Source organism: Myxocyprinus asiaticus, chromosome 16, assembly GCF_019703515.2.
Source record: "Myxocyprinus asiaticus isolate MX2 ecotype Aquarium Trade chromosome 16, UBuf_Myxa_2, whole genome shotgun sequence".
Lineage (NCBI taxonomy): Eukaryota > Metazoa > Chordata > Actinopteri > Cypriniformes > Catostomidae > Myxocyprinus > Myxocyprinus asiaticus.
Window position 1 is genome coordinate 1,796,965 of NC_059359.1, and position 125,023 is coordinate 1,921,987.

Below are 125,023 nucleotides of genomic sequence, written 5' to 3' on the forward strand. Positions count from 1 at the left end.
CAAAGATGAATTATCATTATTCCATATGTGTACACACATACATATTATACATGTTATTTCTTACTCAAGGTGGCACTGATATTTCAGTCATTTTACATTTTACATTGCTAGCTGATGTAGAAACAACGTGGAAGTAAACTATAGCAAGTGTAACACATGAACAGTATGATATGATTATTGTCATTTGGGTGTACTATTGAAATAATGTAAGTTTATCATCTGTTTTTAGACTCAATAAGTGCCTGAGAAAATATATATGTGTAACATAGGTGTAGCTAATGTATATCTGTGGCAGACAAGCCTCTTGTTCATCGGGAAAGGAGGAAGCAGGAACCAGATTAACAAACAACAAGACTTTAATTACAACATAAAACGCTGAACTGAAACATAACACACACGGACACTGCTGCGTGTGTCTCTCTCTGGCATCCCCGACGACTCCTTTATCTCTCTCCCACTGACTGGGCAACTCAGCGCCGAGTGTGCATCCTCACAGCCCGGCCACGCCCTACTCCTTGTCACATACCCCCACTACCCGATTCAAGACAAGACTTACTCCCCCCCCCCCCTCCCCCTTCCGTTCTGCCGCCGGCTGGTCTTCCCTGTCTCCTAGGAACCTGGGTAGGATGAGGGGAGGGAGGGGGAGAGAAAGAGAGAAAAGAAAAAAAAAAAAAACGACACCATTCAGTCCTCAGACAGCTGTCCAGCGATCCTCCGCGACGCCGGGCGATGGCACTGAATTTTGCCTCCTGGCAGGTGGCAGCAGGCTCCTCTGCATCCTGGCGGCTGGCAGCGGGCTCCTCCACAACCTGGCATCCGGCAGCGGGCTCCTCCTTCATCCTGGCATCCGGCAGCGGGCTCCTCCGCATCCTGGCGGACAGCAGCGAGCTCCTCCGCATCCTGGCGGACAGCAGCGAGCTTCTCTGTCTCCTGCCGGCCAGCAGCGGGCTCCACCACATCCTGGTGGCCGGCAGCGGGCTCCTCCTTCCTTTGGTGGACGGCAGTGTTTCTTCTGCTTCCTGGCGGACAGCAGCGGGCTCCTCCGCCTCCTTGCAAAATGCTCCAGTACCATCGAACCAATCCTCTCCTCGGTGTCGCAATTCTTCGTCAGCGGCGAGGGCTCTCTGACGGCGAGCTCACTGGCATCCACCAAGAGGCAGAGGAGCCGTTGCCATCCGTCATGAGGCGTAATCCAGTGCCATCGCCCGGTGTCATGGAGGATCACTGGACAGCTGGCTGAAGACAGAATAGTGGTGTGGTCGGGAACCGGAGTGTGTGTTTTTTTTTGTTTTTTTTTTATACAACCAAAAGACTTTTAATTAAACAAAACACAACATAAAACTGCTTTCCAGCATAACACAAAAGCGTGCACACACGAACACTGCTGCGTGCGTCTCTCTCTCTCTCTCTCTCTCTCTCTCTCGAACTGGCATCCCCGGCTCCTCTTTATCCCTCTTCCGGCTGATTGGGCTGATTCAGCGCCGGGCGTCCATTGTTACAGCCCGGCCATTGACAGCCAATTGCATCTCATGAAAGTTCACTATGGAAGTAATGAATCCTGTTCTAGATTTGTCCTGGTTTGTTGCATTATCACTTTGATTTATGAAAAATAAAACATCAAAATATATTTTATTATTTTCTAATTGTCTTGAAAATATTTGGAAAACTTGACACTTTCTGGGCATTTTGTACATCCATTTTTGATAGATATATAAGTGCCGGGTCTCTAAAGACCTGAATATGTAAGAGTATTTGGGGAAATTACCATGCATTTAAGGGTTCATTTAATTACTTTTAAGTACATTATAGGGTAATGTTTATTTTTTATATATTATTTATGTAGAATACATGAATTATGGCCCCGTTTAGATACTTTACTTTTAAGTTACTAATTAGTAATGTTATTACTTTTTCAAGTAATTAATTAATAAAGTAATATGATTGCAATCTTAGAGAAATAATTTTTGTCTACACCTTTATTGCTCAGGTCACATCTGACCCGTGGGTAAATAATGCTGGTTTTCAATGTGTTTTCATAAGTGAAAGTTTTACAGTCTCTCTCTCTCTCTCACACACACACACAAACACAAGCACCATATTTCAAATGCTCATTTCAACATAATTTTTGAATAAAATAACCCAGCACAAACTGCATCAATTCAGCAAATACTTCTTTACTTTTACTTTAGAAAAAAAGCACTCTTTCCAGTTAAAATGTTATGAAAGCCTGTGTTCTGTGTGAAAATATGTAGATAAGCCGATGACAATTTTCATGTTCATAATTAATAGATGAGTGTCATGTAAATTTACTGCAAATCTCTTGAATTCTATATGGGGCATTTTTGTCCTGAACATCACAGTTGTCATAGTTTTTAAACGACAGAAAGGCTTAGTTAGCTGCCGTTGCCAGACACGGTGTTTTGTTTATTCATGTCTTAGCGGCTGCAGTTAAACAATGCGGATGCTTTCTCTGGACTTTTATGTACAGGTCAACCTGCGGCCGCAAGGTGCATGAAAAAACTATAGAGAGAGACTGGAAATATAAATGAGTGAAGACACACCTCTGTTTGCGTGATTACACCAAGAGAAGATGGACATAATTACCCAGACTTAATGGGGTACCTAAGGGTTCAGTGCTTGGGCCTCTCTACTTCTTATTTACATGTCATTACTTGGATCTCTCATTCAGACACATGGCTTTTCCTATCATTCCTGTGCTTATGGCACATAACTCTAACTTTCCTTCCGGCCTGACGATCCTACGGTAGCTGCATGGATCTCAGCCTGCCTGGTAGACATCTCATGCTTGATGGAAAAACACCACCTCCGACTTAACCTAGCAAAGACGAAACTTCTCATTGTTTCAGCGATGCCCAGCTACACAACATAGCTACACCATTTCACGGACCACATCGCAAAGATTTGCACTGTACAACATTAGGAAGATTAGACATTTCCTATATTAGCATGCTACACAACTCCTTGTCCAAGCTTTTGATATATCTAGTCTGGACTACTGCAATGCTCTTCTGGCAGGACTTTCTGCAAGTAGAGTCAAACCTCAGCGTGTTTGGTTTTCAACAAGCCCAAGAGAGTGTACTGTATGTCACGCCTCTTTTCATCGAACTGCACAGGCTGCCAATGGTTGCTCGTGGCAAGTTCAATGCATAAATGCTTGCTTACAGAAAAGCCACTGGTTCTGTGCCCCCTATCTACACTCATTACTTCAAGTCTATTTACCCTCCAGAAGCTTGCGATCGGTGGGTGAACGGCGCCTTGTGATGCCATCTCATAGAGCTATAAAATCCCTTTCTTGGACTTTCACTTCCACCATTCCTCGCTGGTGGAACGACCTTCTAAACTCCATCCGAGCAGTTGATTCTCCAACTATTTCAAGAAACATCTAAAAATTTTACATCTTACGTCATCTTTCTTCATAAGAAAATGCTCAATCCATTATTTCATCACCGACTCTCACCTTCCTCCTTACTTGCACTTCTCTGAGAGCAATTTAAACTTCATATTGAAGCACTTCTCATATTATTGCCTCTATGACGAATTGCTATTGCTGTATTCCTCATTTGTACTGTAAGTTGCAACAGACTGTTGAAATATCTCTTTTTGTGTTCTGCAGAATACGTTGTCGTTTTGAACGACATTAGGGTGAGTAACAGAATTAGAGTGAACAGTTCCTTTAAGATTAGCCGTGTATACTGACTAAATGAATGGTTTTGCAACAAACGTATAAATGGCAAATATTTATAATAAATGTCAACTGTTTTCTTATGGTGCCATCAGCCAATCAGCATTGTCATGACACCATTTTCCTGTGGTTTCATATTGATCAGTCACATGGCAATTACAGCTCAGGTGATTGGCTCAAAAAGTTGTTTCCAGAATGCTCATGAGCAAAGATGGCAGCATGCAGGTACTAATGAAAGCTCTCTCCAATCACAAGTGTGACAAATGACACATAAGCAAAGCAAAAATGAATGCTTAAAAAGAAAATACTTTATGCAATTTTTTTGCTACCATACATTACAAATACTGCACATTTCTGATCAGCTATCCGCGTAAACAACACAACTAGCCTTTGAGAAATTTACTGATTCTTTACTCTGTAGAATACAGATGGTGATGTGGATACACATAGACTCTATGCGAGCATGTCTATCCAATGCTAATCATCAGATAGAATCTCCTCTGTCCTTTTTTTGGATTTTTTCAAAGCTTTCTTCAGTTCCTTCATCACCGACAGAGAGCCCTCGTACTTGTTGGTTTCAATTGATCTGAGTTTCTCCTGGTACTCCTCTGGAAGCCCGTTCTGTTCTGCACCCATCACAATAACCTGCAACACAGGTAAAGAGACAAGTTTTATTTCCCGTCAATTTTATAACTATTCTCCATTGTGTTCTTTATGATATTCCTCTGATTTGATTTGTAGTATTTCAGGAGAGGACATGATCAGCATAAAGTCTGGTCCACATTTCATCTTATTCTTTAACTGCACACTTAGACGGGAAGAAGCCATCTGACCAACACGTAAAGCAACCAATCACAGTTAGTTTAGTTTTTTTACATGCCGTTTAAGTTCGGGTTTATCTGAATTGAATTATACCACAATAATAGATTGGTGTGGAAAAAAACGACTTCAAACAATGCTGCATAAGACTCCGTAAACGGTTGTACAGAAAAAAAGATGAAAAATCTGACCTTAAATCAGGTCAAAATTTTGTTCATGTTTTATTGGCTTAAACTTTAGGCATCCTAGATAAACTTCTGATGGTAAAATTTTAACTGAGGTAAATGTTTTTAAAAGGCATGCAAATCTTGAGTCTCGTTTGTATGCATTTAAATCGCATAATATAGCGAGGGTCACGGTACCAGACCAATACAAACCTTTTATTGATCTCTTCAACTATGCGGACCCACCGGGGGGTCCAAAAGGGGGCAATATGTCGCAAAAAAAATGTCCGCTTTAAATGTTCAAGTTTCCGTATACGTAAGTCAGGCATATGGGGTACCCTTTGAGAGCTTAGAATCTGAACTTTCCATAGATAACCATCACTTCTGCATTTATGTTACATAAAATAACAAAATAAGGCCTGAAAACATTCACATCGCATATCAGCGCCACCTAGAGGTTATGTGGATGAAATATGAAAATGAATATAAAATAGCACTTATATAGACAAATCATATATCAAATGAAAGCTCTCGTTCTCAGGAATTTTGTTGCCCTAATACCACAGTTCGAAAGATTTTCTAAAGAATCACAAAGTGAAATATGATCAAATACAGCCATCTCTTTTGTTTACATGATAAATGCTGCTGTAAGTACCAAATAGCTAAAAACTTTATATTTGCTTTTACCATTTTTACTTGTCTGTGAGCTTGCTTGTCTGAATAATCTAATGTTATATCATGGATGTCCAGAACAAAATATGTTAAATCATCAGAAATATGTTACCGACTATTGATGATAAAATCAATGGAAAACATCTTCGCAAAGGGGAGGATCTCAGCTTTCTAATGACACCTAGATTGAGCTTGTAGTCCACTCAGAGGCCGAGATATTCAATGAAACAATGAGGGTGGTGCTTGAACTGAACATTAGACTGAATGTCTATGGACGAGCACATCTGTGAGGGATAAAATGCGTTAGAGCGCCACCTACATTTCAGATCTGGTATATTGTGATGGAAGGTGATAGAGGAAAAATTATTTTTTCTGGTACTTGCTGCCATCTAGTGAAATAAAATAAGACTTTCTGAGGGGAGATGGAGTGAACAGAACCAGAATTACATGCTTACAAAGTTACATTTATTTACTCACTATTGCCAATTTTTATTGGCTTGATGAGTGTTATTTATGGACCCTGTATATCGATTTTTTTTTAGGACTTTTTGTCATAAAAGTAAGTACAAATTATTTCACAGACATGACTCAGAAAATGCAAAGCACAACAAATAAATAAAGGGAAACACACGAGGAAAAATCCAGAAGTACTGGTTGCCTGAATTGTATAATTTTGTGCCAAATGATAGAGATTCTTGCATTGTAAATATTACAAAAATGATTGTGTAAAACATGTTCCAGATGTTTCAGTTTAATGTGGTTCTTGTTTTGAAGGGCAGTATCACTGACCCAATGCTTATATGGCTAAAACAAAGCGAGCTGGGCAAACGCTAGAAACGCTACCACAACATGGTCCTTTTTCTTGCAGCTCAAATAACAAACTCATTTTGTTTTGATGAATGATATCAGATAACTCGGTTCAGAGAAGCATATTTTTCTGGTTTCGTTGTAGTATTATTTATTGTTTTAAGCCACAATAGATGCAAAGCTGACAAAACCAGATATTTAATTATTTCAAGTTGTGTGCCACTAAAACAAACCAAAAACACTTAAGAGCCAATAGTAGGCTTTCTGTGGCTAAACTCAAGTATTTAAGTCAAGATGATGACTTTTACATTTAAAATAAGTGTATGAACTCCCTAACTTAAAGCATGCAAGTATGTGAACTGTACCTGTAGATACTGTGGTGAAGGTGGTCCGTACACGCAGCTGTTCATCATATACGTCCGACAGTTGAGATCCTGGCCACTGGCAGAGACGGACACCTCCATTGGGCTATACGTGCCCATCTTAACATTTTCCTGACTGCCAACATAGAGAAACATACACCAGATATGTATACTTCCTTCAAGAACTGCCAGTCAAGTATAAGTAAAATTTTTGCATGATTATCACTCATAATGACTGTGTGGGGGGGTCTGAAAGCTCTTACCTGTCCAAAGACTCGAGGTCAGATATATTCATCCTCCACACGACCCCCCACACTTCATCACCTGGACTGTACTCAATGGTTGCAACACCTCCATGCCAGCGCAGACTCTTAAGCCCTTTGTGGTTCCCAAATGCCAGTTTATAGTCCTAGAGAGGTGAAGGAGATGATTGATAGATAGACAGGCAGACAGATAGATAGATAGATAGACAGACAGATAGATAGACAGACAGATATTTCTGTCTGTCCCTTCATCTGTCCGTTTATCTAACAATCTGTCTGTTAGATAAACAAACAGACAGGTAGACATATAGACATACGGACAGATAGGTAGATAGACAGACAGACAGACAGATCGATAGATAGACAGACAGACAGACAGACAGATTGATAGATAAACAGACAGACAGGTAGATAGGTAGATACACAGACAGGCAGACAGACAGATAAATAGATAGGCAGGCAGACAGACAGATAGATAGACAGACAGATAAATAGATAGATAGACAGGTAGGTAGATAGACAGATGGACATTTCTGCCTGTCCCTCCCCCTGTTTATGTAACATTCTGTCTGTCTGTCTGTCTGTCTTTCCTATCTATCTGTCTATTTGCCTGTCTGCCTGTCTGTGTATCTACCTATATACCTGTCTGTCTATCTACCTACCTACCTGTCTGTCTGTTTATCTATCGATCTGTCTGTTTATCTATCGATCTGTCTGTCTATCTGTCTGTCTGTCTGTTTGTTTATCTACCAGTCTGTCTGTATTAGATAAACAGACAGACAGATGGGTAGAGAGATAGATAGATAAACAGATAAACAGACAGATAGACAGACAGATAGATAGATAGACAAACAGGTAGGTAGATAGAGAGAGAGACATTTCTATCTGTCCCTCCGTCTGTCCATTTATCTATCTGTCTGTCTGTCTGTGTATCTACCTGTCTGTCTGTTTATCTATCGATCTGTCTGTCTGTCTGTCTGTTTATCTATCGATCTGTCTGTCTGTCTGTTTATCTATCGATCTGTCTATCTGTCTGTCTGTATTAGACAGACAGATGGGTAGAGAGATAGATAGATAAACAGACAGATAAATAGATAGACAGACAGGTAGGTAGATAGACAGATAGACATTTCTGCCTGTCCCTCCCCCTGTTTATGTAACATTCTGTCTGTCTGTCTGTTTATCTATCGATCTGTCTATCTGTCTGTCTGTTTGTTTATCTACCTGTCTGTCTGTATTAGATAAACAGACAGACAGATGGGTAGAGAGATAGATAGATAGACAAACAGGTATGTAGATAGAGAGATAGACATTTCTACCTGTCCCTCCGTCTGTCCATTTATCTATCTGTCTGTCTGTCTGTTTATCTATTGATCTGTCTGTCTGTTTGTTTGTTTATCTACCAGTCTGTCTGTAGTAGATAGATAGATAGATAAACAGATAGATAGAAAGAAAGAAAATATCATACCTTGAGTCTGGCCACACAGTAAACAATTGCTGATGGATTCTTTAGCTGCAGTCGCTCTTTCAGCAGGTTACTGCCGTAAGCAAAGTACAGGAAGGTGGATCCGTTCTTGTGATCTGTGCTGTTGTTCATCTCTAAGGCTTCAGTGGACAGAGGGACTAGGAGGAAGAGAAAGAGGAAGAGGAGGGACAGGGTGAGGAAATGGAAGAGGGACAGATCGCTGTGGAATGACAGTCAACAGAGCTGCAGAGTGAATGGTGTGACAGAGATGGAAAACATCTCTTTTACAGAGCATTCACAAACACTCCATTCTCATGCAAATCCATTGTGCCCCGTACTGCTGGAAATGCATTCAACTGACACTAAACACACTAGAACATTTGTGAGCAGGAACTTTCCATTGTCACCTGTCCTTCTTGTGTAGTAACAGGGACAGCCATTGGCGAGCCGTTAATATTATGGTTAAATTTGTTCATATAGAGTGATTAAACTCCACATAGCACTTTCAAAACATCCACTGCTATTGGACCACAATACATGTGCCTATTTTCAGATTCTTCCTGAATCACTTCCTCACACTCTCTCTTTAAGGAAGCAAGAAAATGCTGACAAAAGCAAGAAGATATTGTGTTAGATTATTGAGCAGCTTATGAGGATTTCACAAATAATTTGATCATTTTAAAGACTAGTTTTGTGCGTGTGTGTGCTTGTCTGGCTGTTATCAGTTGGGATTTTCCTATGAGTTTTTATAATGGGGTTTTTCAATTTATGAGTAAAATAAGGTCCGTGGTAAACATTACTTGACGATATGTGGACGTTTTGTTCAACAACATAAATACACACTTTCACACCTCAAACGTGAATTCTGAAGCTGCTGTGTTTTGTTTTTGTTTTTAATTTAAGGTATGTAATTCAATACAGCTTCGAAATTCGCATTTGAATGCACGAAAGTGTAATTTACGTTGTTTACCACCACAGAACTTGTTTTACTCTTAAGTTTAAAAACCCCATTATAAAAACTCCAGAGGGAACCCATGGCGAATTAGACGAGTTGGCGAGTTCACCGTGACATCTGACAGCTCTATAGCAACAGAACGGAAATAAAGTGCAATAGTTGTTCATTGCTCAGTGAGGAAATTGACAATCCCAAAATCTGTCATTTTATCAAACAGAATAGAATGTTTTAGAGTGACTAAAAGCACAAAACATCACAGAATTAATCAAATCCATTGCTAATATTTACTGATGTTTGTTCTGTTGTTTCCCACCAAAACTTATGTCACATCCTGGAGGATGATGTCATTAAGGAACCGGCTTTGCAGGGGGTCTGGGTAGCTCAGCGAGTATTGATGCTGACTATCACCCCAGGGGTCACGGGTTCAAATCCAGGGTGTGCTGAGTGACCCCAGCCATGTCTCCTAAGTAACCAAATTGGCCCGGTTGCTAGGGTGCGTAGAGTCACATGGGGTAACCTCCTCGTGGTCGTGATTAGTGGTTCTCGCTCTCAATGGGGCGTGTGGTAAGTTGTGCGTGGATTGCGGAGAGTAGCATGAGTCTCCACATGCTGTGAGTCTCCGTGGTGTCATGCACAATGAGCCACGTGATAAGATGCGCGGATTGACGGTCTCAGAAGCGGAGGCAACTGAGACTTGTCCTCCGCCACCCGGATTGAGGTGAGTAACCGCACCACCACGAGGACCTACTGAGCAGTGGGAATTGGGCATTCCAAATTGGGGAGCAAAGAGGATAAAAAAATTTAAAAAAGTGAATTCTAGAATGGCTAAAATCGCTTGCAGCACCATTAAAGGTGAAAAATATTTTGTGGTTTTTAAGTCAAGAATATTTTAAGTCAAGTTTTCTAATAGTTGCACCAAATGACCGGAACAAAATGTGTCTTTTCATACAAATGCCAAAATATTGATATTTAATAATATGACAAAATAATGATTTGTTTTTAAAACTTCACACACAGTTTTGCGGATCTAAAGAGGTCTTTTCTTTTTTTTTTTATGATTTTTGTCTTTGACTTTGGTGGACAAAAGTTTTTCAAGTATTTATGATATTTTAAAATATTTAAACATTTTTCTTAAGAAATAATAATAATAAAATATTATTCAGCACAACTCATGCCAACATTTTATTTTTTCAAGAATTTCAGCTGTTAATTAGACTTATTATTATTATTATTATTATTTTTTTTTTTTTTTTTTACTGTCTCCGGACGGTCACACCACATCTTTCAGCCCCAGAAAAAATATGAAAATGACTTTGAACTAATTAATTGAAAACATGTTCATCACAGAAGAGGTGTGTTCAAGTCATTGTTTTGTGTGAATTGCATTTGTAATGTATTTTTAATTAATCAATTATTGTCCGTGTCTAATCTATATATTTATACATACACACACACACACACACACACACACTACTATGTAATACAGATGTTTTATTTATATATATGAAATAAGTGAACTTATTTAAAATTCACCCTTATGTTCACATCATTCTGATATTGTGATTTAAAATAAAACCAAAACCAAAAATACAATTTCCATCTGTAAAAATCGATAGTTAATTATTATATCTAATATATATATACTGTGGGGACATGCTGAAAACTGACCCATTTCCAATGTATGTGACATAAAGCACAGCAGTTTCAAAACAAAGATAGAGTATACACATGCTTCCCTCTATTTTACACATGCACAAGTAGTTGAATACTGTAGTTTAATAAGATATGAAGTGAATTATCACCCACCTGCTGAACAGAGAAAGAAAACCCCAGCTGTGAGCAGCATGATGCTGATGATGCAGGTTTGACTGAAGGACATTGTGTGAGTTGTTCTGTGTTAATGGAGAGAAGGTGAAAGAGAGAACATCTGGACCCAGATGGTATCATTAGCACCACCCCCTTCCTCCCATTGACCAATCACTGCTTTTCTAGGGGCGTGAATGTAAATACAAAGAGTTTGATGCCAAGTGTGTTCAAGCAAAGGAAAAATACATTCATGTTATTTCGAATTATTTTACACATTTTTATAAGCAACACCTAAACTTTCATATGACTGTTTTTTTTTTAGGTACCAAGACTTATAATTTGGGCAGGACATATTAATATAAATTTGGTTGTAATATAGCAAATGTATTAAACTAAACTGTGTGTTGTATATTTTTGAAGGTAACGTCTCCTGTGGATACAATAGATAACTTTACAATAAAAAGCGATTTTAGCCGATCAGCAGACGCTTTTATCCAGAGTGACTTACGAATGAGGAACATTGCGAGCAATGTGTCATACAAAGTACAACAACATCTACAGTGTTGTACTACCAAGCTCTCAAGGTGGCTGGAGTAGTATAGGCGCTAGCGCAGAAGAAAGAGACAGAATGAGACGTTTTTGTGTGTGTGTGTGTGTGTGTGTGTGTGTGTGTGTGTACAGTAAGTGCAATTTGTGTGGATTGGTTGGAAGCTCATTCCACCACAGTGGAACAGAGAAAGTGATGGGACCACCAGGCGCTGCTCATTCATAGACCGCAGAGAGCGAGTTGGAGCATTGACCTGGAGAAGTGAATTGAAGTAAGAGGGTGCGGTTCCATTGGCTGTCCTGAAGGCAAGAGTCAAAGCCTTGAATTTGATGCGGGCAGCTACAGGTAGCCAGTCAAATGAAATCAAGAGTGGGGCGACATGAGCCCTTTATGGCTGAATGAAGAACAAATGCGCTGCTGCATTCTGGACCATCTGCAGTGGCTTAATTGTGTTAGCTGTGAGGCCAGCCAACAAAGCATTGCAGTAGTCCAGTCTTGAAATGACCAGAGCTTGGACCAGGAGCTGTGCGGCATATTCAGACAGGTCTGATTTTCCTGATGATGCAGATCACAAATCTGCATGACCGGGCGGTTGTCACGGCCCCTCTTTCCAAAACCCCGCACGCCAAAGATACCAAATGAGCTTTATTGAGACATATCGGCCCGAAATGGTTGTCTAAAACAACAACAGTGAAATAGCGCCCTCAACTGACAACTTTTATGAACAACATGGCATAAAAATGGCATTAAGCCTCAATAATTCGCTGAAACTACATTACAATGAGAACACGCGAACCGATTGACAGGCAGAAAGCGTCATTGTCCGCGGACACATTTTTGTTTGCTGTTAACAGAGTTTAGAGCTGTAACAGAGACCGGTGAGAGATCTCACAACACTTATTTCATTAATATCTTTCAGGGAGTAGGGACATTTTTGCATACCTTTCCACACTTTAAGTGTTTTGTGTAAAGTCATCATTAGGGTGATTAGTGTTCCCTTTGGTGAAGTTGGATGTATTGAAGTAAATAAAGTTGAATGAACTGATACATTTGTGTATATCTAACAAAGGTTTTCTAGTTATTCTAACATAAAATGACAGTAAGATGAAATTACTTGCATCACGCTTTTTTCTCCCATTTTTCTCTCCAATTTGGAATGCCCAATTCCCAGTCCTCATGGTGGCGTAGTGACTCGCCTCAATCCGAGTGCCGGAGGACGAATCTCAGTTGCCACCGCGTCTGAGAGCGTCAATCCGCGCATCTTATCACGTGGCTTGTTGAGCGCGTTACCGCGGAGACGTAGCTCGTGTGGAGGCTTCACGCCATTCTCCACGGCATCCATGCACAACTCGCCACGCGCCCCACCGAGAGCAAGAACCACATTATAGCGACCATGAGGAGGTTACCCCATGTGACTCTACCCTCCCTAGCAACCGGGCCAATTTGGTTGCTTAGGAGACCTGGCTGGAGTCACTCAGCACGACGTGGATTTGAACTCGCGACTCCAGGTGTGATAGTCGTTATCAATTCTCGCTAAGCTACACAGGCCCCCTGCATCACGCTTTTTAAGTAAATCCAACACTTTTTTTTCAGTGAAGGTACTATTTTCACAATTAAGACATCTTGTATGTATTTTTGCTGCATAAGTTGACAAACATATATCTAATGGACCAATTCCACTGTTTACGGAAATGTCAGCACATGCACAGTACATGGTGGCAGAAAGCCGGCAAATTAAGCTGGTTAGATTTGACAGATTAGATGATTAAACCAAAGTGTGACACAAAACCATCATAAATACACAAACATTCTCAGCTATACAGTTATTATAAGGATGTGAGTTAATAATGTTCATTATAAATGTCTGCTGCAAAGCCGTGAGTTGAAATGATCTCCTCAGTCACTCAGTTCTGTTGATAGCTTAAAGCCACAGCCGTTTGTAATACATTATCTTACATTAATGCCATGAGATAATCAATCACTGCTAATGATAATCTGGACATGCATTTTGAATCGTGAATGTCAATAGAGGGCAGTGTTAGCACTTTGAAGGCTATAATAAAGACTTGATCAGTCTTATATTATAAATAAATTGATGTTAAATGGAACTCATAAGCATCTTTGCTAATGCACATTTTGTAAAATCAATTATTTTACCACTTTTCATACTGCCCATCTCTTTTGGATGAAAAGATATTCTAATTACACACAATCTGGACTAGACCTTATGCCTGTAGTTTAAAGTCAGTCTAATATGCAAGCCTAATTTCTAGCAAACATTTCCCTTACTTTCACAAACAACTACACTTTCATGGAGTAACTAGGGTGAATCCGTCACAGCAGTTTTTCCCCATAGCACAGGTCAATTTAAAGCAATTAATTAACTTAATTACCTTTACAGATTGTCCCTGTTTTCCTAAATGTGTTGCATGGTTCAAATGTGATGTACAAATTGATATATAGGCTATTAGATTCCCACTGTTGCGTAGATTTGGCTCTTTATGTCTCTAAAACTGATAGTGTATTAAAATAAAGCTAGACCTCATGTTGTTTCAATGCGGTAATTAAAGTCTACAGTTCACTGTTGCGTAACTAGTGGTGCCAACTGTCTTGGTACAGTACAGGTTATGGGGTCATGGCTCCTCACAGCAGTGGTGGCGGCAGCATGTCAGAGCGTGTTAAATCAAAATACTGTGAAAGAGATTTAACAGTTCTTTCCAGTCACTTCCACTCTGTGTTTCTACAGAACAGAGGAACAGTTCACATTAAGTTCATTTTTTATATATGATCAAGGCCAAAAACATTGCAACACACACTGCAAGCACATGGTCTCATTGTACATATTTAAAGGTGATGTGTGTTATATATTTCTTATGTTTAGGTATAGATACTTTCATTGGCCCCATTCACTTCCACTGTAAGTGCCTCACGGTAACCTCGCTTTTTAGTCGAAATTAGTTTTTATGGTAAGCAACATTATGCCACAAATGCTGTTGATTGAGCTTAAAGGGACAGTTCACCCAAAAATGCAAATTCTCTCATCATTTGCTCATGCCATCCTCAGTCAGGTCCATACAATCCAAGTGAATGGGTACCAAAATGTTTAAGCTCCAAAAGGACATATGGTAAAAACGGACCTAAATATTGATCTGTTTCTCACACACACCTATCATATCACTTCTGAAGACATGGATTTAACCACTGGAGTCATATGTGTTACTTTTATGCTCCCTTTATGTGCATATTGGCGCTTCCAAATTTTGGTCACCATTCACTTGCATTGTATGAACTTACAGAGCTGAGATATTCTTCTAAAAAATCTTAATTTGTGTTCAGCAGAGGAAAGAAAGTCATACACATCTGGGATGGCATGAGGGTGAGTAAATGATGAGAGAATTTTCATTTTTGGGTGAACTGTCCCTTTAACTTGCATTGAACACATTTGTGAAATAATTTTCTAAGAATGATGCTTGGAGTCAGATTTTCTCTTTTCTAAAAGGTTTATTTACAACACGGCCAGTAGAGTTCACAGCAGAAGTCTCAAATTAATCAAAAGAATCGTCACATTATACATCAGTAAAATGCTGGTGGCAGAGTACAATTGGTCAGAACAAACTCATTCTCTCATTGGATGTTAGTTGTTAAGCAACGCTTTGGAAAGAAGTGTTATACATATTGTTACATTTTTTGTTAAGATTCAAGGCTAAAATATAAATCCCCCTCCTTTCTTTCTCGCTGTGCTTTGCTGACCCCTCTTATCTAGGTTTTCTCAGCTTTTTGGCATCTTTCTCAACCAAAAGTAGTTAGGCACATTTTGTCTCATTCGCACATACAAGTTCATACAAATTCTTCCATATGTTCGAATTCCTTTCACAATAAGTTTACCATGGTTTTACTACAGTAACCATATTTTAACCATGATATTCGTAGTGAAACCATAGTGATAATACAGAAAAACTAAAAATATGGTAATACAATTCGTAATTTTTAAAATAAGGTTAGATTTGTTAACATTATTAAACAACATTAGTTAACATGAACTAACAATGAATAATACTTTTACAGCATTTATTAATCTTGGTTAATGTTAATGTCAACATGTGATTTTTAAAATCAAAGTTTTATGTTAACATTTAGTTTTTGTACTAAGAACTATAACAATGAAAAAGTTTTTTTTTTTTTTAACTAACATTAATAAAGATGTAATAAAAACCGTAAAAAAAAATATTTTGTTCATTATTAGTTAATGATACCCAATGCTTTAGTTAATGTTAATAAATGTAATCTTGTAATAAAGTGCTACCAGTATTGTAGACTGTAGGAACCATAGTTTTTGGCGGACACCATGGTTTTACTAAAGTAATATTGTAGTAACTATGAAAAGTAAGTTAAGTAACCATGTTTTTTTTGTTTTTTTTTGGCAGAAACCATGGTTTTAATACAGTATACTGTATCCATATATTAACCATGATTTTACTATACTGTAGATTTTAACCATGGTTAATCTTGTGGTAACTATAGTTTTACTACAAATAACATGGTATTTCTAGAAAACTTATTGGGAGGGAACGCAAAACGTATTGCGAGGGAACGCAAAACGTATTGCGAGGGAATAAAAACGTATTGCGAGGGAATAAAAACGTATTGCGTGGGAACGCAAAACATATTGGGAGGGAACGCAAAACTTATTGCTAGGGCACGCAAAACGTATTGCGAGGGAACGCAAAACAATTGGGAGGGAACGCAAAACTTATTGCGAGGGAACGCAAAACTATTGGGAGGGAACGCAAAACTATTGGGAGGGCACGCAAAACTATTGGGAGGGCACACAAAACAATTGGGAGGGAACGCAAAACTATTGCGAGGGCACGCAAAACTATTGCGAGGGCACGCAAAACTTATTGCTAGGGCACGCAAAACGTATTACGAGGGAACGCAAAACAATTGGGAGGGAACGCAAAACTTATTGCTAGGGCACGCAAAACGTATTGCTAGGGCACGCAAATTTATTACGAGGGAACGCAAAACAATTGGGAGGGAACGCAAAACTTATTGCTAGGGCACGCAAAATGTATTACGAGGGAACGCAAAACAATTGGGAGGGCACGCAAAACAATTGGGAGGGCACGCAAAACAATTGGGAGGGAACGCAAAACTTATTGCGAGGGACCGCAAAACTATTGGGAGGGACCGCAAAACAATTGGGAGGGCACGCAAAACTATTGAGAGGGAACGCAAAACTATTGGGAGGGAACGCAAAACGTATTGCGAGGGCACGCAAAAAATATTGGGAGGGAACGCAAAACGTATTACGAGGGAACGCAAAACGTATTGCGTGGGAACGCAAAACGTATTGCGAGGGAACGCAAAACGTATTGTTTTCTCTAACAAGCTCTGTACCGTAACAGTTTTTGGTCTGAAAGCAAAAAATGACCATGAAGAAGAAATTTTACGCTAATGTCTGCTGTAGTGCCGCTTCTGGCAACGCTGAAAATGCAGCTTGTACTTGTGTTGCCTTACATGTTGCATTCTGACGTATTTTGACATACTTGAGTACTGAATGTTTAGCACAAGATGTTTGTGCTTCTCCCGTCGAGTGGCGTCATGCTGAATTCCACATCTGTTTATAATAAAACTCTCAGACTGTTCTAGAATTATCAGTGCATTTAAAAGTTTTGTTCATCTGCTCCCAGCAGTTCTGACCAGTAAAGCTGCTGAGATATCAAATAAACGTGCAAATCAGACGGTCACTCCTGGAACAAATACACACTTTTGGGTGTTCTGCCAGTGGGATACATGAAAAACAAGTTTGTGCGCAATTATACAGCTGTGTTACTTGCTGTGACACCCCATATCTGCTCAGCGTGAACTTCAATGAAGAAACCATCAGTCCCATTGTCTGATGAGCCATTGCTAAAGATGTCCTGATCGAATTTAGACACTCACTATCCAGTGCGAACAGCCGGTGAAACCTCACCGAATGGGAACCGCACATGTCGCCAAGCATTTCCATGTACATTTACATTTAGTCATTTAGTTATTTATCCAAAGCGACTTACAAATATGGAAAATAGCAAACAATTTGTTGTACAAAAGTCAACAATATCTGCAGTATCACACAGCCAAGTTCTCAAAGTGGCTGGAGTAGTATAGAATTATAAAAGTAGGATAGGATAGAGTATACTAGTATAGAATTATAGAATAGTATAGAATTTCCAATGTATTTAGGAAATGTTGACCTTTGCTCTCTGTCTCCGATTTGACCTCGTTTACTGCATGAGATGAGGGGTCTGCTTTAGTTGACTGAAAAGAAAATAATTTTAAGCAAAATTTTGTTTTGTTTGTTGATATGACAGTAATGATAAGAAATTAACTTCGCAATAAAAGTTTATTTACTTTCAAATGCTGCGCTGGATCTTCACTTTTTTTATTTATTTTTATTTTTTTACACACTTTTAATAAAAAGACGTGATTTCCACCCACTTAAGTGGCAGTGACTACTGTAATGAAATATTTGCAGGTATTTATAGGTCGCTTGCAAAAAAATATTGTATCAGAAGACATAGTTACGTTTATAAACAGCCAAACCTTTACACCTTGGTCTTATCAGCCAGCAAAACATAAAAAATAACTTGGAGGATCTTTTAACCCTTTAAGCTCTGAAGGTGTTTTAAAGATTTCATGTCAACTGTATCTGAGAAAAAAATTGCATTGATACGACAAAGCAATCAAAAGTTATAACATTACAAAAATAATTTATCAAAATGTCCAAAAGCCTCTTCAAACAAATAAAACATAATAATTGTACATAAGAACTAATTACAAATGCAAACACAACAATGACTAATGCATAGCATGCAGACATGATTTTAGTAATGAGATTTCACAGAATGAGTTTCATTCTGTGTCATTTGAGTCATCATTGAGTCTGTGTCATGTATTTGGCGCCATCTCCTGGTGGCCATATGTAACATTGTGCTTCATGTGGATTATCTAATGATCTATGCATCTGATTATCTTGTGTGTGGACTCGTTTGAAAGATAATCACCTCCTCTAAGTAATGGTATGTGATATTTTATGTTCCTTTTATTTTTCTTGAAGTTATAAGTGAAAATGCGGCATATAGCAACACCAACATAACTGTCAAATAAATATATTTAGCTATTACTCGCTATATTTTTGTCTGTGAGTAAAACAAATAGGCTGGTTGTATTCTACTCCTTGAGAGCTTTCCAACAACATATGACACATGGATATTTGATCAGTTTAATGTTTTGACTGATTACAACATGTACCATGTGAAATTATTGATAAGTTATCAAAACAGAACACTTCTGATTTGTCTGCAAATTTCAAAGCACTTGTTCAGTCTTGGTCATAATGCATACATGCATTATAAAGTAGAGCTTCTAATCTTTCAAACGATACCTATTTTGTGTTGGTCAAGACTGTAGTTGTTAATATTTTGACAAAAAAACAAATTTCTCACGGGCCCAAGGGTTAAAGGGTTATAGAGGGATTTAAAAACTAAAGTCTTCTCTTATTCAAAGTAATCAGTGTCCAAGTGTTGTTTGTTGTTGTGAAGAACAGTAGGGAGGACACAGCTGTTCAGGATGTCAAAGTGAATGCTTTCTTCATCAGTGAAAAAAAAAAATTCATTCTATTGTCAGATGTTGAGCAAAAAATACATAAATCACCTGATGGCCGTAGTTTTTATCATTTACTAAAATAATAATAAAACCGTTTTCACATCAACCTAGCAGTCTTTAAAGAAAGGGAAGAATTTGCAGAGAAGCTTCCCAGCAAGTGACAGGTTTGAGGTTCACGGAGGTTAGGAGAGCTTGAGGTGTATGTGACCTTCTTGACCTTTTTCACCCTGATATGGTCATGACACATGAGTGTTTACTTACAGAGGGGAAGCCACTGGTTTCTAAGGTCAGTGAAAGTAAAAGAGCAGAGGATGCTGGGAAACTTGTGAAAGAAGGAACATCAAGAGGAAGTTCTAGCTTGAAATATTGAATGGTGAACTTCACCAAAGTTAAACTGCAAAACATGCCAGCGCTTTCTTGACACTAATATTTTTATTTACCGTCATTCATGTTACATGCAATATGCTTGTTGGTCATATTATGTAGATTTGTTGTACATCTGTGAATTAGATTTTTACTTATAAACACTTCACTTACATTTAACCTCTTTCCCAAACTCTCTTACACACTTTTCTGTCTCTCATTGGGACTGCACACACACACACACACACACACACACACACACACACACACACACACACACATTCCTGTACAAAACAGACATTGAAGATGTAACAAACATAACAAATAATCTAAATCAAAGGTATTACTGTCTAAATTGGGTGTGTTGAGGTCAAAAGTTCATGCACACATTAATCTAAATAGGGCTTGAAAGAGGAAGTTGTTCATATTTTTACTCTGCAGTCATCTGATGCAGAACCAGCTTACAGCAAACTCACACATCAACATTCAACACTTCATGAGAGTAAATAGAGTATATTTAGCATAAAAACACAGTAAAGAAGTGTTAATGTTGTATAATTGGAGTCTGCAGATTTTCAATACAACAGGAGGGTTAAAAAATGGAGAGGGAAAAACAGTTTTCTCAAATTAAATAAATAAAAATTAACTGTATTCTTGCATCTCTGTGGATTTGTAGACATACAATTTTCAGGACAGTAAATCTTGTCTAAGTCCTGAACGATTCAGTGTTTTTGAACTAATCTGTTCAGTGAACGATTCAATGATTCACTTATAATAGACACTGAAAATGATATCGATGCAAGCCGAGCTCCAAAAAGGGACAAAAGCTCCAAACCGCCAGCAAAGACCATGTACAAAGCCCCTGATCCAACCCTAACCTTGGGTGGAAGTGCCACCCCCTTTTGGAGTGGGCCCAACCCCCTTCTAGAGAAACCCCGCCCCCTTCTAGAGTTTCCCCGCCCTCTTTTGGAGTGTCTGTGGGGTTTGGAGATCTCCAGGCTGCAGCAAACACTTTGCCTACGCTATTCCAGTGGGGTCACCACTCGCCACCTAGTGGTTTAATGATGTAACCTATAGATAGAGTCACTGAATGAGTCTTTTTTGGTCAATTGAATCAAACGATTTGATTCGCTCATGGCGCTAGACTTGAAAATGCACCACAATGGCCGATAAACGTTTATGCGTTGATCAATAGATGTTTTAAGACAGAAAATACTGCTTTAGGTGACCGAATTTCTCTCTCTATGTATTTCTTAATATTGATTGTGTTTATATTTCGTTTTATTAGCACTGTTTAATATGGAAGCCCTGAACTGCACTGTGAACTAGGTGATTTTTTTTTCTAAGGTGTCTAATGGGGCTTTTCCACTGCACGTTATGGCTCGACTCTGCTCGCTTTTTGGGGGTTTTCCACTGTGGATAGTACCTGGTACCTGGTACTTTTTTTAGTATCACCTCGGTCGAGGTTCCAAGCGAGCCGAGCCGATACTAAATGTGACGTCAAAACCCTGCAGATCACTGATTGGTCAGAGAGAATCGTCACTACCAGCGTCACTGGATTTGTGACATGGGACATCAACCCGCTAGTTTTAAAGTTAGCAACAGTGACAGCAATAGCATTTGTTCACGCAACTTTCTAATTGTAAAAAGAAATGGCTGTGCGCAAAACCACGCCGTGGTCAATAAACGAGGTGCAGACGTTCCTCTCGTTAGCGACGAACGAAACAACACTAAACGAAAAAGACTTACAGGAAGTATCTCAGCTGTTGGCCGCACACGGTTACCACTGGACCTACCAACAGTGTAGGGAAAAGTTAAAAAAAACTTAAGTGACTACAGAACCATCAAGGACCACAACAGCCGGAGTGGTTCAAACAGAAGAAAGTGGAAGTGGTTCGACCAAATGGACCGGCGAGCAATGGGAGGGAGAGTGCCCTGGACTCGGTGTTGTTGGAGTCCACGATGGAGGATAGTACGTTTTGTTACGTTAACTCTATATTCTGCTTGAAAGCTTCACTTTATTTAGTTGACCAGCTACTGGAAAGCTTGCTTCTAAAACAACCAGGCCAATTTAACTGTTACACTTGTGTAAAATCACCATGCAACAACTGCTTTATGCAGCACAATGAGCTAGTAGCTAACAGCTAGCGGTCGTGTTATTGTTTATGGTCAGTAATGTTTGTGTGGCATTTAAGATGATGTCACGGCAGTAGAGGTGGCGCAACTATAACGATCAGCCTATAATCCCACCCATGTTGAGGCGGCACTAAACTGCAGTGGAAAAGCAAGCTCAGAAAAGTAAAGTGAGCAGAGTCGAGTCGAGTCGAGTCGAACCGTAACGCGCAGTGGAAAAGTGCCATTAGTGAATTCCAAAACCTATGTCCTAGAATACCGTTTTCTCTCTCTCTCTCTCTCTCTCTCTCTCTCTCAAAAAATAAGTAAATAAATAAATTCTCTCTCTCAAAAAAAAAAAAAAACATTTTATCTCTCAAAAGTTTTTTTTTTTTTTTTTTTCGCAAAATGTTTTTTCTCCTGAAGAGGCAAGGTATTTTTTTTTTCTTGCTAGCTAACAATTAGCATGCGGTACCAACCTCGGCCACCAGGTGCCACTATCAGTAAGCCTGAAACCTGAAAAAAAGTTTTTTTGAGAGAGAAAAAAAATATTTGAGAGAGAAAAAAAATATTTGTAGAACATAGGATCAGGAAGGCACTAAAAAAAATTCACCTTGTGAAATGTATTTTCACAGTGCGGTTCAGGGCTTCCGTAGTTTAAAAACCTTCTTTCGTTGATATCGCAGTTTTGTTTACTTCCAAGTGCAGTATGCGGCACCGTTACAAACTGCAATAAAAATAAGTAATAATCTATGTTTTACTATATATCACCACAGCAAGTGACTCAAATCAAACATTAACCTGAATTGCGTCACTTCAACCAATTAAACTCCGAGTCCCTCCCCCAGACTTTAAAATACTCCTACTTTAAACTCCAAGTTCAACTGCAGATTTACACACTGAATCTCTTTTCTCTGTCGTTCTCTTGGGATTTGTGACAGGATCTGAGCCATCATGTCTAAAGAAGCCCGTCCGTCCTGGGACAGTCCGATGCAGTTTGTTCTGGCATGTGTGTCTTATGCAGTGGGACTTGGGAATGTCTGGCGTTTTCCATACCTCTGCCAAATGCATGGTGGAGGTAAGAGCATTATTGTTTTGCTTTCCATCACCTTCATTCTTGCTGTCTATAAAGTTTATTTAAAAACTTTCCAATGCACAACACACATGGCATTTAAACTGAGCAGGAACCTAAATAGGAACAACAGAAGATAAAAACTGTGGAATGTTTATAAAGTGAAGGTGTTTCTAATTTATTTATTGCAACTTCTCTCTGACATAGATGCTCAATGTATATAATCACCTACTTTCTTGGCAGGGCATTCATTTGCATGCAATGATATGCACACATGATGACTTCATAAAACTGAAATCAGTATCTTAATGCATTATGTTTAATAAACAATAAAATAATGTGTTGTTTTAAAGTATTATGGATTAAGAAGAGCATTCAACATTAAAAAAAAAAAGTATTTATTTCAGATCGAATTATCATGCTGTTTATTTCATATGAGAATAATATCTGCTGTTACGGTTGGCAACTGAATGCTTGTATAGTCTTTTGGTGTAAAAAAAAAAAATTCAAATAACTTTTAAAAATGTCCTGCATGTACCTAATTTATTAATATAATTGAATCAGTTAGGTTATACCAATGAGAGTATTATAACTCTTAAGGTAACAACTTCTCATATTTTTACAGTGTTATTGGGATGTTTATTTATTTATTGCATTAATAAGTTACTTTTATTTTCCTCGTGCCATTTCCTCATCCATCTGGATGGATGGATATACAGACAGACAGACAGATACTGTAGACAGACAGACAGACAGACAGATATTGTAGACAGACAGACAGACAGATACTGTAGACAGACAGACAGGCAGACAGACACTGTAGACAGAAAGACAGACAGACAGATACTGTAGACAGACAGACAGACAGATACTGTAGACAGACAGACAGACAGATACTGTAGACAGACAGACAGACAGACAGATACTGTAGACAGACAGACAGACACTGTAGACAGACAGACAGACAGATACTGTAGACAGACAGATACTGTAGACAGACAGACAGACAGACAGATACTGTAGACAGACAGACAGACAGATACTGTAGACAGACAGACAGACACTGTAGACAGACAGACAGACAGATACTGTAGACAGACAGATACTGTAGACAGACAGACAGACAGACAGATACTGTAGACAGACAGACAGACAGACAGATACTGTAGACAGACAGATACTGTAGACAGACAGACAGACAGATACTGTAGACAGACAGACAGACACTGTAGACAGACAGACAGATACAGTAGACAGACAGACAGACAGACAGATACAGTAGACAGACAGACAGACAGACAGACACTGTAGACAGACAGACAGACAGATACTGTAGACAGACAGACAGACAGACAGATACTGTAGACAGACAGACAGACACAGTAGACAGACAGACAGACAGACAGATACTGTAGATAGACAGACAGACAGATACAGTAGACAGACAGACAGACAGACAGACACTGTAGACAGACAGACAGACAGACAGACACTGTAGACAGAAAGACAGACAGACAGATACTGTAGACAGACAGACAGACAGATACTGTAGACAGACAGACAGACAGACAGATACTGTAGACAAACAGACAGACAGACAGATACTGTAGACAGACAGACAGACACTGTAGACAGACAGACAGACAGATACTGTAGACAGACAGACAGATACTGTAGACAGACAGACAGACAGACAGACAGATACTGTAGACAGACAGATACTGTAGACAGACAGACAGACAGATACTGTAGACAGACAGACAGACACTGTAGACAGACAGACAGATACAGTAGACAGACAGACAGACAGACAGATACAGTAGACAGACAGACAGACAGACAGATACAGTAGACAGACAGACAGACAGATACTGTAGATAGACAGACAGACAGATACTGTAGACAGACAGACAGACAGATACTGTAGACAGACAGACAGATACTGTAGATAGACAGACAGACAGATACTGTAGACAGACAGACAGACAGACAGATACTGTAGACAGACAGACAGACAGATACTGTAGACAGACAGACAGATACTGTAGATAGACAGACAGACAGACAGAAACTGTAGACAGACAGATAGATAGATACTGTAGACAGACAGACAGACAGATACTGTAGACAGACAGACAGACAGATACTGTAGACAGACAGATAGATAGATAGATACTGTAGACAGACAGATAGATAGATAGATACTGTAGACAGACAGACAGACAGATACAGTAGACAGACAGACAGACAGATACTGTAGACAGACAGATACTGTAGACAGACAGACAGACAGATACTGTAGACAGACAGACAGATATTGTAGACAGACAGACAGACAAAGAGACTTGTTTTAGATCTATTTCTTTAACAAACGCTGCACTTCTGTCATGCATCAGGGAGCTGAAATGAAATGTTCAGTGATTTCTGTGTTCATTTACCTTACTGAGGTTTGATTCTACTGTTTAAACTCTCTGGTTATGCATTCAGTGCATCTTTGTGGAGTCTCGCTTGCATGACAATTCACATATTTTATTTGTTCACTTTTGAAGAGAGTGGTTAAAGTACAAATGTAAAGGAGGGAATGTTATGCACAGTCAGTCACCGGTGATTTGCATGATGCCGTCAAGTATTCTAAAATTCCCTCTTTATCCAGAATAATCCTGTTTTCCTGTTAAAATGCTTTTTTCTTTTTTTTTTTTCAGGTTTCATTAAGTTAGAAGTACCCTACTCAGCCTGAGAGTTACCTTCAAAGTGTACTTACATTGTACAGAAATAATTTGAGATGAATTTAAACGACCTGTGCCATCTTGCCCTCTTCTTCAGGGTATAAATATAAGGTTTTGATCTATACACTTACGATTGGCACATTAACCATAGTTTTACTACTGTAAAACCATAAATAATATTAAAATACTGTATAATATTTGTTGATATATTAAATATATTTAATATTATAATACATGTAATGTACATATTAATCATAGCTTTACTACTTTAAAATGATAAATAATATTAAAATATGTTTGTTTATATATTACATATATTAAATATATTTATTAACAACTCTTTTTACTCTTATAATAAATATAATTTGCATATTACCCATAGTTTTGCTACTGTAAAACCATAAATACTATTAAAATATAATATTTGTTTATGTATTACATTAATTAAATATTTATAATAAATATAATTGCCATATATTAACCATAGTTTTCCTACTGTAAAACCATAAATAATATTAAATATTTATGTTCTACATATATTAAATATATGTAATATTTATAATAAATATAATTTACATATTAACCATAGTTTTACTACTGTAAAACCATAACTAATATAAAAATATAATATTTATGTATTACATATACAGTATTAAATATACTGCGTATATATATATTTGTACTACTACTGTACTATAATTATATATATAATGGTTTTAGAGTAGTACAAATATTATATAAATACAGTATATTTAATACTGTATATGTAATACATAAACATAAATATATAATATGGATAAATATACATAAATATATATAAGTATATATTTTATTTTTATTATTATCATTTGTGTGTGTGTGTGTGTGTGTGTGTGTGTGTATACGCCTTTAGAATCTTTCTGTCATTTTGGTTATATAATTTGATGACAGTGGTGGCACATAACAATAACAGTAACTATGGTATTTTGCCACAAACTGTGGTTAGCATTAAGTTCTTAATTGGTGCTGGGGAATCCCAGATATGACATATGCAAAAAAGCAATACAGCATGTTGCAAATTTAGCATTTTTTCCAAAGATTTTGTCATTAAACGTGTCTAATATATTATCATATTTATAAAGGCACAACACAATCCTAAATGCCCATGTAATTCATAAGCCGATTAATGTTACTATACAGCTGTTTCCTACTATGGGACATAAAGTGATTTTCTGCCAGCTGGAATTTTTGAACGTTTTAACCTATTTATTCCAAGGATTGGTACCTAGATTTCATATGGCAATCTGCCTTAGAAATATCTATGAAAAGATTTGTGAAAATCTATATCCAGTAATTACAACGGGAAAAGTCATGGAAAAACACAGAGTATGTAAATAAAGCGAAATAAAAGCTCTAGAAATTAATACAAGACTTGTGGTTAAAATGTCATTGATCTCTTTGTGTATTTCTCTGAATGTGTGATGGTGTTGTTCAGGTGGATTTATGATCCCGTATCTGCTGATGTTGATTCTGGAGGGAATTCCTCTGTTCTGTATGGAGCTCGCCATCGGGCAGAAGATGCGTCTGGGCAGCATCGGGGCGTGGACCGCCATCAGCCCGTATCTTGGTGGATTAGGTCAGTAGGACCATACGAGATGGGTCACTTCACTTAGTGCAAGACATTTAATTGCAATACATGATGTGATTTGACCTTTATTACCTGCACATTACAGGCATGGCCAGTGTTGTGACTTCAGTGTATTTGTGTCTTTACTACAATGTGATAAACGCCTGGAGTTTCTGGTACCTCTTCCATTCATTTCAGGTTAGTTCACTGACATGTTTGCTTTAAATTCACTTTTCAGCTAAATGTAGATATTTCTTAAAATGCTTGATGTGGGCTTTTCAGTGGCTGATGACAATGCTCATATCCAGAGATCAGTTTATGAGGATAATTCTGTAGAATTCTGTCGAATGCATTTAAACATGGTCAAATGTGACGGAACTGAGAGCACTACACTCTTATTGGCATCTTAGAATAATCAGATTAGCAAAATATTTAATAAACAAACACATAAGGAGCGAAGGACGTGTTGAAGCTGGTGAATGATGGAGGATCTGTAGAAATCTGACTAGGTTTCTGTGGAGTTCTGTGGACCAGGACAAGTTGTCACACTTTTTTACTCCAGTAAACACATAGCCCAGACCCAGTAGTGGGGCATGTTTTCACACCATATGGCTGTGTAGGTTTCATGTGAACATGGGGGGGGGGGTGAAGGAGGAATGTGTACAAACCATCACAGTAACCAAAACAAAATCTACACCTGGATTAACCCTTTAAGCTCTGAAGGTGTTTTTAAACATTACCTGTTTCAGTTGCATACCCAAAATTAAAGGCTTATAATTCGACAAAAAAACAAGGAGGGTCAAATGTTTGGTATCATTGTAAAGAATATTTGACATTATAGATCTCTGGGTGTAAAAAAGGTGTCTCCAAAAAACTGCTTTTGCTTTGTTCCCAATCATGTTAACTGTATCTGAGAATTTTTATGTGTTGATACGACAAAGCAATCAAAAGTTATAGCATTACAAAAATAATTTATCATAGTGTGTAAAAACGTCTCCAAACTAATAAAACATAACAATTATACATAAGAACTAATTACACATGCAAACACAACAATGACTAAAGGTTTGCATAGCATGCAGACATGATTTTAGTAATGAGAGTTCACAGAATGAGTTTCATTCTGTGTCATTTGAGTCATCATTGAGTCTGTGTCATGTATTTGGCGCCATCTCCTGGTGGCCATATGTAACATTGTGCTTCATGTGGATTATTTAATGATCTATACATCTGATTACCTTGTGTGTGGGCTCGTTTGGAAGATAATCACCTCATCTAACTAATGGTGTGTGATATTTGATGTTCTGTCTATATTTCTTGAAGTAATAAGTGAAAGCGCGGCATGTAAGCAACACCAACATCATTGTCAAAGACATATACTTAGTTATTACTCGCTATATTTTTGTCTGTGAGTAAAACAAATAGGCTGGTTGTATTTTAGTCTTTCAGAGCTTTCCAACAACATATGACACATGACTATTTGATCAGTTTGATGTTTTTACTGATTGCAATAATATGTACAGTAAATGATCAAAACGGAGCACTTCTGATTTATCTGCAAATTTCAAAGCACTTGTTCAGTTTTGGTCATAATGCCTGCATGCATTGGGAAGTAGAGCTTCTAAGCTTTAAAATGATACCTATTTTGTGTTGATTAAGACTGTAGTTTTTAAAACTTTGACGATTGCTGGAGGGCCCATCCAAGCTTAAAGGTTTAAACAGACTATTTCAGGCTTTATTTAGCTAAATTTAAAAGGTAAAACAATTATGATGCACAATTTACAAAACAACAAAAATGAAAAAGGTACATACAAAAATATCAAAATGTTGTTTTGATCAACAAATATTGTAATTAATAAATTGTATAAATTTATGTAAAAAAAAAGACATAAAACATGTGACAATCTGGCCCGATAAAAATGTGACAATATGCCCCGAGCTGACTTTCATTAAAAAAAAAACCTTGTTTTAAAGACCACATTGTTACAAATCTTTCTTTATGATGTAGTTGACACTTCCTTTAATGTATGCCAGTGTGGTTTGATTATGTTTGCTTGTTTACCCAAGAGCTATAACACAAATATGACTATATTGAAACTTTACTTTAAATTCATAAAATACTAATTTAAAAGATTTTGAACTGTAGGTGTTTACCTCACAGATTTGCGCAGTTGGAATTTGACTCTAAATCATACCATTACTTAAAGGATTAGTTCACCCAAAAATGAAAATTCAGTCATTGTTTACTCACCCCTGTGTTGTTATAACCCTATATGATAAAATGTTGTGCTCAGTGATGTCATACAATGGCAGTTTATGGTGACCACCTCTTCAAGCTTCAAAAGAACACAAAAGTATAATTCAGAAGTCTAATAAATTATTCCATGAGACTCATGATTGTTATTGTCACAGAACCATAATACAAAACCAAAACTGTCTCAATGGAGAAAAGACAAAACAAAAATCAGACTAGAAAAAAACATAAGAAGTACTAAACTAACAGGGGAGGCAGACAGCATACACGAACACAGGACGACAGGAGCGAACGAAAGAAGTGAAACAATCCAGCACAGGACGGCATACACGAGGAGCTTATAAAGGGGAGAAATCAAACAGGTTAAACAGGGAAAGGTGAAAAAAATAAACTAATAATGAGGAGACAATGAGGCGGGGTGTTACGCAAGACTGAGAGACATGTGGCAATACAGCAACTAAACAAAGCCACGCGCTCTCACAGACACAACACCTGAATGACATGAGCGCATGTCGCCAGAGACAACATGCACTCATGCCAAACGACAGACAAGATGGGACATTTGTGCGAGGGTTCGTCCACATATAAACATGCAACCAAGACCGAAGCGGCCGAACCACAGCACAACATGACAATGTATCGTGACCTGGACGAGCAGCACAAGGCGAGCACAACGCAAAGCACGCTCAAGGTCGTGAGAGACAAACACAAACAATTGATATGAGTGCATGCCGCAAGAATGACATAAGAGCAATGCACTCGTGCCAATAACCAACAAGACAAGAGAATGCATGACAGCGCCAAAAAAGGGCAAGTCATGCATTCTCACATAGACTAGACAAAAACACTAAACAAAGATGTCAGAGCTCAGCCACAAAGACACAAAACACAATCAACATAAGTGGCTGAACTCTAATAGTTATTAAAGCATACGATAAGGATGCATACGATCGCCACAGCGATAGCAATAACAGAACACAACACAGCTGCACACAAAACAGAGAACAGAACTTACTAAACATGTCTGAAGAGTTTATAGTTGAAGAATTTATGCATTTCTATGCCCAGCCTTATTTTTTTTTTAAGTTTTGGGACATGTGCCAGTTCATAGCGGACGGAGTTACACGTGCGATGCCGAAAACAAAAAACAAGTGATCGATAGAATGTGAGTAAACAATGACTTTAAATATTGTGACAACTAGTGTGTGTGTGTGTGTGTGTGTGTGCGTGTGTGTGTGTGTGTGTGTGTGTGTGTGTGTGTGTGTGTGTAGGTTAATTCAGGTGTGTTTAATGACAGCAAATGGGACATAGTGTATTAAAAATAGCTGAAATTGAGCCTGGGTAGCTCAGCAAGTAAAGACGCTGACTATCACCCCTGGAGTCGTGAATTGGCCCGGTTGCTAGGGAGGGTAGAGTCACATGGGGTAACCTCCTCGTGGTCGCTATAATGTGGTTCTCGCTCTCAATGGGGTGCATGGTAAATTGTGCGTGGATGCCGTGGAGAATAGCGTGAAGCTTCCACACGCACTACGTCTCCCCCACGTGATAAGATGCGCAGATTGACAGTCTCAGACGTGGAGGCAACTGAGATTCGTCCTCCGCCACCCAGATTGAGGTGAGTCACTACACCACCACGAGGATTTAGAGCGCATTGGGAATTGGGCATTCCAAATTGGAGACAAAAAAAAAATACTTTTGCTGAAATTAAATTAAAACATATATTACACAGTTTTTACTCAAAAAAAAATATTTGAAAACAGAAAATGTGCATTGACAGTTTTGTAGTTGATAACAGGGGGAATTAACATTTCTGTTAATCGTTAATTCTGTTAATAATTGGCTAATGCTGATGGCAAAAATAATCTCTTAATTGTCTGACAGATATATGAATCAGTGTTGGGAAGTAACTAACCAAAAATAGCAATGCTTCTAACTTAAAGTAGTTTACTTTTTGTTAGTAGCAGTAGTACTTTATCTAAAAGTGTAACTTGAGTGTAGATTAACTACTTTATATCATGAGTAACTTGTAGGTTGATTAAACTATCGTTTTCAAATGAGCTTCCCTAATATTGGACCTGTCATTAGATTAAATGTGTCTTCATACGTTTTATTATGTGTTAATATTTGTGTTGTGTAGACTGTGTTGCCCTGGGCGGAGTGTCCCATCAACAGCAATCGGAGCGGATATCTGGAGGAATGTGAGGTGGCTTCACCGACACAGTATTTCTTCTACCGCGAGACCCTTAATATCTCGTCTTCCATAGATGAGAACGGCAGCGTTCATATGGGTCAGGCACTTTGCCTTGTGCTCGCCTGGATCATCGTGTACCTGTCCATCATCAGAGGGGTCAAGTCAACAGGAGTGGTAAGATTTGGCATTTTCAACTGGTTTTGCTTCAAGACTTCTATCTTAAAGATGGAAATCAAATATATTGTACATGCTATCTCTGGTCTTCAGTAATATTGTATAAAAAAACAATATTGTTAAAAAAATTGTTCCTTTGTCCCTTGGCTTTCATGCACAGGTAGTGTATTTTACTGCAACGTTTCCATACGTTGTTCTGATCATTTATCTGATTCGTGGAGTCACTCTTCACGGTGCTTGGAATGGAGTCAAGTACATGTTTACACCCAAGGTACGTTTAAATTCAAAATTTAAGAATTGTCTTTTATTTCATGAGTGTGAATTTAAATTTGATTCGGAATTTACTGAATTGCAACACACAGAGCAATTAGTCCAACAGTCAAGTTAACATCAATAATTACATGATTCACTTTGACTAATTATGCCTATTGCTGCATCCTAGTCTCGTACGTACTTTTACGTGCCCCGTTCTACATTTTGCCGCACTTTCCTGGTGAATTTAACACTGGAGGTGCTACAACAACTGTGCGTTTTATTCAGTTTCACACAAATCATGAGTACAACAGCTGATTATGACTCTATTAACACGTATTTTTCGCACTTAAACTCACACACTGCTATGTTATGATATCTTAACTTTTTTACTTTAATGCATCTGAAAAACGACACATATTAACACTTGTATTACATACTTACATTTACACACGTATTCCAAAGTGATTAGCTTGCGCGCTAGCTCACCTGATAGAGTGTTGGACTTTGGAGGTTAAGGTTTAGGAATAAGTAAAGGGTAAGGATTTCTGTTTTGTTTACCTCTCATTTATCTTTTAGGACACTATCGGTTAGGTTTAGGTGTTGGTTTAGGGTAATGATGTCTGTTTTGTTTACCTCTCATTTATCTTTTAGGACACTATCGGTTAGGTTTAGGTGTTGGTTTAGGGTAAGGATTTCTGTTTTGTTTACCTCTCATTTATCTTTTAGGACACTATCGGTTAGGTTTAGGTGTTGGTTTAGGGTAATGATGTCTGTTTTGTTTACCTCTCATTTATCTTTTAGGACACTATCGGTTAGGTTTAGGTGTTGGTTTAGGGTAAGGATTTCTGTTTTGTTTACCTCTCATTTATCTTTTAGGACACTATCGGTTAGGTTTAGGTGTTGGTTTAGGGTAATGATGTCTGTTTTGTTTACCTCTCATTTATCTTTTAGGACACTATCGGTTAGGTTTAGGTGTTGGTTTAGGGTAAGGATTTCTGTTTTGTTTACCTCTCATTTATCTTTTAGGACACTATCGGTTAGGTTTAAGGTAATGATGTCTGTTTTGTTTACCTCTCATTTATCTTTTAGGACACTATCGGTTAGGTTTAAGGTAATGATGTCTGTTTTGTTTACCTCTCATTTATCTTTTAGGACACTATCGGTTAGGTTTAGGTGTTGGTTTAGGGTAATGATGTCTGTTTTGTTTACCTCTCATTTATCTTTTAGGACACTATCGGTTAGGTTTAGGTGTTGGTTTAGGGTAAGGATTTCTGTTTTGTTTACCTCTCATTTATCTTTTAGGACACTATCGGTTAGGTTTAAGGTAATGATGTCTGTTTTGTTTACCTCTCATTTATCTTTTAGGACACTATCGGTTAGGTTTAAGGTAATGATGTCTGTTTTGTTTACCTCTCATTTATCTTTTAGGACACTATCGGTTAGGTTTAGGTGTTGGTTTAGGGTAATGATGTCTGTTTTGTTTACCTCTCATTTATCTTTTAGGACACTATCGGTTAGGTTTAGGGTAATGATGTCTGTTTTGTTTACCTCTCATTTATCTTTTAGGACACTATCGGTTAGGTTTAGGTGTTGGTTTAGGGTAATGATGTCTGTTTTGTTTACCTCTCATTTATCTTTTAGGACACTATCGGTTAGGTTTAAGGTAACGATGTCTGTTTTGTTTACCTCTCATGTATCTTTTAGGACACTATCGGTTAGGTTTAGGTGTTGGTTTAGGGTAATGATGTCTGTTTTGTTTACCTCTCATTTATATTTTGGGACACTATCGGTTAGGTTTAGGTGTTGGTTTAGGGTAATGATGTCTGTTTTGTTTACCTCTCATTTATCTTTTAGGACACTATCGGTTAGGTTTAGGGTAATGATGTCTGTTTTGTTTACCTCTCATTTATCTTTTAGGACACTATCGGTTAGGTTTAAGGTAACAATGTCTGTTTTGTTTACCTCTCATTTATCTTTTAGGACACTATCAGTTAGGTTTAGGTGTTGGTTTAGGGTAATGATGTCTGTTTTGTTTACCTCTCATTTATCTTTTAGGATACTATTGGTTAAGTTTAGGTGTTGGTTTAGGGTAATGATGTCTGTTTTGTTTACCTCTCATTTATCTTTTAGGACACTATCGGTTAGGTTTAGGGTAATGATGTCTGTTTTGTTTACCTCTCCTTTATCTTTTAGGACACTATCGGTTAGGTTTAGGGTAATGATGTCTGTTTTGTTTACCTCTCATTTATCTTTTAGGACACTATCGGTTAGGTTTAGGTGTTGGTTTAGGGTAATGATGTCTGTTTTGTTTACCTCTCATTTATCTTTTAGGACACTATCGGTTAGGTTTAAGGTAACGATGTCTGTTTTGTTTACCTCTCATTTATCTTTTAGGACACTATCGGTTAGGTTTAGGTGTTGGTTTAGGGTAATGATGTCTGTTTTGTTTACCTCTCATTTATATTTTGGGACACTATCGGTTAGGTTTAGGTGTTGGTTTAGGGTAATGATGTCTGTTTTGTTTACTTCTCATTTATCTTTTAGGACACTATCGGTTAGGTTTAGGGTAATGATGTCTGTTTTGTTTACCTCTCATTTATCTTTTAGGACACTATCGGTTAGGTTTAAGGTAACGATGTCTGTTTTGTTTACCTCTCATTTATCTTTTAGGACACTATCGGTTAGGTTTAGGTGTTGGTTTAGGGTAAGGATGTCTGTTTTGTTTACCTCTCATTTATCTTTTAGGACACTATCGGTTAGGTTTAAGGTAACGATGTCTGTTTTGTTTACCTCTCATTTATCTTTTAGGACACTATCGGTTAGGTTTAGGGTAATGATGTCTGTTTTGTTTACCTCTCATTTATCTTTTAGGACACTATCGGTTAGGTTTAGGTGTTGGTTTAGGGTAATGATGTCTGTTTTGTTTACCTCTCATTTATCTTTTAGGACACTGTCGGTTAGGTTTAGGGTAATGATGTCTGTTTTGTTTACCTCTCATTTATCTTTTAGGACACTGTCGGTTAGGTTTAGGTGTTGGTTTAGGGTAATGATGTCTGTTTTGTTTACCTCTCATTTATCTTTTAGGACACTATCGGTTAGGTTTAAGGTAACGATGTCTGTTTTGTTTACCTCTCATTTATCTTTTAGGACACTATCGGTTAGGTTTAGGTGTTGGTTTAGGGTAATGATGTCTGTTTTGTTTACCTCTCATTTATATTTTGGGACACTATTGGTTAGGTTTAGGTGTTGGTTTAGGGTAATGATGTCTGTTTTGTTTACCTCTCATTTATCTTTTAGGACACTATCGGTTAGGTTTAGGGTAATGATGTCTGTTTTGTTTACCTCTCATTTATCTTTTAGGACACTATCGGTTAGGTTTATGTGTTGGTTTAGGGTAATGATGTCTGTTTTGTTTACCTCATTTATATTTTGGGACACTATCGGTTAGGTTTTGGTGTTGGTTTAGGGTAATGATGTCTGTTTTGTTTACCTCTCATTTATCTTTTAGGACACTATCAGTTAGGTTTAGGGTAATGATGTCTGTTTTGTTTACCTCTCATTTATCTTTTAGGACACTATCTGTTAGGTTTAGGGTAAGGACATCTGTTTTGTTTACCTCTCATTTATCTTTTAGGACACTGTCGGTTAGGTTTAGGTGTTGGTTTAGGGTAATGATGTCTGTTTTGTTTACCTCTCATTTATCTTTTAGGATACTGTCGGTTAGGTTTAGGTTTTGGTTTAGGGTAATGATGTCTGCTTTGTTTACCTCTCATTTGCTTTGACACTATCGGTTAGGTTTAGGTTACAGTTTTAGATTAGGGAGGTACGTTTTACTCATTAAAACCTCCATCTAATATTCACCTTAAAAACCTTGTCTGATTATGACACCATTTCACTTGCTTTTGTGAAAACAACCCTAAGCTAACCTTAATCCTCTGCACATTTCACTGGGAAACTGCAGCGAAACATATAATAACGCACGTAATTTCATTTAAAAAAAAAAATGTTAGCAACTATTTATTCCCCAATATTTAGGTTACATTTTTCTCAACTGATTTCTCAGAGTTCAGTACAGATTTAATTTTGCCATACAGCACCACAAAATGTCCAACATATTGTTTTCAGATAGTTTGAAAAAAAAAATATTGGCATAAAAATCTGTTGCTTTTTCTAATCTTATAATTCTCTTATATATTGAGTAAACTGGTGCTGTTCAAGTGGAAGAAAATGAAGTGTTCTTCCATCACGATCCATAAAATGAAAGTTAATTTATTAAATATTTATTACATATGGATAAACAAAACAACACTTCAGACATTGGTAATTAACATCCTCTAATGTTTTTGGAAATAGCCCATATGTTTTGTGAATGATAATAGCATGTTTATTGGTAAATCATTTCACACAGAAAAATGAAATGCTCTGTAAATGTCATGTGATTGAAACAAACTACACTTACAGCAGTATTTCTTTGAAATTCATTCCATTTTAAATTCTACTTCAAATCCTGTTTTGCTAAATTCCTAAATTGGATCTTCCTCATTTTTAAGTCACTTTGGATAAAGCATCTGCTAAATGATTGAATGTGAATGGAAAGGCATTCTTAATAATCTTGATCTTTGTGTGTACTTGTATTGTGTTTAGCTGGAGCAGTTGGCAAACCCTCAGACGTGGATCAATGCCGCCACACAGATATTCTTCTCTCTGGGTCTGGGCTTTGGCACCTTGATCGCTTTTGCCAGTTACAACCATTACAACAATAACTTTGAGCGTCAGGCCATCACCGTGGCCCTCATCAACAGTGGCACATCAGTGTTCGCCAGCATCGTGACCTTCGCCATCTATGGCTTTAAAGCCACGTTCAACTACGAAAGCTGTTTGGAAAGGTGAGACACTCTCAGGGTTGTGGGTAACAAGAATAGGAGTTGTAAGGAATTTAACAAATCCATGAATGATTTTGAAAGAACTGTTAAAGGAACCGAACATCATAATTCTCTATTCTCTTTTCAGTACTGCTTCTCTGTATTTTTCCCACCACTCGTGCACCAAACTCAAATGTAAATGAGTTTCAGCATGTGCTTTAAATTGTCATTTATTTGATTTGTGATGTGCGATCATGAAGCTTTTCGGGAGAATCCAACAAGGCCGTGTTTCTGCATTCAGCACTTCAGTCAGCTGTGTGAGCAGGCGGCGCCCTCTAGCGGTCTGGACGGCATTATCCATTATAGCACTATAATACAAAAAATCTAAAAGGGGGTTTTGTCCTTTGGTTAAAACTTTTTATTTTTCCATGATGTAGCTGACATTTCCGTAGAATTGCTCAACATATACATTGTATGAATTTGTAACGTTCTCTTATATAAAGTACATACATGTAAAATGTGGGTTTTGTTGTTTTGAACGGCAAAAACAGAAGTGCAAAAATATTTTAGAAGTACAAAATAACCTTTTTTCATATCAATCATCATGTTATCATATTTAGCTATTTTTGTATATTTTTCATCTTCTATTTATTTTTCATTGTAGCTCTCTTTATAAATGTTGTCGCTTCTAATGTCCTGAGCCAAAACAAGTTGAGAGACTGATTCTGACAATATGAGTATTGCACAATAAACAATTATATGATCAAAACACATTCGAACACCACAATCTTGCATGTCTAAATTTTAAATTGGTATAAAAATGTTATTTATGGCTTTTCCAAGAATTCAATTGGCCTGCAAATCAATTTTTTTCTATTTCTTCAGGATGAGACTGTTGCTGCTCAACACATTTGATTTATCTGAGGACATCATCAGTGTTGATAATGTCACGGCTTGGATCTCTCATCTGAATTATACAAACCCCGAGACATTCGCAGCTATCGCTTCAAAGATAGAAGACTGCAGCTTGGAGGCAGAATTAGACACGGTAAACTGACCCGGTTATCCCACTTATCACTGTTAGTCTTGTACATTGTGTGTGCTCGATAAATGACCATACAAATATATGGCTGTAAACATGTTCAATGCATGGCATTTACATAAGAGCACACAGGAATATGATAACACTCCTAGATGTATAGCTGAATGAAAATAAGTAAAAAAAAAATGGCATGAAACAAACTTAAACATTTGTTTTAGTGACATATATCAGCTAGACCTATTAATTGTGGCATCTTTGTCAGTTCCAAAATCTAACAACGGTTTTGTCAAATAATAATTCATATTTTCTGTTTTCAACTAGTTTGTTTGTATAAATATTTTGTGTATGCATTTATCATCATCAAATTGTTTTCTATATTTATGCAGACATTATAGTGCTTTCCATGCTCTCTAAATATCGGCATCAGTCGCCCAATAACAGTGACACACAATCATATGTAGTCTAATCTTTTGATCTCTTGTTCTATCTATGTTTTGAAAATGATACTATTTGACATCGAGAGATTTGAATTTATTACACGGCAATAAAATACACAACTGTTACATGAGGTGAGTTCAAAGTACTGAAATACTGCCTTAAACTGTTACTGTTTCAAAGAGATTTTACATTTATTCATTTGGATGATGCTTTTATCCAACGTGACTTACAAAAGAGGAATAATACATCATAAGACAGTGGTACAAAAAGTGCTGCATTACAAAGTTTCACTAGCATCAGAATAGCAGTATTCAAGACAGATTAGAGTGCAACAAAAATATATAATTTTTTAAATAATATATATATATATATATATATATATATATATATATATATATATATATATATATATATATATATAAACTCAGCAAAAAAAGAAACATCATCTCACTTTCAACTGCTTTTATTTTCAGCAAACTTAACATGTGTAAATATTTGTATGAACATAAAAAGATTCAACAACTAAGACATAAACTGAACAAGCTTCACAGACATGTGACTAACAGAAATGTGTCTCTGAACAAAGGGGAGGTCAAAATCAAAAGTAACAGTCAGTATCTGGTGTGGCCACCAGCTGCGTTAAGTACTGCAGTGCATCTCCTCCTCATGGACTGCACCAGATTTGCCAGTTCTTGCTGTGACATGTTACCCCACTCTTCCACCAAGGCACTTGCAAGTTCCCAGACATTTCTGGGGGGAATGGCCCTAGTCCTCACCCTCCAATCCAACAGGTCCAAGACGTGCTCAATGGGATTGAGATCCGAGCTCTTCGCTGGCCATGGCAGAACACTGACATTCCTGTCTTGCAGGAAATCACGCACAGAACGAGCAGTATGGCTGGTGGCATTGTCATGCTGGAGGGTCATATCAGGATGAGCCTGCAGGAAGGGTACCGCATGAGGGAGGAGGATGTCTTCCCTGTAACGCACAGCGTTGAGATTGCCTGCAATGACAACAAGCTCAGTCCGATGATGCTGTGACACACCGCCCCAGACCATGACGGACCCTCCACCTCCAAATCGATCCCGCTCCAGAGTACAGGCCTCGGTGTAACACTCATTCCTTCGACGCTAAACACCAGTCCGACCATCACCCCTGGTGAGACAAAACCGTGACTCATCAGTGAAGAGCACTTTTTGCCGGTCCTGTCTGGTCCAGCGAAGGTGGGTTTGTACCCATAGGCGACATTGTTGCCAGTGATAAATGCGAGTCCGACCATCACCCCTGGTGAGACAAAACCGTGACTTGTCAGTGAAGAGCACTTTTCGCCGGTCCTGTCTGGTTCAGCGAAGGTGGGTTTGTACCCATAGGCGACATTGTTGCCAGTGATATCTGGTAAGGACCTGCCTTACAACAGGCCTACAAGCCCTCAGTCCAGCCTCCCTCAGCCTATTGCGGACAGTCTGAGCACTGATGGAGGGATTGTGCGTTCCTGGTGTAACTCGGGCAGTTGTTGTTGCCATCCTGTACCTGTCCCGCAGGTGTGATATTCGGATGTACCGATCCTGTGCAGGTGTTGTTACACGTGTTCTGCCACTGCGAGGATGTTCAGCTGTCCTTCCTGTCTCCCTGTAGCACTGTCTAAGGCGTCTCACAGTACAGACATTGCAATTTATTGCCCTGGCCACATCTGCAGTCCTCATGCCTCCATGCAGCATGCCTAAAGCATGTTCACGCAGATGAGCAGGGACCCTGGGCATCTTTCTAATAAAAATTTTTTATTTTTGTGTTCCATGGAAGGGTTAGGATTACCCTTTAAATGCTGAAGGTGTTTTTAAAGATTTTCCATGGTTTCAGTGCCATACCCAAAATTAAAGGCTTATAACTCGACAAAAGAAACAAGCAGGGTCAAGTGTTTGGTATCATTGTAAAGAAAACTTTTCAAATGTATGATCTAGATTATGATACATACTGAGACTCTCAGCCTAAGAAACTGCTGAAGAATCATCAAAAAATGTTTTTGCCAAAAATCAAGTTTTGTCAACTGTATCTAAGAAAAAATGTTGCGTTGATACGACAAAGCAATCAAAAATCATAGCATTATAAATATAATTTATCATAGTGAACAAAAGCCTCTCCAAACAAATAAAACATAATAATTGTACATAAGAACTAATTACACATGCAAACACAACAATGACTAAAGGTTTGTATAGCATTCAGACATGATTTTAGTAATGAGATTTCACAGAATGAGTTTCATTCTGTGCCATCTGAGTCATCATTGAGTCTGTTTCATGTATTTGGCGCCATCTGCTGGTGGCCATATGTAACATTGTGCTTCATGTGGATTATCTTATGATCTATGCATCTGATTATCTTGTGTGTGGGCTCATTAGAAAGATAATTTCCTCCTTTAAGTAACGCTGTATGATATTTTATGTTCCATTTATGTTTCGTAAATTTATAAGCAAAAACGCGGCAAATAAGCAACACCAACATAACTGTCAAAGACATATACTTAGCTATTACTCACTATATTTTTTCTGAGTAAATAAAAATAAAAACATATGACACATGGATATTTGACCAGTTTGATGTTTTTACTGATATGTACAGTAAATTATCAAAATGGTACACTTCTGATTTGTCTGCAAATTTAAAGGACTTGTTCAGTTTTGGTCATAATGCATACATGCATTGGAATGTAGAGCTTCTAAGCTTTCAAATGAAACTAATTTTGTGTTGGTCAAGACTGTGGTTATTAATATTTTGACGCTTATGTTTTTTTCCTCTCGCTTAAAGGGTTAAATGATGACAGCGTTTTCATTTTTGGTTGAACTATTCCTTTAATAACTGATTCACTGAGTGCATGTCTCTCTCTTCATGTAGGCTGTTGAGGGCACTGGACTGGCGTTTATCGTGTACAGTGAGGCGATTAAGAACATGCCTCTGTCTCAGTTGTGGTCTGTGCTGTACTTCATCATGTTACTGCTGTTAGGGATGGGGAGCATGCTGGGGAACATCACGGCCATCATCACGCCACTGGGCGACCTCAAGATACTGTCACGAAAGTTCAGCAACGAGACCATCAACGGTAAGAAGGGTGACGGGGCTGTGCATAAACCCCAATATCACTCAAGTCAATTTTCTCATATAAAGAGCTTGTTTGGACCAGCTTAAATTCCAAAATGGACTTACCTGTTTTAGATGGTCACTGCTGGTCAGTTACCTGCACAAGTTGTCTGTTGTTAACAGTAGATGGGTGACTAGCCAAACTTAGCGTAAAAGTGCCCTGAAATAACTGTAAACTGGTCAATAGACTATTTTTTTACCTTGTCATGTAAGTTAACGCGTTAACATATGCAATACATTTAAAACATTTAACACGTTATTTTTCTTAATCATGCTCAACACATTTACTGGCGCAATTTAGTTACCTTAGAAAAACACAGAATGAGACTTTGACTGCAAGCGCTTTTCATGTGGAGTTCAAAGTAGTGTTTGACGCTGGCATTGATGCCCTGATGTGACTCGTGAATGTGGCTTCACAATTGCTGTAGCAAAGCGGATAGCCACAGTCTATTAATATTGTGGAGAATGAGAGTTTAAGAGAATTAATGCCCACTGCAGTGAATACTCAACCTATGGGGGACTTTTTTTAATAAGTCAACATCCCTCTTACACTTTGAGAAACGTTTAATGTTACTAGAATTTATGCTATTTTAGTGCATTTCTGTCTTAATACTATGGAAGGCTTTGTTTGAATTTTTTTTTATAAAACATTATTGTTACATATTGTTTTTTTTCTAAGAAGGAATTAAATGCATTTGTGTGTTATTAGATAAAACAGATTGTGTTTGTTCATTATTGTAACTTAGATGAAGATCAAACCAGATTTTAAGACAAATTTATACATAAATGCAGATAATTCCAAAGGGTTCATTACTTTTTCCCCTTTTTCTCCCAATTTGGAATGTCCAATTCCCAATGCGCTCTAAGTCCTCGTGGTGGCGTAGTGACTCGCCTCAGTCTGGGTGGCGGAGGACGAATCTCAGTTGCCTCCGCGTCTGAGATCGTCAATCCGCGCATCTTATCATGTAGCTTGTTGAGCGTGTCGCCACGGGGACATAGCGCGTGTGGAGGCGTCACGCCATCCACCGCAGCATCCACACACAACTCACCACACGCCCCACCGAGAGCGAGAACCACATTATAGCGACCACAAGGAGGTTACCCCATGTGACTCTACCCACCCTAGCAACCGGGTCAATTTGGTTGCTTAGGAGACCTGGCTGGAGTCACTCAGCACGCCCTGGGATTCGAACTAACGAACTAGCGAACTCCAAGGGTGGTAGCCAGCGTCTTTTACCACTGAGCTACCCAGGCCCCCCACATGCTTTTTCTTGCCACTGTATTTAACGTACGTATTTAAATAATTAAAATAAATAACGACTAACCAATTTCTTGCAGGTTTTTTTTTTTTAGATAAAGTAGTAGATTATATTTTATTGTTTGTTTTAATGTTCCATGTACCATGATTAATTGCGATTAATCACAGAAAACTCTGATTAATTAGTTAACATTTTTAATAGATATATATAGAATATTTAAACCAAACAGTCATTGTAGCCAACTACATTTAAACGGTAAAAGTGACAACTAAATAAATGGGGGAAAAAGGCATGTTTTCCCACATTTCTTTAAATAAATGATTGAAAATGTAAAAACGTACATTTAAATGATATTTTAATTTATATGCACAGAACAATACATATAATAAACAGCAATATTTACTAAATACTAAAACATTTTAACACATGAAAAATCCCACGCATATACTTCAGTGAACATTTTTGAGTGATGATGCAAAGAAATCGTTAATTCCGTTTAGAAACAATTCACCGAAACAGACAGAAATTAACTTACTATCTCTTACGCCATTTGTGCTACTGAAGTTTAAAGGAGAGACACTTAAAACATCTCTATAACATGCTCTTTAGGAATCTTAATGGCCATGTTAAAAGTGCATTAAGCAAAATAATGTCAATTGTCATAATGTCAATTTTTTTAAATATCCCAGTCTTATAGTTCTAGTGCAGGAAACATTAGATGATAGCTTCTCTGAGCTCTTGTGTAGTTTGTGTTTGTGATGTTTCTCTGATGTCTGGCAGGTCTGGTGTGTCTGCTCTGTTTGCTTCTGGGTTTTGGCTTCACCACCGGCTCAGGAAACTACTGGTTCACCATCTTTAATGAATACGGAGCCACGTTTTCTCTGCTCTTCATAGCGTTCTTTGAAGTTGTCAGTGTGTGCTACATCTATGGACTGAAAAGGTGAAGATTAAACTGTATAACAAACATTTCCCTCACTGTATTTTCTTTAAAAACACATTTCTTTCAATATGCATTCCAGATCTCCCATGTACATGAGTTGTTTCAGATTCAAACTCTAGACTCTCACACTGAAAAAGCTTCTGATAATGTTGTTTCTCATTTATATTCCGCGGGGTTAAAGTCTGCAGCCTTTAAAATGGTCATAATACACGTACTGTTTCTCATAATACTCGATTGTACTTTACATAATCATCTGTAATAATCATGAATTTGATCATATTACTCTCTGCCAGAATACTGAGAACTCTCAACTCTTTATTCAGAGTTTAGAATTTACGTAGTTTATTCACATTTATCATTTGTCATAATTTACAGGTTTGAGAAAGACATTGAAGACATGTTGGGCCATCGACCAAACTGGTACTGGAAAATCATGTGGGCCGCAGTCAGTCCAGTCCTCCTCATCAGTCTCTTCATCTTCTACATCATTAACTACATCCAGGGTGGAACACCAACTTACCAGGCCTGGGACAAACATCTGGTAGGTTCAATTTCCTTTGGTCACTTTGATGCATTCAAATTTGCAGCGGTGATAATAAAGCCAAGAACCAATTAAGTTTATGTACAGTTTATTTCTTCTCCACTGAGCTATTATAAAGTAATATTCCACTTGCAGTATCCATTTTTCATTTTTTTCTATATTTTAAGGATTTTTTGTAAGTATTTAGGCCAAATTTTAAATGTTTTATGTATACTATTTACCCTTACAAAATTAACCATGGTTTTAAACAAAACTTTATGAACAAAGTTGAAATAAAATGCAGTTAATTTTTTCAGTATTTTTTTAAATAAAACTTTATGAACAAAAATTAAACAAAACGCAGTTAAATTTTTTCAATATTTTTTTTAAACAAAAATTTATGAACAAAACTGAAACAAAATTCAGTTAAATTTTTTCTATATTTTTTTTAATAAAACTTTATGAACAAAGCTGAAACAAAATGCAGTTAATTTTTTTGTTCAATATTGTTATTTTAAATAAAACTTTATGAATTAAGCTGAAACAAAACACAAAGTTTTTCAATATTTCTTTAAACTAAAACTTTATGAACAAACAAAATAGTTAAATTTTTTCAATAATTTTTTCAATAAAACTTTATGAACAAAAATGAAACAAAATGCAGTTAATTTTTTCAATATTTTTTTTTTAAACAAAAATGTATGGACAAAACTGAAACAAAATTCAGTTAAAGTTTTTCTATAAAAATAAAACTTTATGAACAAAGCTGAAACAAAATGCAGTTACATTTTTTCAATAATTTTCTTCAATAAAAATTTATGAATGAAGCTGAAACAAAGTGCAGTTAATATTTTGTTCAATATTTAAAAATAAAATAAAAGTATGAACAAAGCTGAAACAATGCAGTTACTTTTTTCAATATTGTTATTCAAAACTTTATGAACAGCTGAAAAAAAAATGCATTTAATATTTTTTTTCTGCAGGAAAGTTTTATACTGTAAACCTTGTTGAAGAACAATCAATTTCATATACGTTGTTGTTTATGAGTTGAGTTTCAAGTGTGACATGAGTAACATTCGCAGTGAGTTTCCATCTCGGTTCTGGGCTGGTAACCAAACGGTTGTAAATTCAAACCCAACAGCTGATCCATGAATCAATTAAGCATGACACTTGACCACAGGTTAATCCAGGGCGGTTTTCCCTTTAATGATCATGTTTTTTCTTTCTAGGGTAAATCTGTGGTGAAGGAGTATCCTGCATACGGTCAGGCATTCATAGCTCTGCTGCTGCTGTCGTCTGTAAGCTGTGTCCCGCTGATGGCTCTTTATGCGTTCTGTAAGAAGAAACGGCGAGGAACGGTGATCCGAGAACACATCGTCAGCACGGTGTCATCAGCCATTTGAGGAAAGACTCAAAAGACTGTTGGAAAATAGACAGCTACTTAACCTTGTATGCAAGGGCGTAGATTTGGCTTGAACATTGGGGGGTTGTACTTGCTTGTTTTGATTACTGAGGGGGTTACTTCCCCCCATCCCCCCTGGATTCTACGCCCCTGCTTGTATGGGACAACAATGGCCACACTGTCGCACAGACCATAATATAATTTTTTAAGCGTTTATCAGTCCAGTCACGTGGATGATAAAACAGGTGGAAAAAAAGCCCATAGACTTACACGTGGACCCGAGTCATATCAAGAGAAAAGAATATCACAGAGACTAAAAACTCAGAACACCTTAGCAACCACATAGCAATGCCTTGGCAACCACCCACAACAGGCTGGCATCATAGCGGTGAGCTTTGCCCGGGCAAACATCACACATATTTTCTTCAGAAGCCTTGATACTTAGAATATTATCTGTGGCCAAAAAAAAGCACATGAAAAGTGCGACCATTTGAAAATATAAACTGTTTGTAAATAACTTTTTAGCGGTAAATTAAATTACATTGTCAAATCACAATGTTTTGTGTGTAGAAGTTTAAAATGAACAGTGAATGTTGTGTTGTGATTGTAAGGGCTAAAATGATTCTAGAAGCAACTTTTGATCGATTATTAAGCCAGAATCATGAAATGCAGGGAAAACATTCAGTATGTGTACTTTTATACATATGAAAAATTCTTATACATATATTAAATTGCTCAAGGCTACAGTTCCTCTGCCCTTGATATTTTTTCTTGTATGTAGGATATTATTGTGGAATATTTTGGATAAGTATATTCTGTCAATTCTGAATAAATAACTAATTTACGCTACTGTGTTTCTTGATGTGCCTAGAGCTAAATTTAATACTGATGTCCCGTCATTGGGGGCAACAAAAGTCTTTTTTTGTTTGGTCTTGGCAGGCATCCTGTTTAAAAGTTGTTTTACAATAATTGTCAATTTCAAGTGTATTTAAGCAGGTCAGTGGTTGTACCGGTAACTAAAGCTAAGAGTGTACTACCCCTTTAAGAGCCAAACAATACAGAATGTAATGTTAATGTATTGTTACAGTTACATTTCTACATCTGTTGTCCGACCATCAAGTCCATGCAGAGAAAATCTTAATTGCTCAGCTTCCTGTAACACGTGCAGCACATAGTTCATAACAACTTGTTTGTTCACTAAAACTAATCTGGCATGGCATTTTGAGCCTGTTATCTCCATTTAATTCGAGCTCTGTGGCACATTCAAAGCAAACACGTTACCAAAATCCCCCAGGTTTAAAGGAATCACTCAAATGCTGTCATGTACTACTCACCCTGTTGCTCCAAACACGTTAAACTTTATACCGTGGAACACTAAAGGAGATGTAAAATAGAACATAAGGAAACTCAAGGACCCACGGACACCTGCACCATAATAATGACTTTAATATCAATAATACAGGTTTTTTACATTCTCTGCCAAGCAGGTGTCAGACACATGAAGAATGGTCTACAGTATGACACAGAGGGATAGAATGAAGACTTCCTCCAAAAAGCTCTCTCTCATTTGCTCACACCAAATTTAAGGCATCATCCGATTCCGACCTTCACAGGGAGTCCTTGAAGACGCAATAAAAGCACTCAGAAAGGAAAGAGAGGGTAATGGGTAATAGAAAAAACACAAACATTTGGCACATCGGTTCAGTGACAGGCCATTTTCATACATGCACGAGTGGCACCCAGGTAACTACAAACACACACACTCCTTTAGACGAAGAGACGCTGGTCCCATGACATGTTAGAGTTCGTTTTTGATTTTACATTTAAGACTAGATTCTGTACACATCTTGCCCAGAAAACACAAACAAAGTCCTTTAAATAATTCATAATAAAAGCTCCCAAATCACTGATGGAAGACAGTATGTTGTATATTGAAGGCATTGATGTGTCCATTCACGAACCGTTCCATCTTTGGTTCAGTCTCAAGTGTTCTAATTCACAAATAAACGCAATGACAAACAGCTGCCAAAAAAACATTTTCTTTTCTTATTTTTGTCTTATTTTTTCTAGTAAAAATATTGAAAACATCCTTATCGCGTTACTCCAAACCAGGAGGAACGAGCAGCGATCGATAAAAGTTATCTCTTTCATATTAACCTGTTCTAACCAGCCGTTATCGTATAGAGCCCCTTATTGGAAATGGAGGAAATTTGTTTTCTGAAATAGTTTTGCATGCCATCATTATAAGTTTTGCTTTCCCCAGTAATAAGTTTTGCGTTCCTTCGCAATAGTTTTGCGTTCCCTCGCAATAAGTTTTGCTTTCCCTCATAATACGTTTTGCATTCCTTCGCAATAGTTTTGCGTTCCCTGAAATAGTTTTGCATTCCTTCGCAATAGTTTTGCGTTCCTTCGCAATTAGTTTTGCGTTCCCCCGATATAGTTTTGCTTTCCCTCATAATCAGTTTTGCGTTCCTTCGCAATAGTTTTGCTTTCCCCTGAAATAGTTTTGCGTTCCTTCGCAATAGTTTTGCTTTCCCTCATAATCAGTTTTGCGTTCCCCCGAAATAGTTTTGCGTTCCTTCGCAATAGTTTTGCATTCCCCTGAAATAGTTTTGCGTTCCTTCGCAATAGTTTTGCTTTCCCTCATAATCAGTTTTGCGTTCCCCCGAAATAGTTTTGCGTTCCTTCGCAATAGTTTTGCTTTCCCTCATAATCAGTTTTGCGTTCCCCCGAAATAGTTTTGCGTTCCCCCGAAATAGTTTTGCTTTCCCTCATAATCAGTTTTGCGTTCCTTCGCAATAGTTTTGCGTTCCCTGAAATAGTTTTGTGTCCCCCGAAATAGTTTTGCATTCCTTCGCAATAGTTTTGCGTTCCCCCGAAATAGTTTTGCTTTCCCTCATAATCAGTTTTGCGTTCCCCCGAAATAGTTTTGCGTTCCCTCGCAATAAGTTTTGCTTTCCCTCATAATAATTTTTGCGTTCCCCCGCAATAGTTTTGCGTTCCCTGAAATAGTTTTGTGTTCCCCCGAAATAGTTTTGCGTTCCCTTGCAATAGTTTTGCGTTCCCCCGAAATAGTTTTGTTTCCTCATAAGTTTTGCGTTCCCCCACGAGTTCTGCATTCTCTCACAATACGTTTAGCGTTCCCTCAGAATACGTTTTGCATTCCCTCACAATACGTTTCATTCCTTCGCAATAGTTTTGCATTCCCCCCGAAATAGTTTTGCTATCCCTCATAATAAGTTTTGCGTTCCTTCGCAATAGTTTTGCGTTCCCCCGAAATAGTTTTGCTATCCCTCATAATAAGTTCTGCGTTCCCTTGCAATAGTTTTGCGTTACCCCGCAACAGTTTTGCATGCCCCCATAATACTTTTGCATTCCCTCGCAATAAGCTTTGTGTTTCCTCATAATAAGTTTTGCATTCCTTCGCAATAGTTTTGGGTTCTCACAACAAGTTTTGAGTTCCCTCATAAAAAGTTTTGCATTCCCTTGCAATAAGTTTTGTGTTCCCTCGCAACAGTTCGTGTTTCTACACAATAAGTTTTGCATTCCCTCACAATGGTTTGCGTTCCCTCCCAATAGTTTTGCGTTCTCTCACGATGAGTTGTTTCCTCGTAACAGTTTTGTTATCTTACAAAATTTTGCAATTGCTCACAACAGTTTGCGTTCTCTCGCAATAGCTTTATGGTAAGCCCAAAATAAATTCGAGGGAACACAAAATTTTAGAAAATAAATTAACTCCCTGTCCTCTACAGGGCTCTGCACAATTGTGACTAGCATTTTGATCGATCACTATTTCTGTGGTATTATGTTGAGTAGCCCCTCCCACAGTGAAATCTCATTGGTAAATAGTTTTTTTGTTGTTGTTGTTGTTTAAAGAATAAACCTAAATGTAGTTAGATTTATGCTTAAAACAAAAAATATTTTTTTACCAATGGAGTAAGAAAAATTTATTTATAAAAACAAAAAAAATCTGAAAAGTCATTATTTTACGCAATTTCACTTCATAATTTTTGTTTGAAGGACATTACATATTTTTAAAGCAAGACAAAAATACAGATAAAAAAAAAATATTTGCAGTGCAGAGGTATCAGCAGCAATGGCAGATACAATACAAAGATGTTTTGTTTCATACAAACAGCCAGAGAGCTGCAACACATACTGAGCTTGAAAACATGAGTCAATAGAACATCGTCAGATGTTTGGGTGAATAGAAATCGCCATCTATGAAACACTGTTGGAATCTGTGAACCACAAGGATTGGGGGCGTAAACCTCATGGAAACTGTACAAGTGGGTGTTTTTGGAGTCCATACATGAAATGCACGATAGTCTAAGGTGCTTGAGTGAAATTCCAGTGATGGATTCGTAAAGCTGCCCATGTGGCGATGGAATTATGGGATATCTGAGGCGAAGATAGGAGCTGGTCCCCTATGATACAACAACCGTGTGGAGAGCAGCAGGTGTGTGACGCATTAAGTCCATCCGTGTACGTTTGCTCACACACTGCCCTGGCCCCGCCCGGCCCCCCCTTCATCACCCCTCCTCTTCCTCTTTGCCATGTGGCATCAGTACAGGCTCCAGGCGCGGTTAAGCTGAGAGTAAGACAGCACTGAGGATGATGAGGAGGATGAAGACTCGGCTGGACCAAGCTGCTTTCCACACACACACATTCAGTCCATCTTCTCTTTCTGCACCAGTTTAGGCGCATCTACAAAGTCGCGGCCATTGAAGAGGATAACGCCACCGGTCACGATGCTCGCCGTGCCCCAGAACAACACGTACGCTAATGTCTCCGTCCAGGTGTCGCCTGGATAATGGAATTTCAGAGTAACAAAAAACTCAGAATACAACAGACATTTATGCATTTGGCAGATGCTTTTATCCAAAGCTACTTACAGTGCATTCAAGGTATACATCGTATCAGTTTGTGTGTTTCCTAGGAATCGAACCCATGATTTTGGCATTGCTAGCACCATGCTCTACTAGTTGAGCTACAGGAACTTTGTAGACTAAGATGTAAAGTGTTAATCAAGTAATGCAAGTCTTACCTGCCATCAGCAGACAGATTATACACATTGAGAATGCCACAACCATGATGATCGGCAACTGAAATAGACAGAAAAGGGACATTTTATAAAGCAATAGCCACAGGATGTCATGTTTTAACCTTGTGTGACCCCTCGTACACATGCATGGACATGGTACTTTGGCTTCCCTATATGCAACGCATAATTTAAATACATTTAAACTGACTGATCTCAGTTCAGGAGACTCTGTACTGTCAGTAAAGGGTTAAACTTTTGACGCACCAAGTCATGTGACAAAACAACATGGTGCCGACCACAATAGAGTTTGTATGTGGGAGAAACAGCAACAAAATTACATCTGGTAAGAAACATTAAAGACTCTAATCTTTTGACTCAAACATGTTTCAGTTTCATCCAATATGCCATTTTTAAAATTTTAGAGACTTATCTCTAAACGCCATGCTGCTAAACACAATGACCACTAGTGTGTACTTGAACACATTTATTCTCAATGTGATAATACACAGTAAATATAGGATTTCTAAGGAAAAAATTTGCTAATCCAAAAACTGGAAAATGTGTCTTTCAGAGGCTTTATATGGAGTTAGGATGAAAATAAGGTGCATTTCAAACTGTTCTGAGATCAGTGCAGACAGACAGCACACTGGAGGTTAAGTCATTCACTAAATAGGGAGCATCCTATCTAAGTGCATTCAATCCAAACTTCCTATCAAAAGTTCAGTTTCAGGCTGCAGATGATGCTGGCCATTACTTTAAATCAGAATTAATTATGCTAATTTCTGATGACGTCTGTAAAGTGAGCGAAAACGTAGTTTTACTTCAGGATTGTAGGCTTAATTTTTAGGTGTTATCACTTGTGCAAGTGAACCAAAAAAATTAAATAGCATAACTTAAAATTTAGTAGCACACAGAAGAGTATGGTCAAAACAACTCGCCACTGACCGGGATGACCGCCAACTCATTTGTATGTCATTCAACAACTGTAGGATGTCATTAAGTGACCTACAAAAAGAATGGCAGCTGGGGTGGGCAGCAGGCTCCTAGGGGCAGGGCTGAAGTCATGCAAAGCTAGAAAAAAGCCCTTCGTCAATGAGAAGCAAAGAAGAGCCAGGCTGAGGTTTGCAAAGGAGTAAGAGAACTGGAGTACGGTCATCTTCTCTGATGAGTCCAATTTTCAGCTTTGCCCAACACCTGGACATCTAATGGTTAAACGGAGACCTGGAGAGGCCTACAAGCCACAGTGTCTCACACCCACTGTGATGATCTGGGGGTGCTTCAGCAAGGCTGAAAACTTGCTTCCTTCTGCTCTGACAATGTTCCCCAACTCTGAGGATTGGTTTTTCCAGCAGGACAATGCTCCATGCCACACAGCCAGCTCAATCAAGGTGTGGATGGAGGACTATTGGATCAAGACCCAGTCATGGCCAGCCCAATCTCCAGACCTGAACTCCATTGAAAACCTCTGGAATGTGATCAAGAGGAAGATGAATGGACACAAGACATCAAAGACGAGATGCTTGAATTTATGCACCAGGAGTGGCATAAAGTCACCCAACAGCAATGTGAAAGACTGGTAGAGGGCATGCCAAGACACATGAAAGCTGTGATTGAAATCAGGGTTACTTCACCAAATATTGATTTCTGAACTCTAAGTTAAAACATTAGTATTGTGTTGTTTATAAATGAATATGAACTTGTTTTCTTTGCATTATTCGAGGTCTGAAAACACTGCATTTTCTTTATTATTTAACCGGTTGTCATTTTCTGCAAATAAATGCACTAAATGACAATATTTGTATTTTGAATTTGGGAGAAATGTTGTCAATACTTTATAGAAAAAAACACAAATGTTCATTTTACTGAAACACATACCTATAAATAGTAAATCCAAAGAAACTGATACATTTGCAGGGGTCTCTTAATTTTTTCCGGAGCTGTATATATATATATATAAGGCTACATTTATTTATTCTATAATATTATTTTTAAATTTTAGCATAACTACAGTCAGACATGCGCTGGACGGACGTCTTTGATCATTGCACTGGGTCATGCTTTTTTAGGGCGCCACATTTTTTTTAAAAACACCGTTAAGTTAAAAAGTACTTAAAAATGCATCTCGAGACACCTGAGTTCTGTTTGATTTGCTGCGCTGCATCTGGATTTATTTTTAGTACAGTTGGCACAAATATTCAACGTTCTGAAGTAGTTCAGGTTGCAAAGAGGAACTTATTATTTGATTGTAAAAAGAATCTCTCATCTTTTTACACATCGCATCAGTTTCAGAGGCTCTCTTTTTTGTGCCAGGCTGAAATATAAAAAAATATTTAAAAATTCTCATTATAATTATGAGAATCATTATTATATAGGCTAGATTAATTTTATATTATAATCTTATTTTTACATTTTAGCGTAACTTGTTTCACACACACCACAGACACGCACAAACAGATGAGTTTGGGACCGTTCACACCGAAAGTGTTTTTGAGTGCGTCTGCACTCGTAAAAACTATTTTCTTTGCAAACAGACACTGAATGGATGACTTTGATTTCTTACCGTGAGGAACTTCCAGTCTTTGGGTTCATGTAGAGAAGTGTTTATATCCGCCTCCTCTACGGCATAATTCCCCAGGAACAAATCAATGGAGTCCTGAATACACAGAAGAATAAAACCTTTGTTACCACACACACCTGTCTATTAGTATGTTCTCTTACCACCCCAGAATCTCCAGGAGATGCCCACCTGTCTGAAGCCATCTGAGAAGTTGTTCTTGTAGTATCTAATCATGGAGTTCCATCCGTCTATCAGCAGACCCCAATGAGTTCTCTTTCCTGTCCTGAACGCACACAGAACCAATTTTTTATACAGTGGGGGTGAGCAGTATTTTTACATTCGCACTGTATATACCGTCATACGACCCAGCACCCAGAGTCGGGCAGAGCAGAAGTGTCAATGCTTACCGTGTAAAATCGGTCTTTAGGGCTCCTGTGCCCGCATACTGTTTGGCACAAGCATTGGCATTGTCTGCCCATGCTGAAGGGACAGAAACAGAGAGAGAGAGAGAGAGAGAGAGATGATGAAGACAGAACAGGATGAAATTAACAGGTAAAGAGTAAGTTTGGGGCAGGTCTTACCATTCTTGTATATTTTTTCAAAATCTGCCTGTTCTTCAATCCGCTGGCCCACATGAAGAACTCCCAATCTCTACAGTCAAATGAGAAAACATCAAGGAAACCTGATATCAATAGAGTTTGACAAGTTGCTAAGCTAACAACACTAACAAGCAGGTCCACACAAAATCTGCACAATATTTTCCCCATTTTCTGCACTGATATTTGGTTAAAATGGTAGCAACAACAATAAAAATAAAAATAAAAAAAAAAAAAGGTGCTAAAGCAACGTCTACACTAATGTGTTTAAATTTTTAAACACTATTTTTATGCCCTTAATCCTCCACCGGAAGAAAATGCTCTGCATTACTGAATAATTTTACGTTTTCAAATTTAATGTGGTCATGGCGTAAGAGTGCTACACTTAGATTGGCAGCTAAAGACATTTTTAAATTAGTCAAATGTAATAAACATCCATGCAAAGGGCAGAGGACGTGTAGAACTTTGTGTTCCAATTTTGCGCAACTCTGAGTTCTGCACGCGCAGTTTCCACGTGGGCCTGCTATTACACATAAAAATACATAGCGCAAACATATATTGCATAAAAATAGTCACCTTGATTGAACTATTATTAAATCAATGCTTTTGCTGCATATAAATCCAGTAAATTGAATTTTATTAAGGAACTGTTTTCTTCCAATATGGCCAATGCAGGATCAATTTATCCTCCTGAGACCTCGCGTCCACATGCGTGGACGTAACGTTTTGGCTTCGCTATAGGCTATGCATAATTTAATTTCATTTGAACTGACTGATCTCAGTTCAGGAGAATCTAGGCTGTCATTAAAGGCTTAAACTTTTGACGCACCGAGTCATGTGACAAAACAACATGGCGCCGACCACAGCGGAGTAGGTCTTTGGGAGAAATGCCAACAAAATTACATCTGGTAAGAAACCTCATTACGTTTTTACATTGAAACCTGTTTGAGTCAAAAGATTAGAGTCTCTAGTTTCACCCGATATGCCATTTTAAAAATGTCACTGATTTATCGAGAAACGGCACGCTGTTAAACACAATGACCTCGGACGTGGACTATAGGATCATTTTCCTTAAAATATCTATATATAAATGAATGCATCCAAAAGCTGGAAAATTTTGCTTTCAGAAGCTTTATATGGAGTTAGCATGAAAATAAGGTGCATTTCAAACTGTTCTGAGACCAGTGCAGACAGACAGCACACTGGAGGTTAAGTCATTCACTAAATAGGGAGCAAGGGAGCATCCTATAGCTCTCTATGCAGTTAAGTGCATTCACTCCTAAAATCTGATCAAAAGTTCAGTTTCAGGCTGCAGATGATGTTTGGATCACTCAACATGTTTGACAGACATGTGACAATGATAATCAGTACATAGATTCAGAATTTATAATGTATCATTTTATTTTAACATGGTTGACAGTGATTGGATGATGCTGGACATTACTTTGAATCAGAATTAATTATGATAATTTCTGATGTAATGTCTGTAACATGAATAATCAACACTCCTGGAAACATGATAAATTTGATGAAAAAAAAAGGGACTTTCTATAGCTTGGTATTATTTAACATTTCACAACTTAGTCCCGCTGTCCACATATGAGGACATACATTATTAGGAAAACTATTTGGTCTGCAAAAAATATATATATATATATATATATATATATATATATATTTTTGCATGTTTCTTAGGTGCTACTACTCACAAATCAAAAAGGGGATTGGAAAATGCACACAGCAGTCACGCTCGGGTCTCCGGAGGACACATTTATTATTCTGATTATTTCGTTTTTGGGGTTTTTTTGTGATCAAATATTGCCTTGTAAAAAATTACATCTGCAGGATTAAAATCTGTGTCGAAACTGTGCGACATGGCAGTTTATTTGCGTGCAGTAAGCGAGCACACCTCTAACTGCGACTGCAGCAAGCGCCGCGCCAGCAGACTCTGAATCACATTAGTCCGATCCAAACAGTCCATGCAGTTGCTTCGGAAAGTCCCGTCCTGTTGCAGTTGAACCGTTCCATCGGAATCCACTAGGAAGTAGCTGCTCACAAAAAAATAAAATACACAATTGTTTCATTGCAAAGCAAAAGTCCATAGGGGTGCATTGTTTTTTATTTTGTTTCTTCAAACATATGCAGGAAAAATTAGCATTCGATATAAAATGAAAGCACATACACCACAACAATCACATTTGCAAACAAATGTTTTGATCAGTGCTTTTCTTTCAAATTAATCAACCGACTGGCAAATCAGAGCACTGAATCGATCACAGGAGTTAGCGGTCTGAATCCGTCAGATAACACACTTTACTGTGTTGTGTATGTATTGAAATGCCAATTAGAATGTTTAGTCTGTAGTGAGTGGTTGTTTATTTGACAAACAACTAAAATCCTGTAGTACACACGGTGTCATACCCAAATTCATCCTGCATTTCCGCTACCATGTCAACCAATATCTGCAGGCGATGCCACCTCATCCGGCTGCATTCCTTATGAAAATCAAACGCGATGTACCTGCAGGAGAACACAGTGAGACTGGAAACGTGTATCCATATCAGCAGTGTTTATGTGAAAACATCAACTCACTCACTTGATCAAGCCGTTGCTCAGACTGCCCACCATCTTTGCGAAGGCCATTTCTAACGGCTTCTCTGAGCCTTTCTGGTTTATCTGAGAATGAAACAGGAACAGAAATACAAATTAAAGTCGGCATGAAACGGAAGTTGTGACCGACTTCCGTATTGTGACGTATTTCCGAGTGAAACGGCTTATCGAACAAGAAAAAAAATGTGGAGCGGAGATTTAAGTTTCCATTGGTTGTTGATTGGATTGTGAAAATATGGGTGTTGCATAGTGGAACGGAGGTAGATCTGAATGAGAGTTTGCAGCGGACACACACACACCTACCACCGTGCTGCTCGAGTCAGAGCTGGTTAACGGTGAAACTGAGCAGCGATCTCAACACATTTATGATCAAACTGACAACATAAACACACAAGCACATCGTGGTCTTTGTCTACGATGAGGCTGTAACAATGAGTAAAAGTCCTCTTCATTCGAAATGTAAATTCAAGCCAGCTGACCCGTAACCAAGGAAGTTTGGGTTGAGGAACGATAGTTTGAAGGAAAATACACCTTGCCATCTTCACCACCATGCGATTGACACTTCGTTCAACTCTACGCAAGGTTGTGGTATTTATAAGAAAGGGGCGGGGTTTAAGCGGACTAAATGATTGGAGAAGTCCTGCATACCAGAGAGAAGTCTGTCGTTTCACCGGAAGATCCTGTTATTACATTTTTATTAAAGATTATGAGTAGCTCAGTGGTAAAGACGCTGGCTACCACCCCTGGAGTAGCGAGTTCGAATCCAGGGCATGCTGAGTGACTTCAGTCAGGTCTCCTAAGCAACCAAATTGGCCCGGTTGCTAGGGAGGGTAGAGTCACATGGGGTAACCTCCTCGTGGTCGCTATAATGTGGTCTGTTCTCGGTGGGGTGTGTGGTGAGTTGAGCATGGATGCCGCGGTGGATGGCGTGAAGCCTCCACACACGCTATGTCTCCGTGGCAACGCGCTCAACAAGCCACATGATTAGATGCTTGACGGTCTCAGACGCAGAGGCAACTGAGATTCGTCCTCCGCCACCCGGATTGAGGCGAGTCACTACGCCACCACGAGGACTTAAAAGCACATTGGGGAATTGGGCGTTCCAAATTGGGAGAAAAAGGGGAGAAAATCCCCAACAAAAAAATTATTACGAGGTCAAAAAAATAAAAAATAAATAAAACATATGCATGGACGAATCGTTCACAATAAGATCAATAACATGCATTTAGAAAATAGATGGGGTGAAATTAAATTTCATGCCGACTTTAAGATCTTAAAGCAATAGTTCACCCAAAAATGAATATTCTTCATTGGAAAAAGACTCTCCTTTTGTGTTCCACAGAATACATAACAGAATACAGTTTTTGAACGATATGAAAGTAAGGAAATTATGACATTTTTCATTTTTTGGGATGAACAAAAGATGACACGTTAAATGAGTTCACATGTGCAATATCTCGCAGTATATGACACATACATGTAAACATAGTAAGTTGACTAAACATACCAAGTTCAGAATCACTTGTTTGCCGTACGTTATGATCTGTGAGTCAAAATGCCTCTGGAAGCCATCCAACTGTGAGAGAAGAGATACAAATAAGATACAAATGAATCCTCAATAATATCAATTAGTACAAGCAATTTACAAAAATAGATTTTTTGCAAGCCAGTAAAAGAATAATGTTAACGTTTTAGATAAGTTTACATTTTTTAAGCTTTGGATCAATCTAATATATACAACTAACGCTTCGGGCTGAATTAATTGTACAATATTAATTATTTAAAAAATAATAATAATTTCAGGGTTTAATTTTAAATAAATTTAAAGTAGTATCAACACAGTGCCACCTTGCAAACATTATTCTTGACACGTTGTATAGAAAACAGAATATGTATTCATACACTTTTTATAGTAGTATTTAAACAAAACAACAACAAAAAGGTAAAGAAATTAAATCTTACATGATTGACACTCTTGCTGATCTGTGGTTTTGGCTTGTATTTGAGGTTTGGTCTCTGTGACCAGTAGAACGGGATAGACCCACGAGTCTGTGGGAGATTAAAGGGTCAAAGGTCATAGTTTTATAACAGACATTTATTTAACTCTTCATTCTGTCATACATTCATTGCGAGTAAAATGAATGCTGGTCAGTAATCTTGTTAGGAACCAAAACATAAAACATTGTTTAAATCAAATTGTAAGAATGATCGTCACTATTTAAAGTGTCTCGCTTTTCTTCTAACAACATGTGGACAATTAACGATCAGCTTTTTTTTTTTATTATTGTTCTAACAATAAATAATTTCCATTGCACATTGGATCTGCTGAACACATGACAGGCCAAAATTTTAAAGAGATAAAAGATAATAAAAAAAAAACTGAATATGATAACATGATGATTGATATTAAAAAGGTTATTTTGTACTTCTAAACCATTTTTGCACATCTGTTTTTGCAGTTCAAAACAACTAATATTTTACATGTATGTACTGTATATGATGGAACATTACAAATTCATACTATGCATATGTTGAGCAATTCCACGGAAATGTCAACCACATCATGAAAAAAAGTAAACGTTTAAATCAGAGGAACAAAACCCCTTTTAAATGTTGTATTATAGTGGTATAATGGATAATGCCGTTCAGACCGCTAGAGGGCGCCGCCTGCTCACACAGCTGACTGAAGTGCTGAATGCAGAAACACAGCCTTTTAAAGTTTAATAATCGCACAAGGCCATATTGTGATTTCAATCTTAATTCAATCAATCGTGCAGCATTAATGGATATCATACCGATATCTCAGAAGTCAAAGTCCGCTGGTTTCAAAGTGTTTTAGATGGTTTCCCTCATCATGTGATCTATAGGTAAGTGCCGCTTCCACAACTGTCACGTCCATTTATGATGTTTTTTTCCTTATTAACATGAGAACGAGACAGAATAAAAATGAAATATTACATGTTTTTAGGAGTGCCAACCCTTCTACATATTGTGGCTATTATTATTTCTGGATTGTGCATTTGATGTATTTGATATATAAATAAACCATCGATTTTTCATATCTGCATTTTCATGCTTATTACCGATATGAAAATCTGATGGTTCATTTATAATTATTTTTTAATCACACTTGGTAAAAACTCTGACTTCAAATGTACAATCCAGAAACAATAATAGCCACAATATGTAGAAGGGTTGGCACTCCTAAGAACATGTAACTTTTATTCTTTCTCGTTCTCACATTAATGGAGGAAAAAACATTGTTAAGTGACACTTGTGAAAGCGGCACTTACCTATACATGATGAGGTAAAACCATCCAAATTCTTTGAAAACAGCAAACTTTGACTTCTGAGATATTGGTATGGTATCCATTAAGGCTGCGTGATTGATTGAGTTAAGATTGAAATCACAATAAGGTCTTGCGCGATTACTAAATCTTGAAAGGCTGCATTAAAAAACAGACTGCAATCAGCACTTCAGTCAGCATTGTGTAAGCAAGCGGCGCCCTCTAGCGGTCTAGATGGCATTTTCCATTATCCATTACACCACTGTAGAATTTAAAAGGCCGTTTTGTTCCTTTGCCAACTTTTGATTTTTAATGATGTAGTTGACATTTCCTTGGAATTGCCCAACATAATAAACTGCATAATATGAGTTCTGTTGTTTTGAATTGCAAAAACAGAAGTGCAAAAATGATTTAGAAGTATACATTTTTAATATGAATATTATTTTTATCTTCTATTTATCTTTCATTTAGTGGCTCTCTTTAATATTTTGGCCAATCATGTGTTCAACAGATCCAATCCATGTTCAATGGAAATTATTTGTTGTTAGAACAAAAGCTTTTGTACCTCTTTGTACTTTAAAACACAATTTCCAAACAAAACAGTGATCTGATGGCAAAATAAGGTAAGTGGCAAAATATCAAATTGTTATTTGTCAAAATCGGTATTGGCCAAAAATGTTCATATCGGTACATCCCTAAATAATACTTTTACAGCATTTATTAATATTGGTTAATGTTAATTTCAGTATACACTAACAAATGTTTTACATTTAAAAGTTGTATACCTTTGTAAATGCATTATGAACCAACAATAAACAACTGTTTTTTTTTTTATTAACATTAGCTAAGATGCTGGAACTCATTATTAGCTCATGATATCTAATGCATTTACAAATTATTATAAAATGTTACTAAAATACCAACCAAAATGAATGAAATTCGAAAAAGGTAAAGCATGTCGAAAATGCATAATGTGAATTTGTAATGGTCTATCACAATATGTTAAATATGAGTTGTTTAGAATTTCAAAAACAGAAGTGCAAATTGTTTTACAAGTGCAAAATAAACTATTTTTTCCCACACATCAATTGCATTGTATATCGGTGCATCCCTATAATATATTTTAATAAAAAAGTTTCATGGCCAGTGAGAAATATTTATGGCTGGTAAATTTTCTCAATTTACTCGCCACTGGCAGGTGTGGCATAGTGACACTTGGACGCCGTTTGGGACTTTTAATCTTTGATGACATGGAAACTACCAATCCACTAATTAGAATGGAGATAATGGTTACACACAAGAAACTGTGGAATGTTGAGACGGACTCTTGGTCTGAGAGTATTTTTGTGGATGTATTTTGTGCATGACTAAACAGAGGGTTCTGACACAAAAAACATTCCGGTAAGTTTCCCCTTCCTGACTGTGGGAAAAAATGCAAACTCAGTCTGAATTTGGGTTTCTTTTAAAGTAACTGGACGATCTATGGCTGTACTTCTATTCATGGCGACCAGAAAAATACCATGCAAACTGATATTTGGAGGCTTTACCATTTCAGTGGCTTACCTGAACAAATGAAGCTTTTCCTCCATTATACTGAACAATCTGTTCTGTTTCAACAAAGTTAGCAGCATGACCCTCAGAGTCGATACCTAAAGAAAAACAGCTTAATTAGTAGCGTTTAGTAGCATCTGAATGAAGTAAGGTAGTTTCAGAGGTAGAATAATTCAATCACACTTAACAACTGTTACCTCTGACATAGTAACGCACACCAGCCCTGAAGCAGCTCCTCCTGGAAATTATGTTCCAATCGAAGATTTTGCCATTGATGCAGCACGACTTCATGTGGATGACTGTGGACTGTGATGTAAGGACTGCAACGTATGAATAAACTATAACAGGGCCCTATGAAATCTGTTTTATTTTTTTCCAAACGACATTACCTTTCATTATTTAATATTATTAATACTCAAATCAGCCCATCTGGCACCAACAATCATGCCATGGTCCAAATCACTGAGATAAAAAAAATTGTCCCCATTCTGATGGTTGATGTGAACATAAACTGAAGCTCCTGACCCGTATCTGCATGATTTTATGCACCGCACTGCTGCCACACGATTGGCTGATCAGATAATCGCATGGATGATTGTTGGTGCCAGCTGGGCTGGTTTGAGTATTTCTGGGATTTTCACACACAAGTCTCTAGAATTTACTCAGAATGGTGCCAAAAACAAAGAACATCCAGTGAGCGGCAGTTCTGTGGATGGAAACACCTTGTTGATGAGAGAGGTCAACAGAGAATGGCCAGACTGGTGTCAGAATGCTATTCTGAGATACGGGTTGGCGCTGTTTTGGTGGCACAAGGGGGACCTACACAATATTAGGAAGGTGATTTTAATGTTGTGGCTGATCGGTGTATGTATATGTATATACATACACACACACACACACACTGATGAGCCAAAACATTATGACTGCCTGCCTAATATGCTGTTGGTCCGCCAAAACAGTGCCAACCCGCCAAGGTATAGACTCTACAAGCCCCCTGAAAGTGTCCTGTGGTATCAGGTGCCAAGACATTAGCAGCAGATCCTTCAAGTCCTGTAAGTTGTGAGGTGGAGCCACCATGGATCAGACTTGTTGGTCCAGCACATCCCATAGATCCCCTCAATTGGATTGAGATCTGGGGAATTTGGAGGCCAGGGCAACACCTTGAACTCTTCATCATGCTCCTCAAAACATTCCTGAAAAATGTGTGCAGTGTGGCAGGGCGCATTATCCTGCTGAAAGAGGCCACTGCCATCAGGGAATACCATTGCCATATAGGGGTGTACCTGGTGATGTTTAGGTAGGTGGCACGTGTCAAATTGACGTCTACACGAATGGCCGGACCCAGGGTTTCCCAGCAGAACATTGCCCAGAGCATCATACTCCCTCCACCGGCTTGTCATCTTCCCACAGTGCATCCTGGTGCCATCACTTCCCCAGGTAAACGCCACATACGTACATGGCCATCCACGTGATGTTAAAGAAAACAGAACTCATCGGACCAGGTGACCTTCTTCCACTGCTCCAAGGTCAAGTTCTGATGCTCGCGTGCCCATTTTAGGCACTTTTGATGGTGGAAAGGAGGTCATCGTGGACACTCTGGCTGGTCTTCGGCTGCGCAGCCCCATACTCAACAGGGTGTGATGCACTGTGTGTTGTGACACATTTCTCCCATAACCATCATTAACATTTTCTGTGACTTGTGCCACAGTAGACCTTCTGTCGGTCTGGACCAGACAGGATAGCCTTCGTTGTCCTCGCGCATCGATGAGCCTTGGGCACCCAACAGCCTGTCGCCGATTTGTGGTTTGTCCCTCCTTGGACCCCTGTCGGTAGGTACTCACCACTGCTGAACGGGAGCATCCCACAAGCCTTGCCATTTTAGAGATGCTCTGACCCAGTTGTCTGGCCAATTTGACCCTTGTCAAAGTCGCTCAGGTCATTACTCCTGCCAATTTCTCATGCATTCAACACGTTGACTATGAGAACTGATTGTTCACTTACCATCTAATCTACCCAGACCTTGACACTTGACTGTGAGTGGTCAATGTTTTGGCTCATCGGTGTGTGTATGTATGTATGTATGTATGTATATGTATATGTATATGATATATATATATATATATATATATGTATGTATGTATATGTATATATATATATATATATATATATATATATATATATATATATATATATATATATATATATACATATACACCTTAAGGCTGTCAAACTATTAAAAGTGTTCAATCGAATTAATTACATGATGTGCCGATTAATTAAATTGACATAATCTATCTATCTATCTATCTATAGTGTTTAAAAGAGTGATTTACCCAAAACTAAAAACTCTGTAACAATTTATTATATTGGATTTAAAAAGCTAAAACAAGTTAACAACATCCTAGAAACTCTTAGCTACATGCTAAAACATGCAAACAATGCCTAGCTACATGCTAGCAACATGCTAGCAATATCTAGCTACATGCTAAAACATGCTAGCTTTGCCCAGCTACATGCTAAAAATTCTAACAGCATGATAGCATTGCCTAATACATGCTTAAACATGCTAGAAACACCTAGCAACATGTTAGCAACACCTAGCTTCATGCTAAACATGCTAGCAGCATGCTAGCATTGCCTAGCTACATGTTAAAACATGCTAACAATGCCTAGCAACATGTTAGCAACACCTAGCTTCATGCTAAACATGCTAGCAGCATGCTAGCAATGCCTAGCTACATGCTTAAACATGCTAGCAGCATGCTAGCAATGCCTAGCTACATGCTTAAACATGCTAGCAACAAGCTAAATCATGCTAGCAATGACTAGCTACATGCTAAAACATACTAGCATTGGCTAACTACATTTTAAAACATGTAAGCATCATGCTATTAATGCCTAGCTACATGCTAACACATGTTAGCATTTTATCTATCTGTAAAACTTCAAGCTTTTAAACTTTTTTTTAAACTTTCAGACAAGGCTTTTTCAAGCCAGCATAAAGTTTGTCTACAAACTTTTCAATCTAGTTTTCATTACTCTACATTATTAACCCTCATGAACAAAAAAATATAATAAAAAGGAGAACATCTGAAGAATCCTCACGCAGCTCTTTCCATAACACAACAGTTCATAGTTACCACATCGGACAAGCTCAATTAGGAGCTTCAGTGGAGGTGAAGATTTTTGGTGAATAACGTTCATTTTCTATTGGATGGCTTTAAAAGACTTCAAATATAGCACACAAGTCATATTAATACATTATGAATAATTTTTGGTACTTTTTGAAGCTTGACCATCATCACTATGGTCACTATGAATTGTCTTTGCATGGAAAAGAGCTATGTGAGCTAGTAAATATAAATTACAGAATTTGTGTTATTGGGTGAAAACCACACAAAACTAGATCGAACAACATAATCCTATTGCAGGCTTAAAAAAACGAGCCTTGTGACAAAGTCAGTTTTTCGTAAAAAGGATACAGCCATGAACAACAGGGTAGACAAACTTGTGTAGCTGTGAAAACACAAAGTTAAATGTGTGACACTTAAACACAGATTCACAGACATTTTAAATCTACTTGGCTACAGTGGCTGTTTGGTTGAAATCATGGTTCCTCTAATTGATAGATAAACCATTTCAGCACAAATACATAATATTGAGATCAATGTAATATCATCAAAAGGCTGAAAAATACCTAGATATAATTTTGCTGTATCATCCAGTGCTACTTCTAACACAATTCATTGTGTCTAAATCTAAAAACACTTTTGTGTACCTCAGGCTGTGCTAGGAATTCTCTCAAGAGATGACCGTTCCATACAAATCTCTGATCTGCCTGTGAAAGAAGATAATAATAAAAGATACCGTTAACTCTTCTGAGTCAAGCTTTAAGGAATAATTATAAGATTATTGATAAGAATATAGCAGACAGTGTCTCACCCGCTCCAGTAAACTCATTTCCTGAAACTCAGGGCTGGTGTTGGACAGTCGCTGGAGAGTGTGAGTCAGATCATAATCAGTAGCAAAGTAGAAACCGTCTGTGTTCAGGACGCTGTTGATCATGGACAGGAAGGTCTTGTTGTCCTGCATCTGGAGGATTCATATCAAGAATTACATTTCAAGTTTTGGGGGGGGGGGGATTTTTCCCCTTTTTCTCCCAATTTGGAATGCCCAATTCCCGATGCGCTCTAAGTCCTCGTGGTCGCATAGTGATTCGCCTCAGTCCGGGTGGCGGAGGACGAATCCCAGTTGCCACCGCGTCTGAGACAGTCAACCTGCGCATCTTATCACGTGGCTTGCTGAGCGCGTTGCCACGGAGACATAGCGCATGTGGAGGCTTCACGCCATCCACCGCGGCAACCACGCTCAATTCACCACGCGCCCCACCGAGAACAAACCACATTATAGCGACCACGAGGAGGTTACCCCATGTGACTCTACCCTCCCTAGCAACCGGGCCAAATTGGTTGCTTAGGAGACCTGGCTGGAGTCACTCAGCACGCCCTGGGATTCGAACTAGCGAACTAGCGAACTCCAGGGGTGGTAGCCAGCATATTTTACCACTGAGCTACCAGGCCCCATATTTAATTGGGCAACTTCTTGACAGTCATTTTAATGTTAAGGCCACATTACATAGAATATTAATGTAATGTAATGTGCTGTCATCTCATATTATACCTGGTGTTTTGTTTTAATGTACATTTATTTGATGTATATTACTCTGCCTGTTATATTATCCATGCATTAATAATAGCAGTGTGGTTCTGCGACTGGTTTGGACTAAGCTTGTAGTAAAATATCACAGAAAAATACTTTACATGCAATACACAAAGTACTCCTGTAACGATGCTCTTTTTCTCACCACGCACAAGAAACCCGGAATTCAATCCAAACATGCAATAATTAAATTACAAAAAAGGCCATGAGGCTGTGTCTTCTTTTATATTATTTTACTGTTATGCATCATATTTTATACTCTACCTCTTTTACTTAATGTACATTATTTCACATGTATTTATATCACTGTACCTTGTGTTACATTATCCAGGCATTAAAAAAAAAGAGAAGCTGGGTTCGGGAGTTAGTTTGGAATATATTCGTTGTAAAATACATGCATAAATAAAAAGACAAAATTGTATTTAATTTGATAGAATTTTATTTGTTTCAGTCCCGGTGTGAATAGACCATTCGTCTGCGGTTCACCTAGCAAATCCATCACGAATTTGGTGTGAATAGGCCTTTAATGTCAAAAAGTGGACAAGTTTACCTGAATTTACCCGATTTTTTTCGTGAGATTTGGTAGATTTTGTTTTTAGAACAAACTTAATTATGCAAAGGTGTATCTCACAAAAATGTCCATGAAATTAATGTCACAATGCAAAAACTCTTATGACTTCAGGTTAAATATAATTATGTTTTTTCTATTGATTTTGCTGAAAATGTGACCTGAACATGTTTTCGTGAAACTCACCCACAAATGTATGCAGGCTGCACATTTTTAACACAACATCAGTATCTCGCTGTTCAAACACACAGGCTCATTTTGAAATGCTTGTGGTTTAGTGCTGTTGACACTAGTGACGCAAGTAATGCAAACTTATATTTTTAAAGGATTAGTTCACCCAAAAATGAAAATTCAGTCACTGTTTACTCACCCCTGTGTTGTTATAACCCTATATGATCAAATGTTGTGCTCAGTGATGTCATACAATGGCAGTTTATGGAATAATTTATTAGACTTCTGAATTATACTTTTGTGTTCTTTTGAAGCTTGAAGAGGTGGTCACCATAAACTGCCACTGTATTACATCACTGAGCACAACATTTTATCATATAGAGATATAACAACACAGGGGTGAGTAAACAATGACTGCATTTTCATTTTTGGGTGAACTGTCCCTTTAACACATTCAGAAGAACCAACCTGATTATCAGTGAGATGCAGAACGGTTTTCTTGTAGGAAATAACATCAAAGTCCACTGCTTTCCAGACCGCATGGCCAAGTAGGTCACCCACTTTCTTCTTCTTGGTAATGACAATGAGATACATACCTGAAAAACAACACACAGTAAAGAGTGAGTAATCAAACTGAATTGAAGTAGCAAACAGGATGCAGAATTGTAATTTGATTGTAAGGAAACAATTCAAATGGAGTAAGACAATTCACATAACGACTGAAAGTGTAGTTTTTAATAATGTGTGTAATTTAAATATGTTTTCACACACAACATATGGGGTATTTACAGTGGATAGATAAAGTAAGTGAACCCTTGGATTTAATAAATGGTCGATCCTCCTTTGGCAGAAATAACCTCAACCAAGTGTTTCCAGTAGCTGCGGATTAAACTTGCACAACGTTCAGAAGGAATTTTCGATCATTCTTCCTTACAGTTCAGCCATATTCTTAGGATATCTGGTGTGAACGGCTCTCTTGAGGTCATTCCACAGCATCTCTATTGGGTTAAGGTCTGGGCTCTGACTGGGACACTCCAAAAGATGAATTTTCTTTTTCTGAAGCCGTTCTGTAGTGGATTTACTTCGATGTTTAGGGTCATTGTCCTGCTGCATTACCCAACTTCTACTGAGCTTCAGTTGGCGCACAGACACCCTGATATTATCCTGTAGGATATTTTGATAAACTTGGGAATTAATTTTTCCCTTAATGATGGCAAGCGGTCAAGGCTCCGAAGCAGCAAATCAGCCCCAAATCATGATGCTCCCTCCACCGTACTTCACCGTTGGGATGATGTTTTCGTGTTGGTGTGCGGTGCTCTTTTTACACCATACGCAGTGCTGCATGTTCTTCCCAAACAAGTCAACCTTAGTTTCATCAGTCCATAAAACATTTTCCCAGTAGTGTTGTGGAGTGTCAAGGTGGTCTCAGATGAGCAATGTTTTTGTTGGAAAGCAGTGGCTTTCTTCATGTTGTCCTGCCATGGACACCATACCTGTTTAATGTTTTCTGTACAGTTGACTCATGAACAGAGATGTTCACCAGTTCCAATGATTCCTTCAAGTCTTTATCTGTCACTCTAGGGTTATTTTGTACCTCATTGAGCATTCTGCAGTGTGCCTTTTGAGTCATCATTGCTGGACGGCCACTTCTAGTGAGAGTACCTATAGTACTAAATCATCTCCATTTATAGACAGTTTGTCTAACTGTGGACAGATGAATATCTCAACTCTTCGAGATAACTTTATAACCTTATCCAGCATTATGCAAAGCAACAATTCTTGATCGTTGATCTTCTGAGATCTCTTTTTTGCAAGGCATGTTCCACATAAGCAGATGCTTCTTGTGAATAGCAAACTCAAAATGTTTGAATTCCTCTTTTGTTTCACTGTTGAATTTTTGTATTCCAATTCAGTAAATTCCTCTTCCTTAATTAAATTGATTAATAATTCTAAATTAATTTAAAGGAGGCTGATTTTTAAATTCGATATCTTGCCCAATGCTGGTTGTCAAGCATTAAAACACAATCATAAAATGGAGCAGATCAGGTCGTAAACTGAGAGATCATACAGTACCTGCTACCAGCCGTATAGTTCCCATGATTCCACATATTGGTCGTGTTATTGCTGATGGAGGAATATCCTTCCTCACTGAAACACAGAGAAAAATAATCCCCTTGTAAAGATACATCCTCGTAAAAACGACACTTAACAATTCTTTCAATACATTTATAGGAAGTTCCCCAACAACTGGTACAAACTATACATTAAACAAAAAACTTGTTTTGGTAACATATTTGAATATTTCTTATTTTTAATAAAAACTCACAAACCGATACCTCATGAGCAAGTTTATTATCATTAACTAAAATGAATACTAAACTGCATAAAATACATAATTGGAAAAACTGAAACTAAAATAAAATACACTTTCATGGCTCTGAAACTTAAATAAAATCTAATTTTGAATAATATTAAGTTTTGTTTTTGTTGCGGTACGATTTTATGAACCATTAAACCCGCCATTAACATAACATGAAGATGCCACTAGGCGGCAATGATAGACGGCCTACTGACCTCATTGCATTAGCAACTGAGCGATAATAACTACCAACATGCAGAGAAGCAATGCGGGTAGAAAACGCGCTATTCGTGTCTGGGACCTTTACAATTATGACACATCAGTTGACAAGTCACAGTGTTTAGTGGTTGTTGGCAGTAATGTATACGTGACACATAATGAATATATACAAATTATACAAATTTAAAAGTACAATTCCTGGAGCGGGAGAAGGAGAGTATGGAAGTATAATTTACAAATTGGACATTGGGGAGGCCAGCTATACGACCCATATTATGCAAATGCCTGTTTTCCCCATTCTCCATTAATCTCTTAATATTAACACTAAAACTAGAATAAAAACTAAATGTAATGAAAAGCTAAAACTAAACTAAATTGGAGTGACAAATTGAAAATTACATGGAAATGAAAACTAAATAAAATATAGCAGCAAGCAGTCAATTCGGGGCCAAGCACCAGCATGGCAACCACTGCACAACACTAAACACAACCCAAAGATCTCACATTGACAGAGAAAGTCCATGTCACCCCAAGACGGATTTGAACCAACGAATTTCCGTACTAGAGTTCAGTGTGCTATCTTCTACACTACACAGCCACAGAGTTACCAGTCAACAAAGGGACATTCTGAACGTAGAGGAATCACAGCCGAGCACAGCTGTTACCGTGATCGACTTTATATTCATGTAACTTTTCAACAAAGGGGAAAATAAAAATTTGCTTGGGGAAAAGCCCAGCAACCATTCAGTAAACAGAATTCAAAATCTCTGATATGGCAAGTATTACACAATAGTAACCACAACACATTGCATGAATGAGACATACAAAGCAACCCCACACTACTTCACATGTCACCAAAAAAGTTAGAGAAACAGAAAGTTTCACAGTTGCTAAAGAGACATACCAAGATGAGAGTCAGCAGGTTTTGAATAAAAAATTTATTTAAAATAGCGGTGTGCTGATATGGCTGATATCAAACACAACAGAAAGAAAGAAACCGGTAATGATGTATTTTGCAATTACTCAAAATTTTGCAAGTTGATTAGCATGCTAACTGATTAGCCTGTTAAACTAATGTTGCCTATGGATAGCTAATGTTGCCTATTTTGATCAAATAGCCTTTCAAATGTGTTGGTTAGCATGCTAACTAATTGCAATTTAAAAGGCCACAGGGGTGGGAAATTAAACTTTAATTGCCATTTAAACCTGTGTGTGTCACCTTGTGTGTCTGTAACAAGGCCAAACATTCAAGGGTATGTAAACTTTTGATCAGGGACATTTGGGTGATTTCTGTTACCATTATGATTTAAAAAGGAGCCAAACAACTATGTGATAATAAATGGCTTCATATGATCACTATCCTTAAACAAAAAGACAGTTTTTTTTGCATGATCAGCCATATTTTCAACTGTATGTAAAATGACTTCTTAAGCACACATTAAGCACCTTAAGAAATATGACAATTAATCGTGAAAGCTCTAAAACAGACAATTCATTGTCATAATAGCAATTGTTATCATAACAATTAATCTTCAGCCAAATGTAATAATCGAAACTGCTAAAAAAAAACATTTTTAAAAATCACAAAAATTTACTTTTATTCTTATTTCTCTGACTTGACATTATATATCTCTGGGTGTAAGTAAGGAGGCTCTGAAAAAACCTGCTTTTGTTTTGTTCCCAATCATGTCAACTGTATCTGAGAAAATTTTTGTGTTGATACGACAAAGCATTCAAAAGTTATAACAATAAAAATATAATTTATCCTAGTGTCCAAAAACGTCTCCAAACAAATAAAACATAATAATTGTACCTAAGACCTAATTACACATGCAAACACAACAATGACTAAAGGTTTGCATAGCATGCAGACATGATTTTAGCAATGAGATTTCATAGAATGAGTTTCATTCTGTGTCATTTGTGTCATCATTGAGTCTGTGTCATGTGCTTGGCGCCATCCCTGGAGGCCATATGTAATGAGAGTGATTGATCACATGACTCCCTGCCCAAATATGGATGATTTTTGCACCAGTCTGAACCTAATCCGCTTGGTTTAGTGTTCCATGATGCTACATAATTTCCAAAGACGTCATCTGATCCAGGAAAGCTCACGTGTTTTTAGCCAGATTGCAAGATGCTAGATAGCCAGATGCTGTGCGCACATTGTGTTTTGTGTCAGTTCTCTACTGATCTATGCATGCAATTATTTTGTGTGTGGGCTCTTTGAAAGATAATCGCATTCTCTATTTAATGGTCATAATGCCTGCATGCATTGTAAAGTAGAGCTTCTAAGCTTTCAAACGATACACATTTTGTGTTGGTCAAGACTGTAGTTATTAATATTTTGACAAAAATGTGTCATGGGCCTGCCGGCAGGCCCCAAGCTTAAATGGTTAATTCCCATTTGCATTCCCATTTGAGGTCAAAACGTAGTTAAAGTTTATGGGAAAACGCATGACTCGCTCTTTCTAACACTCTTCTGTGGCCTAAATAAATCTTGGAATTCTTGAAAGCATCATACAATAAAAACTTTATAAAATGAGGTAAAAGTTACATATCAGGTTTAAAACCATCTGTGTGTACAGATGTTTAATGAGCCATCCTTTAACTTTTACACTACAGGCCAGAAACATACCCTACACAAGTATGCAATCTTGGGCAGCTAAACGCGTTTGTTTGTGTGTAGATTCTTGTATGTTTCACGACATAAATTTGCACAAACTGAGTTTTCATTTTGTACCTGTCAGGGTCATTTCTGTCGACACCCTGTCAATGGTTAGCACATCACTGACGCCATCATCACAGGCTTCAATGTAGAACTTCTCAGGGGCAATGTGCCTGTGAATGCAATGGAAAGTTAATTAATGTGTGTGTTTACCTGCATATATATTCATTTATATGTGTTTTTTTTTTTTTGAGTGAGGATGCGAAGGAATTGTGTAATCAGAGTTTTGAATACATTTTGAAGGACTATATGTGGGTAAGTGACATGACACTCATTTTTGGTATCTCTTTAGACCCACAAGACTACGTGTGAAGTTTTAAAAACAAATCATTATTTGGTCATATCATTACATATCAATATTTTGGCATTTTTATGAAAAGGCACATTTGGTTCAGGTCATTTGGTGTAACCATGCCCATGTTTGAAAACTTTTTTGAAATTAATGATTAAGTTGTGTACACTCTCATGTATTCAAGGTGCAAGGAAACTATTTTAATACCTTTTACTTGGTGGTTACACCATATGACATTTTTGTAGAAAACGCTTTAAACTTAAAAATGAACTCAACGATTACATGTCTATAAACTTAATGTGTTTTAAACTAGATTTTTAAAACAGTTATATATTTTATACAACATATTTTTCATCATCTCGGACTAGGGCTGCACAATTAATCGAAAAACAAATCGCGATTATGGCTGCTAGATTATGTAATCGTGAAAACTGACGATTACAGCGTTCAATTTAAGTCCGGTTTTTATTTACAACATGTTTTTTTGCAGCGGTTGAGTATTCTAACCAATCACTAACATGTCCGTTGACCAATGAAATGGCAATGGCCAATCAGAGCCGATTAAATTAGTCCTCCGTCCTATCAGTAATGACAACTGATCCTATTGCGCAAGTTCTAAATCGCCTGAATGCCCAGATGCTTGCTTTATGTTCCACCTCTGTTCGCGGTGGCACACGAAAACTAATACTGAAGAAACATCAGGCTTGGGTAGCTCAGCGAGTATTAACGCTGACTATCACCCCTGGAGTCGCGTGTTCGAATCCAGGGCGTGCTGAGTGACTCCAGCCAGGTCTCCTAAGCAACCAAATTGGCCCAGTTGCTAGGGAGGATAGAGTCACATGGGGTAACCTCCTCGTGGTCACGATTAGTGGTTCTCGCTCTCAATGGGGCGTGTGGTAAGTTGTGCGTGGATCGCGGAGAGTAGCATGAGCCTCCACATGCCGTGAGTCTCCGCGGTGTCATGCACAACGAGTCACGTGATAAGATGCGCAGATTGACGGTCTCAGAAGCGGAGGCAACTGAGACTTGTCCTCCGCCACCCGGATTGAGGAGAGTAACCGCGCCACCATGGGGACCTACTAAGTAGTTGGAATTGGGCATTCCAAAATTGGGGATAAAATAAAAAAAAATACTGAAGAAACATCACCTGACACTTGAAAAGAAGCTGTAGAACAAGAGTGAAAAGCACTTTGGAATTATTTTGGATTCACTGCATATTGCACCGCTCGCTTTGAACGTAGATGTTAAATACACTGCAAATGAGCAACACGGCAAAGCTAAAACGCTCCCTTCTAATCAAGGTATAGACGCGGTGCAAATAATTGATTTATTACGCTGATTAGACAGCTTAGTTTTTAATGAGAGCATTCGCGAGAGTGCAGAACTCTGTGCGGAGCGCCATTGAGCTCGCGTCGAAATGTGGGTCTCAAACCTTGTAAACCTGCAGTGAGTGACAGCAGTCATTGTAATGGGAGAGTTTGTCGGGTTGCTCGATTTCTGTGTACAATTTATTAAAAATGTTTAGATTTGTCATGTTAAAAACTAGGCCAATGTGAATATGATTTGTACAAAATAGCAATAAAGTAATTCAGCTTAACTCTTCTAAGGGTGTGTTCACACTTGGCAGGTTTGGTTCGATTAAAACAAACTCTGGTGTGATTGCTCTGTTAGTGCGGTTCATTTGAACAAATGTGAACGCTGCCTTCCGAACCTTGGTGCGCACCAAACAAGCTTCCAAACGAACTCTGGTGCGGTTCGACTGATATATGAACGCAGCATGGAACAAAGACATCTAAAAGGACCAATAACAGGATGTGATGTCACAAGATGTGACCGTAAAAATCATATTTGTTTAAAATGAGCAGAGGGCAAACGTGGAGCAATGAGGAGGTAAAGTTCTTTATTAACATTTGGTCCGACGAGCATATTTCCAGTATACTGGAAAAAACGCACAAAAATGCTCAAGTGTTCAAAATGTTCAGTAATAGATTAAGGGAAAGTGGGTCCAAAGAGCACATTTAGCCCAGCATCCAGCATTGTTTTGGATGTTGGGCAAGTTCCGTCAAAATATACGTCATAAAAGCTGTCCAATCAGGTTGTGACCTTATCCTTATGCCTTTTGTTTTGTATCTTTAGGTTTGTTGTTAAAAATGCCAGTGTGAACGCTAAGCGAAACAGGACTAAAAGAACCGCACGATTGCTTACTTTGTGATGTCACGGTAATTTAATATTTGAATCGACATTAATAATTACAATTACAATATCAAGGGCAATAATTGACAATTATGATTTTTGCTATAATCGTGCAGCCCTACTTCGGACAAACGTATTTGTCATTGACCCATATATAGATCTATACTTGACGAATAAAAGTTACAGCACAACAACAGCATGAAACAGCAACGACGTGGGACTTTACCTGCATATTTTTAACAGCATATTCTAGTACCCTAAATAATGATGTCCAGGTAGGCAGCTCACTAGATTTTGAGATACAGCCATGGACAACAAAATGCATTAGAATGGACAAAATAGACAGAACGAGTGAGACGTAACTGCCAAAACAGAGCAAAGAAGATAAAGTTCAAGATATCTTTTGTTGACCATAATAGTAAACAACATTTCAAATGTTTATGAATGGACAATCAACACGGGCTGTATCAAAACCCAGTGAGCAGCCTACGTAGACAGCACTTTTTGGCCACGTCACTGCTGCTTCTGAGATGATTTAAAGACTTAAATAACAGATCAGGGATGAGCAGTAATCTCTCTTTTTATCAGCTAATCTAATCAATGTATCAGTGATGAAATGAGTAAATGAGAAGCACTCACAGACTGAAGGTGTTGTAGGTGGTCGTCATCTTTCCCTCAGCTCTCTCTGACCTTCGTGACGTGTCACTCCTACACAAACAGGAAATGACCTCAGAGCTGTAATAAAAGTCCCTCACCGATGTGGATGAAAGCTGTTTATTGTTTAACGCTTGTGCTTCAATTTAAATAGGTTACTCAGAGGACCTTAGAGGACAAAAATATCCTCGTCAAAAAACTGCCATAATAATAAAATTATATATATATATATATATATATATATATATATATATATATATATATATATATATATATATATATATATATATATATATATATATATATTTTTATTTTTTTATTATCACAGTCTGATATATGTCAATGATTAGCAACAACATTGATTTTGATGCATTATTATTTTTTTGTGCAGTGTTAGATTAAAAAAAACCTCACACTCAGGACCTTAGATGACAAAAATATCCAGGTAAAAAAACTGCCATAAAAATATTATATATTAATATTATTTTTTACTTTCACTGACTGATCATTACTACCAAATATTCATTAATTTTCAGGATTTTAACCCTTTAAATGCCAGTTTGTTTACATAATGCCACTGTTGTTTTTTACACACACACACACACACACACACACATTTCTCAGTACACACATACAAAATACACTCTGGCATCCATACCAACACACACACACAATTTTAGCTGCATCATTTATTTAATTGGCCTGCAGTGCACTATAATACAGCAAACAGAAAATAGGGAAAAAGCTTGTATTTGCTCCATACTCTAAACATGAGAAAAATGGCGCCATCTGCTGGAAAATATTAAAATGTAAATTTTGAAGCCAGGGCTCTGGAATGAAAGCATAATATCATAGAATTCATGATTTTATGCTTTAATGGCACTGGGATCAAATATTGCAGTTTTAATGGGTTTCAATGGGGAAATTTTTGTCCTGAAGGTCCTGAGTGTAACTATTTTGTGTACACAGTGTATTATAGATGTATTATAGGAACTGAGGTTCAAATATAGAAATTCCCCAGAAACTACACAACTTTGGCAAAATTTATGCTGTTGGCTTTAACACAAACAAAATGATTGAAAAAACAAAAATGAAAAAGACAAAAATGTCCCAAAGGTCGCACAAGGGTTAAATTATTACTTCAGTCAGATGCCAAGAGTCCCTTATGCTCCCCTCTCAATTTTGCTAATTCTAATTTTTTTTCTGATCAATATCTCTGTGAGTAGCTTTTCTAATAACAAAATAAGATCAGTTCTCAGTAGAACACAAGATTTCTTTACCTGCTTCTATATTTTGGAATAACAGATTCACAGAATTCTGGCTTCTTTGAAATAAATAAATAAATTACTATTAAGTAGCTGAAGTCTCTCTTTAAAAAATTCATAGTTGTTATCAGGTAAATTACAAACTAGCAAAGTTTAATGACAGTATTTCACCCAATTGTTCCTTTTGTCATCACTATTATGAAACAGTTGACCACCTGATTTGGAATTTTGTTTTATTGTAAAGTGTTTTGGATTGACTTTTCAAATTTTGTAAAAAAAGAAAAAAAAAAAAGAAATATATATATATATAATAATTATTATTATTATTATTTTGAAGAATCTTTGAAGTTAGACCCTTTTTATATTTACTATAAAATGTATTATTTCTTGCAAAATGTTATACTCAGTACAAATATGCAATGAAAATCCCTGCTTTATTATTTTCAAGAAAGATGTTAAATTATACTAAAATTATTTGTTTTAAACTGTAAAATTACTATAAAAAAACTGTAATTTTTTTGTTTGCATTGCTAAATAAAAAATGTTTATTGTTATTTCTCTCAATGCTTCTGGAAATTTGACTATTATTATTAGTAGTAGTAGTAGTAGTATTGGCGGTCATAATTTATTATTATTAATTGTAATTAGACAAATTTTACTCAAATTTTGGTAATTAGACTGTATTATTTTTATTAAAAATATTTGTAGTAGTAAATTATTTTTATTAGACTTTGTCATTGTCCTCTGGTCGTGCTGCTGAAATAAGCTGCAGAGATATTTGTTTTTTAACTAGTCGTTTCTGTTCATTTTAATTTTTTTGAACTTTACAGTTTTATTTTGGTAAATATTTAATACATAAAATAATATTTGATAAATCTGAATCATGTTTGAATAGTTTTAGAACGGAGTTTCTTTTTGTTCGAGTCTTAAATATTTAAATAAGAAATTGACATCTACTATTCTACATGGTATTGGTATATTTAATTTATTTACTTAGTTTTCCTTTCTTGTTTGTTACTTATAATTTTAACCCCTTTACAGTTTTAGTACTTTGATATGTATGTCCATGATTGGCATTCAAAATTTCACAAATCAAATTAATAATCAGAAATTGACATTAAGGCATGATTTTCTGTAAACTATGTGTGTTGTGTAAACCGCTATATAAATAAAAATGACTTGACAAATGTCTCTCCCAAAAAAACAAACAAACACTTTTGGTAAATATGACTCTGCATTAGTAATGTATTCTTAGACATTAGCGATGCATTACTTAACTTGCCAAGTACTTCATATTAAAACAACAACGTCATAATAATAATGGTTATTACGATACAGGCATAAGCCACCAAATCTACACATAACCCTCATATTTGTGTAAGGAAAAATAAAAAAAACAAAACAGAACAACACTTCAACATACACTTTTAATACAAAAATCACAGAAAATCTATTTACATATTTGTGTAAAAACATACCAAGAAAAAATACAATATTTTTCTGTTTTTTGTATAACAATAAATATCCAGTCTTAATTCAATGTTTGTGAATATCACTAGAAAACAGCCATGAATCATGGCGGCAGTGGTCGGCTGGTTGAGTAGGTGCTGCCCGATGGCTGCCAGTCTCTGTACTTAATGCTGGTGCTGGGTTGCCGCCGCAGCAGCTCATCGCCTTTATCGATGTCTTTAGGTTTATCATAAATTGTTGATATGTGAAATTCCTTTCTAGGTTTTTTAAGTGGAAGAAATGAGCTGAGCTTCTCTCCATGGTACCTAGAAAAATATTTGGAAAAATATGTATAAAAAAAAAAAAAAATGTAAAATAAATTTTATATATATATATACACACACACACACTCACACACATACGTATATAAAAATATATTTAATATTTAAAAAATAAAAAAGATTTTTTTTACAAAGCAGGAGTTGCAACACTAACATCATTCTCTGGAGGATGTTTTTCAGGAATGTGTCAATAATAATCAAACTGTTGCAGGTATGAACTCAACTCACCCAAAGCCTCTCTTACAATGTGGATGTTGTCCTTCACTCTCTAAAGCATCCGACATTCCCACCTGACTGTTCCCGAGACCCTTACCATCCGTCCAGCCCTGTTTCTCCATCACACGCCTGCCTACTCCCTAAAACACACACAAATATTATTTAAAAATCAATCTGTGTAAGTGAAGTATCACGAGGTCCACACTGGTGACGTATTGAGCAGTGGATCATTAAAACATCCAAACCTTTGTGAACCTCTCGAAGCTTCCGATCTTCTGTTGACGTCCAGGCAGCCCCTCCAGACCCTCACGAAGTCTATTTTCAGAACGCATGCGGACGTAGTCTCTGGCGTCCATGTCGCCGCCATCTGAGAATAAAAGAGACAATATATTCACAGTTATACACCAAGTACAGTTCTTGTTGTATGTTAAGAGGGACTGTCCTGTAATACAAACAGGAAACAGGTACTCTGACATATATATATATATATATATATATGATATAGCAGAGCTTCCACAAGTGCTGTGGGTGCTGTGCATATACTAATATTAATTTCAGGCCATTCTTCTTTTAGTATAGACGTTGTCCAATTTCTGCCCACCTCCACTTCTGATATAACAGTAACAGTACATATCTACATATTAGTTATTTCTGCTTGAAATGCAATGAAAAATGGCTTCTTAGGGGCCAAGCGACAAAAGTGCATAGGCACCTATTGTCTCTGTTAGTTATCTTCTTCTTCTTCTTCTTCTGGCTGGGAGTCTACGGCAGCCCATAGAACCCTTTGGAGGAAAGTTGTAAAATTTGGCACACTGACAGAGGCCATCCTGATCTATAAATGACCCAAATTTGGGGTCTCTAACTCAAACCCTCTAGCACCACCAACAGTTCAAATTTGCACTTATGTTTATGCTCATAACTTTTGAACCGTAAGGTCTAGAAACAAAATATTTTTTTCTTCTGAGTCGAACGCACACCGTGGTTTCCATTTCGAATTTTGAATTTTCGTTTACGAAAATTACTTCATCTAAAGTCGACGACGAGCATGCCAAAATGGACGCAAGTCAATATCTACGCAACGCTTTAGCGTATTAACACAAAACTTGGTATATGTCATTCCAAGCATGAGGGTATGTGCAGAGTGTCTGCACAGCGCCACCTAGTGGTTAGGAAATATGAAAAAGGCTTATAATTTTTGCTTATAAATCCTGAATAGTTTGGCCTAAAATTATGAGACTGGTCTATTTAGATTCGAATGATACCCATTTTTTTTATATGTCGGCCATATTGAGCGTTGGCCATTTTGAATTTTGCCGTAAAATGCTGTATTTTACAAACGCAGTGACATATCATTACGAAACTTGGTATGCATCATTTGATCCACGCCTTGAAGGTACCTATAAAGTTTGGGGCCAGCGCCACCTTGTGGTCAAAAGTTATAATGAAATGTGTAAAAATGTTTATAACGTTTGATTAATTTGGCCTATCTAGAGACACTCATGACAAAAAGTTATCAAAAGCTTTTCGATAGGCCAAACGGTTCTCGAATAGCGCACCAACGAAGATGGCAAAAATAATCTGAGGCTGTATATATCATGTAATATATTCTATTTAATAACTATGTGATAATGTCTGTTTTTGGATAATCAAATTAATTCTACCGGGCCTACAGTGTAATACCGTTATCGGTGCAGTATTAACAAGCATTTACCTTTGTCGTAATAGACGCTCATATCCACGTCCCAATCATCTGCCGTTTGTTCGTCGAAATCTGTGCAAATACAAAGGGAAAGAATTAACAATATGAGGCAAACATATAAACAGAATAAACAATACATCACTAATGAGTTCACAATGAGATGTTTACTCCGTATATTCTATCGATATAGAACTCCAAACAATCCACATATGCACATATCTACCTTTCCTGACAATCACTTGAGTTGGATTAAATTAAAGCCTCACTGTTATTTTGCTCTGCCTAAAATCTGTTATAACGACAAGCATTGTACCTCCTTCTTCTTCCTGCCAGAACTGAGCATCTGTGTAGAAGACGAGTCCAGATCCTCCTTTCTCCCACTTGAGCTCAATCTTCTCCTCGTACAGTCTCTCTTTAGTGCGCTCCTGACTGGTGACATCATCATGGAGGGCCTCATGTCGCTCCCACTCTTCACAGCGATCATCGTCCTGGAGCAAAAACCAAAGTTCCTTTTAGACAAGTGAGCTCGCTATTTTCTAGTCATACAAATACAGCTGCTATCTAGTTGGATACATGTGAATACATACGCACAACTTGCACATGCCTCTTTTAAATCGATTGACTTCAAAATTATTGTAATTTTCCATTTGGAAAATGCACATTTTTGCTAACTCACATCATCAGGGCCGGACAGCTCTGCTTCCTGTGACTCTTGATTGACAGGTGGAGGAGAGTTGCGTTGGTCCTCTTCTACTGTTCGTGTGGTTGTGGGCGGGGCCACACTGCCGGGCCCCGAGATCTCCACGCCCCCCGCCGTAAAAACACTTTCCTCAGTTGGGGTTACGACAGCTGTGCTACGATACTGGTAAGGCACGTTGCCATATCGCCGATGTGAACCTGTCTTGGGAAAGGTGAGTCCTAGCTTTCGTATGAGGCGCGGAGGGAGGCGACAGGACTGGATGAGCTCCAGGAAAACAGTCACAGGCGTGCCCACGTTCCCCGCTGGCATGAGGCTGGGTGGATTGAGCTCTGACAGGCCCTTGAGGTCAGACATGGTAAAGTGCTCTGATTGGGCGATGTGCCGTCGCAGTTCAGCCTTTGTCTTGTAAGGGAATGAATTATGATCTATAAACAAAAGTAAAATTCAAAGAATTAAAAATCTCTTCTGAAAACAATTTGGACTGGTTTAAGAAGGGATCGGACAAATGAGTGTAACTTTTAGCTTCAAAAATCAAGAAATTCTGGCCAATTAAACACTCTTGAAAAAATACGGAAAATTAAGTAAAGAGACAAATTCAAAGCTATTATAATAGATCCTTTAAAACGAATTAAAATCATCCTTGGGGGACAGAAAAGTATCACCCATATATTCCATTTATATAGTATAATATTTGTTCACTATATTAACGAAACTTTGTTTGTAAAGACAAATATTTCCACATAGCAGAAAATTCTGACGGAAAAAAAAACAACTTTATAATAACTACATAGTATAAAGTATTTATAAAGCTTTTGTTTATAGTTAATTGATCATTTATAAATTGTTTCAGCACTGTTAGTATATTAATAGGCTATGTACTGCAGAAATAGTATGTTTATATTCATTTATATTCACTGTAGCAAACGATTAATTCATGTTTAATAAGCTATATTTAAAAAGTTTTATATTGTTTTTTTCATTCTTAGTAAACAACTTGTTAACCATACCAAAATAATGTATTTCAGTTTATGCAAAACAGTGGTAAGGAAGTGTTTGAGAACATTTTAACATATAGTTAATAAAGAAACTGTACATTTAAAGATGTAATGAATTGGATATACATTTATGCTTAGTTCATGTGTTAATTACTGTTTTATAAACAGTTATTATTACAGCAATTAATGCTTAATAAAGGTAGTAATAAAGCATAGAATTATGTTCAAGTATTTTGCATAATCTAGTCAGAACTATATATGTCTAATTAAACATTTATTAATGATCCTAAGGATAAAATCAATTATCAATCTGATTATATATGAACTTATTAAACAAAAATAACTCGCTAAATATATAAAGTAGATATAAATGAATAACAAACTATTTGTATTTACTCTATGAATGTATTAACAATGTAAGAACAACGAGTTATAAAAAATGAATTAACAATATACTAATGCTTTACAAGTACTTTATTTTGCGTAATTCACACATAAAGCCTTTTTCAGAAAATTACCTAAATTTATACATAAATTTCAATTTAATCAAATTAATCAAATTAAATAAAATTAATGAATAAAATAAATACAAATAATCTATGAATAAATACAATGTTAGTACACTGGTACTTTTAATTGACTGACTCACCTTCCTGCCCCGATACTTTGACTCTCCGGATCAAACATTTTCTCGCCAGCCAGTTTCCTGTCGAATCGATCCACTGATTACCAGAATACATCTTCAAGAATCTGTCTGATACATTTGAACGAACTGACACCACACAACAACACGAACCCGCGGGTTTCCCTTTAGAACCATCAGAACAGTCTGTCCGCTCACTGGTACCAGCCGCATCTGACCCTTGTGTTGCCGTCTGAACTCGAACTTCCGGCCGGTGGCGGTAATGGAAACAAATAAAGCCTTTACTCTCTATAAACTGACTGAAATAATTCCGCAGGTCCGCGGATCGGAGCCGGACCGGAATGTTGTTAATAACAAAATACGTCGCACCGTCCAACGCCGCCATACTTATGAGTGTGAAGCCAGAATTCGTGTTCCTACACAAAGAACCCGGAAAAGATTTCAAAATAAAAGTCTTTTTTATTTTTTTAATAAAGCGGACTGGGGGAAATATTTTTACAATTCTGAATAAAACATTTTAAAACAAAGACAATTATGAAACGTGCTGTTGTTTAATAGTATACCATGGTACTTTGATATACCATTTATACCGGTATTATGGCACTTAAAAAATTACCATGGTTTTCTGGTATTTTTTGGTTGGTGTATTATTTCTGACGACCATTTCAACTGAAGACTGAACGAATATGTCAATATGAACTGATCAGTCGTGATCATTGTTGGGTGTAATGCATTACTAAGTAATTAATTACTGTGATTAAATTACATTTTCATTGATGAAAGTAAAATAATGGACTACTCTTAATTTTTCAGTAATTTAATTACAGTTACTTCTGATGTAATTGTGTTAAATACTTCATAGACTATAGAAAAATTCTATTAAAGACAATAGTGAATTTAAAATCGAAATTTAACGTCAAATGTTAAAATATATATTTTATTTTATTTAATGCTGCCCCTTTAAATTCTTTGGCCAGTTCATGAATAATTTATCTGAAAGAATTAAAAGAACAGTTTCATGTCTATCCTTGTATTTTTCATCTGGTCGAGGTTGATCAGGGTTTTAGAATGTAACTAGTAATAAGTACTGCAACTGCTTTTCAGACAGAGTAATTAGTACATTAATTAAATGGTAGATGTAATTAGTAGTTAGTAATTAATTACTTTTTTAGAGTAACTTACCCAACACTGGTCGTGATGTTGCATTGACTTTATGGTTTAAAAATGCTTAACCCTGTAAAGTCTGACAAATGAAAGAATTGTCAGAAAATTTAAAAAAAAAATTTTTTTTTTTTAAACATTAAACTGTTTTTTAGTACCATTAGACAAATTATAAAAAGAAATCATAAAAAAAATTACTTTTACACTTTTTCAATAAAATAATATTCAAATTTTGAACCAAGCACAAGTTGCTTATTCAGCAAATACTCATTTTAAAATATCAGTAATAATCATTACCGTCACTTTTTCTTTATTAAAATAAGCTGTCATTTATCCCATCATAAGAGTCACTTTTCGTGCAAGTCCGCCACCATATTAAATAGATCGATATAAACATTGAAACCACTTTTTTTCACAATAACCACTAGATGGTGCCATAAACATGTGAAACTTACATGCCATTGGTTGTTTGACTCATCAGCTTGAACAGAGAGTGAAACAGGAGCCGTCAAATGTTGTGATTCATATTTGATACACACGGCGTTATAGTGTTAATATACTATTATATAATATATACTATAATAATAACAAAAACTCAGTGACTAAGTAACTGCAAAAACACCTTAGAAGAAACACAAATGTCTAAAATCTACTTTTTTAATTAAAATATATGTCCAATATCATTTCTGTGTTGTCATGAAAATAAAACAGTGTCTTAAAAAGTGTAACAGATTAAAAAACCTATTTAAACTATGTGTAACTGAAATTACTGGCACTGTACAGATTGATTGTATGCATAGAAAAGAGTGTCATATATATTGCTTTGTTCATATTGTGATTCAAAATTTGTGATTTTTCTCCTCATATGTCAAGTATTTTAAAGTTCTTCGCTTTCTCCTCTCTTATTGATCTTTAAAGCATTTAATTAATTCAGCATAGATATTTTATTTGATGTGTCAGCAGTTTGGTCCACTGAAAAGCATGCATGGTCCAATATCATCATATATCTTCTGGGCCCAGCGTGACACAGAGGCTAAAGCCCACAGGGATGTGATCCGTCAAACCAGCCAGCTGGGTCACGTATGTAAACTCTTCAACCTCCTGAACGGGAGAAAAGATAAATATTTAAAGCACTTCAGTACTGACTCTTTCCAGTAAAGACTTTACAGTCTCGCCATTCAAGCGTATTAAACACCTAATAAGGGAAAGTGATCAAGGGCAGATCATTTATGACATGTACCACATCAGTTAATGCATTTTAAATCAAACATTGAAGAAATAATGACAGAATTTAATTTTTTTTCAGTGAACTACTCGTTTTAACACACAAAAGTCATTGTTAACAGGGAACAAACTGTTTTGCAGTGACTGGAGATGGAGTTCTCTCGATACAGAAGATAATCGATCCGACGTCCCACCCAGGGTTGATCAGGTTTGGGGTAAACCATAGGGACGCCGGTCATGGGGACCGGTGAAGATAAATACCCGCTGCGCAGTTCTTCACTTTCCAAAGTTCTACAACCACACCAGAAAAAAAAACGCTCTTTCAGTTTCAACCCAAGCTAAGAGGTTTGCTTCATCAAAACATATTTAAACAAGGCAGGTGTCCATTATGAGACCGTCAAAATAGGGCTCGGTGACGTATAGAATACAACCCCAATTCCAAAAGTGTTGGGACAATATGGAAAATGCTAATAAAAACAAAATTAAGTGATTTGTAAATTCTATTCACCCTGTGCTATATTGAAAGCACTACAACAACACTATTTGAAACATGGACTCGTATGACCATAAAACACGGTTCCGCTGTTCTACTTTCCATCTCGGATGAGACCGAGATCAGAGAAGTCGGCAACGCTTCTGGACAGTGTTGATGTATGGCTTCTCCTTTACATAGTAAAGTTTTAACTTGCATCTGTGGATGCAGCGGCGCCTTGACCCATCCTTGCTCTTGAAGGACTAGGATTTCTTTGGAGGCTGCTTATATACTATAACATGATTGCCTCACATTTCACATAACCTTGTGATTTCAACTCGTCACATTGTTATTAGTCCTTATGGAAGCCCTGAAATGCACTGTGAAAAAATTTTTTCACTTGGGAAAAGTGTCTTATAGCACTTTTCCACTGCACGTTACAGTTCGACTCGACTCGACTTTGCTCGCTTTACTTTTCTGAGCTTGCTTTTCCACTGCAGTTTAGTGCCGCCTCAACGTGGGTGGGATTATAGGCTGATCGTCATAGTTGCGTCGCCCCATCCAGCTCTCGTTGGATCCTCTCCTCGGCTACTAACGAGAGGAACGTCTGCACCTCGTTTATTGACCACGCCGTGGTTTTGCGCACAGCCATTTCTTTTTACAATTCAAAAGTCGCGTGAACAAATGATACTGCTGTCGCTGTTGCTAACTTTAAAACTAGCAGGTTGATGTCCCGTTTCGCAAATCCAGTGACACTGGTAGTGACGATTCTCTCTGACCAATCAGTGATCTGCAGGGTTTTGACATCACATTTAGTATCGGCTCGGCTCGCTTGGAACCTTGACCAAGGTGGTACTAAAAAAAGTATCAGGTACCAGGTACTATCCACTATCTATCTTTGATAGAGGAAAAAAAATTGAGAGAATTTTTTTTCTATGAGAGAGAAAAAAATATATTTGTAGGATATAGGCTCAGGAAGGCACTTTCACCTAGTGAAATCTTTTTTCACAGTGCGGTTCAGGGCTTCCGTAAGTCTTAAATTGCTCCTGTCTCAACTTTTTTGGAGTGTGTTGCAATCATCTGATTTGAAATGAGATCAAACCATACATCAAATAATGTTATGTTGTAGTGCTTTCAATATAGCACAGGGTGAATAGAATAATAATAATAATAATAATAAATATAGCTGAAAGCAGCAATTAACATGATTGAAGCATTTAAGGCCTTTAAGTACATTAGTAACAGATAATAAGTATTAATTAGACAGTCTGTTAGCACCTAAACAATGATAAAGTGCCTTAATTTTCAGAATCATCAGGTTAGGAAGCACAAATATATGGTATTTCTTTACATTCCAGACTGTTATAATTTATTGCATGTGTCCTCAGATTGACCTCCTACATAAATATTTATGAAAATATCTCATTCCATTCAAGATTTATAACCAATTAGGTAAAAGTGGCCACGCCCACTTCGTATGTTTTGGCGTACCGTTGTGATGACGAATTAAAAGTTCAAACGTTTTTTTTTTTTTTTTGGATAATTCTGGATATTGGGACTCCAGAGAATCTTTCTGCACTGGTTTGGTTCCGATTGGGCAAACGGCCTAGAACTTGATCGAAGATGTATGTTTTTTTAAATAATCATAAATATTTAACAAACGATTTGATTCATACCAATGGTTCTTGAGGCAAAGTTGTTCAGAATGAGGAGATCTATCATATGATATGAATAACGTGTGTCTGTGTGTCACACACCTACTTCGTATGTTTTGGCGTACCGTTGCGTTTATGAATTGAAAGTTTAAACTTTTTATTTTTTTTAATAATTATTGATATTGGGACTGAGAATCTTTCTGCACTGGTTTGGTTCCAATTGGGTGAATGGCCAAGGACTAGTTAAAAAAAAAATTAGGTTTTGCATAAAATCCAATATGACGGAAAAATGTTTATGATGGAATTGAAATTGGATAGCCGTTTGTTCGTCTAGAGCCAAGAATTCCAATGATATACAGCACTTGAGTCTATGACATAAGGTTTAGCAGATATGGGCCAAAACACGTTTGTCTTTGTTATAGCACCAGAGTAGCGAGCAATAGTTCTACCTTCCGACCAAGTTTTATGTCTCTAGGCCTTGCGATTTAGTCTCCACGATCAGTTTTAGCGGAGAATAATAATAATTAAAGTGAAATCCTACAATTACAACAGAGTTTCAGCACTTCGAGCTTGAACCCCTAATAATATTTCAGTGTTATTATAATGATATTCAACTTGGCTGGGTCACAAAAAATAAGCAAGTGAAGTTGAAGTTTTGACACACCCTGTTCATGCACAAAATTATTAAAAAAAATTTTTTTTTTTAGGAAAAATGGGTATAAAAAACGTTTTAACCCTTTAAGCTCGGATGGGCCCGCAAGAAAAAAATTATCGTCAGAATATTAATAACTACAGTCTTGACAAACACAATATTGATATCGTTTGAAAGCTTAGAAGCTCTACTTTATAATGCATGTAGATATTATGACCAAAACTGAACAAGTGCTTTGAAATTTGCAGACAAATCAGAAGTGTTCCATTTTGATAATTTATTAAAAAGAATGCACTGTACATATTATTGCAATCAGTAAAAACATTAAACTCTTCAAATATCCATGTGTCATATGTTGTTGGAAAGCTCTCAAAGAGTAGAATACAACCAGCCTATTTGTTTTACTCACAGACAGAAATATAGTGAGTAATAGCTAAGTATATGTCTTTGACAATTATGTTGGTGTTGCTTATATGCCACGTTTTCGGTTATAACTTCACGAAAAATAAAATATCACATACTATTACTTAGAGGAGGTGATTATCTTTCAAACGAGTCCACACACAAGATAATCAGATGCATAGATCATTAGATAATCCACATGAAGCACAACGTTACATATGACCACCAGGAGATGGCGCCAAATACATGACACAGACTCAATGATGACTCAAATGACACAGAATGAAACTCATTCTGTGAAATCTCATTACTAAAATAATGTTTGCATACTATGCATACTAGGGGTGTAACGGTTCAAATTTCTCACGGTTCGGTTTGTATCACGGTTTTAGGATCACGGTTTCTTTACGGTTCGGTTTTTGCAATGTTCAGAAAAAAATATATATATTACTGCCAAAACCAAAGTTAGAATACTCTATTTGGTAACAAACACTTCAACAGATTTGCCCTTAATAAAAATCATTGTTTTACAGTAACCATAGTTTAACTATGGTATTTGTAGTAAAAACATAGTAACCATGTTTACACTATATAGTTATGGTTACTATATGGAAACTACAGTATTACTGTTGTAAAACCATGGTTAATTATATCAAAACCATGATTTCTGCAAAGAAAACCATGGTGACAGCAGTCATGGTTACTACAAGATTATTCTAGTAAAACCATGGTTCATTTTCACTGGGTCTTTAATTTTAAAACTTTTCTCTAATTACTAAATCAACATTTTAACTTAATACCTGCACTATTACACAAAATGCATCGACATAAAATGCATTTCAAACTCTACTGCACATATATACAATATTCGGAAGCTGTACATCACTATAGAAGGAACTTTGCTATTAAAATAGATACGAGGGATGTTGTGACGTGGCTCGAGTGTTTTAATCATACGTGGAAATCACACATCTTCGTCAGTGGAGCAGGAAAACATATGGTTGGCAATGAACACCTCAATCGCTTCAGTTATTGTTTTATGCCTGTCCGAATTAGCACTGAGTGCCTGCTTAAAAACGGAAGGGAGTGTGTGCAGTTTCGGCTCATCTGCCATTTTCAACTTCACACAACGCTTGCAGAACAGTGATGTCATCAAGCTGACCCACGTGAAACACAGGCGCATCTATTTACAGATCCATTCAGGTGCATTAGCGGAGGTTGGAACTGCGTGAGTCTATTTGACGCTTTATTTTCTTCGCAAAACCTTGTGCTCCAGATGCCTCACTAAACTTGAGGTGAACCGTGGTGCCAATGCTTACCGAACCGTGGGTGGTGAACTGTACGGTTTGGTTTTTTACAGAGAACCGTTACACCCCTAATGCAAACCTTTAGTCATTGTTGTGTTTGCATGTGTAATTAGTTCTTATTTAGAGTCAATTATTATGTTTTATTTGTTTGGAGAGGCTTTTGGACACATGGAGACGTTTTTTGGACACTATGATCTCACCGCTGCAGGTTGTCAGGGGTCCGCACGTTTTCATGATAGAGCGTTGGCTGTTCCAACAGGGTGCCTACAAATTAAACCACGATAAGATTTTGTTGAGGAACAAAAACAATGAAACCAAAGCACTTTCCACTCCTATATGTGCATGTATTCTATGTGGTTTACAGCCAACTGAACTGATGCCACAAGTGTTGCCAGTCACTGAATGGGTAAATGAGCGTGTTACCTATGACCCAGGGCTTCTCTTGACCCGGTCCAGCTCTGCAGGGGTCTCTGTAGTCTTCAAACAGACCATGTCTTTGCTCCAGATTGTCATCTACACATACACAATGATATATGATAACATGTGATATTCCCACATATTTGATTTATTATTTGTATTCTTACTGTAAAAGTGTACAGTATGTAGTGCATATGTTCAAAACATACCAGGGGAGCAGTTGTCGAAGTTGAAGTCTCCACACAGCACATCAAACATCACCATTTCATCGGCTTTCTTGGTCCCTGCTTGAAACTCATTGATCCATTTAGTCAACATGTTGAGCTGCTCAAAGCGTATCCCTCCATGTCCTGTTTAGAACCAAACAAACACCAGCAATGTCTTGATATTCCTCATTTGAAGGCAGTTTGATAATAGTACAGGTTTAAATGCTTCAAGCTGTAAATCGTTCCAAATCCGATTTAGGGATGGGAATCGTAAGGAATTTAACGATTCCGATTCCTTGACGGTTCCATTAACGATTCTTACTTTTGAGGTAGAAATATTTGGAAATAATCTTTTATTGCCCTCAGCTGTCTGTTGCCAAATGATGAAATCATTGCAAATTTCAAACAAGCAATCCATTCTTGTAAAACACGCATTTACACAGACGTTTCAAAGATTTTTAGAGGCATAAATGCAATCCAACAATTGGTCCTACTGTAACTATAGGCTATATTAAATAAATAAAAAAAAATGAACAAAACAAAAATGTGCTAACATTTTTCATTCATTCATGTTTTTATTAACTTACTTGTAATGTATAGGCCTATCTTTAACATTAGGATCTCCGTTCATTTCCAGTTGGACATGAAGGTAATCATAACTTCCAGGATTAATTCCGTCACTGAAGTGTATTTGATTCACTAAAAAGAATCATAACAGCCATTCATTCGGGACTTAGAACACACTAATCATGCTGCGCGTATCAATCGGCTCATAAGAGTCACTCGTTCGGGAATCGAGCTACACTAGTCGCGCTGTGTTTCGTGCTGTAGAATCTAAAGAATCGGCTCATAAGAGTCATTTGTTTGGGAATCAGACTACACTGATCGCGCTGAGCATTTCATGCTATGAGTTCAAGGTAATCGGTTCATAAGAGTCACTCGTTGAGGAATCGGGCTACACTAGTTGTGCTGTGTGTTTCGTGCTGTAGAATCTAAAGAATCGCCTCATAAGAGTCATTCGTTTGGGAATTGGGCTTCACTAGTTGTGCTGTGTGTTTCGTGCTGTAGAATCTAAAGAATCGCCTCATAAGAGTCATTCGTTCAGGAATTGGACTACACTAGTTGTGCTGTGTGTTTCGTGCTGTAGAATCTAAAGAATCGCCTCATAAGAGTCATTCATTTGGGAATTGGGCTTCACTAGTTGTGCTGTGTGTTTCGTGCTGTAAAATCTAAAGAATCGCCTCATAAGAGTCATTCGTTTGGGAATTGGGCTTCACTAGTTGTGCTGTGTGTTTCGTGCTGTAGAATCTAAAGAATCAGCTCATAAGAGTCATTTGGTCGAGTATCGGACTTCAGTAGTCACGCTGTGCATTTGTTTGGGAATCAGACTACACTGATCGCACTGAGCATTTCATGCTATGAGTTCAAGGTAATCGGTTCATAAGAGTCACTCGTTCGTGAATCGGACTTCAGTAGTCACGCTGTGCATTTTGCGCTATAAAATCAAAAGAAACACCTCATAAGAGTCATTTATTCATGAATCGGGCTACACTAGTTGTGCTGTGTGTTTCATGCTGTAGAATCAAAAGAATCGCCTCATAAGAGTCATTTGTTTGGGAATCGGGCTACACTAGTTGTGCTGAGTGTTCCGCACTGTAGAATTAAAAGAATCGGCTCATAAGAGTCATTCGTTCGGGAATCGAGCTACACTAGTTGTGCTATGTGTTTCGCATTGTAGAATCAAAAGAATCAGCTCATAAGAGTCATTCGTTTGGTAATTGGGCTATACTGATCGCGCTGAGCATTTCATGCTAAAAGTTCAAGGGAATCGGCTCATAAGAGTCACTTGTTTGTGAATCGGGCTACAGTAATCGCACTGTGCAAGTTGTGCAATAGAATCAAAAGAACCGGCTCATAAGAGTCATTCGTCTGGGAATCAGACTACACTGATCGCGCTGAGCATTTCACACTATAAATTCAAGGTAATCGTTTCATAAGAGTCACTCGTTCGTGAATCGGGCTACACTAGCTTTGCTGAGTGTTCCGCACTGTAGAATCAAAAGAATCGCCTCAAAAGAGTCATTCATTTGGGAATCAGGCTACACTAGTTGTGCTGTGTGTTTCGTGCTGTAGAATCAAAAGAATCGCCTCATAAGAGTCATTTGTTTGGGAATCAGGCTGTACTGATCGTGCTGAGCATTTCATGCTAAAAGTTCAAGGGAACTGGCTCATAAGAGTCACTTGTTCGTGAATCGGGCTACAGTAGTCGCACTGTGTGTTTCGTGCCGTAGAATCAAAAGAATCACCTCATAAGAGTCATTTGTTTGGGAATCGGATTACACAGGTCACACTGTGTTTCATGCTAAAAGTTCAAGGGAATCAGCTCATAAGAGTCATTTGTTCGGGAATCAGGCAACACTGGTCACGCTGAGCGTTTTGCGCTGTAGAATCTAAAGAATCACCTCATAAGAGTCATTAGTTTGGGAACTGGGCTGTACTGATCGCACTGAGCATTTCATGCTAAAAGTTCAAGGGAACCGGCTCATAAGAGTCACTTGTTCATGAATTGGCTATAGTAGTTGCACTGTGCATGTTGCGCAATAGAATAAAAAAAAAAAAACAGCTCATAAGAGTCATTCATTGCATGAGCGTTGCACACTATAAGTTCAAGGGAATTGGCTCATAAGGGTAATTTGTTCGGGAATCGAGCTACACTGGTCACGCTGTGTGTTTCGTGCTAAAAGTTCAAGGGAATCGGCTCTTAAGAGTCATTTGTTCGGGAATTGGGCAACACTGGTCACGCTGAGCGTTTCGCACTGTAGAATGAAAAGAATTGGCTCATAAGAGTCATTTTGTTCGGGAATCAGGGCAACACTGGTCACGTTGAGCGTTTCACACTGTAAAATCAGAAGAATCGTCTCATAAGAGTAATTTGTTCGGGAATCGGGCAACACTGGTCACGTTGAGTGTTTCACACTGTAGAATCAAAAGAATCGGCTCATAAGATTAATTTGTTCGGGAATCAGGCAACACTGGTCACGCTGAGCGTTTCGCGCTGTAGAATCAAAAGAATTGGCTCATAAGAGTCATTTGTTTGGGAATCGGGCAACACTGGTCACGCTGAGTGTTTCGCGCTGTAAAATCAAAACAATCACCTCATAAGAGTCATTCATTCGGGAATCGGGCTACACTGATCGCGCGGAGCGCTTCATCCTAAAAGTTCAAGGAAATCGGCTCATAAGAGTCATTTATTTGGGAATCGGGCTACACTAGTCGCGCTGTGTGTTTCGCTGCTGTAGAATCAAAAGAACCGGCTCATAAGAGTCATTTATACGGGAAACATGCTACACTAGTTGTGCTGAAGTGTTCCGCACTGTAGATTTAAAAGAACTGCCTCATAAGAGTCCTTTGTTCGGGAATCGGGCTATACTACAGGGCTCCAGACTGTGACAAAAATTATTTATTGCAACTATAATTTAAAATCTAGTCGCCACTGGCGACAGTCAGGTTGTGTGCGTTCATATGCGGGTTCATCAGATATCTTCTTGTGAGTTACTGAATACATCTATAGAGTGCGCACTAGTGTGTCTCGCGACGCTTTTCACCCGTTCTGTTGTGACGAGCTCGCTGCACCACACGCAACAACAAACCCAGCGCAAAAGAGTCATGACCAAATGACTCTTTTGAACCGGATCTTTTTCATGAATCACCCGAAAAGAACTGAGGGTTTGAACTCAGGAGCTCAGGTTAGCAGTTTGAATCAGATTCACTTTCTCAGCGAATCAGCCGTCAGTGAGCTCACAACTGGGAATGCAGATATTTCAAAATAAGAGTCCCATGTGTATTTCGGGATACTTTATCATTAAAAGTCCCGTATTGTGTAGCACTTTCTTTTTTCATCTGGTAATTATTGATTGGGATTGGAGTTGCATAATAAACTGCATCTGGGATTTCATTCAATTTGCTCTCTTGTAGTCTCTGTGTCTGGGCCATCTGGTAAGAGTAAAGAAAGACTAAGGCAATATTGTAAAGCTATATATATACTGTATATATATATATATATATATATATATATATATATATATATATATATATACACACATACAGTGCGTCCGGAAAGTATTCACAGCGCTTCACTTTTCCCACATTTTGTTATGTTACAGCCTTATTCCAAAATGGATTAAATTCATTATTTTCCTCAAAATTCTTCAAACAATACCCCATAATGACAACGTGAATGAAGTTTGTTTGAAATCTTTGCAAATTTATTAAAAATAAAAAACGAAAAAAATCACACCTGTCTATATAAGGTCCCACAGTTAACAGTGCATGTCAGAGCACAAACCAAGCCATGAAGTCCAAGGAATTGTCTGTAGACCTCCGAGACAGGATTGTATCGAGGCACAGATCTGGGGAAGGGTACAGAAAAATTTCTGCAGCATTGAAGGTCCCAATGAGCACAGTGGCCTCCATCATCCGTAAATGGAAGAAGTTTGGAACCACCAGGACTCTTCCTAGAGCTGGCCGCCTGGCCAAATTGAGCGATTGGGGGAGAAGGGCCTTAGTCAGGGAGGTGACCAAGAACCCGATGGTCACTCTGACAGAGCTCCAGCGTTTCTCTGTGGAGAGAGGAGAACCTTCCAGAAGAACAACCATCTTTGTAGCACTCCACCAATCAGGCCTATATGGTAGAGTGGCCAGACGGAAGCCACTCCTCAGTAAAAGGCACATGACAGCCCACCTGGAGTTTACCAAAAGGCACCTGAAGGACTCTCAGACCATGAGAAACAAAGATTGAACTCTTTGGCCTGAATGGCAAGCATCATGTCTGGAGGAAACCAGGCACCGCTCATCACCTGGCCAATACCATCCCTACAGTGAAGCATGGTGGTGGCAGCATCATGCTGTGGGGATGTTTTTCAGCGGCAGGAACTGGGAGACTAGTCAGGATCGAGGGAAAGATGAATGCAGCAATGTACAGAGACATCCTTGATGAAAACCTGCTCCAGAGCGCTCTGGACCTCAGACTGGGGCGAAGGTTCATCTTCCAACAGGACAACGACCCTAAGCACACAGCCAAGATAACAAAGGAGTGGCTCCGGGACAACTCTGTGAATGTCCTTGAGGGGCCCAGCCAGAGCCCAGACTTGAACCCGACTGAACATCTCTGGAGAGATCTGAAAATGGCTGTGCACCGACGCTCCCCATCCAACCTGATGGAGCTTGAGAGGTCCTGCAAAGAAGAATGGGAGAAACTGCCCAAAAATAGGTGTGCCAAGCTTGTAGCATCATACTCAAAAAGACTTGAGGCTGTAATTGGTGACAAAGGTGCATACTTATGTACATGTGATTTTTTTCGTTTTTTATTTGTAATAAATTTGCAAAGATTTCAAACAAACTTCTTTAACGTTGTCATTATGGGGTATTGTTTGTAGAATTTTGAGGAAAATAATGAATTTAATCCATTTTGGAATAAGGCTGTAACATAAAATGTGGAAAAAGTGAAGCGCTGCGAATACTTTCCGGATGCACTGTATATATATATATATATAAGATCCAGCATTTGACACTTAGAACAATTGAGGAACTTGTTCACAACTATTACACAAGGTGCAAACATTCATTGATGCTCAAGAAGACGACACACTACTATATGCATACTATACTTTATGTAATTATCTGTAATGTAGATTGTGAAGAGCAGTACTAAATAAAATAATCTTTTATCTCTTATATTTGTATAAATTATGAAAGGGGTGTGAACATTTATGAGACAATAGGGGATGCAAACTTATCTTCTCAACTATATATACTGTTTAATAAACCATTGATTAATGGGTTATCAGCTGACTTTTCTTCGGCTTTCTATCTAAATCGAGCAATTCTGTGATTTGGCGACTAAAAACAGCCATTTGCTCCTTAATGTTTCAGTTTAGGAGCCAATGGCTCCTAAGTCATGTTTTTAGTCTGGAGCCCTGCACTAGTCGCGCTGTGTGTTTCACGCTGTAGAATCAAAAGAATCGGTTCATAAGAGTCATTTGTTCGCTGCTGAATTGCACTGCAGGAAACAGTTGTCAGAGTATTTAAGTACAGTGTTCTGTCCCCATCTGCCGGAAAATACACGTTAAAGTACCGTTAACGGAACCAAAAAAAAATTTTTTTTATTTTATCACAGGTAAGATGTGTTTTTTTGACTCAACGCAAAGCAGATTGCTTAAAAACTCCCTTGTAGACTTGGTAATATTACTGTAATGTGCGGCTATTGCTTTATAAAACAGCAGCAACAGCAATTAAAGACACCAATGTTCAATAAATAATAACACTTATTATTATAAGAAATACAATGTATTGGTGTCTGAAGGCTGTTTAAGGTTGCCAAGCAATGTAGCAACTTGGCACAATATAGAACGTCCAGTGAGAAATTTGAATATATTGGCAATTTTAAACCAACTTTGATCGTGGCTCATCCAATCAGAATTTAGAGTCGAAACAATCTGTTTTATGATATAACTTAAAGGGATAGTTCACCAAAAAAATTATCATTTTGTCTTCATTTACCCACCCTCAAGTCGTTCTAACCCACAAAACTTTCTTTCTTCCGTAGAACACAAAAAGAGATGTTAGGCAGTATGTTAGTATATGGGTTTAGAACAAATAAGGGCGAGTACATGATGACAGAATTTCCATTTTTGGGTGAACTATCCCTTTAAATGCACTTTAACAATAACAATACACTTGCCTTCAGGAGCATGTAGGTGAGTGCAGTTAAAATATCCAACCATTTTCTTGTCTCCTTTTTGCAACCCTATTTCCACCTTAAGAGAAAGATTTTTTAACAAGTTTAAGGCACACTTTTGAGATTAGTTTCCTTATTTAAACATTTGAATTACATTAAATGAGGATGCAGCACCTTTAGAGAGAGCAGGCCTTTGGCGGCCAGTGCATCTTCTCCGCAGCCGTTGGGAAAGCAGTTGTACCGTGCCTCAATCACGGGAAAGCGACTGGCCACAAATAATCCACTGTTAAAGAACTTGAAAGAGGAGCAGGTTCCAGGTGGCTGGAACGCATAAACACCGACATCATAGATCACATGACCATAAAGTGGTCCGAGGGCCCGCATGAGTTTGAAAGCAGCTCTCTTATCGAAAACTTCCTCCAGGCACACAATATCTACAGTGGGTGGGAACAAAGCGGACACTTCCATCGGAACGTCGCTGTCTCGGAACAGCGTCCGTAATGCCCGAGGAGGGTGTCGGTGCACTTGGCTGCCGTGCTGGTTGGAGTTTTGGTTGCAGTTTGGTTTTGAACCATCTGGTTCTTCGGAAGATGCAACGGAATTCCTTGAGGAACTGTTTGGAATATTCCCGTCCGATTCAGCGCCCTCCACCTGTCCTGCGGCGGGGTCTACTGATCCATACGTGGATGGGGCAGCCTGTGGAAGCAGACTGCTGGATGGCGTCACCGTGCCGCAACTACTAGGAGAATCCACGAAAATACGGATGTGAGGGCGAGTTACGCCCTGGACGATGTTTTGCCCGATAATTTCGGCACGTTGCTGCGTGTGTCCGAGATTGTTGACGCGCGCTAGACCATCAGGCAGCAGGCACAGGTTGGCCGATACAAATCCGAAACTGACTTTATCCGTCTCCTCCCACCGGGCATTCCGGTCCTCCATGGGGATAATTGGTACCTGTTGGTGGTACGAGAACGGCCTGCGGACTGCTTGCAGCGGCGCCCATAGCACGAACCCCAAGAGGGCGAAGGGTGTGGAAATTAGGAATAAGATGAAAAAGAGGATGGAGCCAAAGATGACCTGAAGAGGAAGGAGCTCCTCGCGCCTCTGCTCGCGCTCCAGAGTGGTGAAGACGCAGTTGGCGATGAGGCGGTCCAGGAACCAGAAACACGGGAAGATGAGACCCCATCCTACAGCATGGAGAGCTTCCAAAATACCATCGGAGAAAGGAGACTCTCTCAAAGACATGCCTCAGCGCCGGACTCCACAGAAAGACGTCTTTTCATCTCAAATCTTCCACATGTGCCCTTGAATTCTACAGAAAAATGAGAAGTCAAGTGAACAAAAAAAACAGAGAAATCTTTCTTTCATTTTCATTGTAACCGATTACTGGATGAAAACTGGAAACAACACGTTTAATAGACTGACGTGTGTCCAGACCTCACAGCCTGTTCTACAGGAGAAACACGTTTTCATTACCTTTATCCAGAGTTTATTTCCATATTTCTGCACGTTTACAGGATTAGTTCACCCGCCCCAGCCAAAAACAAACAATTTGGTCATTATTGACTCACCCTTCATGTAGTTCCAAACCTGTTTGACTTTCTTTCATCCGTGAACCACAAAAGGATCGTTTTTAAAGAATCATTATTATGTTTCCAGGAGCGTTGGGTTATTCATGTTTTTGAGACGTTACAGACATTACATCAGAAATTATCATAATTAATTCTGATTCAAAGTAATGTCCAGCATCATCCAATCACTGTCAATCATGTTAAAATAAAATGATACATTATAAATTCTGAATCTATGTACTGATTATCATTGTCTCATGTCTGTCAAACATGTTGAGTGATCCAAACATCATCTGCAGCCTGAAACTGAACTTTTGATCAGATTTTAGGAGTGAATGCACTTAACTGCATAGAGAGCTATATGATGCTCCCTTGCTCCCTATTTAGTGAATGACTTAACCTCCAGTGTGCTGTCTGTCTGCACTGGTCTCAGAACAGTTTGAAATGCACCTTATTTTCATCCTAACTCCATATAAAGCCTCTGAAAGACACATTTATCAGTTTTCAGATGAACTCATTTATTCTCAATATGATAATACACAGTAAATAAAGGAATGCATTTATTAATGTTAAAGAATAGAACCATATTGTACCGTGATAACATAATAAAATATAACTAAATGTATATTAAAATGAAGTGAAATGACCCACAGATGTGTTAATAGTTATTCAAAATAATTAACATGTTTTTTCAACTTTTGATGGATAATGTCCCAAAATCCACATATGTGGACGTCATGTTTATCAGCACGCTGATGCGTGAAAAATGTATGCATCTTTTAAAGCAGCATATCAAATGAAACTAGAGACGCTACTCTTTACAACCAAACAGGTTTCAATGACAAAACTTAAAGCGATTTCTTACCAGAGGTACGTTTGTTGGCTCTGCGCCCTTAGAAGCGCTTCATGGCAATCAACGTCATGTTGTTGTGTCACGTGACTCGGTGCGCCAGAAGTTTAACCCTTAAATGACAGTCTAGAGTCTTGTGAACAGTATTCAGTCGGTTTAAATTAATTTAAATTTAAATGTCCTTTTTGGAGTTTGACAGCTGTGGTCACTATGAATTGTCATTGCATGGAAAAAGGCTGCATGAAGATTCTTCAAATTTCTCCTGTTGGGTTTCAAGAAAGAAAGTCATACACATTTGGAATGACATGAGGATGAATAAATAATGACAGAATTTACATTTTTGGTGTGAACTATTCCTTTAAGTACAATAAAGCATGCTTTCGGCAAAGTAAATAAATAAATAAACAATTTAAATATTGTTTATTAGCGTTTACGTGGCCTCATAGACAATCATGACAACCTTTCCTTTGCAAATTTAGCTGTAATAATTTATGGAAGATTCATTATTCACTCACAAGATTAAATGATAACAAAACTAATCCATTTTTTATTTATTACAGATTTGCAAAATTACTTTATGACAGTAGAATTGTGCAGAAACAGACAAGGAATGAGAACTTTGGTCAAATGTGCCAAATGTACAATGCTTTATTTTGATTTAATTTATATTGCTGCTGCATTGCAATTTTGTACATATGTTCAATGTGCTGGCTGTCAATAAAAACATCAAATAATGGTGCATTCTCCATGCAAATGACTCGAGATTACAGTGTTTTACAGTAGAGGATGATGAGGATTATGATGATGGCAGGACGGAAATACAACGGTCACAAATAATCCAGACCTCACCATCTGTATGATTACACATGTATGCAATAAAATTACACCAGATTAATGCAAATATCACCGCACGCATGTAATCGGTTTACTACATTTCGATTTATCGATCGACCGCTTAAAGAGCATTAAATAGCAGCACTGTCCTACAGATTTTACAATAGTAATGATATGTTTTACTCTACTGATCAATAATGGAATCAGCTGCACTGCAACAGCTCTGGAAATAGGTCAAAACATCGACTGGATACGTTGTACCGGCGTATGTTGACGTCATAATGCAACGGCGGGACGCGGAAAATTATAATGGTAATAGCAATCACTTTTATTTATTTATTCGGCTACAAACAATCGATTTTCCCGTCTAACACTACATTGAACACATCTACCTACCTACAGCCACGTGTCCTGTGAGCTGCGCCCGGTTAGCACGGCGGATAATAGCAGCAGTGACGCGATGGTAAACTTTACCTGTCTCGACTCGAGCACTCTTACCTGGTTGCACTGGTTTGTAGAATATCTGTTCCTGCTCGTGTCCCTCCAGCGGTTTCCACACGCATACGTACAGTATACTGGGTCATGCGCGCTCCCGTGCACATCCTTATGCGCATTCACATTCACTGAAAACCCCTTTCTCGTCTTATTCTGTTGAGATTTGACTTACTTCCTGGTTGTTTAGGGGGGACGGAGACCCATATGCTGCATGGCACCACATATTGCAGAGCTAATAAGGGATTATCCTGTAAATATTCCCAGTTAAAACACTTGTTGTCTGTGAATTGAGATACATTTGAGAGTATCTTAATATTTGGTATGTGTCCCTTTTGCTTCAATAACAGCATTTATGGAAGGCCAAATTATCTTTTAATTTCTCAGCGTTACTCACTATAATTGCATTTCTACTAGAAATAATTCCAATTACAGATTATATTTGAGCTTTTACAATTAAGAATTCCAATTAGACAGTTAAAATGTTATTTTTACCAGTAAGACTTTAATTTACAGAACTCTGAATTTTTACTAGTACAAATTATAATCACAGAGCCCTACAATTGCATATTTACTTGTCATTTGTTTCCATTATCTCCCATTTATTTTTAATTACAGAGAAATTGCATTTTACTAGTAAGATTTCCAACGAGAGAGCTCTGCAATAAAATTTTTACTAATAAAAATCACATTAAAGATATGTTTAACTGCAGAGCTGTGTAACTGAAACACAGAGCTCTGAAACTGGAATTCTTACTAGTATAAAATCAATTGTAGATCTCTTTGGAGTTTTTACTAGTAAAATTATAATTACAGAGCTCTACATTTTAATATTTACTTGCCATTTGTTTCCATTGACTCCCATTCATTTTTAATGACAGAGCAATTGAATTTTCACTAAGAATTCCAATTAGAGAGCTCTGTAATTGCATTTTTACTAGTAAGAATTCCAATAAGAGAGCTCTGTAATTGCATTTTTACTAGTAAGAATTCCAATTAGAGAGCTCTGTAATTGCATTTTTACTAGTAAGAATTCCAATAAGAGAGCTCTGTAATTGCATTTTTACTAGTAAGAATTCCAATAAGAGAGCTCTGTAATTGCATTTTTACTAGTAAGAATTCCAATAAGAGAGCTCTGTAATTGCATTTTTACTAGTAAGAATTCCAATAAGAGAGCTCTGTAATTGCATTTTTACTAGTAAGAATTCCAATAAGAGAGCTCTGTAAATACATTTTTACTAGTAAGAATTCCAATTAGAGAGCTCTGTAATTGCATTTCTACTGGTAAGAATTCCAATAAGAGAGCTCTGTAAATGCATTTGTAGTAGTAAGAATTCCAATAAGAGAGCTCTGTAAATACATTTTTACTAGTAAGAATTCCAATAAGAGAACTCTGTAATTGAATTTTTATCTCTGTAATTGCATTTCTACTGGTAAGAATTCCAATAAGAGAGCTCTGTAATTGCATTTTTACTAGTAAGAATTCCAATAAGAGAGCTCTGTAAATGCATTTTTACTAGTAAGAATTCCAATTAGAGAGCTCTGTAATTGCATTTTTACTAGTAAGAATTCCAATAAGAGAGCTATGTAATTGCATTTTTACTAGTAAGAATTCCAATTAGAGAGCTCTGTAATTGCATTTTTACTAGTAAGAATTCCAATTAGAGAGCTATGTAATTGCATTTTTACTAGTAAGAATTCCAATTAGAGAGCTATGTAATTGCATTTTTACTAGTAAGAATTCCAATTAGAGAGCTTCTTAATTGTATTTTTACTAGTAAGAATTCCAATAAGAGAGCTCTGTAATTGCATTTTTACTAGTAAGAATTCCAATAAGAGAGCTCTGTAATTGCATTTTTACTAGTAAGAATTCCAATAAGAGAGCTATGTAATTGCATTTTTACTAGTAAGAATTCCAATTAGAGAGCTTCTTAATTGTATTTTTACTAGTAAGAATTCCAATAAGAGAGCTCTGTAATTGCATTTTTACTAGTAAGAATTCCAATAAGAGAGCTCTGTAATTGCATTTTTACTAGTAAGAATTCCAATAAGAGAGCTATATAATTGCATTTTTACTAGTAAGAATTCCAATTAGAGAGCTATGTAATTGCATTTTTACTAGTAAGAATTCCAATAAGAGAGCTATATAATTGCATTTTTACTAGTAAGAATTCCAATAAGAGAGCTATGTAATTGCATTTTTACTAGTAAGAATTCCAATAAGAGAGCTCTGTAATTGCATTTTTACTAGTAAGAATTCCAATAAGAGAGCTATATAATTGCATTTTTACTAGTAAGAATTCCAATTAGAGAGCTATGTAATTGTATTTTTACTAGTAAGAATTCCAATAAGAGAGCTCTGTAATTGTATTTTTACTAGTAAGAATTCCAATTAGAGAGCTATGTAATTGCATTTTTACTAGTAAGAATTCCAATAAGAGAGCTCTGTAATTGCATTTTTACTAGTAAGAATTCCAATAAGAGAGCTCTGTAAATGCATTTTTACTAGTAAGAATTCCAATAAGAGAGCTATATAATTGCATTTTTACTAGTAAGAATTCCAATTAGAGAGCTATGTAATTGCATTTTTACTAGTAAGAATTCCAATAAGAGAGCTATATAATTGCATTTTTACTAGTAAGAATTCCAATAAGAGAGCTCTGTAATTGCATTTTTACTAGTAAGAATTCCAATAAGAGAGCTCTGTAAATGCATTTTTACTAGTAAGAATTCCAATAAGAGAGCTATATAATTGCATTTTTACTAGTAAGAATTCCAATTAGAGAGCTCTGTAATTGCATTTTTACTAGTAAGAATTCAAATAAGAGAGCTATATAATTGCATTTTTACTAGTAAGAATTCCAATAAGAGAGCTATGTAATTGCATTTTTACTAGTAAGAATTCCAATTAGAGAGCTATGTAATTGCATTTTTACTAGTAAGAATTCCAATAAGAGAGCTCTGTAATTGTATTTTTACTAGTAAGAATTCCAATAAGAGAGCTCTGTAATTGTATTTTTACTAGTAAGAATTCCAATTAGAGAGCTATGTAATTGCATTTTTACTAGTAAGAATTCCAATAAGAGAGCTCTGTAATTGTATTTTTACTAGTAAGAATTCCAATAAGAGAGCTCTGTAATTGCATTTTTACTAGTAAGAATTCCAATAAGAGAGCTCTGTAATTGCATTTTTACTAGTAAGAATTCCAATAAGAGAGCTCTGTAATTGCATTTTTACTAGTAAGAATTCCAATAAGAGAGCTCTGTAATTGCATTTTTACTAGTAAGAATTCCAATAAGAGAGCTCTGTAATTGCATTTTTACTAGTAAGAATTCCAATAAGAGAGCTCTGTAATTGCATTTTTACTAGTAAGAATTCCAATTAGAGAGCTCTGTAATTGCATTTTTACTAGTAAGAATTCCAATAAGAGAGCTCTGTAATTGCATTTTTACTAGTAAGAATTCCAATAAGAGAGCTCTGTAATTGCATTTTTACTAGTAAGAATTCCAATAAGAGAGCTCTGTAATTGCATTTTTACTAGTAAGAATTCCAATTAGAGAGCTATGTAATTGCATTTTTACTAGTAAGAATTCCAATAAGAGAGCTCTGTAATTGCATTTTTACTAGTAAGAATTCCAATAAGAGAGCTATGTAATTGCATTTTTACTAGTAAGAATTCCAATTAGAGAGCTTCTATAATTGCATTTTTACTAGTAAGAATTCCAATAAGAGAGCTCTGTAATTGCATTTTTACTAGTAAGAATTCCAATAAGAGAGCTCTGTAATTGCATTTTTACTAGTAAGAATTCCAATAAGAGAGCTATATAATTGCATTTTTACTAGTAAGAATTCCAATTAGAGAGCTATGTAATTGCATTTTTACTAGTAAGAATTCCAATAAGAGAGCTATATAATTGCATTTTTACTAGTAAGAATTCCAATAAGAGAGCTATGTAATTGCATTTTTACTAGTAAGAATTCCAATAAGAGAGCTCTGTAAATGCATTTTTACTAGTAAGAATTCCAATAAGAGAGCTATATAATTGCATTTTTACTAGTAAGAATTCCAATTAGAGAGCTATGTAATTGCATTTTTACTAGTAAGAATTCCAATAAGAGAGCTCTGTAATTGCATTTTTACTAGTAAGAATTCCAATTAGAGAGCTATGTAATTGCATTTTTACTAGTAAGAATTCCAATAAGAGAGCTCTGTAATTGCATTTTTACTAGTAAGAATTCCAATAAGAGAGCTCTGTAATTGCATTTTTACTAGTAAGAATTCCAATAAGAGAGCTATATAATTGCATTTTTACTAGTAAGAATTCCAATTAGAGAGCTATGTAATTGCATTTTTACTAGTAAGAATTCCAATAAGAGAGCTATATAATTGCATTTTTACTAGTAAGAATTCCAATAAGAGAGCTCTGTAATTGCATTTTTACTAGTAAGAATTCCAATAAGAGAGCTCTGTAATTGCATTTTTACTAGTAAGAATTCCAATTAGAGAGCTATATAATTGCATTTTTACTAGTAAGAATTCCAATAAGAGAGCTCTGTAATTGCATTTTTACTAGTAAGAATTCCAATTAGAGAGCTATATAATTGCATTTTTACTAGTAAGAATTCCAATAAGAGAGCTATATAATTGCATTTTTACTAGTAAGAATTCCAATTAGAGAGCTATGTAATTGCATTTTTACTAGTAAGAATTCCAATTAGAGAGCTATATAATTGCATTTTTACTAGTAAGAATTCCAATAAGAGAGCTCTGTAATTGTATTTTTACTAGTAAGAATTCCAATAAGAGAGCTATGTAATTGCATTTTTACTAGTAAGAATTCCAATAAGAGAGCTATGTAAATGCATTTTTACTAGTAAAAATCACATTAAATATATGTTTAACTGTAGATCAGTGTAATTGAAACACAGAGCTCTGTAATTGAAATTCTTACTAGGATAAAATCAAAGGCGATTGTGTTTGGGCCTTCAGGCATCTCAGGCAGCAAAAATTATGATTTGGGAGATTTGGCATCTTATGTTAAACCATCTGTGAAAAATTTGGGTGTCATATTCAATTCTACACTGAAATCTGACAAACAGATAAATGCAGTAGTCAAATCGAGCTTTTTTCAATTAAGGCTCCTAGCTAAGGTTAAGAGTTTTTTTTATCATTTGTAGAGTTTGAGAGAGTGATACATTCTTTTTTTCATCTCGACTCGCCTACTGCAATTCAATTTATACAGGGATAAACCAATCGTACATTAATCATTTACAAACTGTTCAAAATGCAGCTGCTAGACTTTTGACTTGTACTCGGAAATATGAACACATTGCCCCTGTCTTATTCTCTTTACACTGGTTGCCAGTCCAATACAGAATTGATTTTAAAATCCTACTTTATGTTTTTAAAGCCTTGAATGGACTGGCACCGAATGATCTCTCTGAACTTCTGAGTGCAAATACATCTGTTACATCTATGGTAATCTGATCAGAGATTATTGATGGTTCCTAGGTCTAGACTGAAGTTGAAGGGTGACCGTGCTTTTGCCATTGCTGGCCTTAAACTGTAGAATAGTTTGCCAATATCCCTTAGAGAAACTTCAACAGAATCAGAATTTCAAAGTTAAAAACGTTTCTTTTTGCGCAAGCTTAAGATTGTCCTTAGAGTCCAAAGGTGTAAACTTGTATATGTGTTTTGATGTACCTCTTTATCTTGCATTGCGGTTTGTACAGCATAGCTGTATTGATGTATTTTGGTGATGTATTTATGTGATGTATTTTTGTGATATTTCTTTTATTATGGTTGTACAGCACAGTGGTCAACCACTGTTGTTTTTATTGTGTTCTATAAATAAATACATTGATTGATTGATCTTTAATTGGAGTTTTTACTTGTTAAAGTTGTAATTACAGAGCTCTACAATTTAATATTTCATTTCATTTCTTTCCAATGACTTCCATACATTTTTAATTACAAAGCAATTGAATTTACACTAAGAATTCCAATAAGAGAGCGCTGTAATTGCATTTTTACTAGTAATACTTCCAATGAGAGAGCTCTACAACTGATTTTTTACCAGTAAAAATCACATTAAAGATATGTTTAACTGCAGAGCTGTGTTAGTGAAACACAGAGCTCTGAAATTGAAATTTTTACTAGTAAAAAATAATTTGTAGATCTCTTTAATTGGAGTTTTTACTAGTAAAATTCTAATTACAGAGCTCTACAACTAAATATTTACTTGTCATTTGTTTCCATTGACTCCCATTAATTTTTAATTATAGATCAATTGAATTTTTACTATAAGAATTCCAATAAGAGAGCTCTGTAATTGCATTTTTACTAGTAAGAATTCCAATTAGAGAGCTCTACAATTGATTTTTTTACTAAAAACATCACATTAAAGATATATTGAACTGCAGAGCTGTGTAACTGAAACACAGAGATCTGAAATTGACATTTTTACTAGTAAAAAATAATTTGTAGATCTCTTTAATTGGAGTTTTTACTAGTAAAATTCTAATTACAGAGCTCTACAACTAAATATTTACTTGTCATTTGTTTCCATTGACTCCCATTAATTTTTCATTACAGATCAATTTAATTTTTACTATAAGAATTCCAATCTGAGAGCTCTGTAATTGCATTTTTACTTGTAAAAATCACATTAAATATATGTTTAACTGCAGAGCTGTGTAACTGAAACACAGAGCTCTGAAATTGACTGAAATTCTTACTAGTAAAAATACAATTACAACAGTTAATACTGGAAGCATAAAAAACTAAATTGGCATGTGTGACACCCTAAAGTATGTACACATTTTGGGTATTGTGGTTTTGGAAGAAAAAGTTTATTTTCCATATACTGTTTTTCATTTTACAAATGTTTTATGTTAAATGTATGGGAAGCTGAAAAATGTCAAGTGAAAATCATTGTCTATTGATGAGTGAGATCGGGACTCTTATTTTGAAAATGAGCTGAGGACTCGTACAGAGGAGCAGTGTTGCACTTGCACCGGCGCCCTCACAATTGCTGGGGATTATGTGCGACACAGACATGCTTGCTCCTGTCTCCTCAATTTTTCCTGTTATTACAGGACTTTTCTGATCTGTCAACGTGGCCTTCTGTACGGGGTCTGTAACACATGCCATATGCATGCATTTGAGTTAACATTACCAAACCTATTGATCATGTTGTCCAGCATGATTTAAGAATGTTCCACAGAGCATCTTGTGTGAAGCAAAGAAATCTGACCTTTGCACAGAGTTCACACGGTCAGTTACTAATTTACTTACATTTAATTAGTGACCTAAAGTAGAGCAGAAACATTATATATACAGTATTTCTTCTTCATTGTACGTCATAACTTTACTATTACACTCAAAAAATAATATTAATATTCACGCATTTCAATTTTTAATAACAAAATTCCATCAAATTGAGTAATCTTTAACAAAATAAAAAATTAAAACTAAATATTATAAGTTTGATTTAATTTAGTTAAAAAACAATTAAATTCAATTTGATAGAATTTTGTTATGAAATTGAATGCGTAAATCTTAAAAAAATAAGCTAAAATATAGATGTTTTTCAAAATTCCAACTTTTTTATTACGTTTAACTGCTTATTTACTGGTTTGAATTAAAATGTATAATTAAAAATGTTCAATGGGGTCTCAGACACTTCTTTCCAGGCTCAGTATTTTATTGCAATAAATTATTTATTTTAAGGCAGTGCTTTCGCAGAATCTGCACGAAGGAGTTTCCTTCCTGGCAAAGAAAGAAGGGTCATGTTGATTGAGAGCAGAAGTTCGTACACTCTCTACCACGGAAAGAGACTCTGTCCATCCTGTTTCGCCATGAAACACAGACAGCTGAGAAGAAGCAGGAGTTCTCGGAGCAGTTTGGACGGTGCAGTTTCAACAATTACTCTGCGTAGGAACTCGGTTCCTGCTCGCCGTATGCATCAGGCAGCTCCTTCAGGGGGGTGCAGGGTGATGTTGTATCCCAGCGTATGAAGTCTGTCCATGATCTCCATGTGTCGCTTTGACAACTGGAACTTGTATTCTTCATCCACCTTTCCCGTCAGGGGGTGTGTGGACACCTGATGTTCAACATGGGATGAGAGACAGCAGATATGTGTTCTGGATGTAAAAATCCTATTTATTATTCATAATTTCATAGCTAACATTTACTGTATGCTAAATACACAGAAATATATCATATATTCACACTTCTTGTGTTATTTGGATGTTCTTTATCATCAATAAAGCAAACAAATTATCTCACATACATATTTTCATATTGACACATCAGTCTACAATCTGTCCAAATATTGAATCCAGTTTACCTGCTGTAGTTTGTCTCATATATTCTGTACAGTGAATCCATACAGTCTAGACTGTTCCTGGAAAACACATGAGAGGATTCGACGGTCCAGCTGGAAAGCAATTTCACCCAGTAACCTCCTCGGATCTGCAGGAATTAAACAGATTAACCGTCAGACCAGATGACAACGGTACTGAGATTAAATGTTTTGTTTCAAAAGTTCAGCAAGTGGTTCATCTACTTGCCTTCCAGTATGTGCATGTCTGTACCACAAACCAAAAGAAGGTCATTTAAAAAATGCACTACCAGTTAAAAGTTTAGATACTTGACGGAATTGATCTTTTTCATGATCTTAAAATGTTTTTGATCCAAAAGCTTCTTCTTAATCCTCCTATTGCGCTCGGGTCATTTTTGACCCGTGAAAGGTAGATCATCATTTTTAAATTCCACATAGTTTTTAGCATGGGAAACAAACTTTGGGACTTTGTCAAGACTATCAAAATGCACATAATACATTTGTTTCAGATTTTTTGATCAAATTGTTTAAGAGATATAACCATTAAAAAAAACATCTTTTGCGTTCACGCGTCAGTTTTGCAAGCTTTACAAATGTTATTATGTCGATTGTTTTATACATCTATGAATTTTTACTCATAAACACCACTTACATTTAACCTCTTTCCCAAACTCTCTCACTCAATTTTTTGTCTCTCACTGGGACTGCACACACACACACACACACACACATTCCTGTACAAAACAGACATGACAGATGTAACAAACATAACAAATAATCTAAATCAAAGGTATTACTGTCTAAAGGGGGTGTGGCGAGACCAAAAGTTCATGCACACATTAATCTAAATAGGGCTTGGAAGAGGAAGTTGTTCATATTTTTACTCTGCAGTCATCTGATGCAGAACCAGCTTACAGCAAACTCACACATCAACATTCAACACTTCATGAGATTAAATAGAGTATATTTAGCATAAAAACATAGTAAAGAAGTGTTAATGTTGTATAATTGAGTTGTACAGTTGTTTTGATGATGTTTAGTTAACTTCTGACCAGGAAATTCATTCAAATTACTAATAATTCTCACATTAGATGTTCATATAAATTATATATTATGTTCTACTTAGATAAAATTTCACATAAATGTTGATAAAAAAGATGTCTTCACATGTATCACAATGGTTTAGCTGTAGTTAATGTATATTTTGAAAAGTCAAAGAATATCTAAATTGTATTATTACTAAAAAAATTGCATATTAATAACATTTATATTTGTCAGTTAACATGACAAAATATCAATCTTTTTACATGTATGACCAGATAAGGACTTATTAATGACTTATAAAATTGTTTTAGATGAAAACCATCATGTTATGAATGATTTATAAGCTTGAATTCCACCGGGTCAAAATTGACCCGCAAATGCAAAAGATGAATGCAGATTCTACAGGAGAGTTAAATGCCTGAAATTAGTTTGTAGACAAATATAAATACATTTCTTTACAAAAGTAAAATTGATAGATAGATAGATAGATAGATAGATAGATAAATAGATAGATAAACTGATGAGTTGGGAAGTGTGCAGAGCTGGAATCTAAACAAAGAATGCCTCCACTTTGAAAATGATATTATATATATATATATTATTTTTTTTGGACACTACATAATTTCCATATATCCATTTGTGTTATTTCATAGTTTGATGACTTAACTATTATTCTAAAATGTGGATTGTAAAAATAAAAATGAGCATGTGTGTCCGAACTTTTTACTGTCAGGGTAAAGTTATAGTTCTAAAGACACTTCAGCAAACCTTTCAGCTTCTGGTATATAAAGGAGCAGCTTGGGAGCTCTTCATTGATTGAAGATCCTTGTGGGAAGGTTGTGTCTGTGTGCAGCAGGTTTAAGGGTGAGGACTTCTTATAGGACCTCATCAACAGGTCATTGCTGAATTTATCCTCATCCACAGTGTCATGCCAATGAATGATTGTTCTCCTGCCTAAATTAGTCACAATGATGAGCAAAAATTCTGCATTCAAGTTTACTGAGTGAACGTGCACCGTACACTTCCTTAAGCTGGCATGCATGAGATTTCAATGTATAGGCCTATAGGGTGAATACACGTTATGTGGGAAAACTTTTAAACAGCATGGAGTTCATCCTAAACTTAAATGGGATGACACTGATGTTGCATTTGGATCATATTTGAAAAACAATGCTATGAAATTCAAATTAATAAAAGAAAAAAAAAAGATAGGCTCAAATATTTGAGTGATGGTCAAATACACTCGTTTTGGAAATCTTAAGAGTATTATAATTACAACAAACAACTAAAAATAAAAATTGAATTTGTACAGGCCTATCTCAAATGACCTGTATTACTGAGTGGATCGTTAGTCGATGAATAGCTGTATCGCTCCGATATAGAAATAACACAAATGATTTAACTTCTGTCTTTGAGAGACTTTGAGCAAAACACAAGAATCAGAAAGAATCGGAATATGCTATTAAGACGTCATAACTGAAACGCGTCATAAAGCGTGCAACTGTTGTGCAGGTAGAAAAAACAATATCAAAAACACTTAGTCAAAAACTTTTATTCCCTTCTTAAAAGCATATTGTTTAAAATGTATCAATAAAATACATATGTAGCTGGTTATATAGACCAATAATCACTTACATAAACTACAAATGGAGAGAAAAAATATAGATCAATACGTTTTTCATGATCAACAAATGATCAAAAATAATAAAACATGCAGATATATTTTAAGAGAGGATATAAGCGAGTACAAGAATAGAGAAATATCCTTACATAGGGTATATATATATATATATATATATATATAAAAAATAATGACAGAATTTTTATTTTTGGGTTTAACACTTAAGTACGTTACTACGTTACTTTAGGGCATGCATTTTGGTCATACAGTGATCTTCGAAGATGGAATTTCAGTTGCGGCTTCTGCCGAAGAGTTGCAAAATGTATAAAAAGATGTGGATGATGTCCATATATAGATTGAGTGCAGCAAAGACGTATTCCTCCGGACTCAGAGAGAGCTTCTTGTTCCCTAGAAGCAGTTGTGTGTCCACAGCCAAGAACTGCAAGGAAATTGGGACATTATTTCAGTTATTTTGTTGTCAGTGCTGAAAGGATGCATTTCTTTGAACAAATGTGTTGTACGGAGCCGGTCACTTACACAAGTGAAAACCAGTGCACCCAGCGAAGCATAGATGAGGATCAGAATCCTGTTGTACATGAAGATGCACAGGATTCCGAAGACTAAGAGTACAATGGTGCACACAAACAGCACTCCATAACAGGATGTGAAGTCATATTTGGTCTGTGTGTAAAGAACACAGGAGATATTTATTAGTACCTCCCAACTAAATCATGCAATAGTCACTTCTGGCAAAGGGATGAGAATTGTTTACAATCCTACTTTGGTCAAATATTTAAATGTTTCAAAAAAAATTCAACGTTGGGGACCTGGGTAGCTCAGCGAGTATTGACGCCGACTACCACCCCTGGAGTTGTGAGTTTGAATCCAGGGTGTGCTGAGTGACTCCAGCTAGGTCTCCTAAGCAACCAAATTGGCCCGGTTGCTAGGGAGGGTAGAGTCACATGGGGTAACCTCCTCGTGGTCATGATTAGTGGTTCTCGCTCTCAATGGGGCGTGTGGTAAGTTGTGCGTGGATCGCGGAGAGTAGCATGAGCCTCCACATGCTGCGAGTCTCCGCGGTGTCATGCACAACGAGCCATTGACGGTCTCAGAAGCGGAGGCAACTGAGACTTGTCTTCCGCCACCCAGATTGAGGCGAGTAACCGCGCCACCATGAGGACCTACTAAGTAGTGGGAATTGGGCATTCCAAATTGGGAGAAAAGGGGATAATTTTTTTTTTATTATAATCAATACCCAGTGCCTATACAAAATCATCGTACCCCTTTGGAATAGTCAATTTTTTTTGTCTTCCTGCCTATAATCAAAACCCATTATAAATATAAAAACTAGTTTTAATTTAATACTTCATAGAGCTACCTTTTGCTTTAATGACAGCCATCGGTCTGTTTGGATATGTCTCTACTAGCTTCACGCACCTAGATGGTGGAATATTTGTGAATTTTTCCCTGTAGAATTGTTTGATTTCAGTCAAAATGTGGGGTGAGCAGCGGTGGACTGCTCTCTTCAAGTCCATCCACAGGTTTTCCACTGGATTTAGGTCGGGGCTCTGACTTGATGAGGGCCTGCTAGTGCGTGCCAGGGCCAGTTGAGTTCCCACTGTCACTTGCGGGGCTTCATCGTGCCGCCTCGGGGCTTTCTCGTGGCCAACAGCCAATGGCTTTTATGGCCTCTAGATAACATGATACCTCAGCTTGAGCTTCCTTCTTGCTTGTGAAATGGGCAGGGTGCTTGACGTTGACACCAGGGCGGCGTGTTAAAGGCGGGTTTTAGGGTAACGTTGCAGAGTTATTGTCCCGATGGTGGAAATGCATATCTATTTTGATCTCGCAGTCCGAGTCTGAGGCTATTGGCCCCGGCTGACTAGTTTAAAGCCCTGGCTTGCACTGGCCCGATAGTGGAAAAGCAGCTATTGTCGTGCTGAAAGGTGAACCACCTGCCCATCTTCAGGTGTCGTGCAGGGGTCCACAGATTTTCCATTCAGCAGCATCCATTTTCCCTTCAATCCTGACCAACTGCCCAGTCCCCGCTGAAGAGAAACACATCCACAACACAATGTTGCCACCACCATGCTTCACAGTAGGTATGGTATGTTCTGGGTGGTGTGCTGTGTTTGGTTTTCTCCAAATACAGCGCTTGGAGTTCAGTCCCAAAAGTTCAATTTTTGTCTCATCTGACCATAAAACATTTTGCCACATGGCATCAGAATCCTCCAACGAGACTTAGTGTGGCACTTTTTCAGAAGAGGCTTCTTTCTTGCCACCCTGCCATACAGTCCAGCTTTGTGTAAAGCTTGGGAGATTGTTGTCACATGCACAGAACGATCAATCTCAGCCATGAGGGCTTGTTAATCCTTTAAAGTTTCCTTTAGCCTCTTAATGGCTTCCCTGATCAATCCTCCTTGTACGGTCATCCAGTTTGGAGGGTTGGCCTGATCTAGGCAAGGTTTTTGTCGTGCCTTTCTACTTATTAATAATGCTCTGAACGGAGCCTGAGTAGCTCAGCGAGTATTGACGCTGACTACCACCCCTGGAGTCGAGTTTGTATCCAGGGTGTGCCGAGTGACTCCAGCCAGGTCTCCTAAGCAACCAAATTGGCCCGGTTGCTAGGAAGGGTAGAGTCACATGGGGTAACCTCATCGTGGTCACTATAATGTTGTTCTCGCTCTCGGTGGGGTGCGTGGTGAGTTGTGCGTGGATGCCGCGGAGAATAGCGTGAAGCCTCCATACGCGCTACGTCTCAACAAGCCACGTGATAAGATGCGCGGATTTACGGTCTCGGATGTGGAGGCAACTGAGAATCGTCCTCCACCACCCGGATTGAGGCGAGTCACTACGCCACCACGAAGACCTAGAGCGTATTGGGAATTGGCCGTTCCAAATTGGGGGAAAATAAATAAATAATGCTCTGAACGGTACTCAGAGGGATAGTTAAAGTCTTTAAAATATTTTGGTACCCTTCTATTAACCTGTGCCTTTTTCATTTTATCCCAGAGCCCTTTTGAAAGCACCTTTCCAACCATGGTGAATTCTTGAATTCATTATCATGCACTACTAGTATATGATCTGAAATGTGATTGGTTGCACCTGAGCAAGTTTGTAATGATTAATCTTTGGGGGATGATCACTTATCTAAACCAGGTATTTTACTAATACATTTTTAAGAATTGTTCAGAATTTTTTAACATGTTCTTTTCACTTTAATGTTGAAGGTTATAATGTGTAACTACAGCTGGAAATGTTAGATTGAATGTATTTAAATTTCCAGGGTGTAATGTGACAAATATAAGGATATGATGAGTTTCTATAGGCACTGTATCATTTATCATACATAAGTGTTGCAACTGTGCATCTTTAACTACATGTTGTCATCTGCACCACCAGTCAGTAATTACACAGATTTTTAATCTCACAAACCTTGAAGTGCACAAAACAGTTCTTGCTTCATTTAGAGTTGAACATGACTAAAACATTAACTCTTGCGCTTCAGGAAGCGAGTCAGACGTTAAAGACTGATTTGAGAGTCTTTTTGACCAATTCATTACAAAACAAATAGTCATTTGTTCACGAATCAAGCTGCACACCCCTTTTATTATATTTTCCTTATTTTGTTGCACTCAATCATTCTCTCTCATAACATTCAATTGAAAATGCAAACTCATAACTCAGATAAAACACAATTTCTTTTGTCGTGGCGCTGTAAATTCAGTTTCAGCGCAGGAAACTGTGAGTATTTTAGAACGGTGTTCCGTCCACATCAGCGGAAGAATACAAATATTCAAGAAACAACATGAAAATCATTGTTTTCTCTTTAAAAATGAAACAGATCTTAGAAAGAAGCGGGTCTTCATTCCCAACCCCTAGTGAGATGAATACTGACCTGCAGAGAGAATATCACCACCGTAAAGCAAACCAACACCGTAATGCCGACAGCCATCATCACTGCATCTGTATCATAGAAGCTAGAGATCACACCAACCATGTATGAGATGGCCAGAGTCAGAATCGTCTGAAATGAAAGAAATCCTTACAATGCAAGAAAGGAGTCAGAAAGGAGAGAAATCAATACCGCCAAGATTTACTTATGTATTGCACGCTCACAATCTTATTGTGCATGACTCATTGGTGTACATTATTAAGTTGTATAGTTGCAACATATAGTTTGTAAAGTTGAATATTCCCTTTCACTCAGAAATAGGGCAGATTATGAAATTAAAATGGGTTGTGAACACCAGTTAAAGTGTGGGTCTTAAAACATCAGATCAGAGATTCACCAAGGCAATAAGGTTCCATGGATGCTTTCGGCGAAACTCTCCACAGCATATGATGGTGATGTATGGCACGAGGAAAACCAGATAGCCGATCCAGTAAGTCCAAGCATTCTTCTGTACAAACAGTTTGGTGTGTGGCTCAAATGTAAAGAGAGCCACAAAGCCGCACGTCAATGCCAGCTGCAGACTCAACACTGTGAAAACCTAGTAAACAAATAACCACAGACAATCTCTGAACTGTCAAAATTCACTGTTAGGGTTTTACTGGTATAAAGCTGGAATTAGCTGGTTTTCTGCATTAATTGCTCATAAAATATAATCTCATTTTCATCAATCACACGTATAGACAAACACAATGTGCTTAAGCTAACAACACACAAACAATTATAATCTTTCATATCTTTATTGAACACATCCTATTAAACATTCACAGTGCTGTGGAAAAAGTAAGTGAACCCTCTGATCCTCCTTTGGCAGCATAACCTCAACCAAGCGTTTCCGGTAGCTGCGGATTAGACCTACACAACGTTCAGAAGGAATTTTGGATCATTCTTCCTCACAGAACTGCTTCAGCTCAGCCATATTCTTAGGATATCTGGTGTGAACAGCCCTCGAGGTCATTCCACAGCATCTCTATTGTGGTGTGCCCTTTGAGTCATCTTGGCTGGACGGCCACTTCTAGTGAGAGTACCCATAGTACAAAATCGTCTCCATTTATAGACAATTTGTCTAACTGTGGACAGATGAATATCTATGCTCTTCAAGATAACTTTGTAACCCTTTCCAGCTTTATGCAAAGCAACCAATCTTGATCATAGGTCTTCTGAGATCTCTTTTTTGTAAGGCATGGTCCACATCAGCAGATGCTTCTTGTGAATAGCAAACTCAAAATGTCAACGTAGACCTAACCCACACCTCCAATCTCATTTCATTAATTGGATGCCAGGTTTGCCAACTCCTCTAATTAGCTTTTGTTGATGTCATTAGCCTAGGGGTTCACATACTTTTTACAGCCTACACTGTGAATGTTTGAATGAGGTATTCAACATGTACAAGAATACAGTAATGTATGTGTTTTTAGTTCAAATAGATTGTGTTTGTTCATTATTGTAACTTAGATGAAGATCAAACCAGATTTTAAGACAAATTTAAACAGAAATGCAGGTAATTCCAAAGGGTTCACATACTTTATTTTGCCACTGTATATAGTAATTTCCAGCTAAAATAACTATATCATATAGTTATACAATTAACAGATTTTGGCCACTCACCATTCAATGTTAACTTGTTGTATGATATTATATGTGTCAAACCTTATTCCATATCTACCTACTGTATATTACCTTTCGAATAAAAACCCTTCTGATGGTTTTGTCATCAAGCCCAGAGATGGTAAACTTCTCATTTTCATATTTTGGAGGCGGCTCGCTTTGCACTGACACGCTCACTGGCCCTTTTACAAGACAAAACAGGTGAGATATTTCCTTATCATCAAATATCATCTACCAAAATTCCCTTCATGCAGAGTTGGAATGTTTCTTACCATATGAAGCAGGTTGTTTATAAGGACTGGGAATATAAGGAACTGCTCGAGGATATGGTGTTTGTGGATATCCAGGCACCCCCTGCCCATACATGGGATTCCCAACAGCGGTTGGTGGTGGATATGGGTTGCCAATAGGTACACCGACAGGTGTGCCAGCTCCCATTCCTCCATAAGCCATACCAGCTTCATAAGAAGGGGGCATCATAAACCCTGGAGGGGCAGGCTGACCCATGGTAGTGGCATGTGGTGGGTTTTCAAATCGAGTGTACCCAGCTTTATTTTGTGCCATGTTTGGATCTCAGTTCTGTAAAATATCTATATATTGAAAATGTTAAGTATGTATCACTTAAATTTTTGAGGTTTGCTCAAGTATAAATGTCATGACTCCAGTGTTCACACACATTGTCACCAATAAATATACACACATACACACACATAGATACAGTTTTAGAGCAATATATACAGTTGAAGTCAGAAGTTTACATACACCTTAGCCAAATACATTTAAACAATTCCTGACATTTAATCATAGAAAACATTCCCTGTCTTAGGTCAGTTAGGATCACTACTTTATTTTAAGAATGTGAAATGTCAGAATAATAGTAGAGCGAATGATTTATTTCAGCTTTTATTTCTTTCATCACATTCCCAGTGGGTCAGAAGTTTACACACACTTTGTTAGTATTTGGTAGCATTGCCTTTAAATTGTTTAACTTGGTTCAAATGTTTTGGGTATCCTTCCACAAGCTTCTCACAATAAGTTGCTGGAATTTTGGCCCATTCCTCCAGACAGAACTGGTGTAACTGAGTCAGGTTTGTAGGCCTCTTTGGTCGCACACGCTTTTTCAGTTCTGCCCACAAATGTTCTATCGGATTGAGGTCAGGGCTTTGTGATGGCCACTCCAATACCTTGACTTTGTTGTGCTTAAGACATTTTGCCACAACTTTGGAGGTATGCTTGGGGTCATTGTCCATTTGGAAGACCCATTTGCGACCAAGCTTTAACTTCCTGGCTGATGTCTTGAGATGTTGCTTCAATATATCCACATAATTTTCCTTCCTCATGATGCCATCTATTTAGTGAAGTGCACCAGTCCCTCCTGCAGCAAATCACCCCCACAACATGATGCTGCCACCCCCATGCTTCACGGTTGGGATTATGTTCTTCGGCTTGCAAGCCTCACCCTTTTTCCTCCAAACATAATGATGGTCATTATGGCCAAACAGTTCCATTTTTGTTTCATCAGACCAAAGGACATTTCTCCAGAAAGTAAGATCTTTGTCCCCATGTGCACTTGCAAACTGTAGTCTGGCTTTTTTATGGGGGTTTTGGAGCAGTGGCTTCTTCCTTGCTGAGCAGCCTTTCAGGTTATGTCAATATAGGACTCGTTTTACTGTGGATATAGATACTTGTCTACCTGTTTCCTCCAGGATCTTCACAAGGTCCTTTGCTGTTGTTCTGGGATTGATTTGCACTTTTCGCACTAAACTACATTCATCTCTAGGAGACAGAATGCGTCTCCTTCCTGAGCGGTATGATGGCTGCGTGATCCCATGGTGTTTATACTTGCGTACTATTGTTTGTACAGATGAACGTGGTACCTTCAGGCGTTTGGAAACTGCTCCCAAGGATGAACCCATTTTTTTTCCTGAGGTCTTTGCTGATTTCTTTTGATTTTCCCATGATGTCAAGCAAAGAGGCACTGAGTTTGAATGTAGGCCTTAAAATACATCCACAGGTACACCTCCAATTCAGTACACCTCCTATCAGATGCTAGCTGGCTAAAGGCTTGACATCATTTCCTGGAATTTTCCAAGCTGCCTAAAGGCAGTTAACTTAGTGTATGTAAACTATCTGACCCACTGGAATTGTTATATAGTCAATTAAAAGTGAAACAATCTGTCTGTAAACAATTGTTAGAACAACTACTCATGTAGATGTCTTAAACGACTATAGTTTGATAATATGAAATCTGTGGAGTGGTTAAAAAATGAGTTTTAATGACTTCAACCTAAGTGTATGTAAACTTCTGACTTCAACATATATATATATATATATATATAAACTGTATTAGTTTGCATTACTTTATTATTACTAATATTATTTTACAACTTTAAATATATATATATATTAATTATTTTTAAGATCTTTCCAGGCCATCACATTTTTAAATTTCCCTGTTAATTCCAAGTTTTATTTGACCGATGGTAAACAAGTGTTATTGTGTAGTGTAGTTGTTATTTTAAATTCAATCACTTTTTAGTAAATCTTCGATCAGTTAAAACTTGGCGATGTGAGAAAGTAAAAGTCTGCAAAAGCAACGCTTTATCTAAAAACTCGACATAACTTGATTAAACCTCTCGAAATAACTACCGAAATGATCCTATATAAGCACACAAAATCAATGTATAAATACTGAAAAATGATAAAAGAACACAGTACAAGAGAACAAAAGAGACACATCGGTGTCAAATTACGTAACATGAAACGCTTTGTTTTTTCAAGATTGATGAATTGACCATTTCAACTTACATGTTGTCGTTGTGCGCTGGAAAGAGAAAACTAACGTTTATAGTCGCGACTCACCAAACGTAGTAATCTTGACAAACTTTTAAGACCGCTATTAATGTGTTTTTGTGAACACGCCCCTCATTCCAGACTCTTGCAGTTCCCGTAAGTTTGGAAGAGCGCAGATGAGTGCGTCAATTACTGCGTCACTTTAAGACTGTATGCACTTTGTGTTTTACATTTGATCATGCACACATTTTATTTGTTTTATTATACAGGAGAAACAATATGAATAATAGGGTAAATAGGGTTTGTAAACTGTATTATGACATCTCATCCAGTAGATGTCCATGTTGACCAGGACTGTGTTAAAAGAACAACGCTCATAATTGTGTTTTTTGCATTATTCCTGACATATGCATGGCCAAACTTTGCACATCTGTTCTTAACATTGTTGAGGAATACCTATATTACAAAACCATTTGTTGAAATAATAATTCCTGCTTGATTTATAGCATCATTTGTATGTAAACAGTGGCAAAAATATTCCCATATTCAAATATGACACATGCAATAAAATGCACAGGTTAACCGATCCACCTTCTGATGGTAGCTGGTTTATAAACTGCCATAATAATCATACTTACATATGTTATCTGTATTAAATCTATTATTTGTGGTGGATGCATATTTCTAATAGATGTGAGCAGACATTTATAATGCTCTAAATTTTGGGGAACAATGATACAGTAAATACACAGCAAATAAATGATCAATATTGACAATTATCTCTGCAACATACTAAAAATAATTTCCAAATGAATTCACAAATATACAGTCAAACTCTACAATCACAGAAAGCAAAGTGTACAAAAATGACTTTCAGGAGGACAAACTGATCAAGAGATAATGACACTCACAGTACTTAAAAGTAAACTGCTATTCGTAAATATGGCCTTTTAATAAAGCATTGGAAATCAGCTCTGCATGTATAATTTCAAGCATTCACTCTTGAAAGTTACTTCAATTAAATAACATATATTCATTTGGGCTGAGCCCAAAAATATGGTAATTTCCAGTCCAAATATGACATTGTTTAAAGGAATATTTCACCCAAAAATTAAAATGTACTCACCCTCATGTCACTGTCAAACTCCCAATAGTACAAAAATACAACGGAAGTATCATTAAAATAGTCAGTATGATTTGCACACTATATTCCATGTCTTCTGAAGTCATCTGATAGCTTTATGTGAGAAAATATTCCCCTCCGTTGCAGCTCTTAAATCGAAAAAAATGTCCATTATGCGAACTGACACGTCGAATAGTTTTGCATTTTGAATTTAGTTTTTATTTGTACTTTATTTTCAATTTATCATTCCAATTTAGTTCAACAGAGTGAAAGCTAACAAAAATGTGTTACGTTTTAAGTTTTTCCAGTGTTTTCTAGTTTCAGTTTAGATAGTTTTTATTTTAGTTTTAGCATTTTATGGCTGCCAAAGCTAAGAAGTCATTTAAATATGTTTAAAATCTTGAAATGTATCAGGTCTTGTGTTGCTGCTTTGTAGTGACATTTTCATGATTAACGAAGATGGATTGTAAAGGTTTCACATTTTTATAATTTTGTGTATCAAAAAATAAACGTGAATTAATTTGAGGTCATTTTTTATTTGAGTTCGTTTTGGAGTCATGCAAAAATATTTTAGTTTCAGTTTTTTCCAAGCATGTTAGTTTTTATTTCCTTTATTTCAACGAAAATGTTTTCATTTAGTTTTTGTTTTCGTTACTAATAATAACACTGGCAATGACATGCATGGAAATGCCGATTGGCGTCAGTTTCTCTCACAAAGCTATCGTATGACTTTAGAAAAAAATATAGCGCATGAGTTATACAGACTACTTATATCATACACTTTTTGTCCTTTCTTGAGCTTGACAGCTGTGGTGGTCATGAAATAAAACCACGAATATTGTTAAAAATGTCTCTTTTTGTGTTCTATAGTAAAAGTCACAGCATATGGGTTTGGAATGACATGTGGGTGAGTAAATTATGATAAATAAAGTATTACACTAGGTGCTTGGAAGTGTAATCAAGCTTGAAATCACAATGGCCAATGAGACTGCTGATGTCATGATTTTAAGTAAAACAAAAAAAATAAAGAGTTATATTTTGTTCTGTTCTCATCCAAAATTGTTTGAATCACTTCAGAAGACATGGATTAAACCACTGGAGTCGTATGGATTACTTTTATGCTGCTTTTATGTGATTTTTTAAAGCTTCAAAGTTCTGGTCATCATTCACTTGGACCAACAGAGCTGAAATATTCTTCTAAAAATCTTTATTTGTGTTCTGCAGATGAAAGAAAGTCACACACATCTGGGATGGCATGAGGGGGAATAAATGATCAGAGAATTTACATTTTTGGGTGAACTATCCCTTTAAAGTCAATGTGAAATCAAAACTGCCCATATTTACTTTCTTAATGCACACACACAGGCTTATTGTTCATGATTCATTGGTGCACACTATTCCAAAGACAAATAGTTGCAATGTAAAGTTGAATATCCAGTTTCACTCAGAAATAGGACAGATTATGGAAGTAAAATGGGTTGTGAATGCCATTTAAAGTGTGGATCTTAAAACATCAGATCAGAGATTCACCAAGGCAATGAGGTTCCATGGATGCTTTCAGCAAACTCTGTATGTATGGGAGAGGAAAACCACATAGCTAATCCAGTAAGTCCATGCATTCTTCTGTACAAACAGTTTGGTGTGTGGCTCAAATGTGAAGAAAGCCACAAAGTCGAACGTCACTGCCAGCTGCAGACTCAACACTACAAAGACTTAAACTCTGAAGGTGTTTTTAAAGATTTCCTGTTTCAGTGGCATGCCCAAAATTAAAGGCTTATAATAAAAAAAAAAAAAAAAAAAAAAAAAAAAAGGAGGGTCAAGTGTTTGGTATCTTTTTAAAGAAAACGTTTCATTTTTTTTAATGATATAGATTATGATACATTCTGAGACTCTCAGCCTAAGAAACTGCTGAATTTCTTATTTTTCTGATTTGACATTATATATCTCTGGGTGTAAATAAGGTGGCTCTGAAAAACTGATTTTGTTTTGTTCACAATCATGTCAACTGTATCTGAGAAAAAAAAAATTGTGTTGATACGACAAAGCGTTACAAAAAAGCGTTACAAAAATAATTTATCATAGTTTCCTAAAACGACTCCAAGTGTCCAAAAGCCTCTCCAAACAAATAACACATAATAATTGTACATAAGAACTAATTCCAACACAACAATGACTAAAGGTTTGCATAGCATGCAGACATGATTTTAATAATGAGATTTCACAGAATGAGTTTCATTCTGTGTCATTTGAGTCATCATTGAGTCTGTGTCATGTACTTGGCGCCATCTCCTGGTGGCCATATGTAATGTGAACGATCCTCTCTGCCCATATTTGGATGACTTCCACCTCTGGTTGCAGTGATCTGAATCTTAATACGATTGGTTTAACATTCCATGATGCTGGACAACGTACTACATCATCTGATCCAGGTAAGCGAACGTGTTTTTAGCCAGATAGCACATTATGTGCTGTGTGCACATCGTGCTTCGTGTGGATTATCTGTTGATCTATGCATCCGATTACGTTGTGTGTGGGCTCATTTTTAAGATAATCACCTCCTCTAAGTAATGGTGTGTGATATGTTATGTTCCGTTTATTTTCCGTGAAGTTATAAGCAAAAATATGGCATATAAGCAACATATGTTTACATGTAACATGTATGTCAAAGACATATACTTAGCTATTACTCACTATATTTTTGTCTGTGAGTAAAACATCAGGCTGGTTGTATTCTACTCTTTGAGAGCTTTCCAACAACATATAACACATGGATATTTGATTAGTTTGATGTTCATCTAAATTGTATATTGTTATATATTCAAATACAATTTTATATAAATGTATCACACTGGTTTGGCTGTAATTATTATATTTTTACACCTGGCGCACAATATTCAACTGTACAACACATACAAAGATTATATCAATAATCTGGTGTGTAAAAACCTATTGGTAGAGCGGACCCACCTTCTGATGGTAGCTTGTTTATAAACTGCAATATTGCAGTGCTTGCACTGTATATAACAGATTTGTATTTCTACATATGTACAGTATATATATATATATATATATATATATATATATATATATATATTTGTGTTATTGTATATTTCTATATATACTTATATTTCTATTCTCTTTATTTTTATTGTATATTTTTATTATTATCTCTCTCTTGTTGTATTGTTTGTGCACTGGAAACTTCTGTCACCAAGAAAAATTCCTTGTATGTGTAAGCACACTTGGCAATAAAGATCATTCTGATTCTGATTTCTGTCTTTAACTGCACAACATAGTCATAATGTACCATGTTATCTGCATTAGACAGTTTGTTTCAATAATCATTCATACGTATATTTTAATGTGGTGAATTAGTGTTTAAAAATTAAATTAAAGGATTAGTTCACCCAAAAATGAAAATTCAGTCATTGTTTACTCACCCCTGTGTTGTTATAACCCTATATGATTAAATGTTATGCTCAGTGATGTAATACAATGGCAGTTTATGGTGACCACCTCTTCAAGCTTCAAAAGAACACAAAAGTATAATTCAGAAGTCTAATAAATTATTCCATGAGACTCATGATTGTTATGAAAGCATACGATAAGATTTGGTGAGAAACAAACTGAAATCGAATGTATTATTTAATAAAAATGTTCACTGACCGTTGATCTCCTGTGTGCGTTCATGATAGGACACGAGAGCAACAGTTCACGCAGCCCCCTCGTGACATTGGGGCGTTCAAACGAAAACTAACTTTTTTTTTTATCTAAAAACAGGTCGTCCACAGCGATAGTGACAACAGAACACAACACAGCTGCACACAAAACAGAGAACAGAACTTTCTAAACATGTCTGAAGAGTGTGTAGTCGAAGAATTGATGCATTTCTATGCCCAGCCTTACGTTTTTTAAAGTTTTTGGACCGGTGCCAGTTCACAGCAGACGGAGTTACTCGTGCGATACCGAAAATTGAAAACAAGCAATCGATAGAATGTCCCGTCGCTCGTCACTGCTGGTTAGGACAAAAACTCTGATAAACACAGAAAATATACCTTTTATCGCGTGTCGTTTGCCATCAGGTTAGGACACGGTGTGACTGTGGATGCCTGTAGCGCTCCTCTAAAAATAAGGCTGG

At 37.1% G+C, this 125,023-nt stretch overlaps 6 protein-coding genes across 9 annotated transcripts; 1 reads left to right on the plus strand and 5 right to left on the minus strand.

Moving 5' to 3' along the window:
* Nucleotides 1–4,092: 4,092 nt before the first annotated feature.
* Nucleotides 4,093–11,121, minus strand: LOC127453673 (gamma-glutamylcyclotransferase-like). The gene is made up of 5 exons (XM_051720239.1): nt 11,017–11,121; nt 8,259–8,413; nt 6,791–6,936; nt 6,531–6,663; nt 4,093–4,348 (listed from the first exon to the last, which is right to left on the minus strand). The coding sequence occupies exons 1-5, from the start codon at nt 11,087–11,089 to the stop codon at nt 4,181–4,183; spliced, it is 675 nt and encodes a 224-aa protein (XP_051576199.1). The 5' UTR covers nt 11,090–11,121; the 3' UTR covers nt 4,093–4,180.
* Nucleotides 11,122–22,593: 11,472 nt separating this feature from the next.
* Nucleotides 22,594–46,567, plus strand: LOC127453644 (sodium- and chloride-dependent transporter XTRP3-like). The gene is made up of 11 exons (XM_051720200.1): nt 22,594–22,766; nt 26,961–27,101; nt 27,199–27,290; nt 31,484–31,711; nt 31,872–31,982; nt 36,611–36,852; nt 37,714–37,876; nt 41,201–41,405; nt 43,483–43,642; nt 44,018–44,183; nt 45,392–46,567. Exons 1-11 carry the CDS (start codon nt 22,643–22,645, stop codon nt 45,563–45,565), a joined length of 1,806 nt encoding a protein of 601 aa, XP_051576160.1. The 5' UTR covers nt 22,594–22,642; the 3' UTR covers nt 45,566–46,567.
* Nucleotides 46,568–46,992: 425 nt separating this feature from the next.
* Nucleotides 46,993–75,164, minus strand: LOC127453645 (phosphatidylinositol-3-phosphatase SAC1-B-like). Its single transcript, XM_051720201.1, has 20 exons — nt 75,098–75,164; nt 71,989–72,086; nt 68,741–68,815; nt 67,136–67,263; nt 65,152–65,301; nt 64,988–65,047; nt 64,692–64,725; nt 61,407–61,508; nt 61,222–61,307; nt 58,334–58,420; nt 57,879–57,947; nt 56,358–56,437; nt 56,183–56,281; nt 55,671–55,809; nt 53,747–53,816; nt 53,573–53,645; nt 53,355–53,448; nt 53,169–53,261; nt 50,612–50,669; nt 46,993–50,370 (listed from the first exon to the last, which is right to left on the minus strand). The coding sequence occupies exons 1-20, from the start codon at nt 75,124–75,126 to the stop codon at nt 50,234–50,236; spliced, it is 1,761 nt and encodes a 586-aa protein (XP_051576161.1). The 5' UTR covers nt 75,127–75,164; the 3' UTR covers nt 46,993–50,233.
* A 2,559-nt stretch (nt 75,165–77,723) lies between these two features.
* gpatch3 (G patch domain containing 3) lies at nt 77,724–82,869 on the minus strand. Its single transcript, XM_051720215.1, has 7 exons — nt 82,427–82,869; nt 80,759–81,207; nt 80,396–80,570; nt 80,095–80,154; nt 78,629–78,750; nt 78,396–78,523; nt 77,724–78,152 (listed from the first exon to the last, which is right to left on the minus strand). The coding sequence occupies exons 1-7, from the start codon at nt 82,803–82,805 to the stop codon at nt 77,951–77,953; spliced, it is 1,515 nt and encodes a 504-aa protein (XP_051576175.1). The 5' UTR covers nt 82,806–82,869; the 3' UTR covers nt 77,724–77,950.
* Nucleotides 82,870–83,874: 1,005 nt separating this feature from the next.
* Nucleotides 83,875–100,553, minus strand: smpd5 (sphingomyelin phosphodiesterase 5). 3 transcript variants are annotated; one of them, XM_051720203.1, is made up of 9 exons: nt 100,304–100,382; nt 99,089–99,335; nt 96,827–97,964; nt 96,656–96,731; nt 89,920–90,060; nt 89,717–89,806; nt 89,494–89,557; nt 84,937–85,096; nt 83,875–84,682 (listed from the first exon to the last, which is right to left on the minus strand). In XM_051720203.1, the coding sequence occupies exons 3-9, from the start codon at nt 97,895–97,897 to the stop codon at nt 84,581–84,583; spliced, it is 1,704 nt and encodes a 567-aa protein (XP_051576163.1). In that variant the 5' UTR covers nt 97,898–97,964; nt 99,089–99,335; nt 100,304–100,382; the 3' UTR covers nt 83,875–84,580. The 3 variants fall into 3 exon arrangements, with proteins under 3 accessions (XP_051576163.1, XP_051576165.1, XP_051576164.1); XM_051720205.1 differs by lacking the exons at nt 99,089–99,335; nt 100,304–100,382 and adding an exon at nt 100,406–100,553; XM_051720204.1 differs by lacking the exon at nt 99,089–99,335 and having other exon boundaries at nt 100,304–100,432.
* Nucleotides 100,554–111,324: 10,771 nt separating this feature from the next.
* On the minus strand, nt 111,325–119,945 carry grinab (glutamate receptor, ionotropic, N-methyl D-aspartate-associated protein 1b (glutamate binding)). Of its 2 annotated transcripts, none has more exons than XM_051720227.1 (7): nt 119,832–119,945; nt 117,242–117,559; nt 117,042–117,151; nt 115,702–115,902; nt 115,308–115,436; nt 111,947–112,090; nt 111,325–111,848 (listed from the first exon to the last, which is right to left on the minus strand). In XM_051720227.1, exons 2-7 carry the CDS (start codon nt 117,531–117,533, stop codon nt 111,699–111,701), a joined length of 1,026 nt encoding a protein of 341 aa, XP_051576187.1. In that variant the 5' UTR covers nt 117,534–117,559; nt 119,832–119,945; the 3' UTR covers nt 111,325–111,698. The 2 variants fall into 2 exon arrangements, with proteins under 2 accessions (XP_051576187.1, XP_051576186.1); XM_051720226.1 differs by having other exon boundaries at nt 119,778–119,942.
* Nucleotides 119,946–125,023: the final 5,078 nt, after the last annotated feature.

What these genes read in the sequence shown, in the direction of transcription:
- LOC127453673 (XM_051720239.1), bottom strand. Translation starts at nt 11,089, where the DNA reads ATGTCCTTCAGTCAAACCTGCATCATCAGCATCATGCTGCTCACAGCT. An exon ending in TTTCTTTCTCTGTTCAGCAG is followed by an intron (nt 8,414 to 11,016) that starts GTGGGTGATAAT and finishes TCTTCCTCCTAG; the next exon opens with TCCCTCTGTCCACTGAAGCC. An exon ending in ACTGTGTGGCCAGACTCAAG is followed by an intron (nt 6,937 to 8,258) that starts GTATGATATTTT and finishes TCACCTCTCTAG; the next exon opens with GACTATAAACTGGCATTTGG.
- LOC127453644 (XM_051720200.1), top strand. Translation starts at nt 22,643, where the DNA reads ATGTCTAAAGAAGCCCGTCCGTCCTGGGACAGTCCGATGCAGTTTGTT. An exon ending in TACGAAAGCTGTTTGGAAAG is followed by an intron (nt 36,853 to 37,713) that starts GTGAGACACTCT and finishes CTATTTCTTCAG; the next exon opens with GATGAGACTGTTGCTGCTCA. An exon ending in AGGCCTGGGACAAACATCTG is followed by an intron (nt 44,184 to 45,391) that starts GTAGGTTCAATT and finishes TTTTCTTTCTAG; the next exon opens with GGTAAATCTGTGGTGAAGGA.
- LOC127453645 (XM_051720201.1), bottom strand. Translation starts at nt 75,126, where the DNA reads ATGACGACCACCTACAACACCTTCAGTCT. An exon ending in CTAAAGACCGATTTTACACG is followed by an intron (nt 53,449 to 53,572) that starts GTAAGCATTGAC and finishes GTGTGCGTTCAG; the next exon opens with GACAGGAAAGAGAACTCATT. An exon ending in AATCTGTCTGCTGATGGCAG is followed by an intron (nt 50,371 to 50,611) that starts GTAAGACTTGCA and finishes TCCATTATCCAG; the next exon opens with GCGACACCTGGACGGAGACA.
- gpatch3 (XM_051720215.1), bottom strand. Translation starts at nt 82,805, where the DNA reads ATGGCGGCGTTGGACGGTGCGACGTATTTTGTTATTAACAACATTCCG. An exon ending in CAAAGTATCGGGGCAGGAAG is followed by an intron (nt 81,208 to 82,426) that starts GTGAGTCAGTCA and finishes TTTTGTTTATAG; the next exon opens with ATCATAATTCATTCCCTTAC. An exon ending in GCTTCGAGAGGTTCACAAAG is followed by an intron (nt 78,524 to 78,628) that starts GTTTGGATGTTT and finishes TGTGTGTTTTAG; the next exon opens with GGAGTAGGCAGGCGTGTGAT.
- smpd5 (XM_051720205.1), bottom strand. Translation starts at nt 97,897, where the DNA reads ATGTCTTTGAGAGAGTCTCCTTTCTCCGATGGTATTTTGGAAGCTCTC. An exon ending in TCACCTACATGCTCCTGAAG is followed by an intron (nt 90,061 to 96,655) that starts GCAAGTGTATTG and finishes GGTTCTAAACAG; the next exon opens with GACATGGAGGGATACGCTTT. An exon ending in AGAGAAGCCCTGGGTCATAG is followed by an intron (nt 89,558 to 89,716) that starts GTAACACGCTCA and finishes TTTAATTTGTAG; the next exon opens with GCACCCTGTTGGAACAGCCA.
- grinab (XM_051720227.1), bottom strand. Translation starts at nt 117,533, where the DNA reads ATGGCACAAAATAAAGCTGGGTACACTCGATTTGAAAACCCACCACAT. An exon ending in TAAACAACCTGCTTCATATG is followed by an intron (nt 117,152 to 117,241) that starts GTAAGAAACATT and finishes GTCTTGTAAAAG; the next exon opens with GGCCAGTGAGCGTGTCAGTG. An exon ending in TGGTGATATTCTCTCTGCAG is followed by an intron (nt 112,091 to 115,307) that starts GTCAGTATTCAT and finishes CTTTACACACAG; the next exon opens with ACCAAATATGACTTCACATC.